This window comes from Sorghum bicolor, chromosome 7 (assembly GCF_000003195.3).
Source record: "Sorghum bicolor cultivar BTx623 chromosome 7, Sorghum_bicolor_NCBIv3, whole genome shotgun sequence".
Taxonomy (NCBI): domain Eukaryota; kingdom Viridiplantae; phylum Streptophyta; class Magnoliopsida; order Poales; family Poaceae; genus Sorghum; species Sorghum bicolor.
The window spans coordinates 6,731,275-6,875,453 of record NC_012876.2 but is presented as its reverse complement, the minus strand read 5'-3'; the positions used below and the strand labels follow the sequence as shown (position 1 = coordinate 6,875,453).

Here is a 144,179-nt window from a genome sequence, read left to right as displayed (position 1 = left end):
ACTTGTGAGGAAAGAGCCGGTTTGAAGCATAGCATGCGGTGTTGATTGCCTCGGCCCACATCTTCTCTGAAGTGTTATATTCATCTAGCATTGTTCTTGCCAAGGTGATCAATGTCCGGTTCTTTCTTTCTACAACCCCATTTTGTTGTGGTGTGTATGTTGAGGAGAACTCATGCTTGATTCCCACTTCATCACAATATTCTTCAATGTTGGTTTTGTCAAACTCTTTGCCATTGTCACTTCTAATTTTCTTGATCTTCACATCAAATTGGTTTTGGGCATTCTTTGCAAACTTCTTGAATATTGATGCAACTTCGGCCTTGTCTTGCAAGAAGAATGTCCAAGTGTACCGGGAGAAGTCATCAACTATGACCAAGCAATATTTGTTGCCTCCAAGACTAGCATATGTGGTTGGTCCAAATAGATCCATATGAAGTAGCTCAAGCACTCTTGAAGTAGAGAGATAGGCCTTGGTTGGATGAGTGTTTGCAACTTGTTTGCCCGCTTGACATGCACTACAAAGCTTGTCCTTTTCAAATGTCACATCCTTCAAGCCTCTAATCAATTCTTTCTTCATCAACTTCTTGAGTGTGCCCATTCCAACATGTGCTAACCTTCTATGCCACAACCATCCAAGTGAAGTCTTGGTGAATAAGCAAGTCTTGACATCAACTTCATCGGATGAGAAGTCAACCACATATAAGTTGTTGTGCCGGAAGCCTTTGAATATCACTTCATTGTCATCTTCCTTGGTCACAATTACTTCCTTCTTCTTGAATAGGCAATCGAATCCAAGGTCACATAATTGTCCAACCGAGAGCAAGTTGAAACTCAAAGATTGCACATAGAGCACATTTGTGATGGAGTTGTCATTTGATATAGCAACCTTTCCTAGTCCCTTGACTTTCCCTTTTGAATTGTCACCAAATGTGATCTTCTCTTGGTTGTCAACATCTTCATCAAGAGAGGTGAACATCCGGGGATCTCCGGTCATATGTTGAGTGCAACCACTATCAATTACCCAATGTGATCCACCGGTCTTGTAGTTCACCTACACACAAGAGATCAAGCTTGAGATTTAGGGACCCACATTTGCTTAGGGCCCTTGACCTTCTCTACTAGTTGCTTTGGCACCCAAATCTTCTTTGGCCTTTGCTTGTTGGGTGGCCCCATGAAGCTAACCTTGACCTTGCCACACTTGTCTTTCCTTACAATCTAATGAGCATTGAAGGCAAATGGTCTTGCATGCTTGGGCAAGGGTGGTGGTAGTGGTGCCTTACACTCATGAGCAAAGTGTCCTTCTTGACCACACTCAAAGCATCTCTTTGGCTTTGGTTTGCTTGGTTGATCATGAGTGGCTAGAGACTTGATGAGCTTTGTTTGATGAGCCTTATAGCCAATTCCACTCTTGTCCATCTTCATGACGGTGTTCATAAAAAGCTCACTTTGAAGGTCCTTCCCCTTTGTGAACTTTGCTAACCCCATGGTTAAATGTTCCTTTTCTTTCTTGAGCTTGTTGTTCTCTTGAGTTAGCTTCTTGATGATTGGGTCATTGTTGCTAGCTAACTCATCCAAGATGAATGTCTCATCTTCTTCTTGCTTGTCATACATCAAACCAAGCTTGAGATATTGATTTTCTTCCTTGAGTAACTTGTTCTCATATGCAAGCTTCTTGTTTTGATCAAGTGGCTCAATCACAATTGTCTTGTGTTTAGCTTGTTCTTGCAACTCTTTCTTGAGCATGACAATTTCATTCTTGAGCTTGATAGTGTCCTCATAACTCTCGGCCACTACCACTTTCTTGCCCTTGCAATCAACACATTTGCTTGTGCTCTCCACAAGTAAGTCATCACAAGATGTGGCTACATCAAGCTTAGCAACATTGTTAGTAGCAACATGTGTTTCATCAATTGCAAGTTCATAAGCAATTTCAAGATTGTCATAGTTTGCTTTTAGAGTTGTTAGTTCTTCTTTCATTGCTCTATATCTAGTGATAAGCTCATCATGAACACTCTCAAGTTTATCATGTTTTTCTTTGAGCTCTTTTAGAGAGGGTTTGAGCTCCTTGAGCTTAGTGGTCATGATCTCATTTTGGTCTCTAAGCTCATCACTAGATTTAAGCTTTGCTAGAAGTGTTTCATTTTCAAGTTCAAGCTTTTCATTTTCACTTCTAGATTTTCTTATGACCTTTGTGTACTTGTTAAGCAATTTTACAAGTTCATCATAAGAGGGTGATTCATATTCACTATCACTTTCACTACTCTCATCCTCACTTTGTACCTTCCGGTCACCCTTAGCCATGAGGCATAGGTGTGTAGAGGATGTAGATGGTGGTGAAGATGATGGTGATGGAGCATCGATGGCAATGGTGGCAACCTTCTCATCATCACTCTCATTGCTGGAGGAGTCACCGCTTGAGCTCTCAATATCGGTGAGCCAATCACCAACAATGTAAGCCTTGCCATTCTTCTTCTTGTAGTGCTCCTTCTTCTTGCCACCTTTCTTCTTGTATTGCTTCTTCTCATTCTTGTCATCATCACTTGAGTCATCTTGCTCTTTGTTCTTCTTCTTATATTTGTCCTTCTTAGGTTTTGGACATTGGTGAGCAAGATGGCCAAGTTCACCACAATTATAGCAATCCATTTCAGAGATGGGCTTTCTCTTGCTACTTGTGAAGAACTTCTTCTTCTTGGAGTCAAAGTTGACTCCATTCTTGTTGAGCTTCTTCAACATCTTTGTGGTTCTTCTCACCAAGAGGGCAATAGATGCATCATCATCACTTGAGGTTGATGACTCAACTTCAATCTTCTTGGCTTTGCCCTTGTGAGAAGCCTTGAGAGCCAAGTCCTTCTTCTCCTTCTTGGCCGATGAGGAGCCATCTTGGGGGTTCATGTGCATATACATCTCATGAGCATTGATCTTCCCCAATATGGCGGTTGGTGTAGCGGTGGAAAGATCGCCTTGATGAAGCACCGTTACTATGTGCCCATATTTCTCAATGGGAAGCACACATAGTATCTTCCTTGCTACATCCGCCGCACTCATTTGAGTGAGCCCAAGTCCATTTAGCTCCTCTACAATGACATTTAAGCGAGAATACATTTCATTAGCATTTTCTTTGGGAAGCATTTCAAATGTATTAAGCTTGTTCATCACTAAGTGATAGCATTCCTCGCGTTCACTCTTTGATCCCTCATGGAGCGCACAAAGTTCCTTCCAAAGTTCATGGGCGGTTTTGTGGCTCCGAACGCGGTTGAACACCTCTTTGCAAAGGCCTCTAAAGATGTGGTTTTTGGCCTTCGCATTCCACTTCTCGTTTTCTTGCTCTTGTGGTGTAAGAGCGGCGTCTTCTCCCGGAGGGGTAAACCCTTTGGTCGCGGCTTTTAGGCACTTTACATCGCATGCCTCAAGGTATGACTCCATCCGTATTTTCCAATACGGGAAGTCATCCCCATCGAACATGGGTGGCGGTCCATCCCCGTGAGACATCTTTTCTCTAGGCGGTGAAGCCTAAATAATGAGCACTAGGCTCCGATACCAATTGAAAGGATCAAGATGCCCAAGAGGGGGGTGAATTGGGCTTCTCTAAAAATTTAAGCAACCTATAAGCTCCAATTCAACCCCTTGTGCCTAGTGTGACTTAGAGAGCTACTGGATAAAAAGTTTTGCAACCTAGTTCCAATCCTATTCTAGCAAGGCAATTCTAAGAATGTAAAAACACAAAGTAAATGCTAGAAAGTAAAGGAGTAGTGGAAGAGAGTGCTCAGCGATGTTTTGCCGAGGTATCGGAGAGTCGCCACTCTCCACTAGTCCTCGTTGGAGCACCCGCGCAAGGGTCTTGCTCCCCCTTGGTCCGCGCAAGGACCAAGTGCTCTCTACGGGCTGATTCTTCGACACTCCGTCGTGGTGAATCGCCCAAAACCGCTCACAAGCTTGACACGAGCCACACACAAGAACTCCAGGCGGTCTTCGTGCCTCCAATCACCACCGAACCGTCTAGGTGATGGCGATCACCAAGAGTAACAAGCAAAGAACTCTCACTTGACCCAAACAAGGCACTAGAGAGTGGTGGATGCACACTTGACTCTTGGAACTCACTAGAGAAGGATTCTCTCAAGAAATCACTCAATTCTCAATCCTCTCTAGGCTCTTACAACTCTCTTGCTCCACAAACAAGTTTCTCTGATGTTCAAATGGGCAAGAGAGCTCTCATGGACGAGGTGTAGAAGTATAAATACTATCCACGAAGTCCAAAGGTCGGCCAACCGTTTTCCACTAAAAACGGGGTCACCGGACGCACATTATGTTGCACCGGACGCACTGCACTGAGCGTCCGGTGCTTCATAACGGCTAACTGTACTTCTCTCTGACAGGTCACCGGACGCTAACTCCCAGCGTCCGGTGCACCGTCCGGTGCTCGGGGGAACTTTACAAGCTCCCTGCGCATGGGACCGGACGCTACCCGGCGCGTCCGGTGCTAGCGTCCGGTGCTCAGGGAAGCCTTGCAACCTCCCTAGGTATGGAACCGGACGCTACTCGGTGCGTCCAGTGCTAGCGTCTTGTGCCTAACCCTAGGCACGGCACTGTTCTAACGGCTAAGGACCTCACCGGACGCACTCACAGAGCGTCCGGTGCCCCTTTGGGCACCCTAACTTCGTCGAAACGCGATCGCTTCAAAATGAAGTTGGTTACTCTCGATCTAAGGACTATCTCTGAGCTGCCTAGTGCTAGGTTTACCAAGTGTGCACCACACCTAAACCTAAAGCCTTGCCTAAGTCAAGCTACTAGATCAAAGCCCCTCTTAATAGTACGGTCAAAGGAAAACAAAGTCCTAAACTACTCTAAGTGCCCTTCTTCACCATATGGCACTTAGACCTAGTCTAGTCTTGACGATGTCCTTCCATCCTTCGAAAACCAAAACGATTTCCACTATTAAGTGGGCATGTACGTCCCTATCCATCGAGTACCTATTTACCATGACCGTACCTATGACTTTGCCTCTGCAAAACACACGTTAGTTATAGTAATCAATAATGTCATTAATCACCGAAATCACTAGGGGCCTAGATGCTCTTTCACATGGTAATGTTAATCATCTGTGGCACTGCTGTAAAATAGAAGACCTTATAATGTGTGGTGGTTTATGTGAAACTAGAGTTACTCAGGTCACTTGTGTGAATGACTTATTAAAATCATAACAAAACATAAGCAATCGTCATCACACATCTACATTGATTAACATTTATTAAAATACAGCACACTCCATCAGTACACTAACAGTAGTTCGTCCTAGTACACTAAAACCACGTTATGTACAGAAAGTGACAACATACACCTAGTACATATAACACTTCAGGTAAACAAAGTGAGAATGTACACTACATCATCCACAAGCATCCTGGCACCAAAAGCACATCATCTAACCAACAGCAAATAAACTAGGGGGCGGGGGTGAAGAAATTAGGCATCATAACCTTATACATATCGATGAAGCATTCATGGTATAAAGGTTCCATCTTGCAAAGCACCTTGGCCAGGAGGGCAGCCACTTCTGGGTGTCGGTCCTCGCCAATAACCTTTTTAGCCAGGCGTGCAGCTACCTCCGGCTTCATCTCAACGCTGGCAGCCCCATCCGCGGCCACCGTGGGGGCCATATCGACGCCGGTAGCCCTGTATGTGGCCATCGCAGGTGCCAGATCGACGTCGACTGGCCCATTCACGGACACCTCAAGAGCCTCCTCTTCGTCTTCGAAGTCAGGGACGTACACGTCGCCCTGGGAGTTGAAGCGCAGGCCAGCCCTCTTGATTCGATACCCACGAACGTAGATCCACGCCTCCTCAGCCGAGTCGGCGCTGATTGGCTTCACTGCTGATTCGGCGGCGCCTGGCTTGACAGGTCGCTCATCCCACCGCGGGGCTTCATAAGGTCAGCACCGATGGCCCCGACCATCTTGCCACCTACACGCATCCTCCGCCGGCTACATCGGCGGCCGCCTGCAGCCATGGTCACACAGCAACGAGGCTTGAACGGATGGGAAGGTGTGCGAAGGACAAGGGAACGAGAAAGCTTTGAGAAGGAAAAGGGGAAGAGAGAGGCGTCAGGCTCGGAGGAGTGCTCACGCCTCGCGAGGCTCGCAGGTGTGGATGGGCTCCCTCGATGGGAATTTTTTTTTGTTTCCTTTTTTTCCTCTGCTCGATTGAAACGTGTGGACAGGAGACTCCGGCAGGTTTGCATTTTTTATTATATCCATGCGTGTAGTACAGTCCTGATCTGGTAGCTTCGGATGCCATCGAGACCTTTTATTTGGAGATTTTTTTTGAACATCAGAGGTGAAGTTAAATACGGACGGAGGGAGTACCTCTAAAGGCAGCTTGCATCCTCCTAGGCACTCTAGCTAGGACATGTGTTCCATCAATTGCTCCTATGCAGTCCTACGTAGTAATAAAGAAACTTTGTGAAATAGATAACCCCAAGGTGAATTAACTTGTGATGACCACCAATGAAATGGAGGGAACACCAACCTTGAAGAAAGGGTACCACCTCCTGCTTCCAAGAATCCTAGGATGTACACCATTACTAGGAGGAACAATCATTTCATTCTTCAACTCCCCTACTGCATACAACACTCTCTGGAAAAAACCTACTGATGGTCTCCACTGACCTCCTAAATGTGAGGTCTATAACTCTGAACCTCTCATTGTGGCCAACTACATGCAAAAACATTGCTACTTGTTCTTCAACTGTAGCATGTATGCTGTCTGTTACAAGGCCTCTAGAGCGAAAAAGATCACAAAGCTGAAAAAAGGGTGGCCTTCTCATCCTAAGCAGATTAACACAGTGCACATCATCTAAATTGTAGATATAGTTAAGGTTGTTTATCCTCTGTTGGTCTCTCTCTGTCAGAGGGCCCGTAGGTACTGACCGAGCGTCTGCAACTCTTCTCGTAAACCACATGAAAACCCAACATGCCACAACTACAATCACAGCAGCTGCCGCTCGCCGTCTAGCTTGAAAGTCCATTTCTACGAATACGAAGTACATATAAATGAACCATTTGAACCATTTACGTTGTGAACTAAAAAGTAATAGGTAACAATCATAGACTGCAAACATAGACGCGGTTGCCACACCGAAAGGTGCTCCTCCAGCGCCGAATCAGCCCTATGTGCTAGAATAATCATGGACCTTGGCACTGAGCTCAGTTTCATCATAAAAAAAACATCATTGTCAATACTATGCACAAAGTCATGCCGAGGATGTATACCCGGACACGAAATCACCAGATCTACTAGCAACAATGGCAGATCTGCATAAGAAATGCACAGATCTACGAGGTTACCATGAGGAACCCTAACCAAAAAATGAGCCCCAAAACAAAATCTCATGGTACGAAACAGAGGGAGAGAAGAGGGGTAAGGCGAGGTATACCAGCCGAAGCACGCGACAACCAAGCAGGTTAACGCCGGCGAAAAACCGGCGTCGAGAAGGGAGAAGGGAGGGCGCACCAGAGCAGTCGAGGGAGGAGAGTGGAGGAATGGAGGAGGTAACCCTATCTCCAACCCGCGCGCGCGCTTTTATCCTCGGACGGAGCCATCTCCCGCCAAGCGCGCCTAGGGTTCCCGCCAAGCTTCGCGTCGTCCTGGCTCGCGAGCGAAGGTCGCGGCGAGCATACGGAGGCAGCCAGGACGGAGGGGCCAAAGTGAACGAAACGGCACAGCCAAAGTATACGAGTAGGGCAACCAAACATGGGCCAACGGTATCATATGATGCCGGATGGGCCTTTGCACCGAACCAACGGGGCAACCAATCACGCCCATACTGAGCGCTTCTTTTGCCCTGACCGTATGATTTTTTTTAAAAAAACGGCAGGAGTCCAGTATACGAAGGGGGGGATGGCAGTACGAATTTCAGACATCAAGAGATTATTCAATTCAAATTAATTCATCGGAGCTGTTGGAGTGGGAGCAACTACAAGAGTACTCGAACTTATTGAAGACCATCTGTATTGTAAAATTTCCATCCCCTTCAATTACCATAACTTGTTACGTAAATCTTTTAGCAAAATGTACAAAAATGTTCCATGTGCATGATCAAACAACTCATAGAAGCAAAATCTTTTACATAGTTTTTTTTGGAGGCAAGCATCACGTCCACTAACACTCCGCATTAATCATGTTTTTCGTTGGCGGTTACTTTGTCCGACAGTGAGAATAGGTTAAAAAGAGAGGAAAAAAAGGTAGAACCCACCAGTGATCCTATTTCTGAGTCCGATGGCTCCTAGGACTGCCACAGTTGTTGAGCATCGTCAACCAGCCGCTGCTGAGCCCTGTGTGCTCACGAATCTGATTGTTGTCAGCTCCGCATGCGTGGATCCACCACTTGAGGGTCGCACCGTCGTTGGAGCCCATGCCACCACTAGAGGGCTCATAGTTATTGGAGTGAGGTGAGAAAGACAAAGAGATGGGGTAAGGAGATGTGCATGTTGAGATAGCTAAGCGGGCAACTATGTTGGGCCTTTAGATGGATACTGAGTTGGGCTCAAGTAACAGAGGTGGCCCACATAAGGCATCCGCCTTCCATTTTCGAAGGTGAACCTAGGCCCACTTCCATGGTAAGACATATATTTTAATAAAAAAATCCTAATATAAAACAAACTGAGTTTATCATAATAGGATAGGGAGATATCATCGTTCAATTTAGCTCTAGTAAGTACCGAAATCAGTTGAAATCGAATGCAAACATAGGGGGAACCGAAATCATCTAACCTTTGTGGGTCCTTGCCTCGGGCGACAATGTATGGTCAAGGAGATAGAGAACCAACATAAAGGTGAAGAAACTTCCACTTTCTCTGGGATTCAGTGAAAGGGAACCATCGGGTATGGAGAATTAAGTTCTATGTTGTGGAGGGGTTTTTTCTTGGGAGGAACCACTGCCAAATAGGGACCGAAGGGAGTGGGGAAAGGTCTAGATGATTCTGGCCTTGTTCAGTTCAACAAAAAAACTCAAAATTTTTCAAGATTCCTTGTCACATCAAATCTTGCGGCACATGCATGGAGCATTAAATATATATGAAAATAAAAACTAATTATATAGTTTGCCTGTAAACCGCGAGATGAATCTTTTGAGTCTAGTTACTCCATGATTGGACAATATTTGTCAAATAAAAACGAAAGTGCTACAGTATCCAAACCAAAAGTTTTTGCCAACTAAACAAGGCCTCTAGGTATAAGTGGCACGAATAGTCAAGATTTATTGAAAGAGAGGACAGACGACAGAGGATAGATTACTAGTGTCCTTATATCTTTTTGGCACAAATGGGATAGGTTCAGAAATGAAACCGGAATATGCTGGGTGGCGGTGGCCTTCATTTTGCCCCACCGACTGCTGATGGTTGTTTGGCTGTGCTGCGCCCCTGCTTGAGAGAAAGAGTTATAAGTGAGAGAGGACGATTTTCCTTAGATGAGCTATTGGGTCTCAGGGACATGCTAAAATGTTTCTTGGGCCTTACTGAAATCCGCTAAAATCCAAAAAAAAATCTAGTAAATTTCATACCAAATACAAATATCTGAAAATACGGGTGAAAAAACAACATCCTTGTTTTCGTTCCGACTCGGGAACTTCCATCTGGCAAACCATACCATTTCTGTTTTTTTTCAAAAAATATGAAAATGGTTGGGTCAAATGTGGAACAATATGCGAAACAGGAAAAATTTCGTCTAGTTTTAATCTTGGTCTGTCTCTATTTCAGCATATTATTTTATCGATCTATTTTTTGGTCCGTCTCTCTCTAACTACCGGACAATGGAGAGTTTCTTCCATCTGGACTTATATATATAATCTATGCTCATACAAGTTTGAATAGCTCTTGTCTAACGTGAGAGAGAATTTGATTCCAAAATCTATTAGGTTCATACTCATATGTGTTAAAAAAACTTGTGTCTAACGATGATATATGAAGTCTGATTCTAATATATACACAGTCTAATGTAATATATAGATAGCTAGAAATCTTAATTCAAATAAATATCCCTGATTCCTATATCTGGAATAAGAATTCTGATCAAATAGAAAAAGGAATATAATATATAATCTATAACTAATAATAAAGAGAAAAAATTTCAGGATAAACAAATTTTCAACTCACTTTTTTTATTTCACATAATATAGGTGTTTGGTCCATTCCCTCTTCTTTGCGTGCTTGCATCATATATGTAGTATACACCTTGAACCGGGCCGATAAAAAGAAGCGGGAGTGTCCGGATTGCATATCAGGATCTATCCAATATTCATTGATGGAATAGAATTTATTCAAAACTAGAACGCGTTGTTATGGGAATTTCAGATAATTTAAAAAGAAATTAGACTATTTTTATTTATAGTTATATGAAAATTAATTTTGGTGAATAGTTTGAAACATCAGTGCAGACATCTAAATACATGTTAGTAGATGAAGATATAACTATCATAAAGCCATGTACTAGTTGGCTATAATTGTAAGTTTTAGTGGATTGTTAATGTAGATAGTTAGCTTGCATGTTGAGAGAAATCTCTAGTAGAGTTTAATTAGCTTTATAAAAATATAAGATAGGATATGTATATTTTGTTTCGCCAAGGGGACGACGCCAACGTCCTGTGGTGCCATTTCTGATCACGAGTCATACACGCTGAGCACTTGATGCTACGTGCGAGTTCGCCGCCAAGATTGTTTGGCCTTTTCGCTTCTTCGCGCGTGTTGCATTGGTTCGTTGATGGTGTCGTGATGGCAGGCCAAGACCATGGCAAGGCCACGATCTGCGTCATGGGCAAGCTTGGTGCGGCACGTCGACTCGAGATTCTTCTCAGCGCTCGGTGTCGTGGCCGCGGCTCCCGCGCGCTCGAGACATTGTGCGGGTTGTGAACCGCGCTTGGCCATGCCCAGGGCGATCTGGATCGACATTAGGCGATGACAATGAGGCACCTTGGTGGGTGGTGTGGAGTCGTGAACCACGGTTTCCTGATCACCGAGGCGTGGCCCCGCACAAACATCCTTCCTGCATCATCGATGTTGAAGAAGTCTAGCTCCATTGCGAACTCTCCTCAAAAATTTTGCAAAATTTTTTCAGATTCCACGTCACATCGAATCTTTATACGTATGCATGGAGTATTAAATATAGATAAAAATAAAAACCAATTGCACAGTTTGGTCGGAATTGACGAGACGAATCTTTTGAGCCTAGTTAGTTCATAATTGGGTAATATTTGTCAAATACAAACGAAAGTGCTACTATTCATATTTTGTAAAATTTTTTGGAAGTAAACAAGGCCCTAGTTGAGTTCGTTGTGGTGGAACCTATCACTTAGGTTCAAGTCCTCAACTTGACATGGGTATTTGTATTTTTCTGAATTTATTTCATGATTTAATGGCGCTATGCTTTCAGCGGTAGGCGACGTGTCCGTCAATAGTGAGACGCCTATGGTAACTTCGAGAATTGTTGGTTCAACTCGGTTCTTCGGAGATACACATAGGGTAGTGCGTTCATAGACGAGAGTGTGCGCTTGTGTTTGTGATCGTCTACGTCTGTAACTGGGCATCGAAAAAAAGAAGTCTACTCCATAACAACATCGCGCAGGTCCGTGAAGCACCAACAAGTCTGCTTATCAAAATTCTGACTTAATATGACACTATCATCATTCATGCAAACAATAAGTATATTAGGATGTATAGTCATCAAAAAGTAAATTATAACTATAAAATTTTGTAGAAAAGTTAAATTAAATAAATATGTAGAATTTCTATAGTTGTGTTTCCAAGAACATTTTGACAGATTTTTTTTTTATCTTGACGTAATGCACGGGTATATTTGCTAGTACCAGTTAAAATAACTCATGTCCAGCAATGACACAGTGACTAATTCTAAAATGTATTCAGACATATTTGCAACTACAAGTAGAAAAATCTTATACACAAAGATAACAAAACAAATAGTCAAAAAGTTCTAATAAAACACAAAGAAAACAAAATGGACGACCCTGTATCGAGGAGAGAGAAGGACCCGTAGAGAGAGACTAGGCTCATCCGACTCCTAGAGAAATCTGTGGGAAAAAATTCACATTACCTTAAATTTCACAAAAGTCTATTTTTTAACTCTAAAATCGAACAAAACATCTCTCTAAACTTTTAAAACTATTTATCATACCTCCGTAGTAAGTCATTAAAAAAAATCATAAAATAGAAATCCAACTTGTTGGACTTTACATGATCAGATATATACAGTGACATATAATATGGTATGCTTTAGCATAATTTTCTATCATGACTTTAGATCTATGATTTTCTATAATTAATTAGAATAATTCATACCTACAGTTTCTATAGTCCAATTATGATGAAAGTTTTATGGTGGGCTAATTATTGTATGATTAACTGTTGTAAAAATTTCATATTTATTGGACCATATATAGCTTACTTATAGATTTATTTATATTTAGCAAGCGTAAAACTAAATAAAATCTATAACTAAATTATGCATGATCCACTATTTATGTAAATCTATTCATGTGAAGTCTAAGAAAATTATTTTTTTATTATATATTTTTTCTATAATTTACTATGATTTTGTTAAAGATTCAGTCGGAATAAATAAATAAATAAAAAAACAAACTATCTTTAAAACAGTTTATAACAGTGCCAGAGAAAAGATGAACTATTTTAAAAGTTGAAGGAAATAATTTATTTGATTTTAAAGTTTAAAGAGAAAAAAAACAAATTTCTCAAAAATGGAGGAGGTAATGTGGATTTTTTTTCTAAATATAAACCGTGCCAGTTTTTTTCTTTGCGAGACCCAGTTACAGACGCAGCTGCTTACAAACACGAGTGCACACTCACCCCTATAAACGTAAGCATACACACTCTACCCTTATGAGCATCTCCGAACACCGAGTTGGATCGATAAATCTCGAGATTGACGAAGTCACTATAGACGTCTCATTGAGAGACGGACACGTCATCTACCACTAGTGCTGTTAAATTCTAGAAAAAATACAGTATTTGAACCCGCTGATCTATGTTGGCTAGATCGTGCCAGTTTTAGCCGCATCCAATCAGTCCATAACAGGCCCAGCACATACTAATTCTTTGGCCCACGGACCGACCCCGTTCTCGTCTCGTCAACGCCTCCTCCCCCAGCCCCAGCCGCGCGAGATATTTTGTGCCGCGCCGCAAAGAGCGCATATTCCCCCCCGGCCCTCCCGCTCCGCCGCCCCGTGCGCGTCCCCGCCCCAGCCCCCGCCCGCCAGCTAGGTGTCGCGCGTCTCTTCTTCCCGCGTCCGCATCCGCGCCCGCGACCACCGCTTCTAGGGTTAGGGTTCCGGCGGAGATGGGCGTGCCGGCGTTCTACCGGTGGCTGGCGGAGAAGTACCCGATGGTGGTGGTGGACGTGGTGGAGGAGGAGCCCGTCGAGATCGAGGGCGTCCGGGTCCCCGTCGACACCTCCAAGCCCAACCCCAACGGCCTCGAGTTCGACAACCTCTACCTCGACATGAACGGCATCATACACCCCTGCTTCCACCCCGAGGATAGGGTACGTAAGCTGCGCTGCCTGCCTGCCTGCCTTCCTCCTATCTGTCCTCCACCTCCAGATGCGTCGTAGCGTAGGAGCTGGCAGCTTGTCTCTGCTTTCGGACGGTGCAATCCGACGCCTTTGCGGTAAATGTTGTTGGATTTGTGCTTGCTGTTTGTGAGAGCTGTGAGCTGCTAATGGGAGGATGAGAAGTTTTATTTGGGCGAATTTGGTGAGGATAACACCGCGCGCTGGCTCGCGTACATGTACACATGCCTGTACGGAACTGCTCTTCAGTATTTCACGTTAATCATGTGGTTTTCAATATTCGAGCTTAGTCTTATTTTGTCTATTGGTTGGCCTGCACTCGAAATGATGTGGACTGCTTATTTACCAGTTGCCTACGAGGAGCTGAGGCTATTTTCATTAGTGCTTCTAGTATGATGCAACTACTGCTTAATAAGAAGATGCTTAATGTGCAACATCATTAAGCATTCATCCAAGGCCTCAAAGATCCCAACACAAGAATCGATTTTGGTTGGGTCTTAGATCAGTTAACAACTCTAACAGGCTAAGACCAGCACCTCACCGGATTTGATGCAATGATGAAGTTACTCCTCTGTCCTATTTTGACCAAAACCCCTACGTTTTCTTTTCCCTATGGATCATTGCTTTAGGCACCTGCATTTGACAGAACTCTTTAAGGCTGTGTCAGCTATTACTCTCTGTGCTGTTGTTCTGTCTGTGCTTTAAGCAGAAGCATTTTACTTTTCTTCTATTGAAACCTTTGTATTTTTTTCTGTTACCTGTATTGACTGTAATTCTATCTGGTATTTTCTTCTACAGCCATCCCCAACAACATTTGCTGAGGTTTTCAAGTGCATGTTCGATTACATCGATAGACTCTTCATCATGGTTCGCCCTAGGAAGCTTATGTACATGGCTATTGGTATGTTCTCCATGAACCTTTATGCAGATTACACAGTTCTTACTACATTATATATATATATATATATATATATATATATATATATATATATATATATATATATATATATATATATATATATATATATATATATATATAGGGAAATTCCTTTCTACACGTACGTGTAGTTACTCACGCGCGTGTAAAAAAAACGCGTCCTATATAGGGAAATTCCTTTCTACACGTACGTGTAGTTACTCTCATCTTCAATAAACTACATTGTGTATGTATTCATACTTGTTTATCAGTTTGAGTATGTTTATATACTCATATTAAGATACTCTAGATCTTACCACGCGAAAATTTTTCAAAAAAAATTATATTTTAAATATATTACTAAAACGCCACTACTATATTATATACAATAAGTATAACCATATACCTATGTATGTATGCATACTTAACATACATATCAATCTAGATGGTCTAGTATGATCATATACTTTGTCTATATACATTTCGTTTGGTCATATACACCTTAAATCTAGAGATATATAGATGAGAGTAACTACACGCGCGTGTAAAAAAAACGCGTCCATATATATATATATATTCTACACCCTAGGTGTAGAATATTATTCTACACCGCAAGTCAAAACTGAGTAGAAAAAATACTGAGCAATACTGGAGAACCTTCAGTATCATCCCGTCCAACACCTAGGACCATGAAATACTGAACAATACTGAAATATGAATACTGAACGATACTGAATTTTGCTCAGTATAACAGTTCGGTGTACAATAGTATTCTACACCTAGGGTATATATATATAGTAACAATTAGGAACACATATGACAGTTACTCTTTTAAGTTGTTAGAGTTTGTGCCATTGCATATATGCTGATTATACAGTGGTTTACAGATGGTGTGGCTCCACGTGCTAAAATGAACCAACAACGTTCTAGACGATTCAGAGCTGCGAAAGATGCAGCTGATGCGGTCAGTATTCTAGTGGAGTTATCCTCTGTTCAGTGTATGATCATACGCTGTCATTTCAACATTGGTTTTTAAACAGTATCAACCATTTGTAGTTGTTCTCATTGTTCAGTATTGTTCTATGTCCAGGCTGCAGAGGAAGAACGGTTGCGTGAAGAGTTTGAGAGGGAAGGAAGAAGACTTCCTGCAAAACAGCAATCACAGACTTGTGACTCTAACGTTATTACTCCAGGAACTGAGTTTATGGCTGTTCTTTCAATTGCTTTACAGTACTACATCCATCAAAGACTGAATTATGATCCTGGATGGAAAAAAATTAAAGTAAGTGCTATCTGTTGACAATTTGGACTTTAATTTTTGGAACTCCTGTTTCGTTAGTAGTACATTGCCTCATATTTTATTCTAGTTAATTAAAAAAGCTACACACTCGAAAAAGTTATAATGCAGAAATGACATATGTTCTGACCACAAATCATTTTGAAGGTTATTCTGTCTGATGCCAATGTTCCTGGTGAAGGGGAACATAAAATAATGTCGTATATTCGTGGTCAACGGAATCTCCCCGGATTTAATCCAAACACCCGCCATTGCTTGTATGGCCTGGTACGTTTTTGAAACAAAGTTCTATACTTTCAGTTGGAGTTTATTTCTTCAGTTCTGCTGATGCATAGGCTTTGCATATTTACACATGCAGGATGCAGACCTCATAATGTTAGCTTTAGCAACTCATGAAGTCCACTTTTCTATATTGAGAGAGGTAAGCCATCCTTAACGAATTTGAAATTAATGCTTTTCTTCATTAAAAAATTTGGTCATCTAATTTCTGCTGTCTCTATTACTTTTTAGATTTAGTAAGCAAACCATTAGTTTCACCTTCTAGCCTCCTAGGTCGAGTTTGTTTTTGTTCAGGCAATCTTGTACATTTTGTAACATTAGTGTGGGTGTGTGTGGATGTGTATTTGTAAGGGTTTCTTACAGTTTTTTTTTTTAATATGATGACACACAGCTCTCGTTCACTTTATTTTAACATTTTCTTGTAAAATCTTCAGTTAAAGATTATGCATTTTATGTTTGCAGGTAGTTTTTACACCTGGACAGCAGGACAAGTGCTTCTTATGTGGTCAGGTGGGACATCTAGCCGCTAATTGTGAAGGAAAAGCAAAAAGAAAAGCTGGCGAATATGATGAGAAAGGTGAAGCTATTGTTCCAAAGAAACCATACCAGGTAATGGTGCTGTTTCAACCTGTACTGAGGGTCTTAATTTTTATTTTGTATTGCTTGTTGACTTTGTGCCCTCGCAGTTTTTGAATATCTGGACCCTTCGGGAGTACTTAGAATATGAGTTCAGAATGCCTAATCCGCCTTTCCAGATTGATTTTGAACGCATTGTTGATGATTTCATCTTCATATGCTTTTTCGTTGGCAATGATTTTCTTCCACATATGCCAACACTAGAGATCAGGGAGGTTAGTTTTCTGGTTTGCTATACTAAAATATCTACCTTTGCAGCTAGTAGCTATTAAGTATCAGTGATAGTGCTTGCTAGCAGCCATGATCTTTACTTTATTATTTTAAAGTTAAATAAATGACTTCCTGCTCCTAGTACTCTCTTATACTTTTGTCACATTTACTGATTTGCCTGATGATCTGCAGGGAGCTATTAATCTGTTAATGGCTGTGTACAAGAAAGAATTTCCTTCAATGGGTGGCTATCTAACAGATTCTTGCACGGTAATAGTTTAATTATATTGGAGTTGTCCCTTAATGTTTTTTTTGTTTACAAAAGTGCTTCTGATAACCATATGTACTTCTGCATTAACTTGTTTATTTCTTTGTTATTTTAGCCTGATCTGAATAGAGTTGAACACTTCATTCAAGCAGTTGGCTCTTATGAAGATAAAATATTTCAGAAAAGGGCTCGTTTGCATCAGGTGTGCAAGACAACTAAATTTTATTTCTTGCATTTCAAGTTATTGAATTATTCCTGGAATTTTTAACCTGATAAATTTTCTGGTATATTCTTCTTTCAATAAAAACAAAACAAGTTCCCATGTTGGTGAGTGGCAGCTAAATTCTTCTTTCAATAAAAACAAAACAAACATATTCCCATTTGCAGTAGGTTCAAATCCCTATCTGTATTTGGGTTTTCTTTTGGCCTAGTAACTACTGGTACAGTACACGGTTTTGGTTTTCATGGGTTCAACCCCCTCCCCACCTTCTCTGTATTGGTTTCACATTTTTCCCAGTTTGCATCATACTTCGTGCAAATGAAGTACTACAGAATGAAAGAAAAACTGACTGTTCAATGTCCGTGATCCAGCATTTACCCATGCTTGTGATTCTAATAATGTTATCCATGTAATGGAAGTATACTATTTTATCACATCCATAACTGCCATATAGCACTTGAATAAGCTATTGGAATTGTTATACGATTTTTAAACGAACATTTGAAAAATAATATTTGGAAGCTTATTATTATATATGCACAGGTCAATCGTTAAAAAGTTACTTTATGTTGTTCACAGCGTCAATCAGAAAGAATAAAACGGGAAAAGGCCCAAGCAAAGCGTGGGGATGATCTGGATCCCCATGTCAGAGATGATCTTATTGTACCTGTTGCAAATTTCCGAGGGTCTCGCCTTGCATCTGGAGCAGTACCTTCACCATATGAACAGAATGGATCTCGTAGAGAAAGGAACAGCCAAGCTCTGAAAGCTCCAAGAGTATCATCATCAGGTTCCAGCATTGCTGCTGCTATTGTTGAAGCTGAAAAAGATCTTGAAGCACAGGTAGTTCATTTCATTTGGCTTTGTTTTGGAAGAAGCCTTTTCATTTTTTTCTTTTATTTGATCTGATTTTCCTGTGGTAACTTAGGAGCTTGAAAACAAAGAAAATTTGAAGTCTATGCTTAAGGATGCTCTTCGTGGGAAATCAGATGTCTTCAATTCTGAAAATCCAGAGGAGGACAAGGTATGTATGCACCAAACTTATCTCATTACATTTTATATTATTTATTACTGAAACTGCCCCTTTCATCTTGTGTAATATGTCTGTTTGCAAAATATTGCTGTAACTTACAATTTATTGACATTTGAGTCTTTATGTTATAAGCCTATAGTTCTGGTGGCCCTGAACTGAAGCAGCATGACCTCGCTGCTGATAGGTGGCAGCGGCACAATGGCAAGGATAGTAGAAGGGACTAGATAATAATAGATTGATTCGTGCTTGCCTTGTTATGCATCTCCCCTCTTTATATAGAGAGGCTTCCTTAACCCCTAAGCAGGAGACCTCTAATTTTATCTCTAATAACCAACTCTTAACCCTGAGACCTGGCTTGCCATACTGCCTAACCAGCTCAAGAGGCCCAGTCAGCCCTGCCGTCTGCCCATAACACTTGCTTTCCTATATTTTGGAACATATAGGTGAAAAACTGAAACACATATTTGGTTACTTTCTATGCTTGCCATGGTTTGACCTTGAGCGTCTGTGTGGTTAATAAAGTCTTAAAATGTAGAACATAACTTCTGCTTGTTGTGGTCTGGCTTCTTGTATCTGTGTGCATTTCAAAGGCTTAAATGATGCATAGTATATTAAATATTCAGGTAAAGCTTGGAGAACCAGGATGGAGGGATAGGTACTATGAAGACAAGTTTGGGGCAAGGACACCTGAACGGATGGAAGAAATTCGTAGGGATGTTGTAAGTATATTATAGGAAGCAATACACATTTGTGGATAGAAGATTTCATTTGATTGTTATTAGATATGTAAATTCTCCCATTTTTGCAATCTTATATTTGATATGTTGCTTCCATCTTTAGGCTCTCAAATATACTGAAGGATTGTGTTGGGTGATGCACTACTACTATGAAGGGGTCTGCTCATGGCAGTGGTAATTTGCTTGCTCTAGTTGATACAGTTATGTCTAGTGAATGTTTATTTGTAATGCAGCTGTAGATTTTACGAAGTCGTTCTAAATTTGTGCTACTGCGTGTAGGTTTTATCCTTATCATTATGCTCCTTTTGCTTCGGATTTAAGGAGTTTGAGTCAGCTCAATATAACTTTTGAACTTGGGTTGCCATTCAAGCCATTTGATCAGCTAATGGGGGTTTTCCCTGCTGCAAGGTGAATATGCTAAGATTGCATCTCTTTTGTCTTCATTATTCATTGTGTTTTTTTTCCCTCATTGATCTACATCTCATTTTCAGTGCTCATGCACTTCCTCTAAAGTATCGGCAACTGATGACTGATCCAAATTCACCAATAGTTGATTTTTATCCAACTGGTAAGCTGATGTTGTGAACTTAAGAAATGAGCTCTGTTATTAGATTCTCACTTCAGCTAAGATATTTTCTAATCTCTCTTCTCCCATTATCATGCAGATTTTGAAGTAGATATGAATGGGAAAAGATTCTCTTGGCAGGTACTTAACAGAGCATAATTATGTCATACATGGGCCCTTTCTATTTAAATGTCCTAGGAGAACACATTTACTTATTGTATATTTGTATACCGGCCATGACTAAGAGCAGTGCATACTTCGCAGGGGATAGCAAAACTGCCCTTTATAGATGAAGACCGGTTGCTGGCTGAGATTAAAAAAGTTGAGCATACTTTGACGGTATGGAAATGAAGCAGCTTCTTGTGTGCAAATATGCTTGTAAACAATATGGTATAGAAAAAAATCTTAAGATCCGCATCTCTTTCCTTATCTTTTGTGTAGCCTGAAGAAGCAAGGAGAAACAGTACCATGTGCAATATGCTTTTTGTGAATGGCTCCCATTCACTTTCTCCTTATATCTACTCGCTCAGCAGTAAATTTGGGCATCTGCCAGACAAAGACCTCGGTGGAATCAAAGAAAAACTTGATCCTTCAGCTAGGTTAGCTAAGCTTTCAGGATTCTTGATCGTGTGTGTGTGTGTTGGGGGGGGGGGGGGGGGGGGGCGAGGATAAACCTGATTATATTATCCTGCTGAGGTGTTTATGGTTGGATTTCTCTAACATTGCTGCTCTTTTTTTTAGTGGAGGAATGAATGGTTACATTGCACTCTGCTGTGGGGACCTGTCCCCTCCTGTCTTCAGATCTCCTGTAGATGGGCTTGAGGACATCATGGATAATCAAGTGATGTAAGCTCAATTTCTTTTGCCCAGTATGGTTGTGATTTAGTGCCAACCTAGTTAATGGTCATTACATTTCTTTTAACCAGATGCTCAATCTACAAGCTTCCGGATCCTCACAAGCACATCGCCCGTCCACCAGTTGGTGTTATCATACCCAAGAAGGTAAACAACATTGTATAATCAACATTGCTTAGTTATATCAGCATATAAGGGAATGCCCCTTAATAGACCAAAATATGATTGGTATCCCAGTAATTGAAGCTTTGTGTTTGATTGAATCGGCAGAGTGTAGAAGCCGGTGATCTGAAACCACCACCAGTGCTGTGGCATGAAGACAGCGGTAGGAGGCCTCATGATAACAACCACCGGGGGCCTTATGATAAAAGCAACAGGTACTATTCCAGTTCTATCCCTTGTCTTGCAGCCGCATTGAAAATTTATACCTATTATGAAATGGTTTCAGGTCAAACCCATCAGGATCTCTATCTGGCCGCCAACTCGGGGAAGCTGCCCATCGACTTGTTGTAAACAGCTTGAGTAACCGGGGCGGTGGGCAACATAATTCCCCATCTATGCCATATCAGACAATAATGAGTGGTATGAACTATCCAAATGGAAGGCATCACATGGGTAACCATGGAGTGCCTCCGAGAATGGAACAGCCTGCTGGTCGTTCTGGCTGGCATGTTCCTGGTGATAACATGGCCAATGGTCAAGCAGCATATGATCAGTATCAGCCTGAAAGGTCAGGGCCTTCTTGGCATGAACGAGATAACCGTGGAGGGCAACGGTATAACCCATATGCAAGGGAGAACCGTCAGGATTCTAGTGGAAGAGTTCAACCACATGGATACTATCAAAACCGTGGCAACTCACAGTCCGCTGCTTCTTCAGCAGGTCCTGGGCTGTCTGGGCAACATCCGCCAGCATATGCTGGTGGTTATTCTGGGGGATACCAGCCTACACCACATGGACCTCAACAGTGGCAGCAGCGACCTTATGGAGGTGGAGCACCCCCCACAAGACCTAACTCACACCAATCACAAAACCGTTATGGCTCCTTAGATAGAAGTTCTAACAAGAGGTCCTCAGGTCATGGCCGACACTAATCCCTAAACCCATAGGGCCTTATATTTGAATATAAAGGGGAAATATAATAATGGATCCAAATCCTTGACAAATCACTTAGCAATGCCTTCATCCAGACAACCCCTTACTGTTGTGGCCCTATTCTTGCTAGTAACAAATCAATACCTTAATACAAAACCCCCCACTACTGTTATAGTCCAGTTACTGTTGTTAGTAAAACTTTTCTAGTATCAAGAATGATGTCACCATAGCCAGTTACCTGTTACAAGCTTCTAGGTCGACTTATTAAGGACTCCAAGGAGCAAATGTTGTATACTAGCTTTGTTGCCAGACCATCAGCAATTGGTGGCGTCAGTGTTCTTTCATTTGTGGTTCTCATTGTTTCGTAGTAAGTAGCATGGGGGTTGGGTAGGTAGGTGATCAAAAAATTTTGAACTGTGGTGATAGTGTATGTAACATATGTATTTGTTTCTTAAGATGGTAGTAATAAAATCTTGATTTCTATCTCATGGCCTGGAAAATTGTGTTGTTATCTATAAATGGTATTGTGACTGCTGGAGTTATTGCACTTTTTATTTGGTTAACAGCTGTAAAAATGCACTGTTTAGATAGTAGAATTGACAAATATTATACGCTGAAATGTAAACACAGGAGGATGCATGAAGGTGCCTGACTGCATCTTGAATCAAAACTAGCTCAATCGTTTACATGAAACGCGTTCAATTAGCTCCAGTAGTTCGTTACGTGACTACCATTGTTTGTTCTGCCTTGAGTCTAGCGGCACCGGTGAATAGCCATCCCAATGATTTGTGGTTAACCTTTTTTTTCCTCTCATATATGTATGAGAAGACCATATCATGTGTCGTATGTGCCTTCTAACACTTGGCATTATAATCTTCTCTACTGCAGCAGTTATCTTCACAGTGAGTAGAACTTCACAATTTTGTTTGAGAATCCATAATATCACCTGCTAGCCATTTAACAGTGTTTTCCTCTTACAATGAATCAGCAAACAGTACTTTTAGTTATGGTTTTTCAACTAAGCAAACAATTGCTGGGCATGCATGGGCATTTCATGTAGGTTCGAGAGTTTAATATTGGGTCATCAAGCATTAGACATTTCTACTACTGATTTTATCTGAACTAGAAAGATAAAAGGATCCCAACAGCTAATCAACCACTTAACAGAACCCTTGTGTATGCCAACTACTGACGGGGCAGCTTAAGTAAGAATGATCTGTACAATCTAGATTTCTGGTTGCATATCCTTAACACCGATACTGTCAGCGGTAGATGAAAATGAGCTTTTGGACCTTGATCTTGATGACCTTGAGGATCTAGCGGATGCCCTCGGCGAGTCATTCTTGGATTTCTTCCTTCTTGACTTCCTCGGTGGCTTTGGTATGTCAGGGTACTGGGTTGTTTCTTGAACGCTACTTTCGGAAAATATACCAAAGGGTGATATATCTCGAGGCTCCTCAAAATCTGTAAATGAGAAAATTATAGCAAATCAGTGAACAATAGCAGTAGAGCACAATAGGACGAGATGTCTCATAGTTTTATTTCTGGCAGCACACAACTTAGTGGATGACATGTTATGAAGTGTTTGACCGGCTGGAGTCCAGCTGAAGCTTTTCTTTACATTTTAAAGCATGTTTTGGTCAGCCACGAAGTATGATCCAAGTTATTGTATTGATCACTGAATGATTTTTCATGAAGAAAAAAAAGTTTGAATGTACTCTAAATATCTAATTTATGAAATTTTATAAACATCAACTGTCGTTTATGAGATGAACATCTACACACAAGGGTATAACTGTGGTCCACAATTCGAAGGGACCGGATCTTATTATTTCGTTTATCCATCATAATTTGCATCCCAGCTCCACCAACAACTGAACATGCTGTTGGCAGTTGAAAGACACTGAAATTTTATTAATAGCATTGTTGATTGTCTGAAAACTGATAGATCATGATTCAATGAATTATGAACCAAAACATAAGATTGCTGTCTAAAAATGGCAACAAGAGAGCATTCCTAGGATAAATAACTACAGTTTCCTTCGCCGTACACATACCACCGCTCGAATAAATTAAAGGAAGAATATTCTTCACTAAAGAAAGCAGAAAACAATTGGATCAAACATGTGCACCACTAATGCAATAACTAATGAACAAAAGATCTGAAAATCACCTTGAGAAGAAGCCCAGGATGTTCGTGCAGAGGGTCCGCCATTGCTCAGCGATGAAAAGTCTGGTGACCCCTTCATGTCATTCATCTACGAAGAAATTTGGATTTATCAACTTCTAAACAAGTCATGATCAAGGGTGCAATCAGGCGGTGGTAAGAATAGTTTCAGCATTGTTTCAAATTGTGAATTTTGCAATGTAGGATATACCCAGCTAGGAGAAGCTGCACTCCCGGTTGGGCTATCCCAACCAATGTGCGCAACATGCTTCACATCAGTCGGATAACCGATCTCCATCTGATGCTCCTTTACAACTGCAAGAATGTTATACATGAACAACAAAGAATAATAATAAGTTGGTGCACAAGAAAGGAACTTGAAAGCTTTCAAGCTTTTCTCAGAATCGTCACAAATCCTTCCATATTTTTGTTCCTGTATGAAAGCGTGTAAAAATTCCACACATTCTGATGTTGATCACATACCGAAGATCTGAGAGATGACCTTGAGGCCCTTGAATACGCCTTTCATCTTGTACGCCATTGGCGGATGTGAACACCTTTAATTTGGGCACTGAAACATGCAAATGTCAAGCAAAGAGCTCTAGTTCCAAAACTGCCTTTTGCTTGAAAAAGATTTTTCTAAATACAGATTGATATACTCAACTGAAAGAAGATTTGTAGTCCAAAAAAGCAGTTTGTTGTTGAGTTAAGCACATACCTCACGGTGCAAGATGATGGTGTCGATACCCTTCTTGGATGCCTTGATGGAATTATTTGGAGTATATGTAATAGTTCCATCACCTCCCATCCTCCATTCTAGCCAGTTTTGCATTAGCAACATCCACGAGAAGACTGCATTTGTTGGGGCTTATATCGTTTGCAGCAGGAATGGCCTAAAGAAACCACAAGAGTACGTTTCTCTGATTGCACCTAACAATTAAAATCTTTAAAATAATAACTAAGTTGACCTTCTCTTGGATATGGCCGGACGGAAGGATCAGAATGGGTCGCTAGTCTTTTGACCTGACAGGTAATATTCGTTGAGTCGAAAGCTGGCTAGTCCGTTTCATCTAAACATCGAAAGCTGTATTGAGTCGAATGCGCACACCATATCAACTCAAAAGCTTAAGACGATGGAAAATGGGGATAAAACTTACAATAAAACTCCTACATTTGGGATGTTGAAAAGAGGAAATCTAATTAGGCCTTGAGAATGATAAAGTAGGTCACCTTAGAAACAATAATTAGTTGAAAATACAAGCATCCATGTTGAGTTAGAGATTCAAATTCGACACCGTCAAGATAATTATAATTATCATATTGTAATAACCGTAAAAAAATCTACACTGCCAGGCCGGGAAATTCCGGTTTCCATTAGTGTTGGGAAGACAGGTGTACTTAGGCCAGTCTTAATGCATAGTTTCATGACACAATTACCAAGACTATAAAATAGGTAACCGAGCCACATGAGTTTCATGGGGATGAAATTCTTTTCTCATCTGATGAAACTCCTTCATTTAATGACCATGTCAAGTCAGCCATTTTGCTTATGTGGCACCCTATTTAATATGCATGACACTCTCATGAAACATGCATTGAGACTGGTCTTAACGAATTAAGCTACACACAGTTTCCCTATTTATAACCCTTTTGCTAGACTTTTTCCCTAGACAGCCAGGCATCGTCAGTAATCTCTGTCCCATGCTGTGGTACCCTGGTTTTGCAGGGAAATGCAAATAAGTGAACAGCAACATGGGCAAACTGTCAAGTAGTGCATTTTTGGAGAGTTTATACGATCTGATTCTTCCCCTGTTTATGGGATAGCAGCTTCTGCCTCCGGGACACAGCTAAGAATCTAAGGGAGCTGTGGATTATATTAGCCAATAATCATGAGACGCAGCCACGTTGAGGATTGAGGCCTGCGAATCAGTCAATGCAAGAGCCGTGTTTTTGGATGTTCCCGGATCTGAAGAACCGACAAAAAATGTTCCTGGCATTGATTCTGTGAGAACTGATTGGCACGTAAACGCAATTGGTTGTTTACATTGTTCAGCATAGTTTGACTACAGAACATTGATAGTGCCGAGGTACCAATCCTGTGTTATCTAAAACACGATGGTTAAATTGCTAAACGTAATGGGAGGGTTAATGGAGATAAGCTTGAATCGCATGGTGTTAAACTATGAGGGAAACACTACTATAAAAAAACTTTTAGGAGGTATTTTAAAAAACCCATCGGAGGTGGTTGGGCCAGCAACCCGTCTCGGTTAATCGTGGCCGGGCTATTGGCCCAGCAACCGAAGCAGGCATTGCAACATAACTGCATCGGTCAATTCGATTAATCGAGACAGTTGTCCTAATGTAACCATCTTGGTCAATACATTAACCTAGATGGTCATTGTAAAACAACCACCTCGGCTAATCGATATTAACCGAGGTGGTTACATTACAATCCTCACCTCGGTTAATGGCTACATAAAAAAATAATTCATATTTTTTTGGATGAAGATAAACTTTATATCAAAATTGTAGCATTCGACGAGATCTACAACTTTATAGTTGAAAAGTTTTGAATTGAAACTGTTTAGGGTCTAAAAAATATTGTTTTAAGTGTGTAGATTTTGAAATTAGAAATTTAAAATTATCAAACGATCTTAGATGTTGACATGGTCTATAGAAAAGTTATAGTTCTCAATAGAATCTACAACTTTGTATATGAAAAGTTTATAATTTAAACATGTTTAGAGTCTCAGATATGTGTTCGATGGTTGTAGATTTTGAAATTTAAAATTTTGAATTCCTAAATGTTCTCCAATGTTCACATAGTTAATACCAAAGTTCTAGTGACCCACTTGATCTACATGTTTGATATTGACAAGTTTTTAATTTAAAGTCACCTAGAGTCTCAAATATGTGTTTAGAATTCACATGTTTTAACGCTTAATTTTTGGATTTTTTTTTTCAAACTATCTCTGATGGTGATACATCATATACTAAAGTTGTAGTACTCGGCAAGATTTAAAACTTTGTAGTTAAAAGTTTTTCTTTTGAGTTCATTTAGTTTAGCCAAAATACCGAATGTAAGATTACGAAATATTGATATAAAAAATAGCGTAGTATATATATGCATAAATGATTGTGTGATGTGTGGTGTAGTGGTAGAGGGGTGATATAGTGTTGAGCCAGAGGTTGTGGGCTTCACCCTTAAATGTTACAAGTTTTTAGTTTTCTAGGTCTTTTTGAGAATATCAACCGAGGCGACCATTCTAAGGTCGATTAATGCTATGACGTTTATGGTCGATTAATGCCATGACATTAATCGAGGTAGGCAAATGTTTTTTTGCCCGTCTCTATTAAGTTTTCGTGTAGTAGTGAAAAAAGATTCTATTGCCAATTTTAAATTGTTTTTTTCATTCAAATCAAAACGAGTTAGATTCATGGGGTAGTACACTATTTCAGAAATCAATTATTGAGGTGTCCATATTCGACATGGGTCAACCATTTCTGGAAGTAGGTATGTGCATTTCACTAGGAACACCATCAATTGTTTATAATTATGTTTTTTTAAGTGTGATCTACTTAACTGAAAAATTGTTTGACAACCTAGAGCCAAACCTACTAACAAGCCTATTCCATTTTAGGAAAAGCCAAGTACAATATGGCAAAGCTTAAATGCGATAAGTAAAGAGTGTCAAAAAAGAGAGAACTTCTAGAGAGGATGTATCTTATGGTATCAGTTGCCAAAACATAATCACTAGTACACGTTGAAGCTCTACCGAGGTGTGCTCTCGTTCACCAAGCCTTCATCTGGTCACAGTGTTGAGCTCTCCACAATGCAACCAGGTAAGTGTTGCAAGACACTAATGCTTACCACCACCTCGATCCTGTATCAGTTACCTTGGAATCATTCACTATGGAACGTACTCCTCTATCAAGGAAGGTATCTTCTTGTCCCAGCACACACCAAGTCATCGTGGCTCCACCAAATTGGCACCAGAAGCTCACGAAGATCTCAAATGTTGTGTCTCACCAAGATTACAACGGTACAACGACCCAACACTCATAGTTCTCAAGCTCCAAGGCCTATTCCTCGTCAGTCATCACAAAGTGAATACTAAGTTCTATCCTATGTCTTGGCCGGATGTGATCAATATGCACCGAGAGGGTCGAGCTTCTAGCAGCCTTGGAGCACTCCAATAAGGTAAGGCAAGTCTGTTGTAGAGGACCATGAGGCGAATCATGGGATTGTGTTCGAATCTGCTGGGGATGCCATGTTGAATATGTTTCCAATTCAATTGCACATTGTAAAGGCCGATTTCTGACGAAGCGAAGTGGAGGCCCAGTACATATACCCAAATTAAGGTTCCACTGAAGATATGATCTTGTAAGCCGCCATATGGCGTTGTAACCCAACTCTTGATAATAGTGAGGAGTGTTTGCTGGTTGGCGCCCGTGGTTTTTTCCCTTCGCATTGGAGGGGTTTTCCACGTTAAATTTTGTGTCTCCGCTGTGTTTTGATCTTGTGTTCTTCGTCATTTATCCGCCATCATTCACAACATGCCAGACGGTGATGGATCTGGACGCCGAATTGTTCAGTGGAAAAGTTCGTTGGGAAAAGATCAGCTTTAGACCTATGGTGTTGAAATCTATGATATTTTTAGAATTTTTGGATTTGAATTAAATATAAAAATAATTCCATAGAAATTCATAAATCAATTTTAAACCATGAAAGATATCCCAATAAAAAATTTTGAGGAATAAAATAATTTTTAGCAGGCTTTGACAAAAATATTTAGCTGAAGGAAAAGGAAATTATTAAATTCCAAAAGAGGCTAAAAAGTTCCCATTAAAAGATGAAAAAGTCTTTGAAAATGTTGAATGCATATGGGTGTCATCCTACACTCATTAACCATAAAAAAAAAAGAATGAGAAGAGGGAACCTAGGGTCTGCAGACCCACAAGTGCGTAGTGGGCTGTAGCAGGCCCTTGTCGGGCTCTTGCATATCTCGATTTCGAGGAATGGGGTGGTTCTCTGTTTTGGATTCCACTTTTGCACAACCATTAGTTTTCTGCCACTCATATATTAGTGTGACAATTTCCCTGATTGATTCACGTGATTTGGAGTTACTCATGAAGCCTAACTGAACATACTACTCCCTCCGTCTCTTTTAATTATCGCTTGCGCTTCCAAAAAATAACTGCCAACAATTATATATTAAAAAAATATTAATATTTATAATACATAATTAGTATCATTTGAAAGATCTTTGAATCTAGTTTTTTAACAAATTTATTTAGAGATACAAATGTTGCACGTATTTTCTATAAATCGAGTCAAACTTGTGGTACGCACACCAACAACGACAATTCAAAAGGGACAGAGGGAGTATGTGTGAACAATGATTTTCTAATTTTTCTCGCGATATATTTTTTTTTTATTGCTAGTGCTACACTGGTCATACTTAGGAGTACAATGCATATAAGTACATTTCAATAATTATTTGTGCATGTTCATTTCACTGAAATTTGGCTTGTGCTGATGCTGAAAAATACTGTTCACTGATTTGTTGTGAGAGAGAAATATTGTATAATGATTGATAAGTGTAACACCCTAAAATTTACTCCTTTTGAAATATAGATAAAATTATTTAATTTTGTATTTTTGTGCTCATGAAAATATAGGAAAAATAATATTTTTCGTTAAATTAAAATTTATCATAAGGCTTAGCAATATTATTATGCATACATGCTGGTGCATATGTTTTGATGTGATGCTTGTTGCTCCTTTATGTGTTGATAGTAAGAAAAATATTTAAAATACGTTTAGTAGATCGATCTTCCTTATTCGGCACATATTTATCTTTTATCTACAACAACATTCCTTGTTTCTAAGCTCAAATTTTTATTAGGACCTTTCTAAAATATTTTCTTTGTCACTCAAAGCACTTCTTTTAGTTCCTCGTCCATCAAGCACTCTCTACAAACTTTTCGGGAACTTTTCCATCTTCTGTTCTCACTTTTCTCTGGGCATGATCTAATTTTTAGATGCTCTAAACAGTCTTATCATGAGCTCCAAAAACTTTATTCGGGTTCCCCATGTTCTATAATATCTCTGAGAATTTTTTCCGAATTTTCGGAGCTTTCGGAGTATTTTTCGTGGCTTAACTACTAATTTTAAACTTTTCTAGAATTATTTTATCAATGAAAATAATTAATTCCGAAAATAATAAATCTCTTATTATTTTTCCAACGTCAAAGCCCATAATAAATCCCAAAAACCATGTCTTTATTTAATAATGGGCTTTAATAATTAATTAGGCCTATTAGTAAAGACGAAGGTTGCAAATCAATTAGTACCATATTGCTATTTGATATAGATGTGAAGCGTTTTCTCTGTATATATATATGTACCAATCCTTTGGGTAAAGTACACCAAAACTACATTAAGAAAGTCTCTAGTTTGGAAAATCTCTTAAGGTAGTAAATAATAATATTTTTTTTCTCTGCTCATCATCCATCTTCGATTATGATCTAGTCGACACATCCGGCATCTGTCAATGCCATCTGCAATTGGCCACTGTTGCCATCCATGTGCGGCATAGCCTGCCGACATGCAACTGCTGTGCCGGCCTTCCATGGTTGCCATGGCCAAGTTCCTCCTGCCGAAGATGGTGAAGAAGCCAACACCGCCGCTGTCGCAGGCAAGCTTCGGCGTCGTTGTCCTCGGCTCTCCGCCCGCACTGCCACCAATGGCCACCGTGTTGGTATGGTACATCCCGTACTCCCCGTATCCCTTTCGATGTTTTGAAGCCTCTGATTCGTTTGCTTTTCTTTCCAGTGATTCTGTGATTGTAATTGCGGTTTAGTTTTTGCCATGATACGGCCGGCGCTGCTGGTGCCGCTCTATGTGCTATGCCATGCTCCAATGCCTAATTAGCACGATGACATCATGATCACATCACTATAACATCAAGTAAGAATTATGGCCCTTTTCATTTAGAAATATAAATCCACAAATACTATAGAAATACACGAGCAATGGATCTCCATTATTTCTTGGTTTTAACTCCGTTTTGACCTATTCAAATTGCGTTGAATTCATATTAATGAGCTCTACATGTTAGTAACATTGTTTTCTCAGTTTGAAACTCTTTAATTTCGTGATCCTATTTAATTAATTATTTTTCTATATAAAATCTTAGAAAATTCATATCTTCTACGTTTTAACTTCGATTTTCGTGAACTTTACGTTTATGTGATCGTAGCGCTGCGTAGAATATTTTGATAAACTTTTATATTTGTTTTACCACTGTTTGGTGTATTATTCTAATTATAGCTTGTTTGCTTCGTGTATGATTGTCTATATTGGATTGCCTGTTGTTGATTGATGATCGGGTATAGACGGTGAGCGATACGTTGGTGATCAAGGTCAATCTTTTAAAGACCAGCAGCAGGCTCAGGAGAGCTTTGATCAAGGCAAATATAACTGGGATCATCCTTGTTACCTATACACAATTAATACAATATATCATATGCATGTGTCCACCTTGATGACCTTAGCAAAATCATAGATGATTGTTATCCTGAATTTCTTGTTACCTATTTGGATATGCATTTGGGTAGTTCTTGCTAGTGCTTGATTTATAATCCATGATCTTGTAACATGAATGTTTGGATATACAATAAACAATAAAATAAGCTTTCTAGCAACTTGAATATAAAGGGTGGAAAGAACTCTGGCTTTTGCTGGATTGATCTTGACCCTCCATAAGGACTTATCCCTTGGCAAAAGCTGGGACAACTCGTACAACCATGAGGGCTATATGGCTCTGGTTTTAGCTCAGTATGAGGACCTTTTTCTAGCTTGTTAGCGGTTACCTTAAATGGCGTAAGAATGGCTAGACACGTTGGGTATAGTGTGGCCTCTGTCCATGTGTATAGGATGCGGGTTATGTGCCATGGAAGGGGGGCTCTATATCTGCCTGCCGAGTGAATCTAATGGCCCGAACTTGCTAGACGAAACCTTTGAAAGGCTTCATAGTGATCTCTGCCGACCTCCCTAGGAAGGGGGTTAAGAGACTCATGACCTCGGGCGAAAGGGTAAATCATGACTCATGGGTAAAGATGTACAACCTCTGCAGAGTGTTAAATCTAGTATACTAGCCGTGCCCACGGATACGGGCGGCCCGGAAAACTGACGGAATAGATGGACACTGATGAACATGATTAATGATAATAAAGGATGGTTTATTATGTTGTTTATATGTGTTATTCTTAATTCTTGTATACATTGATCATGTGGTTATGGGATTAATTATGCTACCTTGATATTTGCTATCCAATAATTAAATATGCTATCTACATATAAAAGCTAAATGCAGTTAAACCAGTGTCAGCTGATTGAGCCTCATGAACCCCTGGTTATACTTGTTGAGTATGATATGTGCTCACTCTTGCAATTTCCCCCATACTTCAGGAGATGTTTTAGGCTTATGATCAACCAGTCAGTTGGATCCTGTGGAGAGGAGTTAATACCCGAAGATTAGAGTTGTCTATCCGCTGTTTGCTATTAAAGGTTATCTCTTTTATACTAAGTACGTTATATAATTTATGCATTGTCTTTTGATATTACCCTTATTTGTAGCTATATGTGAGATTTTCCTTTTAAAACTCACATATGGTGCATATCTGGTTTTGTCCTTAAAATCGGGTATTACAATAAGTCGTGCTGATAAGTTCATTGCTACCTTATTTTAGATGCAGATCTTTGTGAAGAGCATACTGGCAAGATCATCATCCTTGAGGTAGAGTCATTTGACAGAACTTAAAATGTAAGGCAATGATTCATTGCTACAACTTTGATGTTGACTTTCTCTCCATTCGACATTGTTAATCATGTCAAATCTGATATGAGAACATATATTGAACATTTAGACATGTAAACCATCTCTTTGACCTCTAAATTTTTTGATATAAAGTATATCTTAATCCGATCTCATAGAAAAACTTATGATTCTTTTGTGTGTACAATAGCTATCACTACCGGTTGAAGACACGAATTAGTGATAGGCTCTACGAACATACAATGATAGACTAAACATGGCGGATGTCAAATAAAGGTAGTGATGTCCTGCCGGCCATGGTGCCAACTAGCGCGCACCTAAGGCTCGGATGTATGTATTGGCTCATGGGGCATGGAACACGTCGTGCATTCTCTCGTGTTATTCCTTAGCCGAAGGATGCAAAGCACACATGAATACATGATGGCAATTGTGGATATCATTTGAACTCATGGGTGCATTTTTTAAATTTTTATAATGATGTGTCACTTATATGCGTGGTAGATGACTAGATGTACGATATAGAGATAAATATTTTGCTTGTTTTTAAACATTCTATACATATTCACTAGTAGAAAAGAGTACAACGCCGACGCCTCCTTTTTATACTACAGGCGGTTGTAGTTATCACGCGCCTGTGGTGTAAAAAGGACGGTGTCAGAACTACGAACCGTCTGTGAAGATGCATTTTCACAGGCGGTTTTTCTAACTGAACCGCCAGTAGAAATCATACATTTCTACAGGCGGTTGTCCTAAGGAACAGCCACTAAAAATCTTTCCCTGTATTAGCCGACTTGCGACTTGCGACTTCGACGGAGACGGGCGGGCGAATAGCCGATGGTCCTTCCTGTATTAAAATCTTTTTTTTTCCTATTTTTAAAAACCGATTTCCTATTTTCTGGAAAAACATTTCTACAGGCAGTTGGCATAACTGAACCGCCTGTAGAAATGCATTTCCACAGGCGGTTCTTAGTTACCGCCTGTAGAAATGTCCCATTTCTACTGGCCTCCAGCGCAGGCGGTGCTGAAAAACGCCAGTAGAAATGGGTTTTCAGCTGCCCTGTACAGTATGCGTCTATACTAGTGATTAACACAATCATGATGATATATTAGTTGTGATGTTAACATAACCGAGGGGTGTTCGAAAGGCATCTTGCCTTGCTATAGGATTCCACGCACATGCCATAGGTTGTTGCGTGGGCAGGTGTGACAAAAATGTTATTGTGTTGTCACGAGCAAGTGTTTGCTCCACCCACACTATACACCCAATCGTTGCCATCCCCAACGGCATTTCCAGTAAGGGTGTGTCCGATCCGTGGCACATGCATGATGACACAGAGTCGTAGATCAAAGTTTGAGATGAGAGTCACTAGTAGATGCCAACGGGGGAGAGATAGAGATAGAGTTAGAGTTGGCATGGACTTTTAATGGGCCAAGGTGGCAGACGAGGTTGCCTTGATGGGGGAGTGAGAGGAGAGAGGAAGCCGGGCCATGTAAAGCTAGCTAAATGAAAGGGAGAGAGATTGAGCCAAATATACATGTTTATAAATAAGAAGAAATTTATTATTTTTGGTTTAAAGGGATTTGAATGAATTTGGTTTCAGAGAACAAGGGAGCGTTCCAAGGAACAGTACGACAACAATAGGTTTCACCATCAGATGCAAACAAGCAATACTACCGGATTGGGGGGTTTGCCGTGTGCCTGGGGCACACGGCTAAGCCCAAACCGCACACAGCGAAGGCTTTGCCGTATGTTGCTCACGACGAAGAACACATGACAAATCCTCCCACGGTAAACCTTACCTTTACTCACGGCCAAATTGTGGGTACACGGTGAAGTTTTGCCATGAGTCAACTTTGACACACGGCAAAAAAAGGTGACGGACGGCGTGAAACGGTGGGGGACGGTTTGACGGCAGGGTTTACCGTGTGTTGCACACGGTAAACTTTTGCCGTGAGCTAGAGTGGGCACACGGCAAAAATTATAAAGAATTTTTTTCCCTGAAAAGAGGGTTTGTCGTGTGCCTTCACTGTGGCACACGTCAAACATTGAATCCCTAGATGACGTGTGTCATATAGAGTCTCCCTTTGGTCTCTTTGGAGATAGTGTTAGTTTCGGTGCAAGATAGGTACACGGTTTGTGCCTAATGCACCATAGGCTAAGAAACTATTTTGGACACACGCGATGGTACTCCTTGGTGAAGAGGCTCATGTGGAATCTTGGTTCTGTCTGTTTGGAGATAATTCTAATCTTGATGCAAGATAGGTGCACGGTTTGCATGGAACATACCATATGCTCAGAAATCAAATTGGACACACCCGATGGAACTGTAGATGCACCCAATGGAACTACTAGATGAAGTGTATCATATGGAATCTCGCTTCGGTCCAGTTGGAGATAGTATTAGTTTCGGTGCAAGATAGTTGCATGGTTTGTGCCCAGTGCACCATAGGCTCAGAAATCGTTGTGGAAGTTTCCGATGGTACTCCTAGGTGAAGAGGCTCAAGTGAAAGCTCGGTTCGGTCTGTTTGGAGATAGTGCTAATCTTGATGAAAGATAGGTGTACGGTTTGCATAGAACGTACCATATTCTCAGAAATCAATTTGGACGCACTCGATAGAACTCCTAGATCATGTGTGTCATATGGAATCTCGCTTCAATCTGTTTGGAGACAGTGTTAGTTTAGGTGCAAATTGGTGCATGGTTTGCACATAATGCACCATAGGCTCAGAAACCATTATGGAAGCACCCGATGATAATCCTAGGTGAAGAGGCTCAAGTGGAAGGTCGGTTCGATCTGTTTGGAGATAGTGCTAATCTTGATGCAAGATAGGTGCACGGTTTGCATGGAACATACCATATGCTAAGAAATCCATTTAGACGCACCCCAATAGAACTCCTAGATGACATGTGTCATATAGAATCTCGCTTTGGTCTGTTTGGAGACAGAGTTAGTTTTGGTGCAAGATAGGTACACAGTTTGCGCCTAATGCATTATAGGATAAGAAACCATTTTGGATGCACCCGATGATACTCCTGGGTAAAGGGGCTCAAGTGGAAGCTCAGTTTACTTTGTTTGGAGATAGTGCTAATCTTGATGCAAGATAAGTGCACGAATTACATCGAATGTACCATATGCTTAGAAATATATTTGGAAGCACCCAATAGAACTCCTAGATGACGTGTGTCATATAGAATCTCACTTTGGTCTCTTTGGAGATAGTGTTAGTTCGGTGCAACATAGGTACACGGTTTGTGCCTAATGCACCATAGGCTAAGAAACTATTTTGGATGCACGCGATGGTACTCCTTGGTGAAGAGGCTCATGTGGAATCTTGGTTCTATCTGTTTGGAGATAGTTCTAATCTTGATGCAAGATAGGTGCACAGTTTGCATGGAACATATCATATGCTCAGAAATCAATTTGGACACACCCGATGGAACTGTAGATGCACCCAATGGAACTACTAGATGAAGTGTATTATATGGAATCTCGCTTCGGTCTAGTTGGATATAGTATTAGTTTCGGTGCAAGATAGTTGCATGGTTTGTTCCCAGTGCACCATAGGCTCAGAAATCGTTGTGGAAGTTCCCGATTGTACTCCTAGGTGAAGAGGATCAAGTGGAAGGTCGGTTCGATCTGTTTGGAGATAGTGCTAATCTTGATGCAAGATAGGTGCACGGTTTGCATGGAACATACCATATGCTAAGAAATCCATTTAGACGCACCCCGATAGAACTCCTAGATGACATGTGTCATATGGAATCTCGCTTCAATCTGTTTGGAGACAGTGTTAGTTTAGGTGCAAGATTGGTGCATGGTTTGCGCATAATGCACCATAGGCTCAGAAACCATTATGGAAGCACCCGATGATAATCCTAGGTAAAGAGGCTCAAGTGGAAGGTCGGTTCGATGTGTTTGGAGATAGTGCTAATCTTGATGCAAGATAGGTGCACGGTTTGCATGGAACATACATATTCTAAGAAATCCATTTAGACGCACCCCAATAGAACTCCTAGATGACATGTGTCATATAGAATCTCGCTTTGGTCTGTTTGGAGACAGAGTTAGTTTTGGTGCAAGATAGGTACACAGTTTGCGCCTAATGCATCATAGGATAAGAAACCATTTTGGATGCACCCGATGATACTCCTGGATAAAGGGGCTCAAGTGGAAGCTCAGTTTGCTTTGTTTGGAGATAGTGCTAATCTTGATGCAAGATATGTGCACGAATTGCATCCAACGTACCATATGCTTCGAAATATATTTGGTGTGCTACCATGTAGGCACACGGCAAAGTCTCAATGTTTGCCGTGTGTCAGGATGGGCACACGGCAAACCCCCTTCCCAGGTATGGACTAGGCGGCCTGGTACGCTGGTTTGCCGTGTGCTATGGTCATAGCACGCGACAAAGATTGGTCTTTGCCGCGTGTTATGGCCCTAGCACACGACAAACCCCCTTTCCAGTTTTTTTTTTTGCTTTTGCAACCACATGTATCATAGCACAACTTACATTAATCACACATAGCACACAAATATCACAATATATCACACATTTGCCACAATAACCATGATATACCAAATCTCTCACATACATATAACGTACATGTCACATACATAAACACATGTTCATCACCAAATCCATCACAAGTCTGAGGAAACCACAAGTTCAACAACACGTCCGACAAAACGACATTCCATGAACAAACTACAAGTTCACCAACCGAATCCATCTCGTCTGCCCCATGAATCGCCTGGAGGTTGGTACGGATTGACATGGTCGCTCCACCCACCGTCTTGAGGACTTTGCTCATTGGGCGCTTGAGTAGAACCCTGGGAGTGAAGCTACACAAAGGATGAGACAAACGTGTCATAAGTGAATTTTGAGATTAAATACTTGAAGTTGAAGATATACATAGTGGTTTCAAATGAAAATTTTGGCAGCACCTCCCCTGCACGGGAAGGTTCCCAAGACCTGCAAGAAAAGCATCGGCACGAAGGCCGACAAGCACAGCGGCACGACGGCCGGCCGACATCCACAGCGGCTCGATGGCATGCAACCACAATTACATCTACATCTACAAAGGTAGAGATTGCATGGTTAAGTGAAGTGAAAATCACTGGGCTAGGTCCACCTAGAGCGGGTGGAACGTACAAGTTTGGTGGCGGAGGTGCTCCCATCTAAGCCCCAAGAGTTCGCATGTAGATGGCCATCTCCCTGTACTATGTCTCTAACTCGGTGATCCTGACTTCCTTTTGCGAAAGCTGGGTCTACAAGGTTGAACACTTATGTTACAAAGCTATGTTATGATTGAACGATTGAGCACGAATGAAACAGTGAGAACCTGGAGGTTGGTGATGATGCGGTCGCCTGCGGTCGGCCTCGAGCGTACCGCTGTGCTGCTTTGGCCCTGGCGCCTGTCCTTTGCTCTGATCTGGGAGAGAGTAGGAGTCCTCGAGGAGTCAATTAAGGGGTCGGCAACCCAGTACCGCCCATGTTGCTTGCCTCCCCCTGCCCTCATGGCTGCTTCTCCACTGATGACCTCATTATAGGGATCGAAGTCAGGGCCATGGATCGCATGTGCTGAATCACAATATGAGCTGATCCGTCTATGGACGGTGGAGTTGGTGTACGCCTCAGGAGGGTCGTCCGGGCTGTAGGTGATGTCAGCCGTCGCCTTCCCCTTCTTGGACAGAGCATAGGCCCCCAACGACAAACAGTTAACAATATTTTATGTATCAATCCCGTACTTTTTTCTTTACAAGTATACTTACTTAATAAATCAATTTTTTATGTAATTTCTTTGTCAAATGAACTTTACAATGTATATTCCATGTTTATAAACATATTACACTATTATTTCATGTGTTTATTTCTTTAATTCGAATTTTCTCGTTTCAAAATCAATAAATACTGAAAATAATTAAGAAATAGTAAACGATTCTGAAAAATTCACAAATTTGGACATGACACAACCTATGTGTTGTAGTGCTTATAGAAAAAGTTTCAAAATCAAACTCAAATATGAAAGTCGAATCTACTCCAACTCATACTCCTTCACTCATAACTCTATGAAACTTCTTCGAAGATTATTTGGTTTCTACACATCATATAAGGCAACTTGTTCGAAATCTTTCCAAACTTTTTTATGGCCTCTATTAATGACGCATGTTCGGCGTCGTGTCTCCTAACCATGGTATTCGAAAGTCATTTTCGTTTCGAATGTGTGTTCTCAGACAGGGTTGGTAACATGAATATCATTTTTCCGATATTTTTTCCAACAATTTCACTGAGTCGTAGTTCAAATTTGACCGCATCCGGAAAAAAAGAAATTTAATGCTGTTAATTGCAAAAATATAGCAAACATGTTTCAAATATTATGAAATTTGAGTATGGAGTTACAAATGGTGAGTGTGTAGACAAAAAAAATTTGGAGAGCAAAATCTGAAAAAAAGACAAATTGTTCGCCGTGTGCTGCACACTTGGCACACGGCAAAGTTTGTGTTTGCCGTGTGCCGTCCACAAGCACACGACAAACCAGGCTTTGTCGTGTGTCTAATGGCCGCACACGGCAAACGTTGACGGCTGGGGGTGGGCATTAGTGAGGAGTTAGTTTTTGCCGTGGGTTGCTCACGTTAAACTTTTGAGTTTGTCGTGTGCCTGCTGTTTGCCGTGAGCAACACATGGCAAATGCTAGGTATACCGTGTGCCTAGCTTTTGCCGTGTGTTTGGGCTGGGTACACGGTAAACCTGACCTTTGCCGTGTATTGCTCACGGCAAACAGACGGGCACACGGCAAATGCCGGCTCTCCGTTAGTGCAAGGCACACACACTCAATTATGTTTGTTTTAGTTTTTCAAAAATATTTTCTAAACATCTAGATCTAGGGTCCTTTTCTGGGATAAATAAAACTCTACCATATCAAAATTAATAAATTTGTTTAAAATAAAACAAATAGTGGGTTTAGCATCTATGGGAACTAACCCTAAATTTTTTTTTATGACATAATTAACTATAACCCTGAAAAACTACGCCGTCTGTTAGCCGCAGAATGACGACCTACCATGTCGTGATGGACGTCGGACGACCCAAATGGTGTCGACATCCCGATCGATCAACAAATTTTTTATGCTTGTTTGACTTAAAAAATAAATAAATGGCGCCTCGGGGACAGGGACACGTACATGATCGCGCCAATCAAACAGTGTATCATGGACCAGATCGGAGATGATAGGCTATATATCGGCTTTCTGGCGATTGTGCGTTGACCTGATGGAGGACCTGCCTGCAGCAGCAAGAGAGCGCTGGACTGATGAGTGATGATGGTACTGAAACCACGAGGAACATGCACACGAGATATCGAAGGATTCGTAATATTTGAACACGCGTTTCGAAGCTCCGACTTTCCTCCAGTCTACCGATGGAACTGCCGCGCGGGAGGGAAAAAAAATCGGTGCATATAGTATGTACGAAGCTCTAATGCATACCACATCTGATCTGATGCAATGTCTAATTATCACTAGAAAATAAACTCAAATCACCTTTCTCATATCTCCTATATATATAATCCTCTTCCTACCCTCTTCCTTGTTGGAGCAGGATCACCTGGGAACGTCCCAGCTCGACGACGTCGGACGACGGCGTGGTGACCGCGGCGAGATCCGATTAGATTCAAACGAGATAAGTAAAACTGGAAAACTAAGAATATAATTGCTGCCAAAATCACAGCCCAATCGGTCCCTTGATACTTCTATTTATAGTCTTAAGATTACAAGACTCCCACGCCGTCACGAGTAGGTGCGCGCCACCGTTTCACCGCGGGACGCGCCACATGCGCCGTGCGCGCCACGGCGTGTCAAGACCAAACACGGACTCCAGGCCAGGCGTGATCGAGCATGCTTCCGATCACAGCCTCCTGCTATCCTAACTGACTCTGGACTCTAACTATGACAAAGATTACATGATGAGATAACTATGACAAAGATTACATGATGAGATATCGCAACAATTAGCTAACAATTCTCCCCCTAAGTTGTTGCACCTCAACGATGCCAAGAGCGCTCCTGAGCTCCACGAACCTGACTCGACCGAGTGACTTCGTGAAGATATCCGCCAGCTGATCTGCTGTTCCAACATGTTCCACCTCCACTTTGCCCTCCTCTATGCACTCACGAATGAAATGATACTTCGTATCAATATGCTTGCTGCGATCGTGATGCACAGGGTTCTTGCTCAACGCTATTACAGACATATTGTCCATTAGCAATTTCACTGACGCCGCCTTTGTCCCCAGTATGTCAGCTATCAAACGACTTAGCCAAACACCTTGACAGGCCGCTGCAGCCGCTGCAACATATTCAGCTTCGCACGAAGACAACGCAACAATCTTCTGCTTCTGCGAAGCCCAGGTCACCAGACTACCACCGAGGAAGAACACCACACCCGTAGTGCTCTTACGATCCTCCACATCTCCTGCAAAATCACTGTCGCTGTAACCCAACAATATTGGCGACAGTGCAGTCCCCTTGCCATACTTGCAGCCGTAGCCTATAGTGCCCTTCAAGTATCTTAGTATACGCTTGACAGCTGCCCAGTGAGCTCTTCCCGGGGCTTCCATGTACCTGCTCACCATGACGACCGAAAAGGCTAAATCCGGTCTAGTGTTAACAATGTAACGAAGGCTCCCAATAATGCTCGTGTAAGCTATCGGTTCAACCACCTCCCCCTCCTTGGTCTTGTAGAGCTTCAGTCTTGGTTCCATCGGCGTGTCACAAGCATTGCAGGTGACCATCCCTGCAGTCTCAAGAATTTTTACTGCATAAGAACCTTGACTGATCACAACCCCATCATCTCCTTGCTTCACTTCTATTCCCAGATAGTAGCTTAGGAGGCCGAGATCACTCATGCTGAACTTATTTTTCATCTCAGCTTTGAATTGCACAATATCTTGCATGTTTGGCCCCGAGATAATCAAATCGTCAACATAAACTCCTACAATGAGTGGAGAAGTCTTGCTGTTTCTCTTATATACAGCATGATCCATGTTGCTTTTCACAAAACCGAGGGCTAAAAGCTCTTTATCAAGCTTGGCATTCCAGGCTCTTGGAGCCTGCCTCAGACCATACAACGCTTTCTTCAGCCTTAACACCTTGTCACTGTTGCCGACTATGAAACCGGGAGGCTGCTTGACAAACACAGTTTCAGACAAGTCTCCATTAAGAAAAGCACTTTTTACATCCATGTGGTGCACTTGCCAACCTCCCTGAGCTGCTAGTGCCATTAGCACTCTGACTGTCTCAATTCGAGCAACTGGTGCAAAGACCTCATCGAAGTCCACTCCTTGAACTTGAGCATAACCTTTAGCCACGAGTCTTGCTTTGTGTTTAACCACATTGCCTTCAGGATCCTTTTTCACTTTGAAAACCCACTTAAGGCCGATTGCCTTGTGGTTCCTTGGAAGATCGCTGACCTCCCAGGTCTTGTTTGCCTCAATTGCCTGCATCTCAGCTTTCATGGCATTCCTCCAACAGAGCTCTGACAAAGCTTGATCAACTGTGCATGGCTCCTCAGCTGCTGCAAGACACACCCCGCTGTACTCGAGCTGATATGGCTCGGTCGACTCCAGCAGGTCAGGTATTGATCTGTACCTCTGAGGCACTCCTTCTGAATCCACTTCGCCACCAGTAGGAGGAGTTGCCCACTGGATTGTGTTTTCTTGATTTGATCTGCTGATCGACTGTCCCGGAGTGTGTGGTGATGCATCGCCATGTCCTCCGTGGGGTGGAATTGAATGAACAGGTGACCCCAGCTCAGAATGTTGCGCCGGCTCGACTGCAGCTTTGGGGTTTTCAGAAAATTCCCCATCAGCGCCTGTTGTCGAATGCGCTACAGTAGCCTGTTCTTCATCAGGGTAAAACACACTGAAACTCGGTTCAGTTTTAGCTTTAGCAGGCCCGGCCGCAGTTTCAGCTGTTCCTTTCTCCCCCCAATTCCAGCCCTTTCTTTCGTCAAAAATAACATCGCGAGAGATGATCAACTTCTTGTTAACTGGATCGAAAATTCTGTAGGCTTTTGAACCTACTTCATACCCAAGGAAAACACTAGGAGTCGATCTGTCTGACAATTTCGACACCCCTGGTCCGAGCTTCTTCGCATAAGCCAAACAACCAAATGTCCTTAGATGTCTCACACCCGGTTTCCTTCCGTACCACGCTTCATAGGGTGTCTTGCCCTCCAAGCTTTTCGTCGGTGCCCTGTTTAACAGATAAACCGCCGCAGACATTGCTTCTCCCCAAAATCTCCCGGGGACCTGCATACTCTTCATCATGCACCGTGCCATCTCCACGACTGATTGGTTTCGGCGCTCAACGACACCATTCTGTTGCGATGTCCAGGGAGCCGTCGTGTTGCGCTTCACACCTTGCTCATTGCAATACACCGTGAAGACACCTGAGTTGAACTCACCCCCCTGTCAGTTCTGAATGCTTTCAGGCGCTTGCCAGATTCAGACTCTGCTGCTGTTTTAATTTTCTTGAAATGTGCAAAAGCTTCATCCTTCGTCCTTAACAGTTCGATCCACATGAAACGACTGTATTCATCGACGATTAACAAGAAATACAGCTTACCGCCAGGAGTTGCCGGGGTTATAGGTCCACACAGGTCACCGTGCACCAGCTCCAGGCCCGTGGACGCCCTGTACGCCGATGCGCGCGGAAACGGTGCTCGGTGATGCTTCCCAAGTGCGCAGCCGTCGCACACTTGTTCGCCGTGCTGGATCAGTGGAATTCCCTCCACCATCTCTTTTCGACCCAAATCACGAAGTGATCTGAAGTTCAGGTGTCCGTAGTGTGCATGCCATAGCCATGCCTGGTCATCCATCTTCGCCGTCAGGCACACCGAAGTGGTTAAGTTGACTTGCATAATGTACAACCTCCTCATCCTCTCCGCCCTGATCAGAACGTTTAAGTTCCCGTTGACGCGCTCGAACACCTTCATCACGCCATGGTCCACCTCGACACGACAGCCGGCCTCCTTCAGCTGGCCAAGGCTCACAATGTTACAGCGGAGCGACGGTATGTAGTACACTTCTGTGAGCACACGATAGTCTTGATTCTTGCCGGCGATCGCGACTGCACCGATCTCGCAAATCTCCACCTTCGACCCATCTCCAAACCGCAGCGCTCCCCTTATGGTCTCATCCAGTGATGCCAAGGCTTCACGGCACCCTGTCATGTGATTCGTGGCCCCGGTGTCAAGAACCCATGCGCCCGCGTCATATGATGATGGATACACGCGTTCTTGGTTCAAGAACACCTGCCGCGTCGACACTCCCGTGGATCGGACCACGTTACAGACTTAGGCAACCAGCAGCGCTCCATTGTCACCGTCGGTGTTAGCATGATGTGCAGCCTCATGACGATCCTTCTGAGGTTTGTTCTTGCACTCCTTGCCCCAGTGGCCATAAACACCACATTTGCGACACTTTCCTTTTCGACGTGGCGCACCCGTGTCAGGGTCACGTCCGTCTCCGCCACCATTGTTCTTCTTCTTCCAATGCTTGTCCTTGACATAATGTCCACCGCCTCCACTGCCCTTCGTGACAGATGACGACGATTCAGACACCATCCGAGCCTTGTTCCTTTCGGCCCACTCCTCCTCCGTAAGAAGAAGCTTGGAGGTTTTCTCTGTCACCTGCTCCATTGCAGGCTCAAACCTCTCCTCGGCCGTGCGCAGATGGCCAATTAACTCTTCCAATGTCAGAGTCTTCAGCTCTTTAAACATCTCGATTGCCACCGCCACTTGGCTGTAACGAGGTGGCACCACACGTAGGAATTTCTTCACCACCCGTGCATCGGTGACACTCTCCTCCCCGAGGCCGCGCAGATCAGTGACGAGCTTGGTGATCCTTATAGCAAAATCATCAATCGTCTCACCCGGTTTAAACGTGATCGCCTCGAATTCAGCCAGCAGCTTTTGGGCGTTTACCTCCTTGACACGATCCGCGTCGAGGCGCATTGTTTTGATGGCAGCCCAGGCTTCCTTCGCCGTCTTCTTGTTCAAGAGCATAGAATGCATCTCTTGTGGCACCCCCCGAAGCATAGCTCCCAGCGCCAACCGATCTCGGCGTCGTTCAGCCTTGTCATCAACGATCGCGTCCCAAAGATACAACCCCTCGAGATTGCACTGGATGTGTGACGCCCATCCTTGATAATTGGTGCGAGACAACATCGGCCACGTGAGATTTCCCGAGGCTTGGTTGAAGGCCCGCTCCATCATATCCTGTTCCTTGCTAGTATCACCCATGGCGGCTGATTCCGGCAACAGCACAACTCCTCTTCGCTCCTCCCTGATGGATCACACCAGCAGGCTTCCTCTACTCCTTCTCACCACCGGCGAGCGTCTCCTCCTCGGCTCCGATACCACTTGTTGGAGCAGGATCATCTGGGAATGTCCCAGCTCGACGACGTCGGACGACGGCGTGGTGACCGCGGCGAGATCCGAGTAGATTCAAACGAGATAAGTAAAACTGGAAAACTAAGAATATAATTGCTGCCAAAATCGCAGCCCAATCGGTCCCTTGATACTTCTATTTATAGTCTTAAGATTACAAGACTCCCACGCCGTCACGAGCAGGTGCGTGCCACCGTTTCACCGCAGGACGCGCCACATGCGCCCTGTGCGCCACGGCGTGTCAAGACCAAACACGGACTCCAGGCCAGGCGCACCCTCCTGCTATCCTAACTGACTCTGGACTCTAACTATGACAAAGATTACATGATGAGATATCGCAACAATTAGCTAACATTCCTCCCAACTCTCTCATTATAACTTGGTATTTGGGGTTTTTAATAATGGAACCAAGGTTCCGGCCCTCTTCAAAGAGGAGGCATCAGTCTATACTTTTTATAACGATAAAAGAAGTTTTGCACATTCAGAACTTTCAACTTGAAAATCGATCTGAAAAATAATGTCCCATCCATGCATTTGAGGTAAATAAATTATGCAATATCGGTCACTCTAAGGTAGACGATATGCCACATCATAGCCTCCATTTGGTGCTCGGTGCACTGCAACCGAGCCTAAAACCGAAGACATGTGTTGCCTTGAATAAGGTATGCAAAGAAGGATTTTTTTTTGGGGGTGTGGGTGGGTGGGGGGGGATAGCTCATTAAAAACCGAATCATTGATAGTGAGCCATATTGACCAACAAATGATCGCAGTAACTGTTAGTACTGGTTAGTTTTGACCAAATATTTATATCCCAATAAATTACTATATAACTTTTGAAATTGGGTTATGATGACCTACTCCCTCTGTCCAAAATAACTTATGTTTTAGGCTTCTCTTAAGTCAAATAATTCTAAGTTTTACCAAATTTATACAAAAGTAATAACGTTTATTACAACAAATAATTAAGTATTATTAGATTTATTATGAAATATATTCTTATATTATACCTATTATTTGGTGTCATAAATATTGATACTCTTCCTTATAAATTTACTCAAACTAAAAATAGTGTGACTTAGGATAAATTTAAAACAATAATTGTGGGACGGAAGGAGTAGTTTCTTGCGTCCTTTCTCTCACCTCTTTTTAATGTTACTGTCAAAGTGAACAATAGACCCAGCTGATAACATATCAAATGATATTGAAACTATACTAGTCACAATATTTGAACTGTCTCAGTCTAAAGGATTTGTCAAATAGAGTGGTCAAAAGAGAGATGTGGCGTGTGGCGACTAATGCATTTGGGGATCTTGAAGAACATGGTCGATGATATTAAGGAGCAATTAATTAAAATAATATCTAGTATATCTACTACAATACACTAAGAAAAATCGGTAGACTAGTGATAACTTCCATTTTGCACCTACTATCTACTCTTAGAGCATCTCCAGCAGTATTACCTAAATCAGACTGCCTAAATGTCTATTTGGGTAGCCACCTATTTCTCTACTACCCATATTTTCCTTCCAACTGCAGCAGCAGTACCTAAAACAGGCTACCTAAAACATATCCCAATAGAGAATGACAAGTAGGTCCCACATGTCATCTTCTTTGGTGTTCTTGCCACAGTCGCACGCTGCGGGGAGCAGGCCGCGCGTTGCTAAGGAGGCCATCCACGCTAGTGATGTCTACCCTGCACCCACTGGGGACAGCCGCCACGCACGGGGAGCCGTGCCCACGCTAGAGGTGTACCCGTGTCGGGGAGCTGCGTCCATGCAGGAGAGCCACACCCATGCCAGGGAGCCCACAGGCCACTGAGTGCTGGGGGCAGTCCACGCCGGGGAGGTTTGCCTATAGCTGTTGGGGAGGGCGCTGCCGCGGGGAGCCGCCGCTATTGGAGAGTGCCGCCGTCATCGTTGAGCTGCGGCAGAGGAGGGCCAATGGTGGACGAAGACCGAGCGGTAGAGAATACCACGCGCGTGGGTTGGAGAGAGAAGGTTTGGGTAGTCTGCTTGGCCCAACAAGAATGGGTAGTGGGAGGGGGAATTTGGGTAGCCAACAAATTTGTTGGGTCAAGTAGGTAGTCAGCTGGAGTTGTTTTTTTTCCCTCACTACCTAAATTAAGTATAGATAGTCTGTTTAGGTAGTCTGTTGGAAATGCTCTTAAATTGCACATAACGAGGAGAGAGTTTGCCCCTATTTTGTGAGGACTTAACGGTTAACTTATGAAAGGACAAGTTTGTCCATGTGATTTTGCCCTGTTTTATTTTGCTATTTGTGTCCTTAACCCAATTTTTAAATTAGTGCAAAATTTGACAAATTTCAGAACAAACCCAGCAGCATTTTAGTTAAAAATCTTTATATACACAAATTAATATCACAAGGTAGGATTGGCACCATAGAGTAACAACATCCAATCAGTGTGAGAGCAACTCGATCTAGTGCCAAATCAGCCAATGAGAATTGAGGGGGAAGAAGAACCGTAGAGGAGGAGATTATGAGAAGTCCATGCTGGCAGCCAAGGCTGAGCACCTGGACACCTCCCCCGAGGCCCCCGGCCGCGTCGCGCTCTTGTCGTGGGCTGGTCGCACGCCTCCAGGGCATGACTAGCTAACCCTAGCCTCCCTATGTCTTAGAAGAAGACACTGGTGAGAGAGCTAGAGAAATGATAAGGTGGGCGCATTCTGCTTTTCATGTGGGTATTTTTTGTTTTGTTTTTTTCAGCCATTTAATCAGCTCAGACCTGACGGTGTCACAAAATAGGGGTAAACATGATCTTTTTTTTGAGGGAACAGGAGGGGCGCGCCCCTACTGAAATTTATTAAAATAAAATAACGTTATCTTCATTTCAAAATCACAAGGACAGAATCACAATGTTTAAAAGTAGGCGTAAAATCACTGTTGCATGTTGAAATAACGGCAGAAATACCAAATTACCAATAATTTTTCGAGCACAGTTTTGTATGACAACACATGATGAATCAATATTCAATGCAGCATTATCTATTCTCAAGAATTTTTCTATGCTAGCACTGGTGGATGCAAAATAAGATTGCAGGGAGGGCTGATCTCTTCTTCTCCTCTATCTCTCTCCATTTTCTTCTTTTCCTCCACCTCTTCTTCTTTCTCATCATCCTCGCCATATTCCATTGATGCACCAACTGTACGAGGGCTAGAAGGCCCCCGGCCTTAGATCCGCCCCTATATGCCAGTATTATTCTCATATTGACTTTTGGTCTGATTTTCTTAATACATCCTTGATCAAGTTTTATCAAGCACTTCATATAAAAGTACTTGTACACGGCTGGCATTCCTATATATCTTGGCCTTGGACTAAGAGAGATGGCTGCCCTTTTCTGTAAGCATACAAAAATACATTGTCTCTGTTGTTATTTAATAATTGACATATGATGCGTCACTTACTCAACTTATTTACCCCCTATAATGTCAAATACCACTGTTCCTGTTGTTGAATGAGCTGACATTCCATATTTGCTATGTCAGGACCAATGATGTGTCTGATCATAAATTTCGTTCTATCAAATGTTTTTCTTTCATTTGTTTATGAGTGCACAACAATAATTATATTCAACCTTTTTTTATGTGTGTGATCTCTTGTGTCTATATTTTTTGTGTTGCTCCCCGGTGCCTCTGTAAATGCTAACCATAGCATCCTTTGGCGACATGGATATACAATAACAGATAGACCGAATCATCATTTGTGCTAGCCGGCCGTAACATGATTGAAAACATATTAGCTAGCAATGAGATGATTTGTATGTCGTCATATGTCGAAATAATGAACAGATAGAAACATGCGCTACGGGCCAATGTATTGTACACTGTCATAGTATCATCTTGTGTTCATATGTTGTGTCCTCAGATGCTCTAGATCTGGTAGGTGCCGCGAATCGAAGAGCGCTAAATTTTCTAGTATATATTATGTGCATGTTCACATTGACTTCTCGTTTGATTTTTCATAATACATCCTTGTTCCAGTTACGTTTAAGCAAGCTAGCACTTCATATAGAAGTACTTATACGGGCATGCATACGGTGGCATTCCTATCTTGGCCTTGGACTAAGCTAAGAGATGGCTGCCCATCCCAAGCTTGCTGCCTTGTGCTGCCTCCTGGCCGTCGCCTCGCTCCCGCTGCTCGCCGTCGCCGACTGCGAGTGCGAGGCTTCCACCGGCGAAGAAGATGACAAGTCGAGGGCGCTCACGCTCAAGATCGTCGCCATCTTCTGCATCCTCGTCGCGAGCTCCGTCGGCTGCGCGATCCCATCTCTCGGCCGGAGGTTCCCGGCGCTCCGCCCGGACACCGACCTCTTCTTCGCCGTCAAGGCCTTCGCCGCGGGGGTCATCCTGGCCACGGCCTTCGTGCACATCCTCCCGGACGCCTTCGAAAAGCTCGGCTCGCCGTGCCTCGTCGACGGGCCGTGGCAGAAGTTCCCCTTCACGGGCCTCATCGCCATGCTGGCCGCCATCGCCACGCTCGTCGTCGACACCATCGCCACGGGCTACTTCCAGCGCGCCCAGGCCGCCAAGACCGCGGCGGTCGTCGTCGTCGGGGACGTGGAGACTTCAGGCGGCCACGCGCACGGTGGGCATGGGCATGGGCATGGCCATGGCCACACGCACGGCATGTCGTCTGTGGTTGCCGCGGCGGCGACGACGTCCAACGGCGACGACAGCACGCAGCTCATTCGCCATCGCGTCATCTCTCAGGTAGTCATCAGGTCTCCAACTCTCGATCGAGCCGTGCGTGCATCAAACAAACTAGCGACTTGTTCACTTAATTAATTTCCTCTCATGTGTTCTTGATTACGTATGTTCTACTCGCATATATTGAATTAATGCTTGAATTATTCAAGGTGCTGGAGCTGGGGATCATAGTGCACTCGGTCATCATCGGGATGTCCGTAGGCGCATCTGAGAGTCCCAGCACGATCAGACCACTGGTGGCCGCGCTAACGTTTCACCAGTTCTTCGAAGGATTAGGGCTTGGAGGGTGCATTGTTCAGGTATGTCCTACTGTCCTTGCATTGAGCCTGCCATAATAAAGTAGTATGAAATACTCTGGTTTATGACAGTGGTGGTTTCCAAGTATAATAACAAAGGGAACCTTATTATGTCGACATTTCAAAGTTCTACTATTGCGGCCGATATTTTTATGATGAATTTGATGAACCTAATTTAATATTGTATCGAAGTCAGAGAAATTTTACTTAGCATATAATATAAAACTAACCAATGCACATTTTGTAACGGTAGAGGGAATATTTAGTTATTGCTTTTTTTTCGAGATGTATGTAAGCTCATACGTATGAATGCATGTACTGTTAGGTCAGTCTCAATGCATAGTTTTATGGCACAGTTACCAAGACTATAAACTAGGTAACCGAGCCACATGAGTTTCATGGGGAAAAACTCATCTCTCATATGATGAAACTCCTTCATTTAATGACCCTGCCAAGTCAGCAATTTTGCTTATGTGACACCCTATTTAATGTGCATGACACTCCCATGGAACATGCATTGAGACTGGCCTTATGATGACTTCTGAGTCTATCCTCATCAATGTGAGTTTCATGACACAGTTTTCAACACATTTATATTTTGAAAACAGTACATATGAGTTTCATAGGGATGAAACTCTTTGTACTCCCATAAAACTTAAATCATCTTTCTCTTTATTAATATAGTGCCACATCATTATATTTAATGTGTATAAAACTCTAATGAAACCCTCATTAAAGCTGGCATGAGAAAGTGAGATTAAGCTAGCAAATTTCGAGATTTACAAAATCACTGCATGTGCCTCGTTCTCGATGAGTATATCAACGTACCACTAAATGAACAACACCATTAATCCTAGAATAATTCTAAAAAAATACGAACACCTAGGCTTTGTTTGGTTCCCCTTGCTAAATTTTAGCTAGTTAAACTTTAGTCATTTTAGTAGCTAAAGTTCCAAACGTATTAACTAAAATGAGCTAAAATAGTTTAGTTCTATTAGTCACCCAAGAGTAGCTAAAATAATTTTAGCTAGCTAAAATTTAGCAAATGAACCAAACATGCCCTTATACAAGGTGTGAATTTGAGCCGCATGGATAGGTTCCACCACAACCCAATTAAATGGGCTGCGCTCTGTTTGCAGGTACTGCTTGTGTTTAATGTCCAATGTTCGTCTTATGGCCAATCACCAGAATTCTCATCGGCCATCAAGTTGCCACTACATCAGGCTTTGCCCAGTGCGGCGGGCACTCGGCAAAGCACCAGTTTCCTGTGCCTCTGCTAGTTACTCGACCGATCCCAATATTGCCATAACAACCCGGCCATTTCCCAATTCAAAACCTAATCCTAGAATCCGCTAGCGCACACACAAAGTCATAGAATGTAGAAATACCTGTCCTAAAATTAGATCTCCAATTGTTTATAATCCTACTTATTTGAAATCTCATACATGTAAATCGTAACATGGTTGAGACACACATGAAAATAATGCTCAAGTTGCTATCAATGGAGTGGCAAATTTTCTGAGCTCGCTCACTGATAATCGATGGTTGGTTCGAACAGGCCAAATTCCGTCTAAAACAAGTGCTGATGATGACGCTATTCTTCTCATTTACCACGCCGATTGGAATCGTGATCGGCATCGGGATCTCCTCTGCTTACGACGAGAATAGCCCTAATGCACTGATCATCGAAGGAGTCCTCGACGCTGCGGCTGCGGGAATCCTGAACTACATGGCCCTCGTCGACCTTCTAGCCCAAGACTTCATGAACCCTAGAGTGCAGAACAATGGAAGGCTGCAGGTCATCATCAACATCTCGCTGCTGGTTGGGACGGCGCTGATGTCTATGCTCGCTGTATGGGCGTGAACACTCGAGTACTGTACAGTGTATAGTACTTCAACTTTAATTTTTTTTTTAAAAGAACGGTTTTAATTTGGCCTTCCGGCCCGTTTGATCTTGTTGTGAGATCATGACATGACAGTTTTATCATCTGTTGCATTTGTTAATAGAATGATTTGTATATCCATCCATGTAATAAAAGTGTCGATTATCCTCCTAATAAACGACAAAACTATGAACACTTCTGTTGAGGATTACAAAACATGAATGAAAGGCAAAAGCCAACAGTTTCATCAAATCCACTTAATTAGAACATAACGCTGCTGTTTCTCTTGCGAGAGCTTCGGGAGCTTAGGGCCTTAGGCCACTCCCAATGCCAGAAACTATATTATATACTTATTAATTTCTATAGACATTATATATAGAAATAGGTCCAATAGATAGTTTCTATAAAATATTTTTGTATCTAATCACATCCATTCTCTCTTCATTCTCAACCAATCATATCACTTCATATCTTGGATCTCGTGTAGACATGATTTCTAACTTAGATCCGGTTTCTATGATTTTTGCTCTCTCTTCAATAACTATCTTGCCACATCTACAAAATACTTAGGTGTCACTTCAATTAATATCTATAAAAACTATGATGGTTTCTGCATTGAGAGTGCCCTTAGAAGACTTAGAGTATATGCCTTGGAGCATAATGATGAGCATAACGCCTTAGGCTTTGTTTAGTTCTCGACAAGAAAATTTTTGGGTGTCACATCGGATGTGTCAGAAGGATGTCGGGAGGGGTTTTCGGATATTAATAAAAATATAAATTACATAATTGGCCTGTAAACTGCGAGACAAATTTAGTAAGAATAATTAATCCATCATTAGCATATGTGGGTTACTATAGCAATTATGACTAATTATGGACTAATTAGGCTTAAAAGATTTGTCTCGCGATTTACAACCAAACTCTGTAATTAGTTTTTCATCTACATTTAATGCTCCATGCTCGTGTCCAAAGATTCAATGAGATAAGTGAATTTTTTTGGATGGAGAACTAAACAAGGCCTAAGTTGAGGAGTATATAGCAAGCCACTAGATATGTGTGCACGCATGCCACTATTTTTTTTATTTGGACACCGTAGCACTTTCTTTTGTATTTGTTAAATATTGTCCAACCATAGACTAACTAGACTCAAAAAATTCGTCTTGTAAATTACAGATATAAAATTAATTATTAATGTTGAATCTTGAAAACTTTTATATTTTGGGGTGAACTAAACAAGCCTAAACCATCAGGAACGGCGACCATACCGATACAGTACCTGGTGTGTAAGGTCAGAATGCATGAGGGTCTACGGACCTCATCTTGGATGACGCGGAATGTCGACATGGTGGCAACATGTCAAATGTCTTCTGTATATCTTTTCTACTAATCGCAAGCTAAGTCTTCTGTACATGATAAGTCCAGCTTGCTGTACTTTCCTTGTTCTAGTTTATTTGTTAGGTTGATGGCATCCATGCCACCAGAGCCGGCCGCCGATAGTTCCGCTATAGTTTAGTTCATGAGTCCCGGCGGATTAAATCCTCAGTGAGGGTTTTATGATCTAGTTTTTAATGCATTGATATTTTAGGAACAATGTAAAAGAGTTTTATTCTCAAAAAACTCTCTCTATTCTCTTATCAGCTCTTTATTTATTAATGTAGTGTCACATCAATATATTTAATACCTATAATTAAAACTTTGATGAAATATCATTGAGACTGGTCTGAGCTAGTGGTGCAGCAATGTCAGCGATGGTTCGCAAATCGCCATGCATCTTTGGGTTCGGGAGACGTAACAATCTGACCCGTAATCTGTTTACGTTACTGTCAAACGTGCAAGCAAGTGCAGAAGAACCACGGGAAGACGTGCAAAGCGAGCAGGCGATGGGCAACCAAACCTTCAGAAGACCGCCTCGCCGAGCTGCTGCGGTGCCTAAACTAGCTAGACTCGGCACACCTGCAACCCTCGCTGCTAGAAATCTAGGATTTCTAAGAACAGGCTTAGAAATGGCCAGGCGGGACCGGCTGCAAAAAAAAGCACCCCTTTATTAATCATTTACATAGATAGTTCATGTCGTGTTATGGTGCTCGTCTACGTAGGCTATCTGACAACTATGACTGTCTCTATAAATAAATAGTAGACCATTACAGAGACGACCATGTTAGAATGTCGTAGTCCCTGTAAAGTTTTTTTTGACTGCCTCTAAAATGGCTCATTGACGGGGACCTTTTTGCAAAGGCAACTATGACACTTGCCTCCATTAATGGAAAACACATGCCCTTGTTAAGAGCATCTCCAATAATTCCCAATAATCTTTTTCTAATATACATGTATTTGGGTAGCCTAATATTATCTTTTATCAATATTGGGGGAGTTGCTACAATAGTATCTGAATATATCTTATCCAATACCCATATATAAAGTGAATCCCGTAGGAGTGTTGGAGAAAATATGACTGAAAAGTGGTAGTTGAAATGGCCCCCATTGTATTAGAGGAGTGGTATCTCCCTTTATTTGAGGTGAGATGAGAGAAATATTGGTAACCACAAAAAAAGGAGAGGTATTGGGGGAACTGCTAGAGCGGGATAAAGAGAGGTACCGGGGAACTGATGGAGATGCTCTAATGCTTATTGTAGTAGTGCCTATCATAGTACCACAGAAAAGTCTTTACACAAACGGGCAAAAATAGTTTCTAGTGATGGGGTGGCCATCTGCGGACCTGCCTCTTTAAATCAACTAAAAAAAGAAGGCTCACCATCGAGCCTGCAGAGGAGTCTCACTATCGATCCCACCATGGAGCCCACCACCCCTCATTGACACAAGCACCCTTCTCCATTGTGGGTTTGCAAGATAAGGGTAGAGGTGACCTCCTCCGTATATATTCTTTGAGATAGGACAATGGGAACCTCCTCCGCCATGGATCCTCTCCCGAGGATCTATGTACACCACATGAATGCATCAAGTCATCGCTGGAGCGGTTGATCCCAAGGCTAGAGCCTTACCACTGGACCCTTCTGAGGCTTCTCTCTTCTTATCATTGTGGATCTATGGAAGGTCACAAGGGTGGAATGCATCAAACATCCTCAAATCACAAGGGATCTAGATCAAACCACACATGTTGTCCACGCTGCTAGCTAGAACATTGGTAGTTAGCACTAGCAGTTGGCGGAAGACATTTTCCTCCTCATCCACCCTAGAGGTAGAGTATGCAAAGGTCGATGCTCTTATCCTCCCCACCAAGGTCATCAGCTTAGGTGTCTCCTATAGGGCCACATGCATCCTCCGTATTTTTGTCACCCTTGATAGGGCCAGCTGCCGCATCCGTGTGCCATCCCTGTTGGATCTGGCCCCACCCGTGCCAAATCTACCCCTATTGCCCTCACCGGATAGTCTAGCAAGAGAAAGGGTGACAACACCCTTTGGTCAATCGGTGTAAGAAAGAGGAAGGGGTGGGACGATCAACAATGAGAGAGGATGGACATCAACTTGGGAGAGGATAGGGTGCATCCGTGGGGTGGCCTAAGAGAAAAGAACGTTAGCTTGGGAGAGGGAGGAGGCATGTGTGGTGAGAGAGAGCGGGGGTCATGGCAGCTGAGTGAGGGAGGAGTAGACTAGTTACTGTTTTAGATAGAGTGGGCCAAAATTAATGATGTGGGCCTCTTAAGAGGTCCATCTCTATTCCTCAAAAAGGGTCAACCTCTAAAAATGGGGACTGCTTTTAGAGGTGAACCAATTAAGATGCTACCCTTTGTTAATTAATTCTCAGAGATAGGACGATCTACATAAATGGGATGATCACCCTATTAAGTAGTTTTGGAGGCCATCTCACTTTTAGCTTGCCTCTATCTATCAGGAATTTTGTCTCTGCTACTCCCTACCGTGCCAGTGTATGCACGGTCTATTACATGTGTCAGCATTCATTCTTCATTACCATTGCTATGCAACTTTCACCATTGGTCATCATCAATCCCCCATCTACACACTGCTTACTACAAGTATTCGTTTGTGTTTCTTGATGCCTGTGCCTGACATGCAAAAATAATGCTACTTTGTTGAATGTAGACTCAAACTATTAGACTGGCCTACCTTTGTTTGGCACCACCCTCCGCCACTATAGCTAGCATGGTGAGCCCCAATGGCTCTATTTGGATTCATGTGGTGATTTTCCCATAAGGCTCTGTTTGGATCACATTTAATGTATAATAATTTGCTAAATCATCCAAATAGGAGACCTTTTAGGTTAGATTACCCACTTGATACACCTTCCTTCACCTTATCCTCTTTACTACATGCAAGGGCACTATTGTCATTTGTACTCTAATGAACAATAATACACCCACTATAATCTTGGGATTTAAATGGTGTATATTATTGTAATCCATAAATTGGTGCATGTATCCTCATCGATTATAGCTTCCTACCATATGCTGCTACTGTGCAAATGGCTTCTATGAGCTAGTGAAGCTAGAAAAACTTGTTCACTACTATGCACCCTTCTACATTAGTTATAGTCAAGCACGAAGCTACCTAGAGCACTCCCAAATAGGGCCTAGACTCAAGTCACAAGTATAAACAAACCTTGCAGTGAACAATGCACGAGAACATTTGGCTCTGCCTAGTGCCAGCCTATGCACATTGCACATATAGTACCATTGTGCTATACTTATTCACTACATGGGTAAAATATGCCTAGTGCCAAACTCATGGCTGCGCTCTACCTCCACACCTTATGGTATCACTTCATGTTATTGTCTCTAAGAATATGACTGATCCTACATCATAGTGGGATGCAACAAGGCAAGGGCACTATAGCTAAAGATCATACAATATTCTTTAACACACTTCTTAAACATCCAATTGCTTCACACGTTTTCATAAATCTAGTTAACACAAGTTCATAATGGAAGTTTAAATATTTCAATGGATATAGAGGGGTTGAATGGAAAATACAAATTTGCACATGTATTCAATAAGTTCACAACACTAGGTACTATTACATCAGCACACTAAACTAATATATAAGCAAGGCAAGGAAGGGATCATCACTGTGCCCACTAGGTTGTTCCCAAATGCTACATGGCACAACTGCAACGCCCAGCCATAACCATGAGGAACGACTCATAGTTTAGTGAGAAACCATCATGCGCCTCATGTTGATCATCTGCAACAAGGGGGAACAAACCCTAAACACACAATGTATTCCACAAGACTCAATTACCTGAATATGTGATACACTTAGCCCAACTCTCAAGGATATGTAAACGCTTTTGACTAGCTGGTTATGTATCTCAAGGAAAATTTACGCCCAATTTTGGATGCAAAGTATTTGGGGGAAACACTACAGTTTTGCAAAATACTTTGGTTTCTAGAAGCAACATACTTAATTTCTAAAACCATGGTTTTGTCAAAACTTTAGTCTTCTTGGAGTTTTAGAAAGCCCACTTATGACCTCTTTTTTTAAACAAAGGTTTATATATCTTTAGCTCATAAAACAAAAGTTTTTTTGATATTACAATTTTCAAAAACTACATTCAAACAAGCCCTTACTAACTCCTGATCCTTCTGCTTTGAAGTTTTGGTAGCACTATTAAGACGTTAAGCTATCTAGACTAGGTAAGTATCGTGGGCTACGTTGAAGTAGGTAGATAAGTATAGTAATTGTAGTATGTCATGATTCATCATTAACATCATCATCTATTACATTCTAGCTGCATCAATTGTTGTACCACCCTAGAGTCTAAATGGCTCAAATCCCCTCCACATGCTGAGTGGACTATACACTCCCACCAAACTCACTTACTCCCTTCATCCTATAATGTAGTGCATCCTAAAAATTTTAAGACAACTTAAGGGAACACTCAAATGCTTTGCCCAGGTGGTGACTGTCTAAGATAAAAGGCGCAGAGCGTTCGTCGTGGTGGAAAATATGGGTGCGTATATTTCCCGACAAACCAGTTACAATAAGACCACATGTACCCATAGATTAGACCCAATTATGTAGTTTTGCCTCATATTATGGTTTCCTTTTTACAAGCTTTACCAATCTAAGCATATTATTACATAGAATGCACTATATTTTATATAAATTTTAGAAGTCAAAATATACTATATTTTAGGATGGAGGGAGTGCGCTTTTGTCCCGCTTCACATAAAAGTGTTAATCCTGGGATAGTGGTATGGACCCTAGAGGCCTTATACGTTGGTCTAAACCATCCTCCACAACCAAGGTGTGGGAGTAGATCCCCCAATAATCTCACATCAACATACACATATAGCACTATGGGCCAAATCTAAACTAATTCAGATATCACGTACACGTCCGGCCCTCTCAAAGGGCTTCATGTCCTTATCGACCCTACACACTCACAACCAAGAAAACGTTGATCAAGAACATTCCCTCTTGTGTCATCTGACTTTGTGTCCAGTGTTGACACATGCGCCATGCCATGTGCCTCATAGGGTCTACATATGCCATGTGCCCCATGTCTTTGCCCCAAATCCGCATGTCCCCATGTCCATATAAATGCCCCAAGTCCTTGCCCCTAACCCACATGTGCCCATGTTTATAAAGGTTGCTTTGATAGCATTTGTAACACCCAAAAATCCAAAAGACTCAGATTGATCCCTCTACACCTTGAGTAAAACATACGCTCCCACCAACCCTCTTAAACTTTTCTCTTCGTGTCACATAAAAGAATTAACTTGGGGATGGTGGTATATGATTGTATAAGTCTTATATGTTGGTCTAACTAATCCTCAACAACTATGGTAAAACTAATAAATTCCCTCAATATCACATCAACATATACATGGACCTCTATGGGCCAAATTAAAACTAGGTTGGATGTCACAACTACCGTACTAGATAGTGGCCAAGCAGCTGTAACACCCTAAAATTTGCATCTTTTGAAATAGGGCTAAAATAAATTAATTATGTATTTTTGTGTTCATGAAAACATAGAACAATATTTTTTTTCATTAAATTAAAATTTATCATAGGGTATAGCAACATTGTTGTGCATACATATTGGTGCATATGTTTTATGCGATGTTTGTTTGTTGCTCCTTTGTATGTTGAGAGTGAGCAAAGTCTTTAAAATGCGTTTAGTAGGTCGATCTTCTTATCCGATATGTCTTTTATATTCCTCTATAATCAAATTTCTTGTTTCTCAGCTTAGGCTTTCATTTGGAGCTTCTTAGAAATCTTTTCTTTGTCACCCAAATCACTCCTTCCAGTTCCTTGTCCATCAATCAATCTCTAAAAACTTACCAGAAATTATTTCAGCACTTTTCTAGAATTTGTTCCCATTTGACTGTGAGCATAATCTAATTTTTAGATGCTCCAAATTATCCTATCATGAGCTTCAAATAATTTATTTGGGTTCCTCATATTCCATAATAGATTTGAGAATTTTCTCTGAATTTTCAGAGCTTTTGAAGTATTTTTCGTGGCTTATATAATAATTCTAGATTTTCAAGAGTTATTTTATCCATAAAAATAATTAATTCCGAAAATAATAAATCTCTTACTCTTTTTCCAACGTCAAAGCCTATGTGCAATAATCATAATAATTCCTAAAGACTCATGCCTTTATCTATTAATGGGCTTTAATATTTATTTAGGCCTATTACTAAAGATGAAGGGTGCAACATTGATTAGTACCGTATCGCTAGTTGACGTGGAGGTGGAGAGTTTTTCTCCCTATATTTATGTACCAATCTCTTGGGCAAACCAAAACAACACAAAAAGAGCCTCTGGTTTAGAAATCTCTTCCTCCGTTGCCGTGATGTACACATACATCTTCCTCGGACGCCGGTGTGGTGCTCGTCAACTTGATGTCTTGTGAAGCTTTCACTGCCGAGATAGGTGAAGACTTAGCTAAGGAAGCCAACCTCGTACAAGTTCATCTACTGCCAATTTTCGATCTCATGTGTGTATGTACCTTGATGGTAATCACTGCTCCTTGTTGTTGAGGATGCAGATCAGCACCAGTTGCTACGAAGGATGCAATGTCTCAATGTTTGTTTTCTGGACATTGAGCAGTCGCTGGCCATGACTGAAGGAAGCCACGCTAGGCATTCTAAGCATCTGTCTTGCCACCAAGCCCGTGTTGCGACGTTGTGCGTAGTCTTCGCCGGTCGCGGATGCATTTGTATGACTGTGGGAGCCGTAACCACTCGGAGTTTCTCCATGATACTGCATTCGTTGTCGACAGAGGCAAAACTTGTCTTCATGCCCATCTTTTCTAAAATCAGTTGACGTCAATTTCATCGCCACCGAGCGTTGTTAAATCCTGACATCGAAAATCACCGGTGAGCCTTTTGGTTTATTTTTTCTTTCAGAAGTCTACTCTCACGTTCTCATATATCCATATTGTCTCCACTCCAAGCCGATCTCATAGTGTCCATCTCGTACTGCAAGATAGTGCTAACGTTCTTCATATCACATATGTATGACTTTATTGAGTTTATATTAATTTGATTAATATAAATACAACTAGTTTCTAATTAAAAGCAAAATAGATGTTAAGCTCCGGTGTTTTATACATAAATATTAATACGATGAATTATGGCATGAATATGTTTTTCTATAATTTGTTTAGTTTAAGCACGCTTCACATGTTAAATTTGTTAGGTGCTCTCGCCACTAGTACACAGAGGTACTTTACAGGCGGTTCTAAACCCCTTTTTACAGGCGGTTTAGCGAACCGCCTGTGTTTGGTGGCCTGTGGAAATAATTTTTTCCACAGGCGGGTAACTGAGAACCGCCCCGCCTGTGGAAAAGCATTTCTACAGGCGGTTCAGTTATGCCAACCGCCTGTAGAAATCTTTTGGTAAAAAATATGAAAGCAAGTCGCGCATTTTTTCGCGTAAAATCGCGTGCTACGCGATCGGTGGGATTCGAACCTGAGACCTTACCCTCACGCGTACCCTAATCTACCACTCCACCTATCACTCACTTGTGTTTGTAATAGAGTTTAGTTCCCCACATACTATCATAAACCAAGCATAAATTGATTATTTGAGGCCCTAAACGGATTCAAATGGAAAAGTCGTCAACTACAAAGTTTTACAACTTTTTAAGACCTACAACTTTTATATTGGTAGTTCCTTCATCCGAGGTCATTTACAAAATTTGAATTTCAAATTTAAGAAATTCAAACATAGTTTTCGATAACAAGATGATTTCAAATGAAAAAATTATCAACTACAAAGTTTCATAACTTTTCAAGATCTACAACTTTTATTTTGATGGTTTTTTCAAACGAGGTCATTTGAAAAGCTCAAAAAATTCAAGTTCAAATTATTTCTACAGGCGGATTTCTTAAGAAACCGCCTGTAGAAATCATATTTCTACAGGCGGTTTCTTAAGAAATCCGCTTGTAGAAATACATGATTTCTACAGGTGGTTTTGTTAGAAAAACCGCCTGTAAAATTTGATTTTCACAGGCGGTTTTGTAGTCGGGTAAGCCTCAATTTTTCCACAGGCGTTTTTTAATTAAAACCGCCTGTAAAAATTATGTTCCACCGCTGGCTTTGAGCACTTTTGTACTAGTGCGCCCATATAAATTTATATTGTGCCTGTCTAAGTTTAAATTGACCAAATTGTACGACATTGTTTATATAAATAAAACCTCAATAGCTTTAATCCGACTTTTGAATTAAATTATATTTTATCTAATCTAATCTAAATAACTTTTTATATAGTTTTGCTCAACTAAAATGATAGATCAAGCATATATAGCGTTTTTCTTTAATACAATATAAAAGTCTGTGTAGTCGTTTCTTTTAAACCGTAGCTCCGACTCGAGTGTTTTTTATGCTTGTGTGCTCATAGCAATGCGTAGAACCGTTTTCAATTTTTTTTATTGATTGGTGTATTGTTCTAAATTTATTATGTTTACTATGCATGTTTGTTCGGATGCTTGTGTGGTATGATCCTGTCTAGTCGATGAGTTTTATGTGGTGATCACGAAGGACTGGAGTTGGTAATAGTGAGCAAGTAATTAATTGAAGATTTGGACTAGCAGAATTAGCAAGAGCCGCAGGAAAGCTTTTATCAAGGCAAGTATAGCATTTGGATTTTATTTCTGTGACCATGATCTTGTGACTTGATTAATGTTTAAGCAACAAACGATAAAAATGATTTTTAGCAACTTGAGGATTTACCTGTACGTGATCACCCGGGATAACAGTGCAACCATGAGGGCTATAATGGCTCTAGCTTTAGCTCAGTATGAGGACCTTTTTCTAGCTTGTTAGCGGTTACCTTAAATGGCGTAAGAATGGCTAGACACGTTGGGTATAGTGCGGCCTCTGTCCGTGTGTATAGGCTGCGGGTTATGTGCCATGGAAGGGGGGCTCTATATCTACCTACTGAGTGAATCTAATGGCCCTAACTTGTTAGACGAAACCTTTGAAAGGCTTCATAGTGATCCCTGCCGACCTCCCTTGGAAGGGGGTTAAGAGACTTGCAACCTCGAGCGAAAGGGTAAATCACGACTCATGGGTAAAGATGTACAACCTCTGCAGAGTGTTAAAACTAGTATACTAGCCGAGCTCACGGTCAGGAGCGGCCTTGGGGACATCTACATAAGGGTGATGATTCTTGTTGTGTTAAGATACTCATTATTTATTGTTTAATGCTCTACATTATTTATGTCACATTGATCATGAGATTGTGGGAACTATACAATCTAGTTGCTATACTTGTGGAGTTCGACATGGACTCACTCTTGCTATTTCTCCCACCTTTCAGGAGATGTGCTAGGCTTGTGATCAACCAGCCAGTTGGGTCCTGTAGAGTGAAGTTAATACCCAAAGTTTGGAGTTGTCTATCCGTTGTTTGCTATCAAAGGTTATCTCTTTTATACTAAGTATGTTATACATTTATGCATTGTCTTTTGATATTACCCCTTATTTGTAGCTATATGTGAGATTTGACTTCTAAGACTCACATATGGTGCATATCTGGTTTTTACCCTTAAAATCGGGTATTACAGCAGCAGGCAATATTTGTAGCCAAGAAGTGCGGCAACTCAAATTATTTTAAAGTAGGGTAACTCAAATCATATGAAACTAGAAGAATACCCCGCGCGTTGCTGTGGGGATTCTAGATAATTTAAAAGAAATTAGACTATTTATACTTATAGTTATATGGATGAAACTATCTTAAATTAATTTTGATGAATGGTTTGGCTGGCCAACTAAATGCATGTTAGTGGATGAAGAGATAACTATCATAATTATATGTGCTAGTTGGTTATAATTGTAGTTCTAGTGGATTGTTGTTGTGGATAGCTTGCATGTTGAGAGAATTCTCTAGTGGAGTTTAGCTTTATAAGAGTATAAGATAAGATGTGCACCCTAGAGTGTCACTCAAAGGTTGTGTTTGGTTTGGAGCCTAGAGAGGATAGGATTGCCTCATTCCTATTTTTTTTATAATGGGAAGGTCATAGTTTGGTGTTAGATAGAAAGGTGGGGTTGTACTTACTTTTTGTTTGGTTGCTGGCACCATAGGAGATAAGATGGGTATTTTTGACATCGTAGCACTAGGCATCTGCATGTGGGTCCCACTTGTCATTCTCTCTCTTCTCTTTTTCCCCCTAAACCAAACACCTTAGAAACAAAGACCGTCTCGCCTTGTCCTTGGGTCATCTTAAATCAACTCTTCTTATCTAACTGCTAACCTCCTTAGCATTGACAACTAAAGCAATCCTCGATTGATAGGAGCATTAGCGGTCTTTAACATCTCGCTTAATCTCCTAAAAATCCTAGAACACACCAAGGTATTTTAGTACAAAAATGTATAATTTATATAACTGCAAATACTAAAATATGTAGTAGGAAATATTACATTCATTTCATATATATTTTTCTAAAATATATATTAGATGAATGCCGACTTGGACATGGTACCCAAGCCACACATGTCTAGGTAACACTGGTGCTCCATGGGCCATAGCCTATATATGGCCGCGCTGCCATGATCTCACGAAAACGTGGAGTCTATCAGACCTCCAAGCGTCGATGTTTAAGCTTCTCTATAAAATAAAATTGACACCTTAAATCGGAAACGATGGTCACCAACTAGACTCAAAGATTTAGAATTAGAGAATGTTATGGATCTTCAAAAATCATGGAATTTGATATATTGGACCATATATAACCACAGGAATGCTGTTAGTTTCGGTAAATTTGTGATGTAAATTTAGTACAGTCGTCTTTACCTTGTGCGTTGGTAGCAGGACAACACCCCAAAGCACGGTAGGTACAGTAGATATCGTTCCGGTGTTCCCTGCACGAAAAGCTCAGATTTATGACATGTTTGACAATGATCAGGCACATGATTCATTTCAGGCCTTGTTTACTTCCAAAATATTTTGCAAAATAAGAATAGTAGCACTTTCGTTTGTATTTGACAAATATTATCCAATCATGGACTAACTAAGCTCAAAAGATTCGTCTCGCAAATTACAGGTAAACCGTGTAATTAGTTATTTATTTTATCTATATTTAGTGCTCCATGCATGTGCCGCAAGATTTGATGTGATGGAAAATGTGAAAGATTTTGTAAAATATTTTGGGAATTAAGCAAGGCCTGAATGGTTTGCCGTTTCTTTCAATTGTAACCAAATTGTTTGTCTTTTTTCCTGATTGGGACAGTTGTCCATCTAGACATGTTACATGCGAGAAATGTGATGCACGCAAACGCAACGAATGTTGGGAGAGTATTCTTTGGACTTCCGACATCCGTACGTCTTGCGGTGTGTGGTACTCGTGTGCTAACGTGCTTGTGGTGCTGCGCCAGTCCTCTCCTTGTATGTGGATGTGGACTAGCATATATAGGGCATTCTTGCCACCGCACAATTTTATACTAATTTTGTTTGATTTATACAGTCAATTATATTGTGGTTCATTGGCTTGCATTGGTACAACTCCTTAGCCTTATGTTCCACATGTTAGTTGTGATAAGGCTAGATACAAGCCAGATAAAGTACGGCGACGATTTGTTCATGACAGTTGTAGGATAACCAACGGCGAGATCATTTGAGTAGCAATATAATCATGGTGCCGGTAAGCATCGATCTCACTTATTAGCTACTCAATCTATCTCAAATCATAAGATATTTGATTTTTTATCATTAAATTTGGCCACTCGTCTTATACAAAAAATTATATAAAATATCACTTCTTTTGTTATGGCTTGGTTTATTAATAAAAGTACTTTAAGAATGATTTAAATTTAATTATATTTGTATATTTTTTAAATAATATGAGTGATTAAATTTGTAATAAAAAGAATCAAACATTTTATAGTTTAGAATGGAGAGAGTAGCTAGGAAAAAAACTCACAGCATTATGAACTTCGGCGACACCAATGTGTGAGATCCTCCGACGCCGTACGGCCCAGGTGGTGGGCTTTCCCCGGACGACGGCCCCATTGCTTAAGCTGCCGACGACTTCTGGCCTTTCTTAAGAAAAATACTGAACTAACCTTATAAATATTTAATTATACTTTTCTCAGATCAACAGCTGTGAAATTTTGTTATGAGAGGTGGTTCCAAGCAAGCACGGTAACAAACTTCATAAAGTAATAATATTTATGATACCAACAAATATCATTATATCCTTCATTAATTATGTCTTCATCATATACTTATTTGATGTTATGAACCTTTGTAAAAATATATCTCTATAATTTTTGTTAAACTTGAAACGTTTTGAAATAACTTAGAAAATAGTGGGTTATCTACCATGCCTTTCTGGATGTGACAAGAGAACAATTTCACGCGTTGCATATGTCTGCACACTGCAGCTGCAACTCTGCGTGCTTAAAACGTGAAGCATATTGCTGTCCAAAAATGAGTGGACAACATTCCGTTCAGAAAAATTCAGTGGACATGGACCTCCCATGCAGCTGGCTATAAGAACACATAGGATCGAGGTGCCTGCCATGTATATCTGCGCTGCTACGGTGGGTACGTGCAAGTGCAACAAGTAGTGGTACTAGCTAGTACTAGCAGCTAAACCATACACACATGGCAACTGAGGCAAAGATACAGATTCATCAAGCTCAGCAGATTGAGGACGTGCATCCCAAGTTCCACTCCTCCCTATGGGGTGACTTCTTCCTTCATCATGTCCCATGCCCTCCAGTACAAGTATCTACCTCTCCGCCTCTCTATTATTACATGATTTTTTTTAGATAATGCCAAATTAGCATTGCAATAAAAGAGTGTGTGCTCAGTTACTATTTCTCTTTCCAATAACTTAGCACACATTTGTGACTAAATAGCTATGTAATCAGAGATGAAGAATATGTCCATCTAGTTTAGACAACCCCATAGAACAAAGGATTAATAGTGTTCAACAAACATTGGATCACAGTGTGTGCGCGTGCACGCGTACCTGAGGGCCACGTGTGGCTGAGTGTAGGAAAAATTGGCTTGGCCGCCCTCCTCCATAACACCATAAGGTGGCGTAGTATGGAGCGAGGAAACAAGATATGCACCTATCCCTTTTTATATATAACTAGCTTTGTTTTAACATAACTATATACCACTAGTACAGGGGCATACTATACAGGCGGTTGGTAACATATTTCTACTGGCATTTTTCAGCACCGTCTACGCTGGAGGCCAGTAGAAATGTGCCAATTCCACATGTGGTTCCTTGTGAGCCGCCTGTAGAAAACATTTCCACAGACGGCTCTCTTAGGCAACCGCCTGTGTAAATTTGACATTTACACAGGCAGTTCCCTAAGAGAACCGCCTGTGCAAACGTATTTTAAAATTATATTATTATATATTTATTTATTTATATTGTTATTATTTAAATATATTGATATTGGTTGGTGTTCAAACATAGCAACATGCAATTTAAATATTTCATTTCATACATACATTTATATACATCAAAGCTTGGTGCTCAAAGTCATAAAGTTAATTACAAGAGTATATACATCATCACACATTATATATACATCAAAGTTTGTTTCTGTCCTCTAATAACCCTCTTTAGTAAGTTTGAGCTTACTAATCTCTGTTAGCACCCAATATTGTGGCATGGATAATTGGTTTTCATCATCATGATATTTGCCTTCACGTGAAATGACATGCTTCATGATCATGAAGAACGAGCAGATATCCTCAACTATGTTGTCTAAAGCACGTTTGTCCATGCGCTCCGCCGTCCCTTGCTTATATACCTGCAAAGAAAGTTTATAACATCGTATATTGTATGACTTCCAACTTTAATGTCTGAACTGTATACACTAGAGCTCTATATTCCAACTTTAATGTCTGAACTACCCCAAATGATTCTTCCTTATATGATTATATCCTTCTATGAGGCCTGCAACACTAGAGCTTTGCTCTATCTTTCTTCATCATCTTCGAGCCAGTTTCCAACAAAATATTCCAAGAATATAATGTAATTCCAATATACATGTTTTTATGTTACTAAGTCAATCAATAGTGACAGACCATCCATTGCTTGTGGGAGAAACAACTAGTAGAAGAACTTAATTGTGGTGCACACAACTGGCACCTCTTTCTATTTTACCTTATACATATTTAGTATAAAGCAATTTACATAGCTATATAGAGAGTGATTTGCCTAACTGATTTCACACAGCTATTAACTCGTTTATATTGGTTTCTCTAGTTCACACTGACCTCCATCAACAACTAAGTGTCTCTTGAAGTAGAATATGGCTCGTTGTGTTGTGCATATGAAAGGGGTCACACATTGACTTTTAGAGTACAGACAACAAGATTAACTAAAATAGAAATATATTTCTTGCAGTATTTGATGATGAAGGATAAGGTCGAAATAATGAAGGAGGAGGTGAAGAAAATGTTACTGGATGTTGATTCTTTTGATTTGTCTGATAAATTAGAGTGTATTGATACACTAGAACGGCTTGGATTGGATTATCACTATACCAAGGAGATTGATAAATTAATGTGCAATATCTTCAAAGCTAGCGATCAAGATCTTGATCTTCCTACAACATCACATCTTTTCTATTTGCTTAGGAAGCATGGATATCATATTTCTTCTGGTAAGATTCCAGAGAAACTTTGCTATTGCAATTGTCATATATTTCTTAGTTGGAACTTCAGATATGTAACTTTAGAATGACTTTTATGGTCTCGACCTTCCACCGAACCAACAAAGAGGGGTTTTATTACTTCAAATAGTGTGGCGATACATATGCTTATGTCTTAAATATAATAATATCTGCTTATAAAGAGGACACAACTTATAGTATCGTAATTATATTGTTCTAGGGGTAAAATCCATTTTCCAACCGTACCTCCAACTTGCATGGTGGTCCAATTTTAAACCCTGAACTATGAAATCCGGTAGTAGACAGCCTCCAACTTTTGAAATTTGGCAAATTTGGTCCTCTAGCTGGTTAATCACTAAAGAATCTTAACCAATTTATTTTAGATTAGGTAAATATGTAAGTATTAGTTTATTTTCTAAAAATGTTATCTATCAGTTAACGATCTATTTAGATTTATTTTGAACTTATTTATTTTTATACTATTTTATTCCTTGTATTGAAACATGAAGAAGATCAACAAATAAGATTACTATAATAAGAGCACCAGCTTGAGATCTTTAGGAGAAAATGTACAGGTTTCACATTTCTCTGATTTAAGATATAAAATACTCACTAATTTTTAGAGGTTAAACAATTTTTTTTTATTATTTTCATAAAATAGAAAACCACCTTTGAAACTAGAGAGAGAACCTAATTTGCTCGTTTTCGGTAGTTGGAGTCTTGGAGAGCATCCAGTACCCAGTTTCGTCCTTCAAAGTTGAAAATTGAACTATTGTTCAAGTTGAAGACTAAACAATGGACTCTATACTATTATTCTGTCAGTCATCTCTTACAATTTTTTCATACTACTTCTAGCAACAATATAATTGATTTCTCACATGTTTTTAATGTCGCAGATGTATTTTTGAAGTTCAGAGATGACAAAGGAAATATTGTAACAGATGATGCAAGATGTTTATTATTAATGTATGAAGCGGCACATCTTAGAGTGAAAGGGGAAGAAATACTTGACAATATTCTTATTTTCACCAAGAGTCAGCTTCAGTGTATTGTAGATGATCTCGAACCACAATTGAAAGAGGAAGTGAAATATGCATTGGAAACACCACTTTTCAGAAGGCTCAAAAGAGTACAAACGAGGCAATATATCTCAATATACGAGAAAAATACTGCACATAATAATATGCTCCTAGAGTTTTCAAAGTTAGACTTCAACATTCTGCTAACCCTATATTGTGAGGAGCTAAAAGATCTTACACTGTAAGAACAATCATTAATAGCATAGTGATGTTGTACTAAGTTCTCTCATTACCATTATTTCTAGATATCTTCTCATACCCTGTATATAACACAGATGGTGGACAGAGTTCCAAACACAGGCTAACACGTCAATCTACGCACGAGATAGGATGGTGGAGATGCATTTCTGGATGATGGGAGTATTCTTTGAGCCCCAATATTCCTATTCACGAAAGATGCTTACGCAACTATTTATGATTGTGTCTATACTCGATGACTTGTATGACAATCATTGCACCACAGAAGAAGGCAATGTCTTCACTGCAGCACTAGAAAGGTTTGCAACACTTTTGTCCATATTCATCATGTTGCTTATATGGTAATAGTCAATTTATATAGTCCTACTTATTTATTGGTATGGAGAGCTCATATCTCTAGAAGTTCCATTTTAATACAATGGTATAATAAAATCATAAGTTTGATAAATGACAGGTGGGATGAAGAAGCAGTGGAGCAATGCCCAACATACTTGAGGACTTTATATGTAAATATACTTACCACCGTAAAAGCCATCGAGGAGTGGTTGAATCTTCAAAACAACAAACATGCGAAGTTGGTAAAAAGACTGGTATGTATTGCTGAAACAACAAGATTAAAATGGAGAAACAATTGTATATATCACTAGGAGGAAAAATATGGTGATTGACATATCTAAACCCCATCAAAGTTATATTATGTGTGTATGTCCAAATGTTCATTGTGCATCCTTGTGATTGCCATAATTATATTCTTACTATGGTACAATGCGACCTAGAATTAATTTAGAGCAATATAATTGTCACTGCTTTATTTTTATTCAATAGTTGTATACTAATCAAATAAGTGTGAAACATCTAAACTAATCCAGTTCTAACAATTTTTCATGCATTTTAGATAATCGACATGGCCAAATGCTATAATGCTGAGACCGAATGGCGTGACAAGAAATATGTGCCAGCCACGGTTGATGAGCATCTAAAAATTTCAGCACGTAGTAGCGGTTGTATGCACTTGGTGAGCCAGGGATTCATTTCAATGGGAGATGTGGCAACTAGCGAGGCTATTAAGTGGGCTTCTACCTATCCGAAAATCATTCAAGCTGTCTGCATTATTGCACGCCTCGCTAATGATATAATGTCATACAAGGTGCCAGTTTGTCTATATTTAAGTGCTAATAAATAATAATAAGCTCAATTATACAACTGTTCCTAATAAACTTTTCAATGTTTTTTCCTCTGCAGCGAGAAGAAACATCACAGAATATGGTATCTACAGTGAAAACATGTGCAAAAGAATATGGTACCACAGTTGCACAAGCCATAGAAAAGCTTAGAGAGCTGATCGAGGAAGCATGGATGGACATCACCGAAGAGTGCCTGAGGCAGCAACAACCAAAGGTTCTTCTAGAGAGGGTGGCCAACCTGGCTCGTACAATGGATTTTCTATACAAAGATGTGGATGGATACACTGATTCACGGAGTATTAAAGGCATATTGGATTCATTGTATGTGGATCTAATCAACTAAAATTAGGCAACAACGTGGCTATATATAATAACCATAGCTGCACCTGGACAACAATTCAATATGCTCATGTTAGTCGTGTATATAGAGTTTGTAGTATTGAAAATGTATTGTGTTTCTCGCAATATCTTGCAGATATACTTTAGTGATCTATTTCTATAGGAATATATTTACTAGCTGAAACTGTAAAATCCAAACCTTACTAGGTTTCTAAGTATGGCCTGTGGGTTCATAACTATTGTACAACTTGAGGTAATGATTGTGAATTAAAAAATTCCTTCTTATATCAAGAAAAAGTATGATATGTTTGCCACAAAGTTAGGGAGTAATTTCTGGACACCAGAAATTATTGAAATCGGACTATAGACACATGCATGGGAGACATTTAGTAGAGCAATTTTGTTATTATTTTTCGAGATAAATATAGATAATACAGATATTAAAACCAACTTATTTTATTCTAAAAACTCCAAATTATGTATGCTTTAGAAGTTCGAATTACGCTAAATATTATGGAGTTAGAGTTGTGCTAAATTAACCTGCCCTATATGACCGAATTGGGCTGGGCCTGGCTGGATTATCTCACCCCTCCTATTTAAGTGTCCTGGTTTCTTAAGTCTGACTAGGTTTTGTAGAAAATGTAAAAAAAACTATATCTATAAATAAGTTTATTATGAAAAATAGATTCAATGATCTATCTAATTATACTAATTATGTATTATAAATATTAGTTTTTTCTTATATACATTTAGTCAAAGTTGAGTATGTTTGGTTTCTTGAGAAACGAGAACGACACTAAAAAAGTGTAACACCCAAAATTTGATTTTCAATTAATAGGATTTAATTGGATTTATTTAGGTATTTCTGTGAACATTTAATAGAGCAAATAAATAATTTTTGTTGAAACTAAAATTCATTATAAGGTTAGAAACATGTTTTGTATTAATGCTGGAGCATAATTATTTTTATGCTAATTGTTTTTGGTTTTATTTTATTTGATTCAAAATTCTATTGGAAAAAGGCTTTGGAAAAGAAAATAGAAAAAAACAAGAAAAGGAAAAACCCACCCTCGCACCCAGGCCGAAGCCAGCCCACCTGGCTTCTTCCCTCTCGGCCCAGCATGGCGAGCGCGCGAGCCACCAGTACACAGTACTGCAGTGGTTTGTAACCTTTTTACACGCGGTTTGACGAACCGTTTGTGTTTGGTGACATGTGAAAATAAATTTTTCCACAGTCAGAAATGCATTTCTACATACGGTTCAGTTATGTCAACCGAATGTAGAAATTTTTTTTTCAGAAAATATAAAATTGGTTTTTAAAAATAGGAAAAAAATTTAATATAAGAAAGGCCCACTGGCTATTCGCCCGCATTTTTCGCGTAAAAAAAAGATTTTAATACAAAGAAGTCACAAGCCGCGCATTTTTTTACGTAAAATCGCGTGCTACGCGGTTGGCGGGATTTAAACTTGAGACCTCGCCCTCACACATACCCTCCTCTACCACTCCACCTATCCCTCAATTATGTTCGTATTAGAGTTTAGTTTCCCACATACTATCATAAACCAATCATAAATTGATTATATGAGGCTCTAAATGGATTCAAATGGAAAAGTCGTCAACTACAAAGTTTTATAACTTTTTAAGATCTACAACTTTTATATTGATAGTTCCTTCATCCGAGGTCATTTACAAAATTTGAATTTTACATTTGAGAAATTCAAACATAGTTTTCAATGACAAGATGATTTCAAATAAAAAAAATTATCAACTACAAAGTTTTATAACTTTTCAAGATCTACAACTTTCATTTTGACAGTTTTTTCAAACGAGGTTATTTGAAAAGCTCAAAAAATTTAAGTTCAAATGTATTTCTACATGCGGTTTCTTAAGAAATCCACGTGTAGAAATATGATTTCTACATGCGGTTTCTTAAGAAATCCGCCGGTAGAAATATGATTTCTACATGCGGTTTCTTAAGAAATCCGCCTGTAGAAATACATGATTTCATCTGTAAAAATTGATTTTCACAGGTGGTTTTGTAGTCGGGTAAGCCAATTTCTTTCCACTGGCGTTCTTTAATTAAAACCGCGTGTAAAAGTTATATTCCACCGCTGGCTTTGAGCATTTCTGTAGTGAGCGCCTTCTTCTTCCTCTCCCTTCCCATCGCTGACGATCGGGCCCCGCCCTCCTTTCGCTGACGCATGGGACCCATCGAGCAGCGCCCTCCTCCTTCCTCTTGTCGTGGACGAGCAGGACTCGACCGGGAGCCAACCGAACGTCCCAACCCCGATTTAGATGGGATTTGATGCCCTCGTCAACCAACCGACCCTCTATAAAGCCTTTGGACTTCTCTGCGACCCTCCATTTGTATTTAAGTCGCCAAATCCGCGCCCTAGCACCTCAGTTGCGAGCTTGGATCTCGCCGAGTCGCCGGATCCTACCGTTGCACCCACCAGCCCTCTCTGCTCCCTCTCGGGCCCAACCAAGGGCATAGGCGAGATCGCGGTGAGTTCCTCCGCCTGGTGTTTTTCCCTTGTTCTCTAGCGCTCGGATTCGCGAGAACAGCTATTGCCGGCGAGCTCCGAGGCGGCGTTCATGGCGCCACCGCGGCGGAATCCTACCCCGACGGCCGGCCCCTGCTGATCCCTCCCTAGGTCGCTCTCACCCGTCGGATTGAAGAGTGATGGCCGAGATTAGAAGATACCCCTTCGGGGCGTATTTAGCTAAAGAGTCCCTAGAGAAATTCACATATTAATCCACAGTCCAAAGCATGGAAATGTTTTTTCTCGGTTGGGTTATGTATTTTAGATCGGTTCAGTTCAAAATATGTTTTTACTAATTACAGTTTTGCCACTAAATTTAGGTTGCTCATAAAATGCTCATTTTAATTCCGATTTGACCCGTTCAACTTGCATTAGGTTCGTATTTGCGAGCTCTACATGTTAGTGGTATTGTTTTACCAGTTTGTAACTTTTAATTTTATGGTATTATTTAATTAATTATTCTTCTATAGGAAATCTTAGAAAATTCATAACTTCTACGTTTTAATTCCGATTTTCGTGATCTTTATGTTTGTGTGATCGTAGTGCTGCGTAGAATGTTTTATATACTTTTATATTTGTTTTACCACTATTGGTATATTGTTCTAATTATAGCTTGTTTGGTTTGTGTATGATTGTTTCCATTGGAATGCGTGTTGTCTGTTGATGATCGAGTATAGACGTTGAGTCGTGCGTTGGTGAGCAAGACCAAGTTTTGATGACTAGCAGCAGTCTTAGGAGAGCTTTGATCAAGGCAAGTATAACTTGAGACTATCCTTGTTACCTATACATAATTAATACAATATATATCATATGCATGTGTCCACCTTGACGACCTTAGCAAAATCATAGATGATTGTTACCTTGGAATCCTTGTTACTTATTTGATATGCATTTGGTGTAGTTATTGCTAGTGCTTGATATAATCCATGAACCTGTAAGGTAATTAGTGACTATGCAATGAACGTAAAAGATGACATATAACTGTATGAGATCTTGTCTGTACGTGATCACACAGGATAACAGTGCAACCATGAGGGTTATAATGGCTCTGGCTTTAGCTCAGTATGAAGACCTTTTCTAGCTTGTTAGAGGTTACCCGAAAGTGCGCTAGAAGAGCTTGCCGTTTTAGGTATAGTGTGCCCTCTGCCCTTATGTGTATAGGCCGCGTGTCATTATGCCATTAGAAGAGGGGCCCTATATCTGCGCGCCCAGAAAACCTTGAGGCCCTAACATGTTAGATAAATTTTTGAAAGGCTTCATAGTGATCCCTGCCGACCTTCATTGATAGTGGGTTAAGAGGCTGATCACCTCGGGCAAAAGGGTAAATCATGACTAATGGGTAAAGATGTACAACCTCTGCAGAGTGTTAAAAACTACTATACTAGCCGAGCTCACAGTTAGGAGCGGCCTTGGGGACATTTAAATTAAAGATGATGACGCTTATTAAGTTATTATGTTCATTTGGTTATCGTTTATGCTTTGAATTAATTATGATTACATTTGATCATGTGGTTATGGAATTATTTATGCTACCTTGATATTTGTTATTTAAATACAAACATGCTATCTACATATAAAAGCTAAATGCAGTTAAACCAATATCAGCTTACTTGTTGAGTATGATATGTGCTCACTCTTGCAATTTCTCAACACCTCAGGTTATGCAAATGATGATGATGATTGGAATAATTATTATCGATATGAGTACTAGGTTGGAGTCAACCAGTCAACACTTGTCCCTGTGTGGTGCTTCCGTCGAGAGAGTTTATTTATTATAGTTATCTTTATTGTATAAGACTATGTGATTATTATTGTTCTGCTATGTAATAAACATTGAGATGATACTCTTGGGATTTGTCTACTTATGTGTGCAACTGTTTCTAGGGCGCACATGAGTCTTTTAAGCATCCTATTTTGTTCTTGAAATATGGGTGTGACAAATTGGTATCAAAGCTTTGTTGACTATAGGATGCAAGCCTAGTTAGAAATTTGTCATCTTAAGGTTTTGAAAATTGCTATAAAATCATTTTTCTATAAACCTTGGTACTTTTCTCTACACTATATTCATTCCATTGCTATTCATCTTCACCTTTTTCCTTATTTTAAAGACTTATTCTCACCCTCACTCCTTGCTTTGATATGCTTTTAGAACTTTCTCTTACCACTTTCTCGTGTCATTGAAATAGGAATTTTAGGATCTTTACCCCTTAATAGGAAGAGAACGATAGTACCGCAAGTTGTGTTAATGCTTTAAGTATGAACTTTTAATGCTTGGTTTGGTTTGTCATTATACTTATGCTTGATTTGGGTCTTTATAATGAGTGTAATGATCTTGTGGATTTTCTCCACAATTTCATTTAGTTTATAGTCCTAAGGCATAAGGATTAATGAACTAAATAGTTGGGTTTCGTTAAATTCTGTTTGTCCTTTGCTGATTTCTGGAGCAGTTTGCAACAATTCTGGTATATCTCAAATTCCGTTCGTGCAAAGTTTATCAAATTTTTCTGGAAACAACTAGACTTCTTTATCTTTCCAACAGTATAAAGAACGTCTTCTTTTGAGTTCTGGAACTTGAGATATGACTGAATTTCTGAACTGCTCATGCTGGATATCGCCTAGAAAAATTCAAATTCAATTATCTCTTGTAATTATCATGTTGGATATTACTAAGATCTGTTTCTCTACCTTGAAATGCAGATGACAACAAGGGAAAGTGGTAGAGGCAGAGGCCATGGCAGGGGTGCCAATGTCCCAATTACTGTGGAAGAGCTCATGCAGACTCAGAATGAGATGATGCATGCTTTTATGCAACACCTTCAGCATCAACTTGCACCACCACCACCACCACCTGTCCATGTGAGGGATAAGTGTGGAGAATTTATGAAGGGAAGACCTCCAGTGTTTACTCACTCTGTAGATTCTATAGAGGCAGATGACTGGCTACGTGCTGTGGAGAAACAATTGAACATAGCACAATGCAATGATTTTGAAAAGGCGTTGTATGCTTCTAGACAGTTGTAGGGAGTAGCTCAGACTTAGTGGGAGTCTTATCAAGTTGCTCGTCCCAACCATACCCCTGCTATCACTTGGCAGAAATGTTATAGAGAATTCTGGAGCTTAAGCAGAAAGAATTTAGATCTCTCAGAATGGGCTCTATGACTGTGGCTGAGTATCATGATACATTTGAGCAGTTGGCCCGCTATGCCCAAATGATGTGAGGGAGGATGCTAATAAGCAGCGTCTGTTCATAAAAAGGTTTTTACTATGAACTCAGGTTGCAGTTGGCTGGAAATATCTATCCTATCTTCCAGGCTCTTGTGAATTGTGCTATTGTGTTAGATAACATGCGCAAAGGTCAGAATAAGAAGAGAAGGATGCCAGCACAAGGTTCTGGTCGCAATAACTGTCAGTGTTTCAATTCTTAGTAGGGTTTTCAACAGAGGTTGTAGGGACCAATTAGTCAGTGGAACCGCAACCAGCACCCTCAGCGTTTCTAGAACCAACCATAGAATGGGAATCAACGCCCTCAATTCTAGCAGTGTAATCCTAATCAACAGCAGAGTGGTCATCAGACACCCCATTCAAGAAATTCGAATGCCACCCCTATGAAGAAAAGTGCTCCCAATACTCCTAATAGTTATTTTTGCTGTGGGAAGGGGAAGGACATATGTCATATGACTGCCCAGAGAGGTTCAACCAACAGAACAGCAATCAGAAGTCTACTTCTTATGCGGCAAAGGTGAACAATGTGGCTGCAGATATAGTTCAGGAGGGACCAGAAATTATGATGGGTACGTTCAGCATCAACTCTATCCCCGCTACAGTTTTATTTGATTCTAGAGTTTCGTATATATTTATTTCATAAGCATCTGTTAGAGTTCATAGCATTCTACTAGTTGCCATGAAAACCCCTATGCTAGTAAACTCACCTGAAAGGACTACCAGTTCCTTATTGTTGCCCCTCAACAAGTCTTTCTTTAAGGGGGTAGATTTCCTTGTCGATCCTATGGTTATGAGAACTTCAGGCATAGATGTGATTTTGGGTTTGGATTGGATGAAGAAATATACTATGGAAATTAAGTGCAAAGAGAAAGTAGTAGTTGTGACAACACCAAAAGGGGAGTGAGTTAGTGTTGATGTAGCAGTACAGGCTCCACCCATAGCTACAGTGAATCAGTTGGATGATGATGTTGATCCTCAAGATCGTGTAGTGAATGAATTTCCAGGTATGCCACCTGACCGAGACATTAAATTTATTATTGAGTTACTACCTAGTACTGCACCAGTAGCTAAAAGACCATATAGAATGGGGGTTAATAAATTAGAAGAACTTAAGAAACAAATAAAGGAATTGTAAGATAAAGAGTTCATTCGTCCTAGTTCTTCTCCATGGGGTGCACCGGTTATCTTTGTTGATAAGAAGGATGGCAATAAGAGAATGTGTGTTGATTATCGGTCACTTAATGAGGTCACTATCAAGAATAAGTATCCCTTGCCTAGGATTGATGACTTATTTGATGAGTTAAGAGGTGCTTGTGTGTTCTCTAAAATTGATTTGCATTTTGGTTATCATTAATTAAAGATTCAGAATTCAGATATACCAAAGACAGCTTTCACAACAAGGTATGGGTTGTATGAGTATACAGTTATATCTTTTGGTTTGACCAATGCACCAGCTTAATTCATGTACATGATGAATAAAGTATTTATGGAGTATCTTGATAAGTTTGTAGTGGTATTTATTGATGACATATTGGTGTTCTCTAAAACAAAGGAAGAACATGCTCAACATCTAAGATTGGTCTTATAGAAACTTAGAGAGCATAAGTTGTATGCTAAGCATAGTAAATGTGAGTTTTGGTTGGAAGAAGTTTCTTTTCTTGGCCATGTTATCTCTAATGGTGGTATTGCAGTGGATCCTAGTAAGGTGAAAGATGTGCTGAATTGGAAGCCGCCTACAGATGTAAGTGAAATTCGCAGGTTTCTTGGTCTAGCTGGTTATTATCATAGATTCATTAAAGGATTCTCAAAGCTTGCAAAGCCTATGACTGCTCTGTTAGAAAAGAATGCTAAATTTATATGGTCTGATAAATGTCAAGCTAGTTTTGTGGAATTTAAGAAGAGGTTGACTACTGGACCTATGTTGGTATTGCCAGATTTGAGTAAGAGTTTCTCCATTTATTGTGATGCTTCTCGTTTGGGTTTGGGTTGTGTTCTTATGCAAGAAGATAGAGTTGTAGCTTATGTATCTAGACAGTTGAGAAAATATGAACTGAATTATCCTACTCATGATCTAGAATTAGCAGCTGTAGTTCATGCACTAAAAATTTGGAGACACTATCTGATTGGGCATAAGAGTGACATAAACATTGATCATAAGAGTTTGAAATATATCTTCACCTAGACAGATCTGAATTTGAGACAACGTCGTTGGTTGGAGTTGATAAAGGATTATGATATAGAAGTGCACTTCCATCCCAGAAAACAAACGTCATGGCTGATGCGCTAGGCAGAAAGAAATATGCTAATGAGCTTCAGGCGACACCTGAGTCTGAGGAGTTGTGTGCTGAATTTGCATATTGGAACCTAGGAATTTCAGTTAATGCTATGGAAGTAGAGGTGACTCCTACTTTAGAGAAGGAGATATTGAAAGGATAGTTAGAGGATGAGAAACTAAAGGAGATAGTACAGAATGTGGTACTAGGAAAAGCATCGGGATTCAGAATAGATGACAATGGTACACTTTGGTTTGGGAAAAGGATATGTGTTCCTGAAGTGAAGGCTATTCTATTCATCCTGGTAGTACTAAGATGTATCTAGATCTAAAGCAAAAGTATTGGTGGTATGGCTTAAAGAGGGATGTAGCTGAGTATGTTGTTGTGTGTGATACTTGCCAGCGAGTGAAAGCTGAACATCAGAGGCCAGCTAGACTGTTGCAACCAATGAAGATTCCTGAATGGAAGTGGGAAGAAGTAGGTATGAATTTCATAGTGGGTTTGCCACATACACAGAGAGGGTATGATTCAATTTGGGTAATAGTGGACCAATTAACTAAAGTTGCTCACTTTATACCAGTTAAGACTAACTATAGTGGACCGCAATTGGCTTAACTGTGAAAACCATCTGCAACTGGTTGTTTTTTTGACAAGTAAACCATAAATATATTAACAACACAAAGCTGAAAGAACCATTACAGAGTTAATGGTTACAACATTGATTGCCAGAAGTATGGGGCAATCATTGTTATGACTAGGATTAGTACAAATTCTTGAGTAATCAAGCTGACTAGATTGAAGAGCACAAAGGGCCTATCTTGCTAGGGAGTCAGCCATCTGATTCTGGGTTCTTTCCTGCACACTACTGAGTTTGATCGTGATAAAAGCGTAGTTGTGATCTGAGTATATAGTTTGAATCTCCAATCAGGAGGATTGGAGAGATTAGGACCATTTAGAAAGTGCACCAACCGAGAGAAGCGTCGCCTGGTGGCACTGGAGTTGATTCAGCAATTGTGCTGCCACTGCAATAGTAGCGGCTTCTGCCATGATCACTGAAGAAGATTCCTGCATAGTAGCTTTGATTAATATACTCATTGGTGGTTGCACATCAGTCTTGATGATGAAAATTTCTAGACCCGCCTGTCTAAGAGTTGATGTAGTAGTGTCTGGCGTCGTTGATGCGTTAGTGTAGCACCAAGTTCCTGTAATAGATGTTGGAAAAGAAACTAGTAGTTGGTCCATCGCCAAAATTGATTAGTGGCTTCCTTGATGTGTTCTTGCATATCTGTTATGAGTAGGAAGTAGGGAATTATCTAAATAAGAGAGGGTCTGTTCTTTTAGAGCATCCAAGTGAGAGTTCGTATGGGCACTTGCTGCTTGTTGGAGCTGGTGAGATGTCCATGTTCTTCGTTGGAATCTCTTGTCATTATGAGCCTTCCAAATGTACCAGAGAAGGAACATATTCTTACATAAGAGTTTATCTGTTATATTATGCTCAAAAAGGAGAGATAAAGACATTTGGACACCATCTTCTTCTGGAGGAATGTTATTAGTGAGAAGAGGGGGGTTAGCTGCATACCATATTTGTGTGGGAAGGTTGCATTTAAAAAATAGATGCTGATATGTTTTAATGTCCCCACAATAATCAAGTGTTTATCAATATGGACAGAATACCTACCAGCTCTTTCTCTAGTAGCTAGAGCTCTTCTAATAAGTCTCCAAGTGAAGGTTTTAAGAATTGGTGGGATTAACTTACTTTTCCAAACCTTATGTAAAATGTTGCTTGCATCTTAAGTTACGCTTCTAGGTCCTTGAGTAGGAAGCTGGTGAACCTGTTGATGGGAAAGATGGGAATAAACAGCCTTTGTAGTGCAAATGCTATTTTTAGCTGGAGTCCATCTAAGAATGTCATTGCAGTTGTGGTCAACAACAGGAGTAGATTGAATAGCGTGGATAGCCTGCTCATTGAAGGTGGTGGAGAGAAGCTGATGATTCCAAATTTGTGTGTTGGGGATCTAGAGATCCGAGACATTAGCACGCAGAGGGGAATTGGTAATTGTTGACGGTCGATAACGTCAACTTTTATTACAACTTTAGACCTGAAGGAAAACATGAAAACACACTAGTCTAGGATTTTATCTGACAATTTTCATGAGTTTTGTATATTCTATATTTTCCAGAGTAAATTTTAGAAAAGCTGAAAAGAGGGACTCTAGTGCAAAATAAACACAAAACTTATCCGCCATGGGAAACGCCGCGGAAAGACTCAGGAAGGATCAAGAAGGCACCCGAAGCAACGGGAGGCCTGGCGGCTGCCACACCATAGTGCCGGCCGGTGCTCCCCTTAGGGTTTTGGCCCCCTCTTCCGGAAGCTTCCTCCACCACCTCTCTTGATGCATCTCGACCCTTGGTTAAGTCGGTTTGATCCTATGGCACACACGCATTCCACCGGACTATAAATACATGGGTAGACCCCCCTAGAGAGAGCCAATTCATTATTCATTAAGGCCTCAAGCCATCAAGCATCAAGCGCCTTCAAGTTCATCAAGAGCCTTCTAGTTTATAGTTCAAGTTAGTTAGATTAGAAGTAGAGGAGATCTAGTTCTTCATCGGGATCTGGAGCCCCTAGCGTCGGTCTGGAGCGCAAGAGTTCGGTAATAGATCTAGTTCTTACTTTATAGTATTCAATTGTATATTAGAGAGACTTTATTCTTAATAGATTCATATGTTTTTAATTGCAATAGTCATTGTCTACTTTGATTATATGTCTAGGATAGTTGGTTTGATCTTATTGAATTCATGTAATTGCTCGTATAGCGTTTACCTAATTGATCGTTGGGTAGATGGTAGACAATATGTAGACGTGGTGTCTAGATATCTTGTTTATCTGCGAGTGCACCCTAACATGCCGAGACGTATGGTAGTCCGCGTAGGTGACAGCTGCGTTGGTTCCTCTGTAGTCCACCCTCTGTATGTAGGTCTAGCATGGGTGCGGTCGCGAAGGAGGTGACCCTTGTGTCTTAATACTCTCATTAGTTGATGTCTCTTTACATGTAATTATGATATAGAGTTGACTTAACGATGATTTCTAGATGTAATTGCACTAATTAGAGTTATTCATTGACGTAGTTACAGAATTACCTTAGATCCAACTTCCTAGTTCATCCATTGGCTAACTATGATTATGACTAGTAGATGCTCTGATGATTATCTTTAATTATGATACTTGATAATTATGCTATCACTGTTATTTATCTATATTTATCTTCTGACCTCTACCTGTTATGAGTAAATTATATGACTTGGGTAATATCATTTATTCATCCTATATAGTTTTTTATCAATATAATAGATTATAGTTTTACATTTAGCCTTCCCAGTGGTATAAATATAAATCGACAACCTGGATACTTCCCTAGGTAAAATGCTACAACGGTATAATTATCTGTCCGCTTGCAGAACTCATTTAGTTTATAATTATATTCATATCTTTTATTCTCTGTCTAGTTGCAGTAGAATATGTGAATCTATATTAAATTTCTAGCGATATAATTAGAGACAACAACATACTTTATGCTTAGAAATGTTAGAGTGGTTAATTGCTATTTGACAAGTTAATGATATACCGTGCATTTTTGGTGTTGTTGCTAGGGGTAGAGTTTATCTCTTTTTATTAATGACGGTAGTAAATGTCAACAGTAATCGGCAAGGTAAGATGGTCATGGACATTTTCCCAGATGGAGCACCAAGGCTGGGACCAAATGGAGGAATTACCATTATGAATTTGATAGATGACATTGGAGGTGAGGTGGTGCCTTACTTGCAAAATAGAGGACCAATATATGGATCTAGGCCTCGTGTTAGGGGCGTTACGTTCCAGAAGGCGGCCGGGGGGGTGGTATTTGGCTTTGAGGATAGCCGACAACAGTGGATTTTTGTTGGTGCAATATAAAAATTTGTAAAATTTTTTAGATTCTCCATCACATCGAATCTTTAGATGCATGCATGAAGTATTAAATATAGACAAAAAGAAAAACTAATTGCACAGTTTAGTCGGAATTGACGAGACGAATCTTTTGAGTCTAGTTAGTCTATAATTGGACAATATTTGTCAAATACAAACGAAAGTGCTACAGTATGGATTTTTCAAAAAATTTTGGAACTAAACAAGGCCCAAGTGGAGTGAATGATGAGACTTTGATTAACCAACTCCATGTCTCTGATTCCAAGCTCACCATGTTCTTGGTTTGCAGATATCATCCCAGGAGCGGTAAGCGATGGGATTTGTCTGATTTCCTTTCTGCACACCTGCCCACCAGAATCTCTGAATAATAGAGTTAATTTTTTCAATAAAAGCTTTGGAGAAAAGAACAGTGGACATATAATAAATTGGGGTTGAAGAAAAGACTGATTTAATATACTGTGAGGTGGTCCTTGCTGTAAGGGCAGAGTGAGCTGTGCGGTAACTGGGATGAATTGCACTGGTGTATGAACTGCTTGCTGCTGATTGTGGGTGTCTTGAATGCGGGTGATGGTTGGAGGAAGAACCGTTACTGTATCAGACTGAGTTGTGAGTTTGTGACCTGGAGTTGAACCTGTGTTTGCTGAATATTAAGCTGTGTGACATGTAGCATCTTCTGAGTGGTGGCATGCTGGATGGTTGTGCTCTGTATGATGGGTTCAGACATCTGTGTGTGAGGAAACTCGTTAGGTACGACCACCCCTTGCATCAGCTGACCTTCAGGATGTGGCGTTCCTTGGTTTGTTTGGACCTGCATTCCAGCTGACGCAGTTGCAGTACTTTCTGAAACTATGTTGAGATAAGTGCCCATCTGACCAGGTTGCACAGGGGTGTTCTCAAACTGATCCAAGACCATGGCATCATGGTGAGTAGTGTCGTCTTGCTGAGCGGGTGCTCTGATGGATGGGAGATTGCCTCCTGGAAAGATGATCCCTGGGGTTTTGGTAGGCCTTTGCATGGGAGGTGCACTATGTCCCATAGTGATGCCCGCAAATGCTTCTCTGAGTGAGCGGAGCGCATCGGAAGGAGGAGCTGAGAGGTCTTGGAATTCTGTGAGCTGGTTGTGGACTAGATGCATGGGTATACGGATGGACTGTGTCATCCAAAGTCCATGATGACCAAATCCCTGCTGTCTGCCGGTGCTTAGAAGCCTACGGTTCCTGACTGGGCAATGCTCAGCATTGTGGAAGAAACCAGCGCAATAAGTGCATATTCTCTTGACTTTTTCATAGTGCAGCCAAATTAGCATGTTACCCATACCAGGAATTGTCAAATTAATCTTGTCTTTGGCAGGTTTAGGCCTTGTTTAGATGTGAAAAAATTTTAGATTTCGCTACTATAGCACTTTCGTTTGTTTGTGATAAATATTGTCCAATCATAGACTAACTAACGTCAAAAGATTCGTCTCATAATTTACTGTGTGATTAGTTTTTATTTTCGTTTATATTTAATGCTTCATGTATGTGCCGCAAGATTCGATGTGACAGGGAATCTTGAAAACTTTTTGGATTTCGGGATGAACTAAACAAAGCCTTAGTAACATCCAATTTGACTCTGACAGGGACATAGGAGGGGTCATAATAAAAGTTTCTTGGGTTCAGTCTGTGCCAATCTGAAGCATGACCAATGTTCTGAATGACTTCACTAATTCTGTTCTCAGTTCTAAGAGATCTAGGCATGCCATACAACCTAACAGATGCTTCCATATACTGAAACTCATATTCAGAATGCTGTTTATGCGGCACATAAATTTAAAGAAGCAGGTTTTGACCCCTCAGAGTCCAAGGCTGACCTTTTATTACAGACATCATGTCATGTACTCATGTTCAGTACAGAAACCAGCAAGGAACAAATTTGTTGTTACCTCATCAATGTCTCGGACTCTGCTTCCCCATGCGTTGCTGAAATCTGCTCTGGCTGCATCTTCAGCAATCGGCGCTGCGTTGCCCGTCTGGTCTGCTACCATCAGCAGGAGATTGAATCTTGCTGATTCTCTGACAGTTGGTGAAGGGGCGTGGCTGCAGCTAGGCGCACCACGTACTACCGTCATTTGGAGAGTTTCCAAAGCTCCGGTGTTGAGAGAGTCCAAGGTAGTTTCACGTGGCAAGAAAGTTGCGGCATGGGGAGGAGGGTGTTGAGTGGCGGCGGTGGTGGGCGCAGCGGCTATGAAAGGCGTGGCTGATGTGGTGGAAGGAGACTGAATGCGATTCGGCGTGGTGATGGGCATGATGGGGAAGGATATCCAAGGGGATGTGGCGGATCTGGAGGGGCGTGCTCCATTATCGGGGGAAGCTCCGATCGATGACAGAAATCAAGGGGGGTGGAGATCAGGCTTGATTGGGAAAGGATAGAGGCTAGGAAGATCGGATTAATCAGATGGATCGAAGAGAGATGGTGGCATTTCGCCCGCTACTACTCAGAGCTTGCTACAGTGACTCCTGGCTTGCTAGGTTTTGTTGCTTCGATGGCTACTGCTAGCGAAGGCGTCATCTGGCTCAGCGCCCTGTCCAACCAGAGACCTTGGTTGTTTTTCAAGGGCACACAGTAGAAAGCACAATGCCACCAGAACCTATGCGAAGCCTACAATCATAGAAGATGATGAATCTATGTGCCTAAATGAATCAAGTTCAAGTGATTGACATTCCGATGTTGCTACTTAGGTATGTTAACTATTGGCACTTATTTATGTTAATTGTTAAACAATTTCATGTTGTGCTCAAATTTTATGAACTTATGAAATCATGCTCAGTTATGTGTTATATATTGTATAATTAGAATTTAGGAGTTTAGGTTCTCAAAAACAACTTTGACACACTTTTATATTTTGAATATCCAAGCTAAAAATTCTGGCCGGGCCCGTCAATAGTCATGTCACAATAAAAAAAATATGTTGGAAATATCTGACCAACTTATTCATGCATCTACTGCAGCGTCTATTATCCCATCCACATTCATTTAAGGACCCAAGACAAAACAGCTAATGCTGAAAGATAATAGGGGACTGACGATGCATCTACATCATGGGTTTAGGGTTTAGGATATAGCTGATTATAGAGCTAGATGACAGGGTGCTAATTCAGTTGTGGTGTGCACTCATGTAGGTAGATATTTCCTGATGGTGCATGTATAGGTGGTGGTTGGAATTAATCATTCAAGACGAGCTAGGGCCGGGCCGGCCTGTTCAAGCAAATAGACAAACTAAAGAGGGAGAATGATATCATTCAAGATTAATATTTTTGTGATGAACCTTGTAATCTGATTCCATTAATAAGCATGGTCTGATTCCTCATTTAGCTTCATTTTTCACCCTAATTCACTTTAATACACTTTAATACACGTTGATTAAGGTGAATATGTGTACATCCAAGCAAATTCTAGATGAAGTCAGATGGTATTTTCCATTATCTAAACACAACCGGCCTCTGGTGACTGGTGTCCATATGGGGATTTCAGATCAACGACGAGGATGCTGGCTTTCGATATCTAGGGGAGGAGGGTGGCATCGCTTAGAACCGTCGAGACTACCTCGGTGTTCAGTGCTATCAAAGGCTGTCAGTGTTCATGCACTTACTCACCGAAAGCAACAGTAAAGGCAGAGCTTAGATACATGCATCGTCGTTTTTGTAATAGCTAATATTATACATTTTGTACTTCTAAATTGTAGAATATTTAGATCTACTTTATGTCTACATACTCCTTTCATATAGGATTTGAAAGTCGTTTAGGACAGCGATAAGGTCTTCAAAACATATATAACTTTGACCTCTTATTTCTATCAAAATATTTAGGAAAATTGTATATGTATACTTTTATAAAAGTATTTTTCAAGACAAAACTATTTATATAAATTTTACATTTGTAAACTCAATAATTAAAAATTATTGATGATTTATATTTTCTTGACTCAAACTTTATCCTAAACGACATCTAAATCATAGTAAGAATATTTAATAGAAAACAAAACATTCTACAATTTAAAACTGAGCGAGTATTAATTAACCAAGAAAAGCATCGGTTCTAGTGGTCATGGTCACTAGCTCTAGAGTAGTGAAATAAGTTAGGTGAGAGAATACTTTTAATGTGGAGAAAAATAAGGAGAGAGAAGAGAGTTTGGCTCTAAGGCCAGTCTTAATGAGAGTTTATTAGAGTTTTCATGTACATTACATATGCTGATGTGGCACTATATTAATGAAAAGAGAGATGATAAGAGTTTCATGAGAGTAGAGAGAGTTTCATCCCCATAAAACTCTTCTGTACTGTGTCTAAAATATCATGTGTTGGAAACTGGGTCATGAAACCCCCAATGAATGTGACCTTAATGCAAGCAACAAGCTATGCACGAATGCATAGGCAACGCTAAATGAATATGAGGAGGATTAGGGAAGAGAATGTGATATGTGGATAAAAATAATAATAATAAATTCTTATAGACAAATGAGAGACTACTATTTTATAACTTGGCTTTTGTAACTTGCCTAACAGCCAAGCACTTAGCTCTAATATTGGACTTGCTCTTAAGAGTTATGGACTTACTATAGGAATACATAGGAATTGGAATTTTACAGGAATTGGCATGTTTAATCCTATAGGAATAAAAAACACATGAAACAAGATGAGTTGACCTTTGCTAGCATTATAGGAAAAATGGAGGATCGATGCTCTCCATTTGAATTTGAGCAACTGGCTAGCATAAAGGCCACCTTCCCGGCAAACACTTCCGCCAGGAATTTTTCCAGGAGATCAGACCTCTTGCTTACTTTCCTATGAAATCAAGCCAAAGGAATACAATCCTATGGAATGTTTCCTATGCTTTCCTATGAACCAAAGGAGTGTGTAAGAAAAATTACTTAGGAATCTGAATCCTCTAAAAAAAATCCTTTGCCAATCCTCCATTCCAAAGAGGGCAGTATTAACTATATGAATCTATAGTTGATGAAAATACTTTTCTATGATAATTCTTAACCACATTGTATTTGTTTCTCGTACAATAAAGAATGCCCATCATGTCACCATAAAAGAACTATTTAAAATATCTGAGGAAGCCAATTGATATCAGGCACCTAACATAGCGTCTATCTTCACAACCACATTCATTGAAGGTCCCAATTGATGCAAAACCTACCAAAGTAATATATCTTCACAACCACGTTCATTCACGCTTTGTTTAGTTCATTCCAAAGTCCAAAAACTTTTCAAAATTTTCTGTCATATCGAATCTTGCGGCACATGCATAGAGCATTAAATATAGATAAAAAAATAACTAATTGCAAATTTATCTATAATTTACGAGACGAATCTTTTGAGCCTATTTAGTCTATGATTAGATAATAATTATTAAATACAAACAAAATTGCTATAATAGCCGAAACCAAAAAAAATCGTGAAAACAAGTGGCAGTGCGGGTGGGGGATGGGCAGGCCGCGGCTGGTGCTGGAGGGAGCTGGGGTGTGTGCGCCTGAAGCTAGGTTTAGTGGCTGCTTATATATGCGAGTTGGTACTGGGCCTTGGGCTGGATATCCACTGCTGTAGCTTATTTGCTTTTAGAGGTTATGCATAGCTCGTGACGTTCTCTAAATTCGTCACTAAGAATCCGTCACGGATTAAGAGATTTCTTGTAGTGTGCACACGGGTTGTAAGCTTCTATATATATAGAGAGAGAGCCATCAGGAAACCCATCTTGTATATATCGCCACACCATATACACATTCTTGTCCATAACAATGGCTCTATGGTCTCCAGCACTACTGATCCCCATAGCTGCTCTCCTTGCTCCATCGTACTTCTATATCAAATATAAAAGATCAAATAGCCCGATTCTCCCAGTGATCTGGCCAGTAGTAGGCATTCTCCCAGGCATCGTTGCCAACTTCAACAACTTGCACGACTTGATCACAGCTGTCCTTTCTGCCGTTATGTGCAACTACATGGTGCACGGACCAGTGGGAACGAGAATACAATACTTCCTTACCAGCGATCCACAAAATGTCCGACACATCTTCACTTCAAACCATCCAAACTACCCCAAGGGTGAGGAGTTTGCAGAGATCTTCGACGTCATGAAAGGAAGTTTCTTCACAGTTGATGCTGAGTCCGGCCGCCATCATCGCGCCAAGGTTCAGAGCATCCTAAGCAATCCACAGATTTTGGCCTTGATAACTGATTGCTGCCGCAACAAGGTCGGGAAAGGTCTGCTCTCCTTCCTGTCACGCATGGCGAACGCCGGAACGGCGTTCGACATGCAGCAGTTGAACGCGAGGTATGCGTTCGATGTGGCTGCTACACCAGTCTTTGGCGTGGACACTGGTCTCCTATCGCCAGACCCAGACATGCCTCCTCTTCACGTCACAGACGCCATGGACACCGTCATGGAGGTGCCCATTTTCCGGCACGTGATGCCGGCGTTAGTCTGGAAGGTGATGAGACGGCTAAACATTGGTCCCGAGAGGAGGCTGGCCACGGCACAGGCAGTACTTCGTGGATTCGTCGTGAAGATGATGGAGACAAGGAAGACCCGTCGTCATTCATCAGTTGGCAAGGAAGGAGATGAAGCCGCTGCTTCGTTGGACATCCAGTCATCCTACATCAACGACACCAACTATGGCGACGACGATGAATTGCTCATTGCAACACTCATCAACTATCTTATCGCCGGGCGGGACACTGTCGGTGCGGGGTTGTCGTGGCTATTCTACAACATCTCTAGGAACCCCTCCGTCTTGTCCAGCATCCGCAAGGAGCTGGCACCCATTGCATCGCGCAAAGCCGCCGCCACCGCCACCACCGCCGCCGCAGATAATAAAGAACCGAATGCCACGGTGACCTTTGAGCCGGAGGAGACGAAAGGACTAGTTTACTTGCAGGCTGCGGTGTTGGAGACCCTGAGGCTTTACCCTCCTGTCCCGTTCGAGCGCAAGACTGTGCTGTGTGAGGATACACTGCCGAGCGGCCATGAGGTGGGCGCCGGTGACACCATCGTCATCTCCTTGTACGCCATGGCAAGAATGGATCCCGTGTGGGGCAATGACTGCCACGAGTACAGGCCTGAGAGGTGGCTCTCTGGTGATGGAAGCAAACTGCAGTACATTCCTTCTCATAAATTCCTGACGTTCAGCTCGGGGCCAAGGATGTGCCTCGGCAAGGACATCGGGATTATGCAGGTGAAGACAGCCGCCGCCAACGTCCTGTGGAACTTCGATTTGGAGCTGTTGGAAGGGCACGCTGTTGAACCGAAGCTCTCGACTATTCTGCAGATGAAGAACGGGCTCGTGGTCAAGGTTAAGAAAAGGGTCCAAGAATGAAACACTATGGAGAATCTGGTATTTGTTGCTTTGCTTCGTCTCGCCCTATCTTGTTTTTATCATGTTATCCATCTATATATATATATGTGTGTAGTTATATAATTCAATTATATAATGCATAAAATAAGCTTATTGTCATATGCTGCTAATATTATATATATATATATAAGTTGTTCTCCAAATCTATTACTGCACAAGTTGTACTCCAAAGTTAAAGCTCTAAACCTATTAGAAGTTGTACTTCATCATCCAAAGATCTACAGCGACATACAAATGATCATCATTGTTTGGAATCATCGTCTCGTTATGATTATAGTAGAACTCGCCGTTTAGATTTATGACTTGTTCCCGAAGAAATCCTCCTATTGCCTCTTGTATTGCTTGGAGTTGTTCATGTTGACACTAGCTAACACCACTTAGATACTAGGTTGTCATCCCTAGCATGGCGCCAGAGTGTACAAAGGTATTTATAAATGTAAAGGCTCTCTAGAAAATAATCTATTCTATCCGCAAGCGCACAGATAAAACACCTCATTGTAGCATTTCACCAGGATAAGTATTCCAGGTATCGTTATTTATAATTTTGCTCAAGGGATCTCAAGAAGATGGAACTAAATCAAGGGACAAAATCTATCAAGGCATAGACTAGAGATAAACTTGCAAGAACATGATTACTAATGAGAAACTCGTCACACAGTCACATACTTTAGCAGGGGGTAAACCATAAAGATAATGATAATAAAGTATAAGTTCATGGGATAAAGAGCACAGCGATTAGAAAATAGACTACTCCTCATATATGTAGGTGATGTCGGATTAGCTAGAGAATGGATTCTAAGTTATCTACTAACTACTAAGTCATAATCTACTCTAGTTATCTACAAGATCATGTATAGCATAAAAGACTCTTCATTCATGTATAAGGAACATTGATAAAGTAAATCAGAACATAGCATGACTTACTCCACAATACCGGTTCTGCCTGTCCTATCAACGGAGGGTGGACTATATAAGAATCAACGAAGCTGTCACTATCGCGAACTACCACACGACTCGGCCAATAGGATACATTTGCAGATAAATAACATCTAAGCACCACGCTCACATGTGATCTATCACCTAACTCCCTCGCGTCAAGAGCTAAGCGCTTTGCAAACTTATACATAAACTCATTATCAATTAGAACTATATCAAATATAGAACTAGAGCAAACTAAGAACATAATAATTAAAGACATAATGCAATTAGAACAATAGAATTAGAGAAAGATATGAATAATACCAATCTTTATTACCGAAGATCCGAATCCAGAGCGTAGTGCTCTACTTCTCTAATTGCTATCTAATCAAACCTCTAAACTTGAAGGATTAGGGAGTAGCTAATTCTAATTCTCTGTGGGAGAGAAGCTCTAAACCCTAACTTTGATGGCTACCTCTGAATAATGATTTCTCCTCCTCTCCTCCAGGGGCCAGGGGGTTTGGTTTTATAGTCCCCTCAAGTGAACGTGAGCCATTGGATCAAACCGACATAGATTGTATGTTTTAGATTGATCCTTTAGGTCGGTGGAGTCTTGCCCCGAAGCAGAGTCCTGATTGGACTCCTGGCCTGGGCGGGCGCCCAAGGGGGGTGGGCGGGCGCCCTGCCCCCGAGCCCGAATCGCTTCCCGTTCGTTCCCGTGGCTTCTGGACCCTTCTAGATCAAGGAAAATTGCGCGGCACGTAATTATCTCGTTGTAAACATGACATGTGGGCCTTCTCTCCATATTTTCTGATAAACCCCTGCAGAAATAGATAAACACCAAAACTCGTGGAATTCTATCAGATAAAACCCTAATTCTAGATGTTTGTTTCATATTGATCCTTTTTCATGTTTATTTGATTATTAATTTTAGTACTTAAGGACCGTCAACAAACTCCCCCAAGCTTACCCTTTGCTCGTCCCTGAGCAAACAGCTAAACTCAGACGGATCAGGATTTGCTTTGATGTTTTCTTTCCTGACAGGCACACATGCTTTTGCATAAAATTCTTCTAGATTAGAGTGAAGTGTTATGGAGTTTAGTACCTGCACTTAAATCTTAAGTAATTGAAAGACAAAATAATTAAGCCAAGCACTATTCCTCCTGTCTATACTTCACCTTTGTTCCAGAGTTTTTCATAAGTTTTTTCAAAATAAAACTCAGAGTTCCCAGCAATGATTCTCTCAAGTCTCTCTATATGTGGTATTTGTGGATCCTTACCATAATGTCACTTACCTATAGCTAATAGAATATTTAAGTGGAGCTCATAGGAGTGAAAAACAGATCATACATATGTTGTCTAATCGAGCTATGGATCCAAAGAAACTTAGCATATAATTAAATCAAGATGTGCATGTGTGATGGAGTAAATGATAGTGATTGTGAAAATGCATAAGTGACAAAATTTAGTTCTCATTGCTCCTTATATTGCTATCTCTCCTCCTCTTTGATCTTTGCTTTGGGAGAACATGGGCTATTTTTTTTTCAGGTGGGTAGTAGATACCCCTAATTCTACTGTCGGACACTTGTCCATTTTTTCCGCTCAAGTGGGCATCTTTGTACCCCTAATTCTACTTCGGACACTTGTCCATTTTTACCTCTCGTCTCACTCTTTTTCTTTCTTTCAAGAGGTTCCGGGCACTTGCCCCTTTTTATTTCCTCGCATATTTTTGCATAACCCATGCCTCTTCTGCATTGAATCTTTTTAGAGAGAGAGAATAACAATATTCGGGACAGTGAGTGAAAATATTATTTTTTTTAGCAATTTTAATAGATGATGAATGCTGTGGTAGATGTGTGCAAGTGAATATCTTAATTTAACCACATGAAAAGCTCCTAAGGGTCTACACAGCTCGATCAAACTCAATGTAAATATAGTAAAAGATGTTATAGCAAATATGGCTGTGGTAGGTAGTTTTGTTATGCTAGGAACTCATCATGTGATTTGTAAGTTTTCAAAATAAATCTCCAGAACTTAGTGTAGTAGGAACAAGATAAACAGTAGCTCAACTTTATATCATGCCTTTCTCTTACCTAGACTTTAGTTTTATGCTTCCCAAAGATAGTAATTTTAGTTTTAGTAATTCCTGGAAGAATTCTAATATAAAAGCTAGGTACTCGTAAGTAAGCAAACAGAGCAATTGTTCATCATTTCCATCATGCATTTTTTTGGTCTTTTTATTTTTTCTAAAGATTAAACTTAGCAGAAAAATAAAGCACACTTATCTACACACTCTTTTTATTTTGTTTTCATGTTTATAAAGTGCAGTAAATTAAAGCAAGAAAATATTTATTTGGTTTTCTAAATTTTTCCTTTTAAGATAAATTAAATACTAAGACAGAATAGAATAAATAAGAAAAGCAAATAAAAACTTACTTGATAAATTGGGGAGGAACTCCCCCAAGCTGGATGTTGACGTCGGTCTTACCCGATATTCCAGAACCGCATCATGGTTGTGATGTTGTCGTTCATTGTTGTTGTATCTTGTCTTAGCTCTTCTACTGCAGCGGCATGGTCCTGGTTCCATTTTTTGTTGCTCTTCCAGGAGTCTTCCATGTTCTGCTTGCGTGTTCTGGATGTCGTGGAGGGTGTTGTCGGTACGAGTGAAGAAAGCACCGGCCTCTTGATAGTAGTCATTCGTGAAGGCGTAGGAGGCGTCGGAGTATCGTCCTGCATCAAATCGGGGTGGAAGTCTGGATCCTGAAGCTCCATATAGATCAGTGGAGTACCTGCCCGTATGAAAAGGCGGGTTTGTCCACTGGTGATCTTGGCTTTCTGGCCATGTCTCCTCTGTTGGCTCTTGTGGTTGCGCATGACGAGCCCATGGGTCTCGAAGGACTCGAGGGTTGTAATCGCAATAATGCAGGTGCGCTGCTTCTTCTGGTCCAGGGTCAGCTCCATACCAAGTGCGTTCTCGGTGAGTGGTTATCCTTTCAGATGCCACTCACTGTGGAGTTCTCTGCTTTACTGGTGTTGCTGCAATCTCAATCAAAAAGTTTTGCACAGAGTAGAGGCCAAGGTTCGGGTTAGGTAACCGAATCTTGCCTTTATCATCATATAGCATATACATTATATTTCCCTCCTTCTTTAACATCCGAGCTTGTCTAAATGTGTCATAGCCATGATAAATTCTTAATTCTTCTATGAAGTCCAACGATGAGTTTTCTAGTAAGTGAAGATTAGAGGCTAGACGAGTGATAAGTGAAGTACATCCTACTGGTCCCTGAAGACTAGGTATACTAAGCCAATGTGAAACTAATAGTGTAACAGGTGAAGTGGGTACTTTACTAATAGCAGCATATAAAAGTTGTAAATCTCCTACTCTTACTTTCCTAATATCATCACGATAGAAAAGATTGTACCCAAGCCATTTGTGGAACATCCTAAGAGTGGGGTGTTCCATGTCACTGGTTCGGGCTTGACTGTAAAAATTATCTCTAGATATTTCTCTCCAAAACTGGTGTCTCTCAAAATTGGGTAAATCGGAGTCAATGTTCAGGATGCATCTTGAAGAGAAACCAAGATGGTCGCTCAGCTCTCTCCAAGATAACATAATTTCCTGTTTAAACATCCGAAAAACAATTCCCCCCTCATAGTATTGTAAAGTGCAAAGAAATTCGAGGGTGAGAAGACGAGAACCCAGCTCAGTTATATTCCAAAAATTTGTCCAACCCATCATCTGAAAAATTAAGTCGAATTCAGTGTCCATACCTGTTTCTCGTAGTAGGATTGGATCGATAGTAGGAGTGTGAATGAAATCTTTGTTCTTCAATTGCTGATGAACTTCCTTCTCTCTTTGGGTCTTCAGTCCAAGATCTCCTATCTTGAGAAGGACCTTGACTTGCTGGCCTGATGAAGATGATGGAGCTTGTGTGGGTGTCGGGTCGACGCTCATCTCTGATGGCTGTGAGGAGTGTCGGGCTGAACTCCTTGTACCAATGTTCTTGAGAGCCTTCCCTGCATTCTTCACCTTCTTAAACATCCTGCAAACAAAAGTTGGCCAAAACACAACTAGTGGAAAATGTGAGATAAAATGTTAGTGGTCAGCTGTCCGGAGTGTCAGTAGTCCAGGGGTTAATCGTTCAAGACAAATTTCTATTTTGGTAGAGCCTCCCCCTAAACAACTTTTACTTCCGCTTAGACAACGGGATCACTACTTGCTAGGTGATAATCACTCTCTCAAAAGAACTCCAACCTTCCCTTCCACTCTCCACTTTCTCTCTACTCTCTTCTCTTTACTACAAGAGCTCCTTCTCGGGAAACTGAAACTTGTGTGGTTTTTTGGAGTGTTTGTGTGAAGAGAAGGGAAGCTGGAGGTGGCCTTTTATAAGCTGAGCAGGGGACAGGGCGGGCACCCTTGGTAGGTGGGCGGGCGCCCACCCCTGGTGTCCATCCTGGGTGTGCCTCCTCCACATGCTTCCTTGCTTTGATCTCACGCAGAATAATATTGTGTTGGTAGTGGTTGGATGGTGGAAAGATGTTAAGTGAGTGGAAACATATTGGTGGATGAAATTATGTGATGGGAGGTGAAGTGTATGACATGTGGGACCCAAAGAGTGTGGGTCATGCTTCTAGAAGATCAATATAAATAAATATAATGCAGGAAAATCTATGAGAATTAAAACTTAATGAAAATGATAATGGAAAATATTTTTGTGCCTCCACAATAATTAATAATTATGGGTTGTTACACACCATGAATATTATTTATATGGGGCTTATAATTATGCTATGAATATATATGACTAATGCAAGAATTAATTATGCAAGAATTTAAATATGAGAAAATTAATAATGCAGGTAAATACCGATTTACCTCCCGGTGAGGGTTTGGGATTTTTAGGTCCCCCAAGCTGGACCTCCAAATCTTTTAATCTTCTGAGTTTCCTTCCTCCAGAGATGGTGTCTCCAGTGGTTCTTCATGAACTTCCTTCGCTGTAGAGTCTCTCTCTGGTCTGGGTTTGAATGTGAAGTGTTCTTCTTGACCGTTTATGTTGAACTTGATTTCTCCTTTTCCGACATCAATGTGGGCATTGGCAGTGCTCAGAAATGGCCTTCCAAGGATGATGGACACTTTTGAGTCAGGACTCATATCTAGTACTACGAAGTCTACTGGCACAAGGAAATCTCTGATCTTGACTGGAATGTTCTCGGCGATGCCCAACGGGTGTCGAACCGATTGATCCGCTAGTTGTAGGCACATTGATGTTGGTTCTAAGGTTGCATGCTCAAGCTTTTTGTAGACTGATGCTGGCATCACACTGACACTTGCTCCGAGATCACAAAGTGCATTGTTGAAGTGTTGGTTTCCGATCGAGCAATCAATAGTGGGACATCCGGGATCTTCTTTCTTCTTTGGTGGTTTATTGAGGATGGCCGCACTACATTCTTCTGTCAGCTTGATAACCTCAGTGGTGGGCAGTGGTCTCCTCTTGTTAAGAATATCTCTGATGTACTTTGCATATGTAGGTACCTGAATGGCATCGAGCAGAGGTATGTTGACATATAATTTCTGAATAACCTCTACAAACTTACCAAACTGCTCATCCGACTGTAGTCCTCTGTTTCTTCTGGGAAATGACAAATAGTTGGTGTCATAAAAATCTTTCCTCATTTCTCCAGTTCTTGATGGTTGTAACAGATCTCCTGCTTCAACTGGGCTTTCTTCTTCTATCACTGCTGGTTGCACTGGTGCTGATGTTCTTTGTTTTTCTTTTGGGTATGGTGGATCTCTGGTGGCTTTGCCTCCTCTAGTAGTTATATTCTTTACCTGCTCAAGGTTAGTAGCAACAAGCAGTGCAGCAGCTATCTTTATTAATTTAAGCTCTACCCTTTTATTAAGAGTGTTTTGCTCATCAAAGGCAGTTAGTAGAAAATCCATTTTATTGTGTATATCTTTTAGAGACGATTCATTTGTATCTAGCCTTTGTTTAACTTCATCATTAATTTTGGTTTGTTGAGCAATTATCTCTTTTAATGAAAGTTGTTTGACAGTATTACCTGAATTCATACCTTTGCTATTGGGTAGACTCGAAGTTGGTTGATATTTGTGTGTTGTCTCAATGGCCCTTTGATCTTCTTTGAACTTGGCCCTCTGGTCAATCCAATGAAGCAAATTTTCCATCTTAGTTGATAATGCTTTTACTTCTTCTGGTATTTCTTCAGTTTGATGACATTGTTGAGCTTTGTCTTGGAACCAGATTTGGTTTTCTGCTATCTTATCCAAAAGTATCTCTGCTTTTCCAGTTGTAAGCTCCAAGAATGATCCTTTAGCAGATGCATCTAGGCACTCACGAGCCTTCTGGGTTAATCCATGATAGAAGGTCTGCATAAGTAACCATGTGGCCATTCCATGGTGAGGACAATCTGAAATGTATCCCTGAAAACGCTCCCATGCTTCTGAAATGGCTTCTGTCTTCTGCTGTTGGAAACTGACAATATTTCCTCTTAAGGCAGTTGTTTTGCCTATAGGGAAAAACTTTGATAGAAAGGCATCTGACAAGTTCGTCCAGTTGTTGATGTTATCTTGATGAGTGTAGAACCACTTCCTCACTTTTCCTTCTAGTGAGAATGGAAAAAGGCAAAGCAGTATGACGTCTTTGTCAACTCCGTTGATGTGGATTGTGCTTCCAATCTCTAAGAAATTCTGCAAGTGTGCACTAGCATCTTCATGTGCCTTTCCACTGAATTGTGTAGCTTGCACCAAATTGATGAGGCTTGACTTGAGCTCAAACTCAGGTATTCCTTCTTCCACTGCAAATCTTGGACCAGTTGGAATGTTCTCAAGGCTTGGAGCAGAGAATTCTTGCAAGGTCTTTTGTGCCATAGCTTCAGCAATTGGTAGCTAGCTTCTTCTTCTCTTGATTGCTTTGGTTCTGATGATGGAGAGTTGAATGTACCCAAAGTCAATCCTGAGATTCCCTGTATAAAAATATAAACATAGAAAAACAACAGGGTGAACCTGCCAAAGCAGAGGTGCCTTGTTATGATTTCTCAATTAGTAGCTGTTTTTATGCAATTATTTCTCTATAGTCTAGTCTAATATTTTATATGAATAACCTTGACTGATTTTCTGGCTTTCCTAAGTATTACCCTTTTGTTCCCTTTTATGACTTATTCCTGAGACTCGTATAATATCCTATAAGTTCCCGTAAGATCCCCGTAAGATCCCCGTAAGATCCCCGGCAACGGCGCTAGAAATGCTTGTTGACACTAGCTAACACCACTTAGATACTAGGTTGTCATCCCTAGCATGGCGCCAGAGTGTACAAAGGTATTTATAAATGTAAAGGCTCTCTAGAAAATAATCTATTCTATCCGCAAGCGCACAGATAAAACACCTCATTGTAGCATTTCACCAGGATAAGTATTCCAGGTATCGTTATTTATAATTTTGCTCAAGGGATCTCAAGAAGATGGAACTAAATCAAGGGACAAAATCTATCAAGGCATAGACTAGAGATAAACTTGCAAGAACATGATTACTAATGAGAAACTCGTCACACAGTCACATACTTTAGCAGGGGGTAAACCATAAAGATAATGATAATAAAGTATAAGTTCATGGGATAAAGAGCACAGCGATTAGAAAATAGACTACTCCTCATATATGTAGGTGATGTCGGATTAGCTAGAGAATGGATTCTAAGTTATCTACTAACTACTAAGTCATAATCTACTCTAGTTATCTACAAGATCATGTATAGCATAAAAGACTCTTCATTCATGTATAAGGAACATTGATAAAGTAAATCAGAACATAGCATGACTTACTCCACAATACCGGTTCTGCCTGTCCTATCAACGGAGGGTGGACTATATAAGAATCAACGAAGCTGTCACTATCGCGAACTACCACACGACTCGGCCAATAGGATACATTTGCAGATAAATAACATCTAAGCACCACGCTCACATGTGATCTATCACCTAACTCCCTCGCGTCAAGAGCTAAGCGCTTTGCAAACTTATACATAAACTCATTATCAATTAGAACTATATCAAATATAGAACTAGAGCAAACTAAGAACATAATAATTAAAGACATAATGCAATTAGAACAATAGAATTAGAGAAAGATATGAATAATACCAATCTTTATTACCGAAGATCCGAATCCAGAGCGTAGTGCTCTACTTCTCTAATTGCTATCTAATCAAACCTCTAAACTTGAAGGATTAGGGAGTAGCTAATTCTAATTCTCTGTGGGAGAGAAGCTCTAAACCCTAACTTTGATGGCTACCTCTGAATAATGATTTCTCCTCCTCTCCTCCAGGGGCCAGGGGGTTTGGTTTTATAGTCCCCTCAAGTGAACGTGAGCCATTGGATCAAACCGACATAGATTGTATGTTTTAGATTGATCCTTTAGGTCGGTGGAGTCTTGCCCCGAAGCAGAGTCCTGATTGGACTCCTGGCCTGGGCGGGCGCCCAAGGGGGGTGGGCGGGCGCCCTGCCCCCGAGCCCGAATCGCTTCCCGTTCGTTCCCGTGGCTTCTGGACCCTTCTAGATCAAGGAAAATTGCGCGGCACGTAATTATCTCGTTGTAAACATGACATGTGGGCCTTCTCTCCATATTTTCTGATAAACCCCTGCAGAAATAGATAAACACCAAAACTCGTGGAATTCTATCAGATAAAACCCTAATTCTAGATGTTTGTTTCATATTGATCCTTTTTCATGTTTATTTGATTATTTAGTACTTAAGTACCGTCAACAGTTCATTGAAAGCATCCAGGCCCCTAATGAGTTTCGATGATTAATGACAATGTTGATTACTATGACTAACGTGTGTTTTGCAGAGGCAAAGTCATTTGTGTTAGGTCATGGTAATGATGATCAATGGACTAGGACGTTCATGCCGACTTAATGGTGGAAATCGTTTCGGTTTTCAAAGAATTGGTGGACATCGTCAAGACTAGACTAGGTCTAGGTGCCATATGGTGTTGAAGGACACTTAGACTAGTTTAGGACTTTGTTTTTCCTTTGACCGTACTATTAAGGGGGCATTGAGCGGGCAGCCTGACCTAGGCAAAGCTTTAGGTTTAGATGTGGTGCACACTTGGTAAACCTAGCACTAGGCAGCTCTAAGAGAGTCCTTAGATCGAGAGAACCAAACTTCGTTTTGGAAAGTTCGCGATTCGATGAAGTTTAGGTGCTGAGAGAGCACCGCACGCAGCACCGGACGCTGTGATGGTGCGTCCGGTGAGTGCTGACTTGGGTCAGCGTGTCCAGGTGTCTAGGGTTAGGCACTGGACGCACGCACCAGACTCGCCGGGGTGCGTCCGGTCCCGTACCCAGAGAGGTCTACAATTCGCCCTCTCACCGGACGCGGTCTAGGTGGGACGCCGGACCCAGTGTTTGTGCGTCTTGTGTGTGGCAGTTGCAAGTACAACTAGCCGTTAATGGGGCACCAGACACTCTGCGAAGCGCGTCCGGTGCAACATTAAGAGCGTTCGGTGATCTCGTTTTCTAAGGAATTCAGGTGGCCGGCCCTTGGACTTGATGGAGAGTATTTATACTCCTCCATCTCGTCCATGAGAGATCTCTTGCCCATTTGTTCAGCTGAGAAACACCTTGTGGTGCAAGAGAGAAGTAAGAGCCTAGAGAGGATTGAGAATTGAGAGATTTCTTGAGTGAATCCTTCTCTAGTGAGTTCCAAGAGTTCAAGTGTGCATCCACCACTCTCTAGAGCCTTGTTTGGATCAAATGAGAGTTTTTTTGCTTATTACTCTTGGTGATCGCCATCACCTAGACGGTTCGGTGGTGATTGAAGGCACGAAGACCGCCCGGAGTTCTTATAGGTGGCTCGTGTGAAGCTTGTGAGCGGTTTTGGGCGATCCACCATGACGGAGTGTCGAAGAATCAGCCTGTAGAGAGCACTTAGTCCTTGCGCGGACCAAAGGGGAGCAAGACCCTTTGCTTGGGTGCTCCAACGAGGACTAGTGGAGAGTGGCGACTCTCCGATACCTCAGCAAAATATCGCCGTGTTTCTCTCGCCCATGGTGACAAGGCGTGGCAAATTGAAATATGCATGTCGTGAGGAGGCTGGCCTTCCAGGTTGGAAATGCGAGCAGCGACCGAATCCACGATGGCCTGCTGGTCGCTGGCGCGGTCCAACCTGGAGATTGACAACGGGGCGCCAAGGTATTTGGAGGGGAATTCCTGTCGGAACACCTGCTGCACTGCCGCGACGTCTTCCTCCAAGCACCGTATCGGTGAAATGCCGGGTGGTTGGAGAGGAATGCATGAGGTTGTGGGTTTCAAGCTCTTGCAACTGTGCAAAAAAAACTGTGAATTTGTGTACTATTTTTTTGGCCCATTTTATGATTTCAAGAAACTCAATTTATATTTTCAGCCATCTCTACAAACACGGACAAGTAGGCTCCTCAGTTGCCTTTACAACGTTTTACGTAGTAATGTGTCTTTTTACGGTGCTGGTATGAAGATCTGAAAAAGAAACTATATAAAAACAAAATAGTGCACTGAACAGATAACTAGAGGCAGTATCTGTTAGAAATTTAGACATTTTAATATTTGATTTAATCCAGAAAATTACACATAATATTATGGTGGCATATATGTGCACGTGTGCAATTTTATCACTACTCAGATTAGAGATAAACATTGCAAATACTACTGCAACAACAGCAGACATACTGAAAGTGAAAAACAATCGTTTGAAATTGTACCCAGAGGAGGGACCAGTGCCGAAGGCACCGGCGGCTCCATTCGCACTAGTCGACATAGTGCGTTGCGTGAAGTAGCGGACCACAGTCGATGCAGGAAGATGTTCGCAGTGCAGTCCCGCGAACGTCCACCAGGAAGAAGACGAAGTAGTCGATCTCGATCCGCGCGAACGTCCACCAGGAGAAGACCCGCTGGAGTGGAAGAAGACGATCTCGCCGGTGAGCAGTCGTGGAATACGCTCCCCAAAAACCTGATTGCCCGCAACACCCGAGCAGGTGTCTCGATGCAAGGCGTCGGGTTCCGGAGGCCTGCTCTCCCGATCTCTGTGCGCGCAGAGGTTCGGGACGAGAATGGATAGAGAGCAACTCGACAGGAAGAGAGAAGACTGAATGTGTTCTCGCAGGTATGGAGGTGTCTCTGTGTATGGAATATATAGGCCCCAGGAAGAAACGTCTGGTTAATGGCAATCAATCACAATTAATTGCCATTAACGAGTCAATCAATTAGCAATTAATTGCCATTAATTGCACAACTGTCAGATCCTGTTTTCCTCCCTTTTCTTATTCACCACGCATGTGCCACGTCACGTCTGGTCTGGTCCTCATGTGCCACGTCACGCTCGCTCGTCTCGACAAGACAAGACAAGACAAGACAAGACAAGCGACACGGCACGGCACGGCACGGCTCGGCTCGGCGGCGGCACGCGCGTGTGGCACCCCTTCACCCTCCCTCAACTTCTCCATAGGAGCTAATAAAGGCCACCTATTTGAGTTAACACATGGTACTAAACCATTTTCGTTATAGCATTAATTATGGGCCCTTGAATTAATCATCAAATATAATTATGGGCTAATGGCCCATTATATTCAACAATCCCCACCTATTTCTAGGGCACATAAGAAAAGCTCTCGAGTTTCCATGTCGTTTCATATACCGGTCGTTTTGGTGGAGACTGTTAAGTTGAACTTCCACCTAGAGTACAGACTACACTTAGCCACAACTTGAACAATGGACTATGCCTTGAATTGCAAGTTTTGTGTGATATAAGTTTCATCTACACTCATAACTGATACCGGGTTGCATGAACATCCCCTCTGGTTGAAGCATATAAGTCATACTTCTGGCCCATTCATGAGTATCTAGAGATCACCCAAAATCTCATAGACTGTGACTAGCAGTCAAACTCATATAGGTGTATTCCTTAAGGATGTTTTGTAGGACAACATCTATCGCTTCACAAGCCGCTTTGGAATACATTAAGGTATATAACCAGCCTTCCTTACAGACTTAGAAAAGAAGTGCAATTGAGATGAGTTAAGAAAAGGGTCTTTCCTCACAATCTACTTCTGGCTTGTTTCACCATTCTACTTCACGGGATCTCCGATCACATAGAACAGGTTGCCACCATGGTAGATCTCACGTGGGTCTCAAACCCATCTCACTCGATGCACTATCTATCACATTACGTGATAGTCCCTTTGTGAATTGATCTGCCAGATTCTTGGACGTATGAACATAGTCCAATGCTATAACTTTGGAGTTTCTCAATTTTCTGACAGTCTTCAAACGCCGTTTTACATGCCTAGTAGACTTCATGTTGTCCTTAGAACTGTTGACTTTAGTGATCACTGTTTGATTGTCACAGTTTATGGAAATAGCCGGCACAGGTTTTTCAACCACCGGTAGATCCATCAGGAGTTCACAAAGCCACTCGGCCTCAGCACCGGCGGTGTCTAATGCTGTGAGTTCTGCTTCCATGGTTGACTTCGTTAAGATAGTCTGCTTACAAGACTTCCATGAAACAGCGCCACCTCCAAGCAGAAACACATATCCACTTGTGGCCTTTAACACATCAGCATCAGATATCCAGTTTGCATCACAATAACCCTCTAATACCTTCAGGTATCCTGTATAGTGAATGTCATAGCTCACAGTACCTTTCAGATAGCGCATCACTCTCTCAAGAGCTTGCCAATGAATATCTCCCGGATTTGACAGAAATCGGCTAAGTTTGCTCACTGCAAACGAGATATCAGGCCTCGTGGCACTAGCAAGGTACATCAATCAGCCTATAATTTGAGAGAATCTTAGTTGATCCCTTGCTATTCTTCGATTTTTTCTCAATAGCACACTAGGATCATAAGGCGTAGGAGCAGATTGACAGTCACTGTACCCAAAGCGAGTTAAAATCTTTTCCACGTAGTGGGACTACACAAGTGTAATCCCACCATTGCCTTCTCTTGAAAGCTTAATGTTTAGAATAACATCAGCTTCTCCCAAATCTTTCATCTCAAAGTTATTAGACAAAAAGTCTTTAACTTCCTTGATCACAACAAGGTTTGTCCCAAAGATCAGTATGTCATCCACGTACAGACAAAGGATCACACCTTCACCCCCACCAAACCGATAGTACACACATCTGTCAGCTTCATTAACAGCAAAGCCGACAGAAGTTAAGGTTCTATCAAACTTCTCATGCCATTGTTTTGGAGCTTGTTTTAGGCCATAAAGGGATTTTAATAACTTACACACCTTGCCCTTTTGACCACTTGTTACAAATCCATCAGGCTGATCCATATAGATCTCTTCCTCTAACTCTCCATTTAGGAAAGCTGTCTTCACATCCATTTGATGAATGAGAAGACCATGAGAGGCAGCCAAAGACAATAACACTCGAATTGTGGTCAAACGGGCAACAGGTGAATAAGTATCAAAGAAATCTTCCCCTTCTCTTTGGGTATAACCCTTAGCCACAAGCCTAGCCTTGTACCTCTCAATTGTACCATCAGGCCTAAGCTTTTTCTTGAACACCCATTTACACCCTATAGGTTTACACCCATAAGGTCGTTCAACCACTCCCCAAGTTCCATTAGACATTATAAAATCCATCTCATTCCTTATTGCTTCCTTCCACAAGTCAGCATCAGGAGAGGAAAATGCCTCTTTAATGGTTGTTGGGGTATCATCCATGAGGTACACAATATAGTCATCTCCAAAAGACTTCACTTTTCTTTGTCTTTTGCTCGTTCGAGTGACTACATTATCATCCTCCTCAGGATAGTGAACATGGGGTTCCTCAGATTGTTCTATCGGAATAAATTGCTCATGGGAGTTTATAGACTCATGACTAGAAATATTAGGTGTACTTTTCATAGGAAACTCACTTTCAAAGAATGTTGCATCTCTAGATTCCATTATAGTACCAACATGCATATCTGGTACTCCAGAGTTTATAATTAAAAACTTATACCCTATGCTGTGAGTAGCATAACCAAGGAAAATACAGTCAACTGTCTTAGGTCTGAGTTTGCGTTTCTTGTTTATTGGCACATTCACTTTAGCCAAACAACCCCAAGTACGCAAATAGGAGACATTTACTCTTTTCTTTTCCCATTTCTCAAATGGTGTGATTTCTTTATTCTTTGTAGGAACTCTATTCAGGACATGACTCGCTGTCAATATCGCCTCACCCCACCATTCCTTAGATAGACCCGAAGTCTCTAACATGGCGTTAACCATCTCAGTTAGAGTACGGTTCTTTCTTTCGGCAATCCCATTCGACTGTGGTGAGTATGGCGGTGTCCTCTCATGAAGAATTCCATGTTCTACGCAGAAGTCAGAAAAAATCACTTGAAAAATATTCTCCACCACGATCGGACCTTAAGCGTTTAATTTTCCTCTCAAGTTGATTTTCTACTTTAGCTTTATAGGCTTTAAAATATTGTAATGCTTCATCCTTTGTTTTAAGCAAGTACACGTGACAAAATCTAGTACAATAGTCTATAAAAGTAATGAAGTATCGTTTACCACCTTTAGTCAACTCACCATTCATCTCGCATAGATCGGAATGGATTAAATCTAATGGTGCCAAGTTCCTCGCCTCCGCAGCCTTGTGAGGCTTGCGAGGTTGCTTGGATTGCACACATACATGGCACTTAGAACCTTTGACTAAATTAAATTTCGAGATTAAATTCATATTTGCTAGCCGCGTTAAACAACCATAATTAACATGACAAAATCGCAAATGCCAAATATTCGACTCATTCGAAATCACAGTATGGTTCACGATTTTATTACACACATCATGCATGGATAAGCGGAACAAGCCTCCGCAATCATAACCTTTACCAATAAAAGTTCCAAACTTTGAAAGTATAACTTTATTGGCCTCAAAGACTATTTTGTAGCCATCTCTACAAAGCTGTGAGCCGCTAACTAGATTCTTTTTGATGGAGGGGACATGCTGCATATTCTTCATCAGCACCGTCTTTCCCGAAGTGAACTTCAGAATGACCGTACCAACACCAAGAACACGCGCATGAGAGCCGTTCCCCATCAGTGAGGCTCTAGTGTTGCCGGCCTGATAAGAAAAAAACAAAGAGATGTCAGCACACACATGAACATTAGCCCCAGTATCCATCCACCACTCAGGTGAATGACAGACTGAAAGAACAGCAGGTAAATAATTACCATACCCAGATGTTCCTCCTTCAGCCTCGCCAATGACCATGTTTACTGACTTTTTCTCTTCTTGTTTAAATTTACGGTCTGGACAGCCACTCGCCCAGTGGTCATCGCTACCGCAAACAAAGCAGCCTCCATCTGCCTTTTTCTTCTTAAAAGTCGCAGTTTGCTTTGGCTTTGGATTTGCTCCTTGCTTGTTCTCTTGCTTGTTCTTTTTCTTATTACGGAATGCGAATTGTTTTTTCTTCTGCACCACATTGGCACTAGAAGACTCAACGCCTTTTCTATGTGTATCTTTTGCCCTCGCCTTCTCCTCAACATCAAGAGTTCCCATGAGTTCGGCAAGACCAAACTCTTTCCTCTGATGTTTTAGAGAAGTAGCAAAATCCTTCCAAGAAGGTGGCAACTTCGCGATTATACCGCCGGCCACAAACTTTTCAGGTAACACACAAGAAAATTGTTCTAGTTTCTTAGCTAGTGCCTGTATCTCATGTGCCTATCAACCATCTTGTAATCAAACAATTGTTCCATGAGGTACAGCTCGCTACCAGCATCAGAAACCTCGAACTTGGCCTCAAGCGCATCCCATAATTTCTTAGCAGTGGTGCAAATGATATAGTTGTCAACGTACTTTTTATCGAGCGCACTAATCACGGCGCCTCTGAAGAGGTTATCAGCAGCCATGAACGTTTTCTCCTCCTCAGGAGTAAACTGTTCCGGCTTCCCCTCCGCGGCGTGATAGCAACTCATAGCAGTTAACCACAATATCATTCTCGCGCGCCACCGCTTATAGTTTCAACCATCAAACATATCCGGTTTTAACGCAGCAGCAAAACCACTAACAGAAAAATGCCTAATATCAGGCTTTTGGATTGTTAGAAATTTAGACATTTTAATGTTTGATTTAATCTAGAAAATTACGCATAATATTATGGTGGCATATATGCGCACGTGTGCAATTTTATCACTACTCAGATTAGAGATAAACATTGCAAATACTACTGCAACAACATCAGACATACTGAAAGTGAAAAACAATCGTTTGAGATTGTACCCAGAGGAGGGACTAGTGCCGAAGGCACCGGCGGCTCCATTCGCACTAGTCGACATAGTGCGTTGCGTGAAGTAGCGGACCACAGTCGATGCAGGAAGATGTTCGCAGTGCAGTCCCGCGAACGTCCACTAGGAAGAAGACGAAGTAGTCGATCTCGATCCGCGCGAACGTCCACCAGGAAGAAGACCCGCTGGAGTGGAAGAAGACGATCTCGCCGGTGAGCAGTCGTGGAAGACGCTCCCCAAAAACCTGATTGCCCGCAACACCCGAGCAGGTGTCTTGATACAAGGCGTCGGGTTCCGGAGGCCTGCTCTCCCGATCTCTGGGACGGGAATGGACAGAGAGCAACTCGACAGGAAGAGAGAAGACTGAATGTGTTCTCGCAGGTATGGAAGGTGTCTCTGTGTATGGAATATATAGGCCCCAGGAGGAAACGTCTGGTTAATGGCAATCAATCACAATTAATTGCCATTAACGAGTCAATCAATTAGCAATTAATTGCCATTAATTGCACAACGGTCAGATCCCGTTTTCCTTCCTTTTCTTATTCACCACGCATGTGCCACGTCATGTCTGGTCCTCGTGTGCCACGTCACGCTCGCCACGTCACGTCTGGTCTGGTCTGGTCCTCGTGTGCCACGTCACGCTCGCTCGACAAGACATGACATGACATGACAAGACAAGGGACACGGCTCGGCTCGGCGGCGGCGCGCGCGTGTGGCACCCCTTCACCCTCCCTCAACTTCTCCATAGGAGCTAATAAAGGCCACCTATTTAAGTTGAGTTAACACATGGTCAATCATCAATATGGTACTAAACCATTTTCATTATAGCATTAATTATGGGCCCTTGAATTAATCATCAAATATAATTATAGGCTAATGGCCCATTATATTCAACAGTATCGTGAAACGCAAAAGTTACCGTGCATGCGGTCGCGAGAGGCAGACAACCAGTGGCGGATCCAGGATGGAGAGCAAGAGGCGGCTAAATAGTAAATACATAGAACTTAAACTAGAGATCAATAAAAATTTAAGGCTAATTAACTCTAATTTAATGAACAAATCATACTTATAGGGGGGCTGGAGCCCACCCAGCCCCCCTTTTGGATCTGCCCCTGCAGAGAACGTAGCCCACATTGAGTTTCATTATTTCAATTTCTGTGTTACTTTTATTCTCTTTTTCGTTTCAATTTCTGGTTTTTCATTGTTTCATTTAGTTTCATGAGTTTTTTTAATGTTTTTTTATTTTCAGTTTTTTGTCAATTTTTTTAGTTAGTTTTATTTTTAGTCTAGTTTTTAATTTTTTTTAGTTTTCAGTCATCATTTTAGGTTTGAATATATTCCTAAATTCTACAGATAGGTTGTATAACAACGTATCCTCTAAGTTGGCATCTTACGCAATGCTTCTAATAATTTGCTCCTCAGGGTGCAACTTTTCTTATTTTAGGTCGTTATTCTTGTCTTTTTAATAAATGTCCCTCTAATTGTCATCTAGTGATGTTTCCTACTTATATAGTGGATTATATAATGTCATCTAGTGTTGTTTCCTGGCTCATAGTGCGTTATATAATAACTTGTCCCTCTTGTTGACATCTTATGTAATGCTTGTTCTAATTATTTGCCCTCAGGTTGCAGCTTGTCTTATTTTATGCTGTTACCCTCGTTTTTTAATAAGTGCACCCAATTGGTAGCAAATCATGTTTCCTGGCTTTTTATAATATGTTGTATAATAACTTTCTGCAATGTTTATTTTAATAATTTATCCCTCCAGGTTGCACTATGTCTTTGTTTTAGTCTGCTGCTCTCTTTAGGGGAGTATCTTTATGTAAAAACTATATAACAACTTTGTTATATTCCCATGATAACAATCGATGTGCATACTATGTAAAAACATTAGTTTATTTATGGAGTAGCAAGTTTAGTATTACATGGTAGCAACTTATTTTATAAATCTCCTAGCATATTTTTACATATAAATTGCCATTAAAATAAAATTATTCGAAATATAGAGAAGTGGAGTCTTTTATTCGCTTTGTCACGTAAAACATATGCAAACGGAATTAAAAACGAATATACCATTTAAAATTGATAGAAATTTAAATAAAATGTTTTCTAGAGGGGACAACTACAAGCAAATCACGTCTATACATAGAACAGATGGGGTTGTAATAGTTTTTTTTATATTGGGCCCGCAACAACTTGAACTCTCTGCTGCTATTGCTAAGCTCTTCTTTGGTAAAGATGAGATTTCGACTGACTTCTATTCATATGGAAAAAATGTAAATTAGGGTGTCGTAACACCTCAACCTATAGTAGCCTGTAGTAGAAGTTGGCTATATATGTGGCTCAAGTAGCTCATATGTGGTTGTGGTTGGTAGGTTTAGTATCACCTTAAAAGTTTAGGATGGTTAGGGTAAGCTTATAAACCTTGTCGTTCCAAACATAGCACCTTCGAGTTAACCCTTTAACATGAAGTGAGAACGAAAGTGTAAGCGAGGTGCTACACGTACCATATAAGCAGTTTTGGACGTGGGGGTGTTAAAGGTGCAAACTGAATTAGTAAATATAAATGATGGATTTGATTTAAAGTTGGCAAAAATTGAAATAGTAAAATCCATAACATAAATAATTACATGAAGCGACAACGAAAGTGTAAGCGAAGTGCTACGCATACATGCAAAGTTGGGCTATATAAGCAGTTTTGGATGCGGGGTGTTACAGGTGCAAATTGAATTAGTAAATAAATGATGAATTTGATTTAAAGTTGGCGGAAATTGAAAATAGTAAAAATTAGACAATTTATCACTTCGAATCGTTAGTCAATTTATATAAGTTTTCTATAGGTGCAAACTGAATTAGTAAATAAAATGATGGATTTGATTTGAGTTGGTGAAAATTGAAATAGTAGAATTTGTCCATAACATATCAGCACAACCAACTAAATCAACACAGACTAATTTATCACTTCGTTAATCAATTTATTTAAGTTTTCTAATTTACATAATTTAATTATTCTCCTCCGGCCCGGTTTATTTCACCGGGAATCACTTGGAATGGTTAGTCCATATATAAGTTTTCATTAGTCGGAATAATTTCTGTTGTCATTTTGGTCAAAACGAATGAGCCCTCAAAAGCCCAATTTTTTATTTTTTGGCCTTTTTTTGAAAAAAAATTCACGTTTAGCCTCTTCTGGAACTTAAACTCAAATTTGGACCCAGTGGTTCGGCGCCAGGACTCCTGGCTCCGAGGTTACACAGCTCGGCGCCACAGATCTTGGCTCCGAGGTGGTTACTCGCGTACAACCTGGCATCCTATGTGTCGTTGACGTGGCTGGTAGCTCGGCACAGCTCTAATTAAATAAATATTACGACATGACAAAGTGCACTCAGACTATAACGAATTGCTTCATTTTTTAGCTATGAGGTTTTAACAAATTACCATAATTTAACAATTTCCATTTTTCCAGGAACTGCACCCTCTTCGTCCTCGAACCCACGATAAGTTCGAGGACATGCGGTACAACGACATGTACACTCCTCTCCTTGAGAGGGCTGGACTTGACGTTGTATCGTTCCAGGTTCGCCGTGGGTTGCCACCCTTCAACCCCGCAGCGATCTCAGCTCTAGTTGACAGGTAACTAAGTTACAGCAAGCACAAGTAGTGTAGTTTTATTTTTGTATAGTTCTTGGATGAATTCAACAAGAAGTTGAATTTGTTTTACACTAACAGAATAATAGCATTTCTGACTAGCCTGATGACTTCCTGTATGTGCTTCTGTAGATGGAGACCGGAGACTCACAGCTTTCACCTACCTTGTGGTGAGATGACTATTACTCTTGAGGACACACAGAAGTTTCTTGTTGTCCGTATCAGTGGCCGCCCAGTTATAGGAAGGTGCAATGCTGCTGGTTGGAGAGAGAGAGTGGAGGTCTTCCTTGGAAGAGAGCTTCCTCCAGATACACCGAGTTCCCGCACCTCTGGAGTACTCCTCAGCTGGTTGAGGACTAACTTTGGTCAGTGTCCTCCGATTAATGCAGACGACCAAACCATATCTTACTACTGCAGGGCATGGGTCATGCATCTCTTTGGTTGTGTTCTCTTCCCTGATGGCACCGGAGACACCGCATCTTGGATGTACCTGCCATGTCTTACTGACTGGCACACGGCGGGGGGCTACAGTTGGGGTTCAGCAATCTTGGGCTACTTGTATCGACAGCTTTGTGAGGCCTGCCGGCGGAATTCGACGCACCCTTCATTAGGAGGATGTGTATGCCTTCTTCAACTTTGGATGTGGTCTCGTCTACCGGTTGGTTGCCCCAAGGTTAACGAACCTCGCGAGTGGTTCGATGTGCCTGGCCTTCGTCGCCGCCCGACGTATGCGTACCTTTGGGACCAGGTGAAGGGTCCCTTTGCTCGGAGTAAACGGGCCTATATCGAGTTTGCAAACGAGCTCGACGCACTGACACTAGGGCTGGTGAGTGAACTGCATTTGACAAGCTTCTATTTTCCGATATAAGCAATATTTGACAAATGAAAGTATGCTAGGTGACATGGGAGCCGTACGATGACAAACAATATGCACACATTGGGTTAAGCATCATGTGCAAGATGGACGAAGACCTGTACCTAATGCGCTGCCCGCTGATCTGTTTCTACGCGGTTGAGTGGCACCTGCCACACCGGGTGGCACGCCAATTTGGCTTGAAGCAACAGTTCCCCGTAGAGCCCTTCTCGACATCAATAGACTTGCACAAGTAAGCTTCTTTGTTGCAATTTAAATGGTTTCTGCAATAAGTAGCTGTTTTGAGGTATTAAAAGTTACTGGTTTGTTGCACTTTATATGGTATAAGTTGCTGTTTTGAGTCATTAAAAGTTGATATTTTGAGGATCTGCATGTGTTTGGTGTTAGAATCTGCATGTGTTTGGGTTTAGGATCTGCATCTATGCTTTTAGAATGAACCAGGAGCTTTGATAATAGTCGGTATGATAATAGTCGTAACAAGCAGCTGAGGAACTTAAATTCTCAAAATGCCCTTCCTAAGATGATATGTAAAGCATTTTATTAGACTATACTATACCATTAACAAGTAATTGCATATTTATTTCCATTCACATATAGGATCGATCGTCAAAAGCAAAAAAAGAGACAGACTTTGAGAGCTTGCACCGTCACTACATTGACCAGTGGGAAAACTTTCATGACAACGTGTATGAGAACAACGAGCCCCACACCAACGAGAACTTCAAAGCATACCTAACTTGGTACAGAGGGGCCACAAGGACCAAGCTGAAGGTTCAATGGACCCAAACAGACTATGCAGATATTACTTCCTCTGACGATGAACAAACGTCTTACGACCTTGCTACAAGGGTGGGGACACAGGTGGAGTGTGCACCAATCCTAGACCAAGTGGTAATAACCCCCATCATTTATATACCATGGTTTTCTTGTATAGGAACCAATCCTAGACTAGTTGGCATACTGTTTCATTTTCAGTCAATATATTCAGGTTGCTCATCCATGTTTTGTCTTGCAGGGGAACTCGCTAAATAAATCTGTGCTCGATATTGAATGGTTCCCAAGGACAGGCGTGGAGCAGGAAACACTAAACAACTTTCTCACAGTAAGTACCCAAATCTGGATTAGACCTTAATTTAAGGCCTTACTTTGTGTTGCCTTGAAACCATATTTCATTTTCTCATTGTCACCATATTTCAACTGGACTCCTTATTTTTGATAGGCACTTGAGTCACCTCATATTAGCATGAACTCAAAATGCTAGGTGGTAGAAAATTAACATTGTAGGAAAAAAAAAATCCTATAAGGTGCTGTTGCTTTAGCATTGCAGTGAAGCTTCCACAAGTATGTTTCATGCTGAATTCAAGGTTATGACATAGATGCTGAATTCCCATTTATACTACACTTTTGCAGCAACTATTTTGCACTCTGTAATATAATAATATTATAAAATGCCACCTAGTTCCAAATGCTCAAAAAAGAAAGTAGTTGGTCTAAATATTCCTGGTTTGCTGCTAGTATGCCACTTTCTGCAGTTTCATCATATAAAACTGCAGCATGCCACTTTCTGCAGTTTCAAATATTCCTGGTTTGCAGCATGCCACCTAGTTCCAAATGCTCAAAAAACTAAAGTAGTTGGTCTAAATATTCCTGGTTTCCTGCTAGTATGCCACTTTCTGCAGTTTCATCATATAAAACTGCAGCACCAAAAATAGTAGTTGGTCTAAATATTCCTGTACTCCTCCAGTGTCTCCTATGTTTGCTCATTATACACAAGAATGCTTAATTGGGAAACATGCTTAATTTACTGAATCGGGAAACATGTTTTAAGCCTACAAGTTTTAATCATTTTCATAATATTTTGATTATTTACTAGCAGCAAACAATGTACTACACTATTTTAAATTATTCGCATTCGAATATTTGCTGAATTATTTTGACCGGGAGCTTCCATGATGTTGATGTGCCATTGAAAACAATATTTGCTCAGCTGCATATATTCAGGAACGACCTAATTTATTTCAATACAACTCAGAGGCTAGCACGTAGGCTAAGGCGCGCTGCACGTCGTTGTGGTTGTGGCACTAGCACGGCGATCGACATACAAGAGCCACATGCACAGCAATGGGAACCATGGCCCAGCAGCACTTCTGCTCATGGAGGTATATTTTCATTACATGTTTTCTTCAGTTCCACGGTGCTGCATTATACAATCATGACATAATTTGATCAGTCATTTCCACATCTCATTTTACCTTTTGTCTAAAGGTTCTAGAGGACAAAGCTCTTCCAGGGGAACTGCCGACACTTTCGAAGTCAACAGACTTCAGGACGACGAGGAACAAGATGAGGAGACCGAAGACCATGGCTGTGATGAGCTTAGCGACTCTGAGCTCCCGGACGCTCCTACGGATCAGGCAACGCAAAGTTGCAGAAACGAGGCGACGCCGTCCGCCTTCGAAATACACTCCAGGAACCGGAGCTCTAGGCCATAAGGGAAAGGGTAAGAGAAGGCTGCGTTGAAGATGACTTGTTGGTTCATATTATATGGTCTTCTTGTACTGTCATTATTTTGGGTGGCTGGAAAGTGTGGTAACATGTAGGGACTACTATGCTGTAACTATTTGGGACTCTATGACATTCTAAAACATGGTTGTGTTGGTTTATTTGGATGACTAAATGTTTGGATTATATTATGATGTATGTATGTAATTGTGGATGCTCCTAAAACAAGGGAGGCTCTGGCAAATTTTTTTCAGACAAACATTCAGATGTATCCAAATTTTTTCCTTCTACATGATGTCATGGAGCTGTTGTTTGACAGCGTTAGTGTTGGGTTCATTCAAAATTTATTGACAAACTTCTAAATAAATAAACATTATGGGATTTATTGATAGCATTATGTTTTGACGACAATTGTTTGTGGTTGAGCCTCTGGTTGAGCAGGCTCAACATCGTCATCTAGTTTCTTAGTGCAACCAGCATTTTCCTTTGCTTTTCTCGAACTGGCGCCCAAGGTATCTTTGGTTTGTTGTCACCTAGCAGCCTTGGATGTGGCGCCTCACTTTTTTGGTAGCCCTGAACGTATGAATATAGACTTTTCAGAAACAGTGAATGAATCTAGGTTGTACATTGAATCATCACGTCCGGGACAGTGATCGAATCTAGCTTTTTCAGATGACCTTACAAGTAGACTTTTCAATTTTTAACTAGGCTTTTTAGAAATCGAATCTAGGCTTTTCAGGTGCATTTATTCCACTGCACAACAGCTACTCAGTCTCAGGTTCTATATATACGCATGGCTGAGAGCGTTGCTACTCACTTGAGCTAGTTTAGCACAGAGAAGAAATGTCTGGAGGGTCGTCTAGAGGAAAGGGAAAGGGAAAGGGGGTGACGAAGGGAAATCCCTTTCTGTGGGAGGGTCCTCTTGGTCCTGAAGACTTTGAGGAAGCAATTTATGATCGGTTCCCGCTTGAGAGCAAACATGACTTTACTAAAGAGGCACCACTGAGAGGATATGATGACCGAAAAGAAGAGTGGCCTAAATGCATGCATGGTGAGGATTGCTTGGTGCAGATGTACATGGATGGGATAGATGGAGGGCGTCGTTTCTTCAAATGCCCGCGAGCATGGGTAAATCATATTACCTCTACAACCTTCAATAGCTTACTCTCTTGTACTCAGCTTATACGACATATTTATTGCAGTCATCTTTGTCAAAAGAAAATTGTGGCTTCACCAGGTGGGTGGATCCTAGACCTATTCATCCGCATGCAGAGTACATCTATTATCTGCAGGACCGCATCTTTGATTTAGAAAGGGAAGTTAGTAGCGGTTACAAGGACGACGAAGAGGACGGCAATAGCAATGGTACTGGCTCAGAAAATGCACTATGCAATGATCCATACTGCACCTGCCCTAATCACAAGAACAAGGGCCCTCCTTCTCCACCACCGCCACCAACAACAACAACAATGGGAGGATACTATGGAGAAGGGGCAACACAGTTTGCTATGTGGCCACACTACTAGGCCAAAGCGAACTCATTCAGAGGCCACATCAAATCGTTTTGTTGTTTCATTAATTTACCTAAGGCATGTTTGGGTTAGTCAAAAGAACTATGTAACCTTGTTTGGTACATGTTCTCACATGCCATTTCATGTGTTTGTTAATTGCTTGAATTACCTAAGGCATGTTTGGTTTAGTCCAGACAATTCTGCACCCTAGTTTGGGGCATGTTTTCACATGCCATTACATGTGTTGTGTGCTATGAGTTATGTAGTCTTTGTTAACTTTGATTTCAGCTACTTCGACTATTTTCATTGGCTCTTCAATATTTAATTAAATATAATGATTAGTAAAAACAATATCATTAACTAAAGTGATAGGTCCAATAACATTCTACATGGAAATAAAATAACACATTCTTAAAGTGCATTACAGGATAACAAATTGCAAAGTCCAATAGTAAATAATATTATTCATTAACCAAACATTGAACTAGTAATGAAAACTACTGAGTGCAACGAGGCCACTTTCCCTTCCTTTGGGCATCGGGGTTCTCCTCCATCGCTGCCTTCGCTCGGCGCACGCGCTCAAGCTTCTTCTCCCTCTCCTCCCTATATGCAGCAACACGCCTCCTTTCCTCCTCTTCCTTATGCTCCTTCTGTAGAGCCTCCTCTCTGCGTCTCTTCTCTAATATCTCTGCACGCTCTGCATCCCACTCCTTCAGGCCTTGTAGAAGCCGCTTGTCTGACTCCTTGATCTCATTGTCAATCCACTGCTCAAAAGCACACAACGGTGGAGGGGTCTGCAACAAATAAAAATGTTACAAAATAAATAAATCAGGCTGCATATAACATAATATGCATAATGCACAATAAAATTTTCTCACAATAAATTTACTGCGACGTTGTTGCGGCGTAGGCTCCCATGCAAAATTAGAACACATCCAATATCTCTGCTTATAGGTTTCCTCATCTTCAGAAATTTCTACCTTGCAAGGATCACCACAAAAACACATGGGTCTTGGAACACCGCTAGGGAGCGGCTTTAGGACGTAAGGACTCCCGGTCATCCGAACATAGCTACAATTGTAATATTTCTAGTTCAAATAACCAAAACCAAATAACATGATACCCTAAACCTAGGTTTTCATGTGTTGCACATTCATCAAAACATAATATAAGCAAGATGAAAAGAAATTACCTTGGATTACTAGATTTCCCACACCTTGGCATTCTACCGTTACATAATACAAAAATAAATAACCACTATCAAGACTAAGTATATTTAGGGTTATAAAATACAAGTAATATATACCAAATCAATGCGTAAAAAACAAGGAGGAAACTGAGATTACCTTGCTAGCAAAGATCTATGGATCAAATCCAAGTTTTTAAAGCAAAATATATGGATTAGTAAAGATTGGGCGAGTAGAGGTGAGAAGAACCCGAGAGACGGAGATATAACAAGAAGGCAACGGTCGGGCAGGGAGCTGTGGCGTGAGTCTTAAATCCGAGCTCGGCGCCAAGATCTGTGGCTCCGAGCTCGGCGCCAAGATCTGTGGCTCCGAGCTCGGCGCCGAGATCTGTGGCTCCGAGTTGCCAGCCACGTCAACACCACGTAGGCTGCCAGGGTGTACGCGAGTAACCTCCTCGGAGCCAAGATCTGTGGCGCCGAGATATGTAACCTCGGAGCCACGAGTCTTGGCGCCGAACCACTGGGTCCAAATTTGAGTTTAAGTTCCAGAAGGGGCTAAACGTGAATTTTTTTCAAAAAAAGGCCAAAAAATAAAAAATTTTGACTCAAAAGAGGCATGGTTCCACGAAATAGTGTTTTGCAGTGCAAACTGAAGTATGGCTGTCGAGGGAGTATGAGTGTAGGCACCAAATAAAAATGATTGGAAAGCAGGCCGCTCATCATATTCTACAGTTTGCTGCTACAAAATTGCAGTGCCCTGACCTTGTGTAGTTTGTAAATTTTTTAGGTTTTGGCTACTGTAGCATTTTAGTTTTTATTTAACAAACATTGTCCAATCACGGAGTAACTAGGCTTAAAAGATTCATCTCACAAATTACAGGTAAACTGTGCAATTAGTTTTTATTTTTATCTTTATTTAATGCTCCATGCATGCGACCAAAAACTCGGTGTGACGGAGAATCTTGAAAATTTTTGCGAACAGCTCTCTCACCTGATCCTGATGGAGACTGATGCGCGTGGTGTGCAGTAGCTGGACGACTGCCGCCCTTATATTTAGATATATACAGAAGATGTGTGTTCTACGTCTTGACAACGTTATAAAATAGAGAGGAGTCTTTAATTTTATTATCATGTCACATTGCAGTCACTATCATCGTCACTCTGTTCAATTTTGGGACTTGTCTATATATGGTTTAAATATAAATTAAGGGAAAGTCAACACAGTTCATAGCGGAGCTTTGCTAAGCTAATCAAAGATTTCATCTAGTTGAATGTTTATGTAGGACTAAGAGAATCAAGTTGGCGTCATCAAAGATTCTATTCCTTAATCATACGTCCACTTGAGAGATTATGGCATATGCAGCATTGATGTTTTTTTCTTAATTGTAACATAATTGTACTCAAGAGTCAGTCCAATTTATAGATTATCATGTATCAAAATAAATATCTTCTCAAGATTGGAGATTAAAACATTGAGCCGTCCAAATGGTTCCTCGATGATCCTTACATAATTAATGGTCTCCTGCAGTAATCTAGGTATTACGCACTCGGTTTTGGTTTGTCTGTCCATGGGCTTTGGAGGATAAGTTTCTCAGTGTTTATAAGTTAGTAATAATATGAAGACTAGTTATTGTAATGTTTTCACTGTCTACCTATATGAATAAATACTGTCAAAGAAAAGAAGTTTTGTTGCCCTCTCCCTTTTAATCAGAATAAATCAACTTTGTTCTAGCATTGTGTTGGCAGCTAAATATATGATCGGGAGAGTTGAAGATGGACCGGAACATCAAATATACTTGAAAAGGATCAAATTTTGTTAGATTTGCAAAAAGAAATTAAAAAAACACATAAAACCAGCCCAGGCCGGTTGTGTGAAGGGCACGCCTGTTAGTGTTGAACATGCCTAGGTCAGTTCCAATTGAGCCAGTTTTGACAGCCTGAGGCCAATTCGAAGGTTCTCTTGTTCGAAACTTCTCCTATCTTATGGGAAACTTGTAGATTTGCAAGCATGTGTAATAGGTTTTCTACTAAGATAATTTCATATTTATTATTTATATGAGAGGATCACAGCCAATTGAGACTTGAGAGAACCATCTATCTAATCGGTCAAAAACAAATCTATGTTACTTTTTATTTCTAAATCCTAGCTCTTCCATCCCTCCTTGTTGTCCACCACTTCTCTTGACAAGATTTTTTAGGTGGTGACGTTGCCAAACCATGACTGATCTTCCTTATGAGGTGTCCATGGGTGTTTCGAGTGAAGAACGAGCATCAAATTGCCTTGCTAACCTGCTGGTTGACTTTGCCGTTTAGACCTTCTTAACTTGCGTGTCTCAACAAGGAGTGACCTAGGAGATCAAGCCTGTGCTCGTGTATGACTGCATTTAATTAGCATCCGCACACTTTTTTGTGACTCTATTAAGGAAGAAAGCAAATCAATCTACTATGATGGTCGATAATAAGAAGGATTATCCCTGCAGATCCAATCAATCACAACAAGCAGCATCATGAAGTCTTCAGCTGATCAACTTCCTAATAAGGAGATTTGCAAGATTTTGGAGGAGAGGGCAAAGGCCTGAGCTGCTGCCAAAGGCCATCTTGCAAATAACCTATTAACAGATATTATTCAGTATAGGTGATCAGTACATCTGCCTCTGTAAATCCAAAACATCCGCCTCAGATAACTTATTATTACAATAATGGTAGATAAAACTCTAGGGGAGTTTCGTGGTACTTGGCACCACAGAGGTGTGAGGGCCACGAGCCCAAGAGACGACCCAAAACTGTACGTATGTGTGAAGAAAGCATAAACTGCTGATACAGTTTATATTGTTATCTTTCAGTGCAGCATTTAAAGTTTATTTGGCAGATGATCCATGCGCCTCATATAAAAATAAAGAAACTATCGGTTTGCATTGTATGCATACGAATATGCGATGGACAAGAATGCATCACCATCAGCTTATTGGTGCACTACACAGCTCACATGACTAACTATGTTTTCACCAAATCACCAGATTATGGAAATAATCTTTTCATATCAGTGCACTAATTAATATTTTGACTACTCTCCCGTCCTAAAATAGAATATAATTCTAGCATAGCTCCATTTTTTGTTTGATTAAGTTTGTATAAAAAAAAGTATTGCTGATATTTACGATAAAAAACGTTATTAGATTTATCATGAATTATATTTTTTAAGTAATGTCGATACTTTTGTTTTCTACCAATTTGGCTAAATTTTAAGAAAAACTCACTAAGATAGAAGAACTAGAATCGGGTCCTTTTCGGTATATTAGGTATAGCTCAGGCCGGTCCTTCCCGACGACGTTTTCAGTATATTATTATGAGGCCAGTTGGGCGCACGCTCTCATAGTCTCATCACATGTGAGGCCCCATATTTGTTTTGGTTTTTGCATCTTCTATATATATAAATCCTGTGGTTTGGCCGGATAGAGCGTGAGCCTGCAGTATACTTGCTAGCACCATGGCGTGTGAGGGCTTGGTGGACTGGAGGGGGAAACCCATCAACACAAAGGTTCATGGTGGAGTCCGAGCAGCATGGTATCTTTATTGTAAGTTTCTTTGACTGAGCGAGCCTCCGGTTACTTATATACATAGTTTGATTGGTTTCTTTTGTGTTTGATTATGTTCAGAGTATTATTAATAATGTATACATATTTATGGCTGTGCTTGTGTTTTTGTTTTGGTTTTGCAGTTCTCATTGTAGTGAATTTCTTGGTGCACGTGCCAAACATGCAGAATATGACAACATATCTGCGTGGACCAATGCATATGGGAGTATCTGATGCTTCAACTACATTTACCAACTTTATTGGTGCCATGTCTGGATTTGCTTTGTTGGGAGGTTTTCTCTCGGACTCCTACATCACTTGCGCCAGAACTATGCTACTCTCTGTGCCACTAGTGATTTTGGTATTTTTCCATCATCTTTTATTTTTACTACTATGTTTAACAGTATAAGTTAATTAAATAAATTAGTATATGTATGTATAGTGCTTACGTTAGGCTTCCTAACCATGTGGACTACTGCGCTACTTAGCATGATGACTTACAAGTGGATCTATATAATTACACATGCAACAAAGAAGTATATGGTATTTTTTTTCTGAGAAGTCAGCAAGTGAGCAAGAGGTTTGCTGAGAATTTTATTAAAAGAAAAGGAGAAAAAACAATACAATAAAAAAGGTTCCGGCCTTCCTGTACCCATCTAGAGTAGGTGGTGAGGGGTGGCAAAATCAATACCCATCTCTTCCGGACTCGCTGCCAGTTGACTAACAATGTGAGGGTCCATGATAAATAAAAAAACATATAAAAAGCCAACCATGCAAGTGGGAGAGGGAAGACAGAGGAAGAGTGAGGAGAGAGAGGCAATAATGTTTCTTTATTCTTATATAGGTAGTTGATATGTTTATGGAGATCTTTTACTACGAACTGCTATATATGTGGATTATTTTCATAATTTTTCAATAACTTTCTCTGTTCCAAATTACTATAAGTTACTTTAATTTTTTATTTTTGTTATGTATCTAGATATAATATTATGTCTAGGTACATAGTAAAATGGATGAACCAAGAAACTTAAAGCAACTTATAATTTGAAATGAAGGCTGATAAGAAATACTTTAAACTCTATTTGCAAAAAATAACTAATTTATACGTAGTTCCGATAGATTCAAAATATATCATTAGTTCCAGTCCATCCAAACAAGCCCAGGTGAACTGATCTTATTGTAATATATTGTGATTGCTCTTAGTAGATTAGGATTATCTTAAAGTTTAACTAATAAATTATATATAGTCCGTACGTTAGGGTTCCAAATCCTGTGGACTACTGCTACTTAGCACGCGATGGCTTACAAGTGGATCTAAATATTTACATTTGGGGCAACGAAGTATGGCATTTGTTTTTGCCGGATCATAGAGGGTCGGCAAGAGGTTTGTTGAGAATTTTATTAAAAATAGAGGAGAAAAATCAATTAAAAAAAAGGTTGCCGGCCGGGGCCGATTAGAGTGGGTTAGGGATGGCAAAATCAATACCCCATGTCCCCATCTCTTTCGAGATCGTTTGGCTGATAAGCCATAGCAGAAAGTACTATTGGCTGATTTATTATGAGAGAAAAACAAGCGAACGAGGTCTTTTATATATATGTCAATCTTCTCATCATTTTAATTAAGTTCACAAAACTAAAACAAATACATTAGAATCTATGTATATCATCAAATTTGTTTCGTAAATGCACTATGAAATATTTCTTCTAGTATTTGGTACTGTAGACGTTGATATTTTATTTATATAAATTTAGCCCAAGTTACATTAATTAGTTTGACTTAAAAAAGTAAAACACATAAGTTTTGCAACCGGAGAGAGAAGAACTCTATCACATCACATAGCATATAGAGCACTAGAGCAGCAACTATCCTAGGCCAATAAAGGGGACAAATCAAACGAACAACGATCAGGCGTCCTTAATTTCTCGCCAAAGATTATATTTCCCAATCTCCAAGATTATATTTCCCAATCGCCAAAGATTATGTTAACTAAATTAACATCCATGCATGCATTTTTTCCGAAGGGCTACGGATTGCTCACTCTGCAATCCCACTTCCCTTCGCTCCACCCACCCCCCTGCAACGACTCCGATTCCGAAGCAAGCAGTTGCAGGCAGGTCGATGGCTGGCGGTCGACGCTGCTGTACACAGCGCTGTACATCATCGCGCTCGGAGAGGGCGTCATGCGCGCCTGCATACCTGCGCTTGGTTCCGATCAGTTCGACGGCGACAACCCCTCGGAGGCCCGGCAGCAGTCGAGCTTCTTCAACTGGTTCACCTTCTGCCTCTCCGTCGGCTCCGTCGCCGGCCTCATCCTCATCGTGTGGCTCGAGAACACCAGAGGCTGGGACGTCGGATTTGGCCTCAGCGCCCTCCTGATCCTCATCGCTTTGCTCGTTTCCGCCGCCGGCCTCCCTTTGTACCGCAACCGTGTTCCTCAGGGCAGCGCCCTAACTCGAGTCCTGCAGGTTGGTTGGACATTCTGTATTCTGATGGTATATGCTTGCAATTATCAGACTCATCGTTGTTGATACTGAGTATGTTCGTTTGAGCTTATCTGTCGAATCTACCAGCTATTCAGCAGTGTTTTCTCTTCTAGGTTTTTGTTGTGGCATTCAAAAACAGGAAGCTTGGCCTACCTGACAAGATGGAGGAAACACAGCAAAATAGCCATGAAGTGGATTCTCAAGAAGTACCATGCCCTACTACTAATCACAGTCTAAAGTAAGTAATTTGTGAAAAAATTCAGTCTACGCATGCACATCTCTAAAAATTTTCCATGGTGTACATGCATATGGTTACCAGATTTCTGGACAAAGCCTGCTGTGCGAACACCAACACTGGGAGAGACGATGGACCTTGGTCAGTCTGCAGCGCGGCAAAAGTAGAGGAGACCAAGATCGTTCTACGCATGCTGCCTCTCGTCTTCAGCTCGACGGTGGCGCACGTATCGACGCCTCTGCTGGTCGCGTTCACCATCCAGCAGGGCATGACGACGAACACGAAGCTGGGGAAGGTGCACGTCTACCCGGCGATGCTCTTCATCGTCCCGTCCATCTTCCAGACGCTGATGCTGGTGACCTACGACCGGGTGCTGGTGCCGCTGGTGCGGCGGCGCACGGGGTACACGGGCGGGATCACGCAGCTGCAGCGCGTCGCCGTGGGCTTCCTGGCCACGACCGTCGCCCCGGGCGTCGCGGCGGTGGTCGAGAGGAAGAGGAAGGACACGGTGGCGGCCGGCGGCCAGATCTCCATCTTCTGGCTGGCGCCGCAGTTCTTCCTGATCGGCGTGGCCGACACCACCTCCTTCGTGGGGTTGCTCGAGTTCTTCACCGGCGAGGCGCCCGACGGCATGAAGTCCATCGGCGTGGCCTTCTTCTGGTGCCAGGCCGGGATGGCGTCGCTGCTGGGCACGCTGCTGGTGAGGCTGGTGAACAGGGTCACCCACAGCGGCAGTGCCCCTGGGTGGCTGGAGGGGAAGAACCTCAACAGCAGCCACCTTGATCTCTTCTACTGTGTTGTCACGGCTGTGTCGTTTCTTGGATGGCTCAATTACCTCTACTGGGCTAAGAGGTACAAGTACAGACAGGATCCACGGATTTCCACCAAGTCCCCCGATGAGGACGACTCTACTATGCCTTGAACTTGAAAGCATGGCTATGGTGAACCGTGAATATACTGCTCTTCCCTCTCAAAGTGATCTATATGTATCGCCTATTTAGTTCACTGTCTGTATAGTACTCTGTACCATGAGTTCCAAGGCAAGACCATCAATAATGTGATGTGTGCCGTGTTTGTCTTCGTACTACCTACTCGTACTGCAAAACCGATTTTTTTTCTTCGATGCGTCTCTATTTTATTTTCAGCCATATACACTACTGGAATGCCCCTCTTTGCCGACTGTCAAAAGCAGTCGGTTAAAACAGGTGACAAAGGCTTTGCCGACTACTTTACACGTGGCAGTCGGCAAAGAACATGTGGCAAAGAATTCATCGGCAAAGAAACCTTTACCACCTGCCAAGTGGAAAGCAGTCGGCAAAGCCTTTGCCACCTGTTAGCATGACAGTCGACAAAGGAGACGTACGCCGTTGTGAGATGACGGAGCGCATCCCGTTTGCCGACTGCCACGCGGCAGTCGGCAAAGGCTTTTCTTATTTTTTTATAACCGAATTTCTTTGTCCACTGTCTTGATGGGCAGGTGGCAAAGGTTGTTTTAATTTTTTTCAAAATAGAAATTCTTTGACGACTGTTTTTATTTGCAGGTGGCAAAGAACTATTTGTCGACTGCCTTTATTAGCAGGTGGCAAAGGATTCTTTGCCGACTGCCTTTACTGGCAGGTGGCAAAGCTGCCATGGTTCATGAGATTCCAGCTTTGCCACCTACTTTCCATGTGGCAGGTGGGAAAGCTGTAATAAGTAAAATTTTGGTCTGTTTTTTCTGTTTTGCATCACAGCAATCAAATCACAAATATGATTATATAACTGGAATTCACATATATCACACAGATCCACATATATATCACACAAATCCACATATATAGCACACATAAACCATAACAAATGAGTCCAACAAGTTCATCATCCAACAAAATGTACTAATCGAGCATCCAACATGAAACATCCAACATAGTGTGCAAAACCAACATCAAACGTCCTGCAAAGTAGAAGAACCACATAGCCAGTCACGCGTCCTGCGACCCGTCACCACCGTGGTGTGAAGAGCTCCCAGCTAGCCACAAAGGCCACGAGGACGGTTCAACCTGCGGCACGCTGCTGTACACCCACCCGGATCCGATCTGCTGGGCAGGCGGAGGGTCGCTACCCCACCCGAAGGACCCCTCCAGCGTAAGCCTGGGAGGAACGCCACCTGGTCCCACCTGGCCTGGAGAAAGGCCATGTGGAGTCAGGTTTGAACCAACCGACAGTGGCTGCACAGAGGAGAAGCGATCTCATTAGTACCTGCGGGATGGCCGTACAAGCGAAAACAATAGACAAACACTCCTAGAAACTCATCGGAGTCCCTAAAGGGCTAGGAACAAGGGGTGGAGCGAGAACAGGGATGGTCATGTTCCGTGGACAAGGACGTCAAATTTTTTATTGAGTTTTTGAACACGGCCTTAAAATAGACTCTCCAACATTAATATCATTTTTTGAATGGATATGTTTCATTATTTGATGCACCTGCAGTTCAAAGTAGCATTCTGCGGTGGAAAATACAATTAAAAGAAATTAATTAACGAAATATAGCAAAAAGGGTCACAAAATCACGAAAGTTTGAAAGGTTCACTCTTATTGCATGTGGAGGTTATGAAAAAAGTTTGAGGAAGTTTGGAGCAAGTGATGACATCGAATGTTCAAAACCTAAATTCAAATTGCAAAAATAAAAATTTTCATCTTTGCCAACTGCCTGACGTCTTGGCAGGTGGCAAAGGGGACGGCGATGGGCGCCGTTTGGCCCTAGCCACCTTTGTCACCAGCTTTTCTTTGCCGCCTGCCAGGAAGTCGGCAAAGGACGTATGTGTCGACTTCTTAGAGTGGCCGACACCTGAGGAAATTAGGGCAGTCGGCAAAGAATCCTTTGCCGACTGCTTATACGGGAGTCGGCAAAGCCCAGTTTTTCTGTAGTGATATATAGTTGTTATTTCTCTTACACACGAGTGGCTCGCCATGAGGATCTACGTCAACCACAGCTTCACCATGCTACAGTACTAGGCCTAGGGGCTCGATGTCAACATCGATGTGAACTCCAATTTCACCCTCATACCCATTGCAAATATTAAGGGGCTCACCATCGACAGCGCCATCGACTTCAGCTTCGCGTCGCCACCATGCTTCGACAGAGATTTTGCTGTTTCAGACATGGCATCATTTTATCGACAAACACCGCCTCGCCATATTTTTTGGCTCGAGGGACTCACCGTGTACTTCGATCATGACTTCGTCAATGCCTTGCCATCAAGATCGACTCGAGGATCCGCCCTCACCTTTGTCGTCACCAATAAACACGGCCTCACCATCTCGCTCAGCTCGACACTCTACTATAGAAAAACTTTATCGTGGCCCTTTTTCTGGCCCTCGGAGACGGGCGGGCTGGTGACCTGCCTCGGTTAATCCAGGTCAGCCTGCCGGACCAGCAACCGCCACGGTTAATCTCCTACTAACCGTGGCAATTACCCTAAGGCAACCGCCACAGATAATTGAACCAAGACGGCTGTCCTAAAGCAATTAATAGCCATTAACTGTGGTTGTTACTTTAGGGCGATCGCCTCGGTTAAGTTTTAAGCAGGTGTTTGCTCTAATAGCAACCGTCATAGTTAATGGGAGAGTAACTGTGGCGGTTGTTTTAACTTGCTCGTCTCAGTTAAGTCTGTACCTATATAAGGAGTAGCAGACCCTTCTTCCCTGCGGCTCCTTCTCCATTTTTAGTGTTTTGAGCTCAAAACCCTAAATTGGTTATTTTAGAGGGGGTAAGGTTTTGCCCTTTGATTTGGTGAAGGGAGCACCGCAAGAGATGGATTTCTTACTCTCTAACTCTCATCTTCTCTCTTTTGCATGATTTATGTGGTTTTGAGCTAGATCTAGATCTAAATCCAAATGGAGGAGAGAGAAAACTGGATCTAGAGCTACTTGGATGTTTTTCTTATTCTTCCTGCTCTTTTCATATGGCTTCATTTATTTTTTCCCTATGTGTGTGCAAGGTGGTCGCGGTCATCATGGACAGGGAAGAGTGGATGTATAATATACCGAGGGTCAGCAACGATTTGGCTTTTCTAGGACATGTGAGAAAGTTTATTGCCGCTGCGAAAAAACACTATGTGTGTCTAGGTCAGGAGCGCATCATTTGTCCGTGCAATAGCTGAAAGAACAACCTTCTCCGGGAAGATAACGTGGTGCAATCTCACTTGATCTGGCATAGCTTCCTCAAGGATTACACCATCTGAAAGTTTCACGACGAAGAAGCAACTTATAAAAACCATCTCAGTTATTCCTTTAAAGAAGATGGTCAAATTAGAGCAACCGCCTCCGTTAATAGATATTAACTAAGGCGGTTTCTTTACAACGCCCGCCTAACCGAGACGGTTAGCCAGCCGTCTCGGTTAAAGCCACAATTAACCGTAACCTTTCATTCGAGACGGTTGCCCGTCGTGGTTAACCGTTTTTTATCCGCGCGCGCAATTAAAAATATTGTAGTACTGTGAGGGGCTCGCCTGCACTTCAGTGATGGCTTCGCGAACACTCCACCATACCTTCGGCTTCGGGGCTCAGCATCAGCATCAACATCAACCGCAACTTCGCCCCACCACACTTTCATCTCACGAGCGCACTGTTAGCATCGGACATGCACCTCATCAGTCTTATGCTAAACCTTCGATTAGGGGTCTCACAAAGCACTACCGTATTCTAACTCTTTGCCGAGCGTTTTTTTAACTTTGCCGAGTGCCAAATATTATTTTTTTTGGATTGAGGTGAAATGTTATTTTTTTCATATTTTTCACACAAGCACACGACAAACATTATTTTTTTCATATTTTCTTCCTTCTTTTTCTTTTCTTTTCTTTTTTTATGTGCATAGGGTTTGCCGAGTACCCCACTACAGGCACACGGCAAAGTTTTAAATTCTATTTAAAGATTTCCTTTCTTCTCTTTCTTTTCCACAACTTGTTTTACTAATTTGTTCGAATGTACTATGCAAATTCCTTGTCAAATTCACTCAACAATGCATATTCGATTTTTTTTTGAATATTACAGCATTATTTCATGTGGTTATTTCTTAAATTTAAATTTTCATAGTTAAAATTCTATAATTACTGCTAATAAATTAAAATTAGCAAACAGATCTAAAAAAATCCAAATTTTGACTCGACACAATTTCCATTGTGTATTGCCAAAAGGGGGCACAAGGCAAAGCCTAACGGCGACGGCGCAGTGCTAACGGTTATTGCATTAGGCCGACGGTCGAGTCTTTGCCGAGAGCAACACACGTCAAAGACATAATTTTGACGTGTACTTATTTGTTTGTGAGTGTCGGTTCAGGCACACACGACAAAGAGGTTTTGCCATGTGCTACATTGTTTGTCGAGAGCTAGGCCCACGGCAAAGAGAAAGTTTGCATATGGCAAACGTTGGGGCACACGACAAGACCAAGATTCCGGTAGTGTTGGCGGGCATCCCTACATAAAACTATCAACATTTTTTGCTTTCTCACAATGCAAAACCACAAGTCTGTAGCACCGAAATGAATGGTGTTAGTTTTTTAAAGGCAAATTTTGCTGCAGGACAACGACGAAAACTTTAATATGCTGATAGACACCGCAACGAGCGGCATTTGCTCCGTACCATTATAAATTTGAGGTTCTTTGCCATAACACACCGCAACTAATATTTTATGCATTTCTTAGATTCATGGAGAGAAAAGATGGGAGAAATGACCTTGCTGCCTTTGTCTTCAACCTCTGGCTATGCATCATATTTTGCCGTAACACACTGCCGGTGCCATAGGAGGGAGGTGCGCGTCCTCTAGTGTTGCACGAGCTGGGGTTGGACAGGGAGGTCTTGGGAGGCCGGGTGCCGCTGCCGCACAAGGCCGGGATGCCACGCCGTCGCTAGAAGAGGAGGCCGCGGACGTCGTGCTGTCACTGTGCGAGGAGCCCACGGAGGTCGCATCATTGCTGCACGAGGAGGCCACGGAGGTCGCCACCGCCATTGCCATTTTTTCCGCTGGCAAGAACCATTTGGAGAACCAATGGTTTGAGCGGGGCGGATGGTCGGAGGAGGAAATAGATGAATCGGCAGCTGTGGCGGTGTTGCAGCAAATATCAGCGAAGAGCTAGAGGTTGAAGATGAGGGGAAAAAAAAACATTTTCCAACCTTCTCTCTACTGAAATCTGAGAAATTAATAAAATAATTAGCGCGGTATGTCTCGACAAAGAACCACAAATTTATAATGGTACCTAGCATATTTTATCGTTTGCGGTGTGTAGTGGCAAATTACACAAATTACAGTTATTTCTAGTGTCCTACAGCAAAATTTACCTTTTTTAAATCGTGGCACCACCAGTTCTTACGATGTCAAGTCATCTCGAATCCGTCCATATCATGACTTGGCAATATGGAACCGATGGCACCCCTACATAAAACTATATCAACATTTGTTCAGTTCTTACGGTTAACTAGCTAGCTGCTTGAAAACCGCCTCATCAGAGGACACCCTGCAACCGAGCATGTTACTTGCTTCCGTTGCCACCGCTCTCGCCGCCGTTCTCGCGTGTTGCATGCGTCTCGGCGCGGCGGCCACTGCGGGGCAACGACACGGTGGTCTCGGCACAGGGCAAGTTCGAGCTCGGCTTCTTCAGCCCCGGCGGCTCCGGCCAGTTCTACCTCGGCATCTGGTACAAGAACGTGTCCGTGCAGTGCAGTCGCCAATACACATGGACTGGTCTAGGGGATAATCCAACTTTTGAAAAGTTAGATAGAGTCCTAGTTAGCACAGAGTGGGAAATAATGTTTCCTCTAACCACAATAGAACTAAGGGATGGTAATATTTCAGACCATACTCCCCTGGTTCTTAATACGGGTGCTTCAACCCACCAGACCCACAATCGCCCTTTCAAATTTGAGAAAGGATGGTTGATAAGAGATGAATTTTATGATATGGTTGCAAATATTTGGCAATCTCCATGCTCTGGGTCAACTCCCCTTGAACGGTGGCAGTTTAAAATTCGTAGACTCCGTCAGTATCTAAGGGGTTGGGCGAAACACACAGCAGGGTCATATCGCAAAGAAAAAAAAAAACACTTTGTTAGCCCTTTTAGAGAAAATTGATAAGAAAGCTGAGATCTCTCCTTTATCTGATCAAGAGATCAATCTGAAGCATTATCTAAAAGAGCGTTTGGTCAACCTTCTGAGAGAGGAGGAACTGAAATGGTACCAGAGAGCCAATGTTAAAACCCTACTGGAAGGGGATGCTAACACTCGGTTCTTTCATTTAGTGGCCAACGGGAAACATCGCAAGCAGCATATCTATAAACTTGAGAATGATCAAGGTGCTGTGATAGGAGATGATAATCTCAAAAGACATATTTTACGACTTATTATAAAGAACTCTTTGGACAGCCGGAGAGTATTGAGGTTTCCCTTAGGGAAGACCAAATCCTGGATATTCCACAGGTATCTTCGGAGGAAAATGACATCCTCATTAGCTCTTTCACTGAATCCAAAGTGAGGGATGCAGCCTTCCAAATGGAGCATAATAAAGCTCCAGGACCAGATGGTTTTCCGGTGGAATTCTATCAGGTGTTTTGGGGAGTGATAAAGGAGGATCTCCTTCCCTTATTCACTGAACTGCATAGGGAGACTCTTGACCTATACAGTCTGAATTTTGGTATTATTACCTTAATCCCAAAAGTTAATAATGCCATAAAAATTTAGCAATACAGGCCAATTTGTGTTCTTAATGTGAGCTTTAAAATATTCACTAAGGTGGGCACAAATAGGCTTAATATGGTAGCTAAAACTGTAGTGAGACCAACACAAACTGCCTTTATGCCAGGCAGAAATATAATGGAGGGGGTTGTCATCTTACACGAAACCATCCATGAGCTTCACACAAAAAAGAGAGACGGTGTCATTTTCAAAATTGATTTTGAAAAGGCATACGACAAAGTGAAGTGGTCTTTTCTACAACAAACACTACGTATGAAAGGTTTTTCCCCCAAATGGTGTCGATGGGTAGAAACTATGGTCACAGGTGGGAGTGTGGGAATCAAAGTCAATGATGACATAGGGCCCTACTTCCAGACCAATCGTGGACTCAGACAGGGAGATCCAATGTAACCAATCTTATTCAACATCGTCGCAGATATGCTAGCTCTTCTTATTAACAGAGCAAAAGCCGACGGTCAGATAAGAGGTATTATACCCCACCTTATAGATGATGGTCTATCCATATTACAGTATGCGGATGACACCATTATCTTTATTGATCACAACCCCGAACAAGCACAAAATTTGAAACTGTTGCTTTGTGCTTTTGAACAGTTATCAGGGCTGAAGATCAATTTCCACAAGAGCGAAGTCTTCTGCTATGGAGCTGCTAAAGAGATGGAATCCTTTTATACTAGTCTCTTTGGATGCAATTCTGGTGAATATCCCTTTCGATATCTTGGGATCCCTATGCATCATAGACAACTCCTTAATTCTGAATGGAGAAAAGTAGAAGATCGTTTCAAACAGAAACTCTCTTGTTGGAAAGCGAAGTACTTGTCTTATGAGGGAAGACTAGTACTGCTTAATTCAGTCCTAAGCAGCCTGCCCATGTTTATGATGTCTTTCTTTGAGATCCCCAAGGGAGTCTTAAAGAACCTAGATCATTATAGATCAAGGTTCTTTTGGCAAGGATCCTCAGATAAACATAAATATCGCCTTGCCAAATGGGACATCCTGTGCCGCCCTAAGGATCAAGGAGGATTATGTATCCTAAATTTACAATTGAAAAACAAGTGCCTCCTAGCCAAGTGGCTGGTTAATCTTTTGAATACAGCAGGTATATGGCAAACGCTTTTAAGGAATAAATACCTAAACTCCAAAAGCATATCCCAGGTGACAGCTAAGCCCAATGACTCCCATTTTTGGAGAGGCCTCATGCGTATCAAAGATGAGGTGTTGGCAAAAGGTTCGTTTCATATTTAACATGGAACCGCGGCTAGGTTTTTGGATGATACATGGGTAGGGGATAAGCCTCTGAAAGCTAGTTATCCATCTTTATATAACATAGTGAGAGATCCTCACGCCACAGTCTCAAAAGTTATGAGTACGAACCCTCTTAACATATCTTTTAGGAGGGCCTTGGTGGATAATAAACTTACAGAATGGCTTAGTCTAGTGGCTAAGATATCCCATGTCGAATTGGTAGATGGTTCAGATTATTTCAGATGGAGTTTAACCAGGTCAGGGTTATTCTCTGTTCGTTCCTTGTATCTCAATCTTATAGATACACATATACCCTTTCGGCATAGAAAGATCTGGAAGATAAAGGTACCTCTAAAAATTAAAATTTTTCTTTGGTTCCTGCAAAGGGGTGTCATCCTAACCAAAGACAACCTTACTAGGAAAAATTGGATGGAGTCAGAAGTGCATTTGCTGTAATGGGAATGAAACTATTCAACACTTATTCCTAGACTGTCCCTTTACCAAAATGATTTGGAGGCTTATCTTCTTTGCTACTAGTGTGACCCAACCTAGATCAATCAGCCACATGTTTGGTACTTGGCTATCTAATCAAAATAAAAAGATTAGAGATTTGATTTGGGTAGGGGTGGCTGCTTTGCTTTGGGCTATCCGGAGATGCCGCAATAATTATGTTTTTAATAAAATGAAAACTAACTCTATTATGCAGGTAATTTTCAGAGGAGCGTACTGGTTATGCTTTTGGGCTCAGCTGCAGCATGATGAGACAGCCAAGGACGTGCTCTCGAAGATAAGCAAGAAATTAGAAGTAATTGCTTTAGAGATTTCCAATAAAGGATGGAAACATTTATATTGTTTAAATTAGTGTCTCAGTCCATGTACAGGACTTTGGCTCTCTTTGTTTATTTCATATAAAACTCTGTAATTTTGGGCTGTGTACATCCTCGGATGTAGAGATCGGATTTTATATCTATTATCTTAAAAAAAATCTGGGTCGGTAATCGTGTCAATCCCTTGTCCGGTGTTACCTCCACCGAGCTAATAAACAAGTACCGGACCCTGACGTCGTGGCGCAACGCGGAGGACCCCGCGCCGGGGATATTCATGGATACGGTGGACCGCAATGGCAGCAGCGAGTTCCTCTACCTCTGGAACGGCTCCCGCGCGTACTGGCGCAGCGGCGTCTGGACGGGGCGTGTGTTCGCCAACCTGCCGGAGGCCGGCGTCAACAACTTGCTCTTCAACCAGACGTACGTCGAGACGCCGGCGTGCCGGCACGTCACCAGCGTGCTCTACGACAATGCGACTGTCACGCGCATGGTGCACCGGCCAGGCCAAGCAGTTCACTCTGGCAGGCTGCTGCGAGTGCATCATACACTGTGACATCAAGCCGGAGAACATATACTTCTGCCACAGGGTTTTCACGCCCAAGATCGCAGACTTTGGGATGGCGAAGCTGGTGGGGAGGACGACGGAATGGTGCTCTTCGAGCTCATCTCCGGGCGGCGCAACAACGCCGATCGAGAGGGCACGTACGGCGCCTAATCGGACGACAGGGACGACGGCGGCGACCGAGAGTCACCGTCCACGTTCTTCCCGGTCTGGGCCGCGGTCACAGTGGCGGAAGGGGACACGGCCGCCGTTGTGGACGCGCGCGCGCAGCTGCACGGCGACGTGAGCGAGGACGAGCTGGAGCGCGCCTGCCGTGTGGCGTGCTGCTGGGTGCATCCAGGACGAGGAGGCGCACCGGTCGGCCGGCCATGGCGCAGGTCGTGCAGGCGCTGGAGGGGCAGCACTTTTATTTATATTTGATAATTATTGTCCAACTATATATGGACTGACTGAGTTCAAAAGATCCGTCTCGTAAATTACAAATAAACTGTGTAATTAGTTTTTTTTATCTATATTTAATGCTGTAGGAATGCATCCAAAAATTCGATTTGACAGAGAAATCTTAAAATATTTTGGAACTAAACAAAAGCCTAAACATTGCTGAAGTTTTAACACCGAAACCGCATGCTTTGTCAATTGTCACTTTCTTTTTAAGAGATTGTCTGTTGTCACTACTAGTATTTCTTTTTCAAATAGAATAGGATAGTATTGTGATGGCTTCACTCAGCTGGCCCATGTATTCCACTTCCTTTTATATGCTCTCCAGTCTTTACAATTTACAATGGAGCAGTTTGGAACAACAAAGGTAATGTGAGATCAAATAAACTTTTTCCAATGTAGAGATGTGTGAAACTTGATGAACCCACCGGGCTTAAAACCTCTCCTAAGCAGGCCTTACAGGTCATGTGGGCTGGGCCACTAGCCAGCCCAAATTTTCTCATCCTTGGGCTGAAGTCAGCTATTTATTTTTAAACATCCAAAGTTTGGGTTGGTATTACACGGCTGCTTTTTACTTCCTAATAACCAGGCACTGTTTGGTACATAAGATTTTTAGATACATGAAAATTTCATATTACATGATTTGTCACAAAATATACTGTGCTAGTACATAACTCATCGTCACCAACATCAATTTCCCCATTGATTTGATCCAAACCGTTGGCGATGCTCGCAACACATATTTATGTTACGAACCATTCATGAAAATAGGGACGATTGATGATAGTCTATCATCGCTGTTGGTTCGTGTTATCAACCAACGGTGATGATTGCCACATTTTCATCGTCAGTTTGTGTTACTAACCGGAAAATGAATTTGACTAACAATTAGACCTAGTAGCCGACGGTGATGATTATGTTGTAGCAGAGTAAAGCTAATAACTTCTTCAAATCAAGTTGGATGAAAGCTTTATATCAAAATTATAGGTCTTGAGTTTTTCATTTAAATTTATTTAGGATCCCAAAATTCTGTTTGAATTTGACATATTTTTAAATTTATTTTTTTAATTGTCCAAGTGACCTCGAATGGTGAAACAACAAAACCAAAAGTTATATATCTCAATCAGAACTACAAATTTTGTAATTAATAAGCTATTCATTTGAAATTATTGTTGGTCATTCAATCCCGTGGCACCGCCATAGCGCCATAGATATGCCTTGAAACTAATGTTCCTGGTGTTCTTGTGAAACGCATGGCCACTGCTACACCTACAAGCCACCATGAAGCTTTATCCCCCATCTCTAATACCATATTTTCTAAGTGGGACCATATGATCAACTACCATTTTGCTTCAATTTGACCACATGGGTTTTACTCTTCCATTCCATCTGGCATACTCGTCCCGGGATATGGCCACAATGTTTTTACGCTTCCTCCAGGTATACTAGTCTAGAACTTTCTATATCCACAATCCACAGGATGCTCTTGTCGTTCAATCCCGCGGCACCGCCATGGCCCCACAGATATGCCTTGAAGCTAATGTTCTTGGTGTTCTTGTGAAATGCATGGTCACTGCTACACCTACAAACCACCATGAAGCTTTATCCCCCATCTCTAATACCATACTTTATAGAAGTGGGGCCACATGGTCAACTACCCATTTTGCTTCGATTTGACCACATAGGTTTTATTCTTCTATTCCTTCTGGTATAGTCGTCCCAGGATTTGGCCATAATGTTTTTACGCTTCCTCCTGGTATACTACTCTAGAACTTTCCATATCCACAATCCATTGGATGATCTTATCGTTCAATCCCACGGCACCGCCATGGCGCCACATATATGCCTTGAAGCTAATGTTCCTGGTGTTCTTATGAAACACATGGTGTCGGTGTTTTGTCTCCCGGGGGGTCACACCGACGAGTAAATTTGTATGCGTGCTCCCCTTTTCCGGATGGTGATGCAAGAAGACACTGAGTTTTATCCTGGTTCGGGCAAGAGAAGGCCCTACGTCCAGCGGGGGGGGGAGAGAGTTTGTATTATCTTGCACCTAAGTGCTTGTACAGGGGCGAATACAAGCGTGGTATGAAGTGCGCAGCTCTACTGCGTACGAGTGTGTGTGTGTTCTGTGTTGTGATCCCTCTTCTATTCCTGAGTCCCTCCTTTTATAGTTCCAAGGAGAGACACAGGGTACATGCATAGATGTTAGAGTAGGGATCGATAGCCGCATGGAGCGCTGACCTACTCGAGGCTTCCGTACGGCATGGCCTCGAGCCGTCCCATCTTGATAGCTCGGTGATGATCACGCGTGCTCCTGTGTTCTGCCCTGCCAGCCGCCTTGTGCCGGTCCTGAGGTCGCACGCTTGTACGGTATGGTGGCGGACCCGACGGCGTAGCTGTGATGAAGTTAGTCGACGCCCAACTTGTTCCTGGGTAGGGGCCCTGTTTGGTCGAGGGTCGGACGCCGTGTAATACGCTGGTATTTGGAGCGCTGACCTTGGATATCTCGAGGGGGTCCCGATTAGACGTTCCATCCTTGTTTCTTGCGTCCTGACACGCCCTGGGTCGTTCGGTGGGAAAGCTGCAAAAAGAACGATGGGACAGAAGCTTGCTCCCTATCACGCCTCCCATGACCTGTGTGTTAGGTGGGAAGCGTCAGGTGCATTTAATGCTCCAGCTCGCGTGCGCGCGTCAGGCGGCGGACAGTGTCCTCGCGCCCGACTCCTCTTGATTCGCTCGAGCCCGCTTCCGTCATCGACGGCAGTCGTGGCTCGAGTCCTGAACCGATTCGCTCGAGGCTATTTCCGTCTTCGAGGCTGCGACCGTCGATGGCGGCGCATACGTAAGATTAGAGCGTCGAATTAAGGGTTTCGACCTTCGTACGGGCAATCTCATAATGCGTATTGCTGAGGGTACCCCTTACCGATACCCTCGACAGTAGCCCCCGAGCCTCCATTTGAGCGCTAGCGCTCGAATGGAGGTTTTGATTTACGGTCGAATTTTCGTGGGGGCGCGCGAGCGACCCCGCGGGGTAGCCCCCGAGCCCTCGGAGGAGTTTTTGACTCCTTCGAGGGTTATGTTTCTAATTCGCAGAAACGCTTTCGACACCAGTGGTGGAAGGTTCTGACTGGCTCGTTTTTGCCCGGGGGTTTCGACGTACTCTCGATAGAGCGAGCGTCTTCCATCCCAAATTGAGTTCCTAGTGGGTAGTCCAAGTGAGAACCTGTGCCCCTTTCGAGGGGGTCAGCTGTAGCCCGGAGGCGCCCTCATAAAGCAGGGTCGACGTGGTCGGGGATACTGGTCTCATTCGATAGAGTCCAGTGGCTCGATGCCTCCCTTCGGGGGGATACCTCTCGACTGTCTCGACCCTACCTTGAACATCACCAGCGAGTCCTCGAGGCGGGCCTCGATCTTCGACCGCTCGCTGGGGATTCCTGACTCTAGCGCTCGAGATCGGCTGTCGAACCCTTTCGGCGGGCCAGCCATCGACCTCTCGAGACTTTTGCGGTTATGTCCCTTGGCTTACGAAGGAAGGAAACGGTCGTGGCGGTTCGCATTTCTGCCCGTTGGGCGCGTCTTTTTAGGCGGATGACGTTACGACACCGTATCGGCGAGGAATTCGGAGAGTCCGGCCTGTGAGGAGAGAGAGAGAGAGAGCTGTCAGGCGGCGCATTTATGGGGGGAGTTACCTTACTTCTCGGATCTGTCCGTTGGCGGACAGCTGCCTATAAATATGTCGTCGCGTCACCGCCGTTCCTCTCCCTTCCGCCTTCTCGCTCTCGTTCCTTTGCTGCCTTTGCTTTCTCGTCATCTCACGCGCACACGCCCCCTCGAGCCGTAGCGAACCCACCGTCCCGTTAGCCAAGATGCCTGTAAGACTCGTCGCCGCCGATGAATGGCGCCCGTCGTCGATGACGGAGCGCCGGCTGTTAGAGCTCGAGAAGGAGGGACTGCTGCGCCGCCGCACCTCGCTGTCGTCGCCAGAGTGGATCGCGCCGCCAGCGAGTCACAGGGCGCCTCAGCCACCCGAGGGCTACGTGGTGTCGTTCGCCAAGTTCCACCGCCACGGTCTGGGCGCGCCTCCAAGCCGCTTCATGCGGGCCCTCTGCTTCCATTATGGGGTGGAGCTGCAGCACTTCTCCCCGAACGCCATCACCGTGGCGGCGGTCTTCGCCGCCGTGTGTGAGGGCTTCCTAGGGATGATGCCGCACTGGGAGCTGTGGCTCCACCTCTACAGGGGCGAGCTGTTTCACGCCTCCACCGGAACCGCGGGCGTGAGGAAACCCGTGCGAGCGGGTTGCCTCAATCTGGTGCAGAAGACGGGGAAGACGGACCGGCCGCGGGAGTACATTCCGGTAGGGTTGTCGACCAACCATGCCGGTTGGGACTCTCAATGGTTCTATCTGCGGAACGACGACAACCTCCTACCTCCCTACTCGGGCCGTCTGATCTTGGAGCGCCCTGCGGACTGGACGTACGGCGTCGTCCAAGCTCATCAGCCTCGGCTCGACCCTCTCCTCGACGCCCTGAAGAAGCTTCGCCAGGAAGGTTTGACCGCCGCCCTCGTCCTCTCGGCCGTCCATCATCGGAGAGTTCTCCCTCTGATGTCACGACCGCTGAGGATGGACGAGATGGGCCCTGGCGTCTCGTCTCGGGACCTCGAGGCATGTCGGATGTCCAGCGAGCCTCCGACGGACGATGAAGTCGCGGCCCGAGTCAGGGCCGCAATTGCCGGTGATTTTAAGCCGGAGCACGTCAACGGCTTCCCCATGCGACCCGACGCAGGCTCGATCGATCTGGTACGCTTTCTTCTTGCGCGCATCCTCGATTCTAGGTTTCCCCTCTCCCCTCTCTTTTTTTTTTCTAAGTCTACCTTAGTTTTGGCAGGGTCGGATTGATGTCCGGTCCTCGAGGCCTCCAGTAAAGGAGGACGAGGTCGATCGTGACAAACGACGCCAATCCGCCGAGAAGTTGAAGTCTGCCAAGGACTCCGCAAAAAAGGGGGAGAAGAAGAAGAATCTCGACCGCCAAGCATTAGAGGTGCGTCGAGCCAAATCCAGGCAGAGGGGGGAGCCTGAAGAAGAATCCCCCAACGATGACGATGACGACGACGAGAGTAGCGACGACTCCGAGGGGATGGCGTCGCGTCTCGATCGGATCCTCGAGGGCCCTCCTCGAGATGACGTCGACGCCCCCCGGACGGAGGCGCCGGAGGAGGGTCCGAGCGGGTCTCGTCGTCCCCGGCCCGACGCTCCTTCCGCGTTCAAGGCGGGCCAGGACGCACCGCGCCCTCCCCTGGCGCCCAGGGAGAGCGGTCCGGCTAGGTCCCAGGCGTCGGGGCCGCTGACCCGCGGTCGCGCTGCGGCCTCTGAGAAAGGAGACGCCGGCCGTAGGAGCGCGAGTCCCGGCGCCCGCCAAGCGGGACCCGACGTACCTAGGCCAGTTTCTGCCCTCGAGGGGCCTAGCGCCCCGACGCGGGGTGGCTCGAGGCCCGCTGGTCGGGGTGGCGGAAGGCGAGCCGTTCTGCCCGTGGGGTAAGCCCTTTTGTTGTTGCGGTCTTTGTCCCCTCATTCTCTCACCTTTCCTCACATGCTGACTTTTTCTCAGGCTGAAACGGACCCTCGAGCAGGCCCAACCATCGATGGCCAAGAGGCTCAGAACGGGTGCCGCCTCCACGGAACCAGGTTCGTAGTTAATTCCTGGGTGTCGCGATATTATTACGTCGGTTATCATGACGTCTGACCTTTACCCTTTGTTTTGCAGGCCCGTCAAGCACCCAACCTTCAGCCGGCGTCGAGACAGCGTCGCCTCGTCCCGCGCCTACTCCGCCGCCACCAACTCATGATGCGACCCCCCAGACGCGAGTGTCAGAGGGAGCCCCCGAGCCCCCTCGATTGGGGGTCGAGGGGGAACCCATCACCATCAGCGACACGTCTGATGGTAACGAAGCGTCTGGGGGCGTCCGACCCATGGAGGAAGAGGCGTCGACTCCCAACGTCGCAGGACGGACTCCCTGGCCCGCAGGCCTTCGAGCCCTCGAGACGCAAAGGAAGATGGTGGAGGAGGAGGCGCGGGAGCGCGAGGCGGCGCAGCCGTCACTAGAGCAGCAGCAGCAGCAACCCCAGCCGGAGGAGCAACTGCTGCATCAGCAGGACGAGCAGCAGCAGCAGCTGGGGCGGCAACAGCAGCTGGGGGGCCAAGAGAACGAGCCACTCGAGCCCCCGCCTCAAATTTTGGCCGGATCGGCGCCGCAGGCGTCGCAAGAGCCCGGCGATCAAGAGGGAGATTTGCCGGTGTACGGGCCTCCCACCCCAGCGTGGCTTCTCCCGGGGGCGCCCGCCGCGATCCGGGCAGAGTCGGGGCGAGCGGACGGAGTGGTGGCGCTCGCCTGCATGATGCGCACCCCCACCGACCCCGAGTCCGAGATCAAGAGGACACTCTACGGCATGGACGGGATCGCCCCAGGGTTCCTCCGGGAGCGTCGAGCGTGGGAGGACCGTTTTCCCTCTGAGGAAGACGAGATCGGATCGTCTGGGAGCAAGGACGGTACGTGGAAGACGGTGGATGACGACGGGCGGTTCCCTTGCCTCGCCGACCTGTTCTTGCGCCACGGGGGTTCTCTCGAGACTGTCGAGAACTTTCTCCGCGGCGTCAAGGTGCGGGCCGATCGGGAGATGGAGAACTGGTGTCCCGATCGGATTCGTATCCGAGCTTCCAGCGACCCGTCCGAGCCCAATATCTTCCTCGACGACAAGAAGGAGGTCGAGAAGTGGGAGCACGTCGAGGAGCTCCGCCTTTGGATGAAACATGTGGTGGGGCTCCTATCGGACGTCATCAACAACGGGCTTGGCCCAGCTTATTTTGTAAGCGTTTCTCGAGCTCCAATCTTGGTGGTGCTTTTGGGTTTCTATGTTCTCATCCCCCTGACCCCTGATTCGCAGGATATGAAAGAGACCTCTGGCATCAAATCTAGCTTCATTCACGCCACGAGGGGCGGATGGGAGCAGCTTCCCCTCCTCAAGGATCAACTCCTCGAGTCGCAGGAAAAGCTGCTTAAAGCTTACAAAGATCTTATAGCACTCGAGGAGGAGAAGAAAGTGAGGGAGGCTGCTTTGGCCGAGGCCCGAGAGGTCTCGAAGAAGGCGGAGGAGGAGGCGGTGCGGCTACGGGAGCGGACTCTTACAGTCGAGGAAGCCGCGTCCAGAGCCCGGGAGGAGGTCCTGTCCCACAAGGGCGTCATCGCGGATCTGGACAAGGAAAAGGGCCTTCTCCAAACCGACCTGGACTCCCTCCGCGATACCTTCCAGAAGATGAAGGTGGCGTACGTGGACAATGAGGTCGCCAGAGGTGCCGCCGAGGACGCAAAGAAGAAAACCCTCGAAGACCTCGAGATAGAGCGAGCTCGATCCCGCAGTCTCTCCGACGACGTCGAGCGTCTGAAGGGAGAACTGCTGGAGAAGAGTGGAGCCGTCGCCCAGGCTGGCAGGGTGATCGAAGATCTCTGCGTCGCCAATACTGAGCTGGCGCGCTCCAACAGAGAGATCGAGCGTGCCAACACCAGATTGGTTGGCGAGAACACGGCTCTAGAGGAGAGCATCAAAGGTATGTTTCCTTTGTCGAATTTCCTTTTCGAGGTGTGCTTGAGTTTTTTCTAAACCTTCTCTGTATTGGCGTTTATAGGGCTCAAGGACGAACTCCTGGCCGCCCAAGCCGAGGCTCGCAACGCCAAGGCTCAACTCGAGGCTGAGGTCGCTTTGAACCGTCGAGTGCGGACGGCGATAAGCGATCTCTCGACCTCTTGGGAGGTCGAGCCTATGGATGAGTCGAGGGAGGACGCTCGAGGCGACGCCCTGATCGACCAGTTGTGCTACATAGGCGCGACGCTGCGAGATCGGGTGCGGGATGCCCTCCACATCGGGGTGAAGCGGGCGATGGCGGTTGTCTGCTCGGGCTTCTCCTACGACATGGAGGTGGTGTCCCATGGCTTCGTCACCGACATCTGCAAGACCGACGCGGAGAACGAGGAGAGGCTCCATGCCTTGATCGACGACGCGGAGGCTCCTGGAGAAAGGTTGGCCAAGCTCTTCGAGCCTGAGGTGCTCCCTCCTGAGGCTAGCTCGGGCGGAGGTGAGGGTGGCGAGGATCGTACCATGAACTGAGGCCTGCGAGCCTGCTCGGGGTGCCTGGGGCCCCTTGTATAAAATTTAGTTAATCCTGTTTCTAAGCGATACAGTATTTTCGTGGTTGTTAAATGTTTGTTTGTCTTTCCACTCGAGGTTCTTTTATTTCTTTTTGCGCTTACACATGTGTTCCTTGTTCGATTTTTCGTAAAAGACAGCTTCGATCGCCTCGAGGGTGAGGGAGTGAGTAGAGTTTCCATAGCCCGGGGGCGTAGGTGTTCTCAGGCTCGCTATCCTTCGGTCCTCGAGGGGCTCGAGGCGCCTCGACTACTCGATCGTTCAAGGTTTACTAAGTAGGAAAGAGAGAAACTTTTTGGCTTTTTCGACGCTTGGGGAGGGGTCGTCCCTCTGGTAGCCCCCGAGGGGGTGCGGACTATGATGGGTCATGGTCGGCATCCCCTTTTGACGTCGAGACTATCACTCGTAACTGTTTTTGGTACAGAAAGAAGCCGCTCGAGGGAAAGACTTTATTTATTCATGCGTTCATTTACAAAGTCTTCGTACAAAAAGTAGGATCGTAATTCTAGGACTTCTAGGGGTAGAATCGACGTAGCTGTTCGATGTTCCATGCGTTGGCGAAGACTGCCCCCTTTTCGTCCGCCACTTTGTACGTTCCTGGCTTAAGGACCTCGGCCACCACATACGGGCCTTCCCAAGGTGGGGTCAGCTTGTGGCGTCCTTGGTTGCTTTGCCGGCGTCGTAGGACAAGGTCGCCTACGTTGAGGTCCCTCTTGCGCACGTGCTTGTCGTGGTAACGTCGGAGTCTCTGCTGATATCTAGCAGAGTTGAGGAGGGCCATGTCTCGAGCCTCCTCGAGTTGGTCGACCGCGTTTTCTTGAGCTTCTTTGTTCGATTGCTCGTTGTAAGCCTTGAGTCGAGGTGACCCATACTCGAGGTCTGTGGGGAGGATAGCCTCAGAGCCGTAGACCATGAAGAACGGGGTGTATTTGGTGGCCCTGCTTGGCGTTGTCCTTAGGCTCCATAGGACCGAAGAAAGCTCCTCGACCCATCTCTTGCCGAACTTCTTCAATCGATTGTAGATCCTCGGCTTGAGTCCTTGCAAAATCATGCCGTTGGCACGCTCAACCTGACCGTTAGTTCGAGGGTGGGCTACTGCGGACCAGTTCACACGGATGTGATGCTGATCGCAGAAATCCAGGAACTTTCTGCCAGTGAACTGGGTGCCGTTGTCGGTGATGATGACATTGGGGATCCCAAACCGATGGATAATGTCGGAGAAGAAAAGGACGGCCTGCTCGGAGCGGATGTTGGTGATGGGCCGAGCCTCGATCCATTTGGAGAACTTGTCGATAGCCACCAGCAAATGGGTATACCCTCCTTTCGCCTTTTGTAAGGGTCCTACTAAATCGAGTCCCCATACCGCAAACGGCCAGGTGATGGGGATCATCTGAAGAGCGTGGGCGGGCAGGTGCGTCTGTTTGGCGTAGAACTGGCACCCATGACACGAGCGTACTAGCTCGATGGCATCCGCCACGGCCGTTGGCCAGTAAAAACCTTGCCGAAAAGCGTTTCCTACGAGGGTCCGTGGGGCGGCGTGGTGGCCACAAGCCCCCGAGTGTAGGTCGTCGAGGAGTTTTCGGCCTTCCTCTATGGTGATGCAACGCTGTAAGATCCCCGTCGGGCTCCGTCGATATAGCTCGTTGTCTTCACC

General features: G+C 42.3%; 6 protein-coding genes across 8 annotated transcripts; 5 read left to right on the top strand and 1 right to left on the bottom strand.

The window, feature by feature from the left end:
* On the top strand, positions 13,357 to 22,198 carry LOC8071116 (5'-3' exoribonuclease 3). Of its 3 annotated transcripts, XM_021464900.1 has the most exons (23): positions 13,357 to 13,560; positions 14,386 to 14,488; positions 15,391 to 15,467; positions 15,594 to 15,785; positions 15,948 to 16,067; positions 16,159 to 16,221; positions 16,542 to 16,688; positions 16,766 to 16,930; positions 17,118 to 17,195; positions 17,309 to 17,395; positions 17,993 to 18,256; positions 18,342 to 18,437; positions 19,070 to 19,165; positions 19,287 to 19,357; positions 19,463 to 19,591; positions 19,675 to 19,751; positions 19,849 to 19,889; positions 20,013 to 20,087; positions 20,190 to 20,347; positions 20,490 to 20,594; positions 20,675 to 20,750; positions 20,874 to 20,980; positions 21,052 to 22,198. In XM_021464900.1, exons 1-23 carry the CDS (start codon positions 13,357 to 13,359, stop codon positions 21,695 to 21,697), a joined length of 3,177 nt encoding a protein of 1,058 aa, XP_021320575.1. In that variant the 3' UTR covers positions 21,698 to 22,198. The 3 variants fall into 3 exon arrangements, with proteins under 3 accessions (XP_021320575.1, XP_021320576.1, XP_021320577.1); XM_021464901.1 differs by lacking the exon at positions 16,766 to 16,930; XM_021464902.1 differs by lacking the exons at positions 13,357 to 13,560; positions 14,386 to 14,488 and having other exon boundaries at positions 15,391 to 15,501.
* LOC8085005 (CRIB domain-containing protein RIC10) lies at positions 22,421 to 24,743 on the bottom strand. Its single transcript, XM_002443918.2, has 5 exons — positions 24,584 to 24,743; positions 24,349 to 24,436; positions 24,077 to 24,180; positions 23,872 to 23,956; positions 22,421 to 23,162 (listed from the first exon to the last, which is right to left on the bottom strand). Exons 2-5 carry the CDS (start codon positions 24,404 to 24,406, stop codon positions 22,924 to 22,926), a joined length of 486 nt encoding a protein of 161 aa, XP_002443963.2. The 5' UTR covers positions 24,407 to 24,436; positions 24,584 to 24,743; the 3' UTR covers positions 22,421 to 22,923.
* LOC8085004 (zinc transporter 9) lies at positions 49,189 to 52,308 on the top strand. The gene is made up of 3 exons (XM_002445121.2): positions 49,189 to 49,886; positions 50,033 to 50,182; positions 51,738 to 52,308. Exons 1-3 carry the CDS (start codon positions 49,251 to 49,253, stop codon positions 52,041 to 52,043), a joined length of 1,092 nt encoding a protein of 363 aa, XP_002445166.1. The 5' UTR covers positions 49,189 to 49,250; the 3' UTR covers positions 52,044 to 52,308.
* On the top strand, positions 66,019 to 71,222 carry LOC8085003 (beta-sesquiphellandrene synthase-like). Its single transcript, XM_002445120.2, has 7 exons — positions 66,019 to 66,224; positions 67,870 to 68,128; positions 69,034 to 69,397; positions 69,492 to 69,713; positions 69,869 to 70,004; positions 70,310 to 70,561; positions 70,657 to 71,222. The coding sequence occupies exons 1-7, from the start codon at positions 66,102 to 66,104 to the stop codon at positions 70,939 to 70,941; spliced, it is 1,641 nt and encodes a 546-aa protein (XP_002445165.1). The 5' UTR covers positions 66,019 to 66,101; the 3' UTR covers positions 70,942 to 71,222.
* Positions 88,704 to 90,363, top strand: LOC8085002 (noroxomaritidine synthase). The gene has a single exon (XM_002445119.2). It carries the CDS (start codon positions 88,718 to 88,720, stop codon positions 90,293 to 90,295), a length of 1,578 nt encoding a protein of 525 aa, XP_002445164.2. The 5' UTR covers positions 88,704 to 88,717; the 3' UTR covers positions 90,296 to 90,363.
* LOC8085000 (protein NRT1/ PTR FAMILY 4.5) lies at positions 120,710 to 124,654 on the top strand. Its single transcript, XM_002445117.2, has 5 exons — positions 120,710 to 120,814; positions 120,958 to 121,175; positions 122,837 to 123,280; positions 123,412 to 123,536; positions 123,618 to 124,654. Exons 1-5 carry the CDS (start codon positions 120,727 to 120,729, stop codon positions 124,453 to 124,455), a joined length of 1,713 nt encoding a protein of 570 aa, XP_002445162.1. The 5' UTR covers positions 120,710 to 120,726; the 3' UTR covers positions 124,456 to 124,654.

Coding starts and splice junctions, on each gene's coding strand:
- LOC8085005 (XM_002443918.2), bottom strand. CDS start 24,406: ATGGCGTACAAGATGAAAGGCGTATTCAAGGGCCTCAAGGTCATCTCT. Junction 24,181..24,348: donor GGTCATCTCTCAGATCTTCG/GTATGTGATCAA, acceptor ACATTCTTGCAG/TTGTAAAGGAGCATCAGATG. Junction 23,957..24,076: donor GTGCAGCTTCTCCTAGCTGG/GTATATCCTACA, acceptor ATTTCTTCGTAG/ATGAATGACATGAAGGGGTC.
- LOC8085002 (XM_002445119.2), top strand. CDS start 88,718: ATGGCTCTATGGTCTCCAGCACTACTGATCCCCATAGCTGCTCTCCTT.
- LOC8085000 (XM_002445117.2), top strand. CDS start 120,727: ATGGCGTGTGAGGGCTTGGTGGACTGGAGGGGGAAACCCATCAACACA. Junction 121,176..122,836: donor CTGTGCCACTAGTGATTTTG/GTATTTTTCCAT, acceptor TTTTTTCCGAAG/GGCTACGGATTGCTCACTCT. Junction 123,281..123,411: donor CCCTAACTCGAGTCCTGCAG/GTTGGTTGGACA, acceptor TTTCTCTTCTAG/GTTTTTGTTGTGGCATTCAA.
- LOC8085004 (XM_002445121.2), top strand. CDS start 49,251: ATGGCTGCCCATCCCAAGCTTGCTGCCTTGTGCTGCCTCCTGGCCGTC. Junction 49,887..50,032: donor GCCATCGCGTCATCTCTCAG/GTAGTCATCAGG, acceptor GAATTATTCAAG/GTGCTGGAGCTGGGGATCAT. Junction 50,183..51,737: donor TTGGAGGGTGCATTGTTCAG/GTATGTCCTACT, acceptor TGGTTCGAACAG/GCCAAATTCCGTCTAAAACA.
- LOC8085003 (XM_002445120.2), top strand. CDS start 66,102: ATGGCAACTGAGGCAAAGATACAGATTCATCAAGCTCAGCAGATTGAG. Junction 66,225..67,869: donor TCCCATGCCCTCCAGTACAA/GTATCTACCTCT, acceptor TATTTCTTGCAG/TATTTGATGATGAAGGATAA. Junction 69,398..69,491: donor GAGCTAAAAGATCTTACACT/GTAAGAACAATC, acceptor TATATAACACAG/ATGGTGGACAGAGTTCCAAA.
- LOC8071116 (XM_021464900.1), top strand. CDS start 13,357: ATGGGCGTGCCGGCGTTCTACCGGTGGCTGGCGGAGAAGTACCCGATG. Junction 19,890..20,012: donor GGAAAAGATTCTCTTGGCAG/GTACTTAACAGA, acceptor CATACTTCGCAG/GGGATAGCAAAACTGCCCTT. Junction 20,751..20,873: donor GTGTTATCATACCCAAGAAG/GTAAACAACATT, acceptor TTGAATCGGCAG/AGTGTAGAAGCCGGTGATCT.